The following is a 123,879-nucleotide window of genomic DNA, read 5'->3' as shown; positions in this document are numbered from 1 at the left end:
GAAAGGCTGTCCTATAAATATAAGGAAATCTTTGAGAATGCAATTCTATTTAGGGCCTAACACTTTTTATTAAAAAAAATAAAATAATTAATATTTCTAAGTGGGTTAAAACTTATGTCAAAGAAGTCTTTCTAAGAATAAGAGAAAAAATATTTTAAAAAATCAAATAAAACCATCTATCAAACTAGTAAGAAGGGGAAATATATATGTATCATATTTTTATATTTATTTTCTTTATTTTTTCATTTTATTCTTTTACAAGTGGAATTTATATTATATTATATATTTTTTTCATTAGTTACTATTTATGTATCATATTTTTAGATTTATTTTCTTTATTTTTCATTTTTTCTTTTACACCTTATTTCTGTGACTCATCAATGCATCAATGTTTTTGGAAATGCCTATTTACCTAAAAATTCATAATTGGAAAATCAGTACGATTTCTACGCAAGTGCAAGAATGAAATAAGGAAGAAGATGAAGATGATATAAGAGAAAAATATTTTAAAAAATAAAATAAAATCATCTATCAAACTAGTAAGAAGGGAAAGAGAAGTGGAGTTTATATTATATTATATTAGTTTTTCATTAGTTATTATATATGTATAGTATTTTTATATTTATTTCCTTTATTTTTCATTTTTTTCTCTTATGCCTTATTTCTATGAACCATCTGTGCATCAATATTTTTGGAAATGCATATCTACCTAAAAATTCATAACTGGTAAATCAGTATGATTTCTGCACAAGACAATGCAAGAATGAAATAAGGAAGAAGTTGAAGATGATATAAGAGAAAAATATTTAAAAAAATCAAATAAAACCATCTATCAAACTAGTAAGAAGGGGAAGAGAAGCGGACTTTATATTATATTATATTTTTTTTTCATTAGTTATTATATATGTATCATATTTTTATATTTATTTTCTTAAATTTTCATTTATTCTTTTACGCCTTATTTCTATGAACCATCTGTGCCTCAATTCATAACTGAAAAATTAGTACGATTTCTATGCAAGAGAAAGCAAGAATAAAGTAGTTTGATTTCTATGCAAGAAAAATCAAGAATGAAATAAGGAAGAAAATGAAGATGATATAAGAGAAATATTTACGATTTCTACGCAAGAGAAAGCAAAAATGAAATCAGGAAGAAGATGAAGATGATATAAGAGAAAAATATTTTAAAAAATCATATAAAATCATCTATCAAACTAGAAAAGAAGGGGAAGAGAAGTGGAGTTTATATTGTATTATATTTGTTCTTCATTAGTTTATTATATATGTATCATATTTTTATATTTATTTTCTTTATTTTTCATTTTTTCTTATATGCCTTATTTCTATGAACCATCGGTGCGTCAATGTTTTTGGACATGCATATCTACCTAAAAATTCATAACTAGAAAATTAGTACGATTTCTACGCAAAAGAAGGCAAGAATGAAATAAGGACGAAGATGAAGATGATATAAGAGAAAAATATTTTAAAAAATAAAATAAAACCATCTATAAAACTACTAAGAAGGGGAAGAGAAATGGAGTTTATATTATATTATATTTGTTTTTCATTAATTACTATATATGTATCATATTTTTATATTTATTTTCTTTATTTTTTATTTTTTCTTTTACACCTTATTTCTATGACTCGTCGGTGCCTCAGTGTTTTTGGAAATGCATATCTACCTAAAAATTCATAACTGGAAAATTAGTACGATTTCTACACAAGAAAAGGCAAAAATGAAATAAGGAAGAAGATGAAGATGATGAATTTCATAGTGCTCTCTATTGGTCATCACTTCTCTTTTCTTTATTCTCCTCACCTAAACCCTAGATCCTAAAACTTAAACCCTTTAACATTGACAATATTCTACAAGTTTTCAAACTATATCTTTTTCACCAAATTTTATTTGCATTTGCCATTGTCTAATTTTTTTTCTACCCTATTTTCTTTTTCCATTTGATAACTATCGATGATACTTATAATGGCATTTGAGCATAATGAAATGCATCATATTCTTTCTACAATTGTCTGCAATGTTGAATCGATAAGTTGACTTCTTGTTTTGTATAGGTTCATATTTGTGTTTTTTATTTGCATTTTTTATATATATATTTTTTAAAAATTTAACTTATTTTGCTTCGACATGCTTTTATTATATTTTTATTGGTATATTTTTATTATCTAATTATTGTGTAAATTTTTATATGGAAAATAAAATAAAAATAGTTTGAAAATAAACTTTACCTTTTGCCAGTGAAATAGATTCTGGTAAAAGATTAATTATTTTAAAAAATATTACACATTTTCCTAAAAAATTTCCATGAGGGTATTTTAGTAATTTCAACCCTTAATTTCTCATGACCTAGGTAGCCAGCAAGAAAAGAATATGCCTCAAAAGTGAAATTCAAAAGAAGGAGAAACGAAAGCTTTATACGGACCCACCACATTAATCTTAATCTTCGATTCACTTATCTTAAAATCCGATATGTACAACTATCTACCGATACAGGCCATATCGGCTTATATTGACCGGGGCACCTCGGTAACGTTATTTTTGCTTTTATTTATGGAGGTTAATCCCACCGTTGATTTCGATGTTGGGACCCGCTTTTGTAAATGGCTATCTGAACGGCAAAATAACTGCCACTTGTGGACCCCATCAGATCATAGATCAATCGTGTTCTAGTCTTCCAGAATCTCTGAAGCTTATCCTGCACTACAACGATATTTAATCAACGGGCGCCCATAGACGTGGCAGACCGGCGACAGCCGGTAATCGTAACTGACTACTGAGCCCGCAACCTGTCGATCAGGTCGCCTGACTGAGCTATCTCTTGCGCAGAGGATTTGCATATAAATTTGGCCGTCAAGCGGTTGCTTTTCGCGTTCTTGTCCATCTCCCCACTGGAATCGCCGGATACGTCGCCGGAGATATTCCATTTGCCTTTCTCTAACACCGGAGAGAACTGCGGCAGTCTTTTGAAGGTAATTTTTCTAGATATCGCGGGAGTTGTAGCATTTTTATTTTCGGATCAAGTTATTGGATTTTCATCTGGGATGTGCGTGAGCAGACTTGATTTTTTTGGTTTATAGCCTGTATTTGTTGACGATCGTGGTTTTGGTGATTGGTCATGTGTACGAGGGGATGGTTTGGGGATCGGGGGAATTGGACGGGTTGGAGTCGGTGAGTTGTGGATTTGTTTAGTATTTATTATGATTTTAGGGTTTTAGTTCTTGGATTTTTTATTTTTTTGTGGTTTGTTTCGATGTGATTGAGGAACGGTGACTTTATCGTGTTGATTTTGTTGGTTGCTGTGGATGAAATTGTGAGATATTTGGTGTCAAACTAGAAATTTCAATTACGCTGGTTGTTATGATGGTATTAAGATATTCAAATCGTATCTAGTTTTTGAGAATTTTGATTGAGTTCCACTTTCATCGAAGTGATTGAAGTTCTCTGGTGGCAGTAGTTTGTAGCCATTTGCTGGGTTTTTTTATGCTTAACTAATACGTACTTGTAGGTTTTTTCAGAATTTTTCTTTGATATGCTTCAATATGATAACACAGCTTCGTGTAGAATTACATTCCTCTTTTGGCCTTTGTTTGTTAATTATTTAATTTTTTGATTGAGGTATTTCTAAAAAGATACTAATGATACACCATTTGATTTATGAAACTAAAGGATATTAGTTGAGACTGCTTGTATCGACTGAGCTTTCACATAAAATTGGATGTCTTGGCATTCATAATTTTGACATATTCTCTCTCTCTCTTCCCCCTCCCTCCTACCTGATTAAATAAGTAGAACTCATTAAAACATGGGAGAGTTTTTATTTTTTCTACATGCAAGAACAGTCTAAAGTAATCCACTGTCTTAAGTAGTTTTTTTTATGCTAATGAATTTTGAAGTCATCGTGTATTATCATGTCTGGAGTAGTCTGTTAACTTCTTTTATGCTACATCAGAACTTGTATGTTGTCCCTAGTTCTAGATCACCGTGGAAAACATCTTCTAACCTGACATTGGGTATTCACAAAGTCTCAGACATTGGTGACATGTGAGGTTCAATCTAATGTTGTGGCTCTGGACCAACCTTTGAACAACTGATTTGGATGTTTCTGGTGGTGGTTCAATTGGCTCGAGCAAGTAATCAGGATAGCAGGATATAGTACGGGGTTTTGTCTTGAGCACTCAATCCAAGATAACTTGCCTGATATGAGTCAGCATGGTTAAGATCTTAGATGAGTCAGAGCTCTTTTCTCATCCTGGGATCCCCGGAATCCAGAGATAACTCTCTTGAGATGTCACACATCTACTCCCTATGAAGCAATACCATGTTTGTAATATATAATAAATTAAGTATATATTATGCTATTCAAAAAATTATCAGTTCATTTGGCATTCTAAAATTTCATATTTCCATGTTATTAAGCAGTCAAGTGTCAATATGGTGACTGGATGTGCTATTTAAATTCAAATATATATATATATATATATATATATATATGTTTTTTTTTTTAGCCCAAACTCTTCCCAATTCTATTTTTGAATTTTGATAGAAGGTAAGCTTGCTTAACCTAACTGGATTAGCACCAGTTGAAGTGATTAAGAACCTGTAGGTAACATCCCCCTCCCACTCTTCTCTTTTCCCCTCTCCTCCCTTTATAGAGTTCATTCAGGTTGGACAAACCAGTCTAGTCCAGCTCTTAAATGTTTGTGTAAATGGAAACATCACATGTCATATATATATAATTTTTTTTTTTTTTTTTTTTTGAGCCCATACTCTTCCCAATTCTATTTTTGAATTTTGATAGAAGGTGAGCTTGTTTAACCCAACTGGATTAGCACCAGTTGAAGTGATTAAGAACCTGTAGGTAACATCCCCCTCCACTCTTCTCTTTTCCCCTCTCCTCCCTTTATAGAGTTCATTCAGGTTGGACAAACCAGTCTAGTCCAGCTCTTAAATGTTTGTTTAAATGGAAACATCACATGTCCAATGGATGTGGTTTTTATGTCATGACCAATCCCCTCCACCATATGGACAGAGGGGATTATTTTTCCAAGCTGCTTCAAATGCTATGGCAAACAGTGATGTTTACTACTACATAATATTTGTTCATGTATAGAAGGAATAGATTTCTAGGTGAATATTCAGTTTCCTAGATGAACTAGACATCTGCATCAAATTCAATGTCATACAGTGACGTTAACAACTGTGTAATATTTGTTCATGTATAGCTGGAAAACCTGATTTCTAGGTGTATACCTGTTTCCCTAAATGAACTGGATATCTGCATCCAGTAATTTTCCTACTCTGTGCATTTTGGTAGTTTTGGTTATTGGTGAAATAGCAAATGTGTTAGATAAGAAAGGAGGAGACTTCTGATGGCTAACCCTAGCTTAGCTGGTACAACACTCCGATGTTGATGTTGTGATAGTACTGCTATTTTTTTCTGATCTTTGGAATGATTCCTTTTCTACGTGTTTGAGTTTGAAAGATAAGATTTATTATTGTATTTGTATTTGTTAATTTGTCCTATCTGGTTTTGATTTAAATTCTGAGGGTCTTATCCAAAAGAATTTGCTTTTGGCAACTCAACATTTTTTTTCTTTTTATTTTTCGGTGCAGATATTTTCATTTGGTCATGCTGAAGTTCTGTTCCTTTACCTACTTTCAATTATAGTTCACTAATTATAGACTGAAAACAAATTAGTGATTGTTAGGTAGCAGCATTCACTGTATTTAGGTTCATGATGCCTTCATATCACCTGAAATTTTATTGTTTGAGGAGGTCAGATTGATGAAGTACTTCTGTGGTTTCCATTTCGTGTGCTTTGTGTTTTATCTGCATTTAGGATTTACCTTTTTTTCATATTCATCTATATGCAGCACTTGATCTGTGCAAATGGCAGATGAGAATAATGATAGAGAGGAATGTTCTGCTCGTGGAAATGAGTGGGAAGTAGTGTCACTGACAGCATCTACGTATGCTGCTGCTCCTGGTGCTAGGGAGATTGAACTGGAGGTTGCTGATAAGGAACTCAGTGAAGTTGAGGAATCGGCTCGTGCCATGTTCTTGTCGGGACATTTTGTATTTCCTCCTAACGAGCATGAGAACCTACCAGTTGAACCTGATATTGGTGAGATCCACAATGAACCTGCAGGTGAAGAAAGCACGCATCCCACCCAGGTCTGTGGTGCAGAGCCACACATGGAGGGGGATAGACCTGCAAAAAGTGATGAAGATTGGAACATTAAAGGATTGACAGAAACAGATGAAGTTCATGGAGTCCAGTTCTTTGTTGACAAGTGTACGAGTGTACCTACGCAGGGCACAGATTTTGAGGAAGGAAAGGTCCTACAAGGGCTTAGTTTAGTTTCTGAAGAGGAGAGTATGTACAGTGCGGCTCAATTCCGATCTTTTCATGATGAAGCAGAGAGCAGTGTCTTATCAGATCCTGATGAACAGTCTGAGCAGAATATAGATTCCCTTTCTCATTTATCAATATCTCCCAACTCAAAAAAGGAAAATCAAGGTGGAGAGCCTGATCTCCCATATCAGGCATGGTGGAAGAGGCATATAACAACATTGTATTCTCACGCAAAGGAGACCAATGCACTCTGGTCTGTTGTCGTAGCTGCTGCTTTAATGGGGCTTGTAATTCTTGGACAGAGGTGGCAGCAGGAAAAATGGCAGCTTCAGCAGCTGAGGTGGCAAGTTGGGTTTCATGATGAGGTATACACACATTTAATATTTCGATTGTTATTCTTTTCCTATTATTGCTTTTATGCGTCTTTTCTGTTTTCTGAAGGTCTCGTTTTTGCTGAGAACTCAAGATTGCTATTGAGAAGGATGTGTTGCTAGTGTTTTGGTTGCTGTGTCTGATTCATGACATTGATAATTTAAAAAAAAAAAAGAGTCTTAGCTGAAAAGTTCAGTACATTGCTTTTAAAAATGGTTAGAAACGGTTCCTTGAAGAATCTCTTTTTTCTTTCACTTTTGTCCAGAATACTGCAAGTTGATTTAGCGCCCGATACCATCAGTTGGTAGCAGTGAAAAAGGTTGTGATTGTAGAAATTGCTATTTGTTCTCTCAATAACATAAAAGGTGGCAATTTTGTAGAACATGAACCGAATTCTGGGCCCAATATCAAGGTTCAAGGATGTTCTTGTCGGCGGCCAGCGGCGAAGTCCAGTTGTTCGTGGGAGTCTTGCAGCTGAGCGTTGAGGTGATGAATGATTAACAAGGCACCGGTCCTTTGGCTGGCAGCGTTGAGATGATGACGAAACTACAGGTTAGAGAGAAGAAAGCTTATGTGAAATTATGTAATATTCAGTTCTTTTATGAGACACTACACAACCTGGTTTTTCATACTGATTGGTATTGTAGAGTGGGCGAATGTCATGTTTGCTGATTATTGTTGAATGTCATGTTTGCCGAATCCCAGAGCAGGGAGCTACGTAGGGCTATGTATATGGTCAATATATACCGTTAGGTTATTCTATTTGAATATGCCATTCTTTAAAACCAAGGTAGGATTAGAGGGGGAATTCTTGTTCGGATGAAATAGATGGGGATTGACGTAATTCTTATTCTGGTCAATTTAAGGATAATTTGATAGTACATGAAGGGCTGCCATGTATGTCTTAGTTTGTACTAATGTAGTGCTTCTGGTTAAAAACTGTAATTGAAGTGTTTCAAGTGCTTTCAATGAAAGAAGAAAAATAAGATAGTATTTGATGTAAAGTACTTGGTGAAAATAACTCAAAACCTGTTAGTATTTGATGTAAAGTGTATTGGAAAGTATTTTTTTGTTATACTTAAACAAATAATATATCTAAGCTAAAACCTTAAAAAACATGGTTATTTTTATTTAGTAATTTAATATAATATTAAAATATATTAACATAATAAATAATTAAGTAGGGTATTTTATTAATAAATTAAGATATATAGTAGTTTAGTCTAAATTAATATAATAATTATGAGTTAAAAATTAAATTATTAATTTGATTAATTATAAAATATGGAATACTCAAACAAAAATGTTTACTCTACTTGATCAAATTCTTAGTTTAACAATATCTTAATTATCGTTCTTAAATTAGTAATTTAATATATTATTAATAATAATTAATAAATAAATAAATATGATATTTTTATTAGTAACACAAGATAGATTTATGAATAGTATAAATTTAAAATATAATGATTAAGTAAAATAAAATTATTAGTTTAATTAATTATAACAAACAAAGACTTTGATAGAGGGAAGAGGGTTTAGACATTGAGAGGGGGTAGAAAGGGTTTGTCGGTGAGAATGGGAAGAAAGAGAAGAGCTAAGACAACGAGAGAAGACAACACGGTGAGATTGTGAGCCTGTAGAGAACAAGAAACGAGAGAGAGGGGGATGCAAAGAGAGTCGAACAAGCGAGTGAAAAGTGAATCAACTGGGTTTAGGGTCGGAATTCCCTTTTACTTGTTTTACATTGGAGAGAGTGAGAGTGAATAAAGCGAGAAACGAGTGAGAGAGGGATGCAGAGAAAGTTGAACAAGCAAGTGAAAAGTAAATGAACTGGGTTTAGGGTCAGAATTCCCTTTCACTTGTTTTACATTAGAGAGAGTGAAAGAGAATGAACTATTTCGTTCATTTTCACTTTCCATCTTGTGCGTGCACTAACATTTTTGGGTAAGTGAGAATGAAATAACTTTCTCTTTTCCTTTGGATGCACTAACAGACCCTTAGTGAATTCATTCTGCCCTCTAATTATTTGTATTTAGATATTATAAAATTAAGTATTTATTGAAAAATCTTATTATATATATATAATTTAATTAAAAATCTTATTTATTTTAAAATTATTTATTAATTTAAACGAGTTAAAATTTATCTTAGTTTATTAAAAAAATAATTAAATAAAATTATCTTATAAAAATTAAATCAATCAAAGTAATCTTATATAATAAAATACCCTTTTTTTATTTCTACAAATTCATAATTTTAATATTATATTTGATTTCTAAATTAAGAATGAGAATTTAAATATTACTAACAATTTGATTAAGTATTTAGATATTATAAAGGTAAATATTTATTTAATTATTTTATTTTTATACATTCATTAAAGTGCACTAACTCCCCAATTTCCCTTTTTCCTCCCTTACGATTAGATATATGGACCGTCCCCATATCCCTTGCCTCGGGCCCGCCACCACGAACATTTTCGGGCTCCCGAATCTTGGGCGGGGCGCCGACGGCGAGTCGGTCACGCACTACTACATTTCATTTTCTCTCTCCCGCATATCAAATTTCTTTTTCTTCTGTGGACACTGTGGAGTCTGTTCTCCTCTTTCTACATCTCTCCGCTCCGCAGACCTCTCAGTACTGCGTAGCAATCACAGCAACGTCCGGTTTGTCGACTTCTATCGGGGTCTCGCCCGATCCTGAGGTAAGTCTGTCTTATTTTAGGGTTTATTCTAATTTCAATATGGGACTATTTCTTCTTGAACCAAAGTTCGGGTTTTCGCTTCGCTTAGGGTTTCTATTTGAGTGGGTACTATTGGTTGTAAAAAAAAAAAAAATTGGTGTTACGGCTGTGCTTGGAGTTGAATCGAGTTGCTTATGGGAGCTTATGGGTTTTTTTTTTTTCAGGTGGGGCTTGTTGGTTATAATTTGTAATGTGCTGTTTGGTGGGTATTTGTGCAGTTTTTGCCTAGAAAAGTTGGATTGTGATACGCTCCTACAGATGCGTATCTATTTTACTATTGCCGAAATATATTTTAAAGTTTGCTATTTATGAATATTTAAGGTTTTCTTTTTTCTGTAGCTGTATTATTTCAACTGCCAAAAGATTTGGGTTTGGATTCTGTAGAGATGAAAAAGTTGTACTTTAAAGAATGCGATTTTTGGCTGTTATAGATGTAGATTAAAACTCTCTATAGAATCTACGTTCTGGAGAACATGTCTCTTTCATTTTCTTCGCTGTGCGTAAACGACGCTGAGTTGTATGATGGCCAAGATCGCACAGCTAAGCGTTGGTCAGATAAAGTTAGGTCTACAGATAGAAGTTAAATCACTCTGTGTCATTGCTATGTGTCGGAACTTTAACAGATGTATTTAGTTACTCTGAGCTTCATGACTATGTTTTATAACTGCTGTCAATTGTTCTCAGATGGCTGTCAACTTATGTAAACACTTAGTTCTAGTTTTCCTCTAATTTTAAACTTTTGTTTTTCTTTTTTTTTATTGTGGTATTGGTGGGATCGGGTGTTTTTTTGGGGGGGAGGGGATCGGATCGGATCTTATGGAGGTTTCTATATTTCGTCATCCAGTAACTGTTTTGAAGTTAACAGTTTGTTGCCTTATTCCATATTTCTTCTTGGTCTGGTTTTGTAATTTTATTAAGATTAAAAAGAAAATGAAATTTTATCTAATGTACTTTCAATGGATGCTTGTGAATCCAGTCGGAATTACATGAGACAAGACTTTGAGGAGAATTCAGACATGAAAAGTGATAAGATTGATGATGAGGAAGATTGGGAGGATGCTGAGAAGAGGAAGCACCGATCTACCAAGTCCCGCAAGTATTGTGGTGCAGACGAGGCTGAAGAAAGAGATAGTACTGGTAAAAAAAAGGGTTCTGACAAAGATGGTAGGAAGAGATCCGGCGGATCAAGTAGAGCAGATAGTGGTGATGATGACGATGATTATGATGTGAGAAGGGAGTCTCGAAGTAAAGCTGCAAAAAGAAGTCAAGAGGATCATGGTGAGAAGAAATCTGGCAGTACAGGTCCTGAAAGAGAGTTGGATAACAGTAGAAAATCCAGACCTGATGAAATTGATAGAAACTCATCAAAGAAGGCAAGTACAAAAGCTTCCTCGCATGAGAACTCCCAGGGAAGATCTAGAAGCAAGCAAGATACTTTAATGGATGGGGAGGTTGATAGGATACAAGATAAAGACTCTAGATACTCAGAGAGGAAGGATAGTGGGAGGGAGAAAGGTCATGGTTCACGTGAGCCGGACCGGAATTCAAGAAGAAGATGGGATGAACCTGAGCGAGCCAGAAAGCCAGAAGATAGTGGGTATCCAGATAAAGCTGATTTAAAGAGTGGAAAAGGCTCAGATAATAAACAAGGGACCTCTAGGGAGAGAAACCTTGATGGCAAAATTGAATCTTCAGAAGCCAAAAACAGGGGTCCAGATTCAAACTCTGAGAAGGGAGGCAGATCAAGCAACAGAGATGAAAGAAGGTTGGATGGGGATACTAAAGGCAGAGGCAAGTCTGAGGCCCATGAAGAAGATAATAGACTTGCCACCCGTGAGGAAAGAACTCAGGGTGGTAAAGATGATAAGCAGAGAAGGGTCCGGGAGGATGTTGAGTCTAGTGGCTACAGGCCGAGCTCTAGGGTTTATGAGGAGAAAGGTGAGAAACAGAGGTCACAACGAGATAGCACACATGGGAGCCGCGATGATAGAGAGAGTTGGGAGAATACAGAAAATGAGTCGGTACCTGATCAGTCTCAAAGTGTTAACCCGTCAACTTCAAGTCGTCATAGAAAGAGATCGGAAATGTACACCGATGACAGTTTCATGTTCCTTGATAAAATGAAAGAAATTGCCGCGGTATTGCGTGAAGCTATAAAACCTAAAATTGATAAAACCGTCGGAGAGAATTGGTATGAAGCCCTCACGGAAATCCCGAACCTGTCAATAGAGATGAAGTTTCGCGCACCTCTATTGTTAGATACACCAATGAAGAGGGACATGTTCACAAAGTTGCCAGTGGAAGAGCGACTCAGTTGGCTTAAATATTGTGCTGGTGAAATGTAGTCAATAGTTTTAGGTACACTATATATTTTGGGTCGATTGTTTTGAAGTTTAATTATGTTTTTTTAAATTATGACATTATAAGACATATCGATAGATTATTAATGTCATTATGGTTAAGATTTGGGTTTTCATTATTGTCGTGTTCTTATTGTGTGGATGAATATTGTAGGTGTGTGATTGGATATAGTTTTATATAGGTGTGATTGAAAATAAGTTATGATTGAAGATAAGGGTATGCTTTTGTGTTTATGACATTTAGGAAAAACAAGAATTATTTTTGTAATCGTCATTGTGGTTGTGGTGATTGTATTTGCAGGTTTCCATGGAAAACAAAAATAGGATTGTAAGAATGATAGTACTCGCATGTTTTACGTACATGATGGGAAGATACTATCCGAGTCATAGGTATTGACGTGCACTACGTCCTCCTGGGATTGGTGGTCCGATTTATTTGCACAAGGCATTAATGAAATTACCTGTTAAATTTTAAAAAGTTTATAGCATGAATCAAATTGTGTTTAAAAAAATGATTGAGATACTTTATAGTAAAAGATCTTTATTACTCACAAAGACCATCTTAGTGGAAGAACAATTTGCATATTTTTTCCTAACTGTTGGTCAACAACAATCATATAGTGTCACAACAGAGATGTTTGATAGATCAAATTGGACCATATGTAGGTATTTCAATAAGGTGTTGAATGATATTATCAAACTTCAACTTGATTATATCAAACGGCCTTCAGAACGGACTCATTCGAAGATTTTAAACAATCCAATATTTTATCCATATTTTAAGATAACATCACTTGGCATCTAATGAACAATTTTAGATTAATATTTAGAGTTACTTTGTATTAATTGAAATGATATAATTATGATTGTATTGGTGCTATTAATGGAACTCATATAAAAGCAAACATCCCACTTAAAGAACAACAAAGGTTTTGGAACAGAAAGGGTTATATCTCACAAAATATAATGGCAACAGGTACATTTGATATGTAATTCATTTATGTACTTGTTGGATGGGAGGGATCAGTAGCTAATTCCCGTGTATTAAAGTATGCATTGACTCGCTGAAATAGAATCTTTGTACCTGAAGGTAAATAATATATTTTTATGTAGTAATTTTGTTCTATGTTATCTTCACTTATCTTGTGTGGAAAATATTTTGGACTATAGGTAAATATTATTTAGTCGATGTTGGTTATGCAAATATGTCAGGATTTTTGGCTCCATATCGAGGAACTCGTTATCATCTACAAGAATTTGGAGACAACCTTCCTAGAAATGATAAAGAGCTATTCAACCGAAGGCACTCATCTTTGAGGAATACTATTAAACGAACTTTTGGTGCTTTAAAAGCTCGATTCCAAATGTTGAAAGGCGATCCTCCGTTTTCTTATAAGATCTAGATGAAAATTGTAATAGCTTGTTGCATATTACACAATTATATACGTAAAGAGGATTACAATGATATGTTTGAATTGGAAGATAATGATTCGGATGATGAGGTTGGTGGAGGAGGTGATGAGGTCCAATTAGCAGGTGTAAATGAGGATGAAGATAACGACGATCTTGGGGATGAAGGCAACCTATTAACAACCATGCGGAGGCGTCGTGCATTAGAATCCACTAGAGCCGCACAATTTCGAGATGCCATAGCGACTAGCATGTGGAGTGATTATTAGTGGTTGTACTTTATTGCTTTTGAACATGTATGTTATCATTTGTATGTACTAAACTAGTAAGTTGATGATTTTAAACGCACGAACTCGTTGTTAAAAATAATTTACATTAATTATATTCGTTTTTGTTATTTTATACTTTTTTTCACGTGTTTAAAATTTATTCTAGTCACACGTAATTCGTATATTAATTTATAATAAATTAATATCATTAATTGGTTTAATTATCCAATTGCTATAATTAATTAAATAAATGGTTTTACATTTTGTGTTGAATATATTATTAATTAATAATATGTAAAATATATATTATGTTATTGATAAATTAATATGTTTATTTATTTATTATGTATTTTTTATTTTATATTAAAATAGTGAGTTTTAATTTTAAACTATATCTTATGTTATTACAAAATAATTTATTTTTTATTATATTCACTTATGTTATTTTTAACTTTTTTATTTATTTTAAATAATTTTTTCTAGTCTCACTTAAGTAGTATATTAATTTATAATAAACTATAATCATTAATTGGTTTAATTATCTAATTGCTATAATTAATTAAACCATTAGGTTTATTCATTATATTCTATTATGTTATTTTTTAATTTTTTATTAATTTTGTATAATTTATTCTAGACACACATAATTATTATATTAATTTATAATAAACAATAATATTAAATAATATAATATATTTTTTATTAATTTAAATATTAATATATTCTAATACTACACCTTAAATCACTTATAAGTATAGTAACCATGGAATCTATTTTCTAGTATAAGTGTAATAACTATGGAATCTATTTTCTAGTATACTTGAACTCGTCTAAACTAACACCAACCTTAAATTGAAATTGAATCAATTCATTTCAATTCAATTCAATTCTTCGTTTCAATTCATGAAACTTTGAACTGGTTGAATATGTACAGTACCAAAGAACCTTCAAACCAAAGTTAGCCTCAGTCTTTATGCTTCTTCCAGGTTTTTCAACCAAGTTCTAAACTAAGAAATGCAGGCTCGGCAAAACAATCTAGAGGTGTAAAATTTCCTCTTACTTTTCCTTTTTAATTCATTTTTTTTATCAGGAAATGTTACAGCAAACAAGAGGCAATGAGGCAAAGCAAAAAATAGATACAAATTGCCTGCTTGCATTTATAATAATAAAGAACAAAGAAAAGGAAGAGAATTACATCCTCTGCGTGTGCAAACCATTGCTCTGAACATCAATCACAACAAATTTACTGAATTGCGATGAGGATCAAAATCAAGATGATCCATACCAGATTGACCACAAGAAGGATTGAAGCCGTACCCGTCAAAAAACTTATCGTCGGCACCCCCAGCATCTAGTGGCCCACCTTTCAAACCCCCCATTGGAGAAGCCCATGGAACAGGGGTTGCAGGGGTGGAACCAGATGCTTCTTGGTTTAAACCGAGCTGGCCAATTGAGTTAGGGTTCTGAGGCGAGTTGACAGCAGGTCTTTTGTTAGAGGAGTTGGCAGTTGTTTGGATCGATGTGGATTGCTGTTGCTGACTTTTTGCTGGAGGTGATTTGGGTCTGAGACTCTCAATTTCAGGGGTAGTCAGCACAAGATGAGAACAATCAGGTGGTGGGTTTCGCCCACCACCGCCTTGCCAAACCTTTCCATCCTTGTCAGCAAAATGTCTCATATATGCCTGCAAATAAGAAATTGTCAGTTGAAGACAAACCGTTCATGAGTCTCAATAGACAACCAACGTTTCCTTTTCAGTTGTCCCATGAGCCGCAAGTTTGCAGATTGGAAAGGAACCAATAAGTGATACTTGAAAGCATATCCAATCATCTGGATCTTCTCCTCTCCGTCCATGGACAAAACTAGAACTAAGGTAAACCTTGACTAGGAATTAAGATTGGCTATTCATATTTCGCTGCCAAATAACTATGAAATGCAGAATTTGGTGGTTATCATACCTCAGAATTGAAATTCGATGAAGATAATCCTTTCCCCACAGTTAGCCAGCCTGAACGAATGTTATGATCCTCGCCAAATAATTCAAGACGCCTTCGGCCAAGAGAGAAGTGCTCAATTATCCGGTACAAGTCTTCTGGTTTATTAGTAGCACCTGATATTAAATGATCAAGAGGATTTAGAAGAACCTCTTTTTATCTTTTAATAACAAGAAAGTGTTCAAGAAATCTATCAAGTCTCTTGAGATGCAGACAACAATTTTTAGGGTCACTTTCCCAAGTGAATAAAGCAGTAAGTTTCAAATAAAAAAATTTACCAATATTTTTTTTTCTTTTTTTTTTGTTAATAAATTTCTGCAGTTTTCAACCAGTAAATAAAGATAAAATGAAACTTATCACTCAAAAAGAGTGAGATGGACAAACCATTAGGAGGTTCTTCACCGATAATAATGTCTGTGTCTATGTTGGCATGAATAATGTGGCCATCAGTGCTCCGACGTACAGTTCCTTTTATGCCCATCAAGCAGTGTTCCTGTTCCACATAACCAGGACCCAAATCAGGATTAAGTATACCAGGACATTGATTTTAAAACATGAAAACAGCTGATCACATTGTGTTTATATGTCCAACCTTGGAATGCTGAAACAATGTATGAGAATCATGTCGTAAACCTGAAGTCGAATTGGTTTTGGTTTTATTTGTCTTTACCCAACAAATGTCCTCACATCGCCGAAATCCCCACTAGAAACCAAGTGCAGTACATCACATACAAGAAATAAGTTCTCATAAAGATAATTTCCAAATTCAGCAAGCAGAAGTACAGGTTGGTTAATAGCAGAGTTTCTATTGCAGGCACAAAAACAAGTTAGTAAGTCTTACCTTCTTCAAGCATGCTCTTCCCTGCTCAAGACCAACACCGTCCCCAACCCAAAGGAAGATAAAAGAAGGTGTATCGGCAATTGCCTGAGAAGACAGATACAACTTATTTAAAAACCAAAAGCACTGAAGAAAAATCTGGAAGAGAGTGCACCAATTGGTAAAAACAGTGCAATCAGTACCTCAATCTTAAGATTCAGTATTTCTTCAAATGTCCAGTACTCCATATGATCTGCACCACCAGGACATCGATGAACATATTCCTCCCATGGAGGGTCAACAAGAATGACATCAAACTTGGTGCCAAAGAACTCAGGGGACAGCACAAATTCATGCAAATCACACTTGAAATACATGGGCGCTGTTGCAGATTTAGCCACAATTTCATCTTTCTTTTGGATAAGTTCCCTTAGCTTTGGGTAATCCTCCACAGTGCTTGTGAGCTCCAGCTCCCTGATGAAATTCTGGGGCCGCATACCAGTATCAACAAAATTTTGCGAGTAGTCATTTTGCTCCCCTCTTGAAGGAGCTTTACCGGGCGGTCCACCAGTTCTGGGTGGGACCCAACCTCCTGCAGGTTTGTCATGAGGGCTTCCACGGCCCATTGGCCCCATAGCATTAAATCCAGGATTGGGCAATCCAGGAGAAACTCCCCTTCCAGGGACAGGCTGATTAAAGTACATTGCAGGATTTGGCCCGCTACCCATATTAGGAGGGAAACGTGGTCCTGGAGGAGGAACAGGTGCCAAACCATGAGGTACTGGTAACAAATTCATATCGACACCTCGAGCTCCAGGCCACACAAGAGGCCCAGGAAATGGTTGAATGAATACACCTGGGCTGATTGGTGGACCTGGAGCTGGTGATATGTTCGGACCAATTGGCTGCATATGTCCCGGTGGCAAGCCCATGGGACCAATAGGAGGTCCCATCATAGGCAAAGGGAGTCCAACCCGTTGTGCATCCCTCCCTGCAATTCTTCCACGTCCTCCTCTAACAATCCTCCCACCAACTTTAACAACCTGCTGCCCGTTTCTATTAAAAGACCCCAACCCTTGGTTATTCCCAAATGGAGGTTGGGAGCCACTACTTGAAGTCTGACCAGAACCAGAGCGATTAGAACTAAGAGCCCCTTTCTGTCCTCTCCCTTTTTCTCCATGCATGTCAAAATTGTTCCTCCCAGAACTCATTACACCCAGGTCAAGCATAACAGAATCATCATCAAGATATCTATCCTGTTTATCATCATTGGGCCCATATATATCAGACATTCTTGATCTGTCATCGCGCTTGTATCCCCATTCATCATCGCTCCCTCCACCGGCAAAATCATGATGAAACCCTGATTCAGTTCTTCTTACTACAAAAGCTGATTCATCTCTTCCGTACTCGAGAGATTTTGTTCTGAACTCTATCAATTCAGAATTCTCATTCATGTTACCAAAACTTGATGTCTTTGCTGTTTCAGGTGGCCGGCTTCTTTCTCTCCTATACCCAGGCTGTCCATGAAGCTTCTCATTCTCCATCCTCTCTCTTTCACGCTTCTGCAAATCCCACTCCTTCTCATAATCAAAATCACCATATCCATCTTTTAATTCTTTATCATGCCGGCTCTGCTGCCTTTTCTTCCACCCATCTTTTGAACTCTCCCAATCTCTACCTCTTTCAGACCAGCTATTGCTATCTCTACCTTTGGATCTATCATCCCTGTGGCCTTCTTTCTCCCTTTCCTTCCCTCTGTGGGTTCCACTCCTTTCATTGTCAGACTCGGAGAAGCCTCGTTCAGCATCGTCTGAATCTTGCCTTCGCCTCCCACCCCTCTCGGGACTACGAGATCTATTAGAAACTCTACGCAGTTCCCTCCCACTTCTATCCCTCAACCTTCCATGGCCATCCTCATCTGCAAAGTCAGATTTCTCCCGACTCTCTCTATCATCGCGGCTCCCATGTGTGCTATCTCGTTGAGACCTCTGTTTCTCACCTTTCTCCTCATAAAACCTAGAGCTCAGCCTGTAGCCACAAGACTCAACATCCTCCCGGACCCTTCTCTGCTTATCATCTTTACCACCCTGAGTTCTTTCCTCACGGGTGGCAAGTCTATTATCTTCTTCATGGGCCTCAGACTTGCCTCTGCCTTTAGTATCCCCATCCAACCTTCTTTCATCTCTGTGGCTTGATCTGCCTCCCTTCTCAGAGTTTGAATCTGGACCCCTGTTTTTGGCTTCTGAAGATTCAATTTTGCCATCAAGGTTTCTCTCCCTAGAGGTCCCTTGCTTATTATCTGAGCCTTTTCCACTCTTTAAATCAGCTTTATCTGGATACCCACTATCTTCTGGCTTTCTGGCAGGCTCAGGTTCATCCCATCTTCTTCTTGGATTCCGGTCCGGCTCACGCGAACCATGACCTTTCTCCCTCCCACTATCCTTCCTCTCTGAGTATCTAGAGTCTTTATCTTGTATCCTATCAACCTCCCCATCCATTAAAGTATCTTGCTTGCTTCTAGATCTTCCCTGGGAGTTCTCATGCGAGGAAGCTTTTGTACTTGCCTTCTTTGATGAGTTTCTATCAATTTCATCAGGTCTGGATTTTCTACTGTTATCCAACTCTGATTCAGGACCTGTACTGCCAGATTTCTTCTCACCATGATGATCCTCTTGACTTCTTTTTGCAGCTTTACTTCGAGACTCCCTTCTCACATCATAATCATCGTCATCATCACCACTATCTGCTCTACTTGATCCGCCGGATCTCTTCCTACCATCTCTGTCAGAACCCTTTTTTTTACCAGTACTATCTCTTTCTTCAGCCTCGTCTGCACCACAATACTTGCGGGACTTGGTAGATCGATGCTTCCTCTTCTCAGCATCCTCCCAATCTTCCTCATCGTCAATCTTATCACTTTTCATGTCTGAATTCTCCTCAAAGTCTTCTCTCATGTAATTCTGACTGGATTCACAAGCATCCATTGAAAGTACATTAGATAAAATTTCATTTTCTTTTTAATCTTAATAAAATTACAAAACCAGACCAAGAAGAAATATGGAATAAGGCAACAAACTGTTAACTTCAAAACAGTTACTGGATGACGAAATATAGAAACCTCCATAAGATCCGATCCGATCCCCCTCCCCCCCAAAAAAAACACCCGATCCCACCAATACCACAATAAAAAAAAAGGAAAAACAAAAGTTTAAAATTAGAGGAAAACTAGAACTAAGTGTTTACATAAGTTGACAGCCATCTTAGAACATTTGACAGCAGTTATAAAACATAGTCATGAAGCTCAGAGTAACTAAATACATCTGTTAAAGTTCCGATACATAGCAATGACACAGTGATTTAACTTCTATCCGTAGAGCTAAATTTATCTGACCAACGCTTAGCTGTGCGATCTTGGCTATCATACAACTCAGCGTCGTTTAGGCACAGCGAAGAAAATGAAATAGACATGTTCTCCAGAACGTAGATTCTATAGAGAGTTTTAATCTACATCTATAACAGCCAAAAATCGCATTCTTTAAAGTACAACTTTTTCATCTCTACAGAATCCAAACCCAAATCTTTTGCAGTTGAAATAATACAGCTACAGGAAAAAAAAACCTTAAATATTCATAAATAGCAAACTTAAAATAGATACGCATCTGAAGCAGCATATCACAACCCAATTTTTTTAGGCAAAAACTGCACAAATACCCACCAAACAGCACATTATAAAATATAACCAACAAGCCCCACCTGAAAAAAACCCATAAGCTCCCATAAGCAACTCGATTCAACTCCAAGCACAGCCGTAACACCAAAAAATATTTTTTTTACAACCAATAGTACCCACTCAAATCGAAACCCTAACCGAAGCGAAAACCCGAACTTTGGTTCAAGAAGAAATAGTCCCATATTGAAATCAGAATAAACCCTAAAACAAGACAGACTTACCTCAGGATCGGGTGAGACCCCGATAGAAGTCGACAAACCGGACGCTGCTGTGATTGCTACGCAGTACTGAGAGGTCTGCGGAGCAGAGAGATGTAGAAAGAGGAGAACAGACTCCGCAGAGTGTCCTCCCAGTGTCCTCAGAAGAAAAAGAAATTTGATCTGCGGGAGAGAGAAAACGAAAACTAGTAGTGCATGACCGACTCGCCGTCGGCGCCCCGCCCAAGTGTCGGGAGGCCGAAAATGCTTGCGGTGGCGGGCCCGAGGCAAGGAATATGGGGACGGTCCAGATATATAATCGTAAGGGAGGAGGAACAAGGGAAATTGGGGGGTTAGTGCACTTTAATTAATCTATAAAAATTAAATAATTAAATAAATACTTACTTTTATAATATCTAAATACTTAGTCAAATTGTTAGTAATATTTAAATTCTCATTCTTAATTTAGAAATCAAATATAATATTAAAATTATGAATTTGTACAAATAAAAAAGGGTATTTTATTATATAAGATTACATTGATTGATTTAATTTTTATAAGATAATTTTATTTAATTATTTTTTAATAAACTAAGATAAATTTTAACTCGTTTAAATTAATAAATAAGATATTTAATTAAATTAAATATATAAAATAAGATTTTTCAACAAATACTTAGGGGGGTTAGTCCACAATGAAGTGGAATAAATTTCCCCCGCGTGACCTAGTTCATTAAAAAATGGCGTTAGTGTAGAAAGAATTGAATTGAAGTGAAATTACACCATTTTATTCGCTCAAGCAAAACGAGGGAAAATTGATTCCTACCTATTTTGCAAATCATCAACTTTCCTCGCGCAACGCGCGTTGCTTCTCCCCCCCCCCCCCCCCCCCCCCCCTTGAAAGGAAAATTTTCTCCTCATTCATTGTTCTCCTCTCCCTCTCCCTCGGCCTTCGTCTCCTGACTATTTTTTTCGCCCCATCTTCTTCCCCCACCCCCATTGGCCTTCCTCCCTCTCGACCTCCCCGCTTCTCTTCTCTCTCGGCCTTCCTCCCTCTCCTCTCCCTCTCAACCTCCGTCGCAAAGCCTCTTGGCTTCCCTCTTTTCTCAGCATACCGTCGGAGCGTCGCCTCCGTTGCCATTACCCGTCGCTAATTATCCAATTAATTAAACCATTAGTTTTTATTTTTTGTTAATATATTATTAATTAATAATATGTAAAAAACATATTACGTTATTGATAAATTAATATATTTATTTATTTATTATGTATTTTTTATTTTGTGTTAATATAGTTTTTCATTAATTAGGATATTAATATATTCTAATACTACAAGTTAAATCACTTATAAAGTGTAGTAACCATATTTATTTTGGTTAATTATATGTTTAGGTATCTATTCTATTTTTAAGTATATTATAAAAGGTTACTCATTCTCTTATTTATATTATATTTTTCATTTGGGGGCACTAACAATGGAATCTGTTTTCCAGTGCACTTGAACTCGTCTACACTAACATCCAAAGATGAGTTGAAGTTGAATCAATTCATTTAACTTCAAATCAAATTCATCTCCATCGCATAACGCCTTTCAATAGTTGAAGTCGTTAGTGAGCGCATATGACATTTCATCAGGATGTAGGGGATGAAGCGGTCCTTCATGTCCACGGTTTAAAATCTTTCATCTCAAAGAAGGCCATATTTGATCTTCTTTGAGATAAAGGACGCGCGACGCTTCCTTTTTCCCTCTCTCTCCTCGCACCCCCCCTCTCTCGCGCGTCCTCATTTTCCTTTTTTGTCTTCCTCTCTCCTGCACTCTGTCTCGAAAACTCTCCAAGCAGTGAAGCCCCAACGGGCTGCAATTCGCCACCGAAGAAGCAGGAGACTCCATCGACGAAATTTCCGCAAGGGTTCTCTATTCTGGGGGACTGAGAAATAGAGCTTAACAGGTTTCCGAGAGCCCTCTGTCTCCGAAACTCTCCACTCGGCGATGCCCCAACGGGCTGCGATTCACCACCGGAGAAGCAGGAGACTCCGTCGGCGACATTTCCGCTCAACCTCCGTCTCGGCAGCACAGCAGCAAACGACCCGTCGGCAAAATTTCCTCAGAAGGAGGAAGAAGCTTCCGATTACAATTTTCCTAAGTTAGGAAAATTTAATAAGCACAGTACACTGAGTCGCGCACCGGACCAGGCTTACTGAGTAGAGTCATCCCAGGTCAACTTGGACCGGGCCAACTAAAAAATAAAAAAAAGCTCCACTTTTGGGCGTCTAGAGGGTGGATATAGCTATCGCGGATGCTACTTGGGCATAGGTGGAGACGTCAGCATACAGACCCTACTTTCGAGATTGAGGACAAGCCGTATTAATCTGCTCCGTAAATTCGGTTGGAGTTTGATTAACTGCCTGGATTGATTTTCTCTGTTCGTCGTGATCTCTGGTTTTTCGGCGCCATGGAAGAAGACACTGTTGGAAATTTTGATTTTCCTAAGGAAAAAATTAATGTGGCACCGGTTCAGCGCCTGACGCAACCCAACAACCAGCACTATATCAATTTTATTACTATATTAAACTTCATATTTAAGTCTTTGGTAAATAAAATGTAATTAAAGTATGCATTTGATTAATTAATTATTTTTAGTTTTGTGAAAATATATTATTAATTAATACCATGTAAAAAATCTATCTTATGTTATTAATGTAATACTTTTTTATTCATTAATCATATTTATTTTTTAATTACTCTATTGTATTAGTGATTTAATAGTGGTAATGAAAATATTGTTAACTCAAACACTTGGTTTAATTAACTCATTTTTATAATTAATAAAATCAATGGTTTTAAATTTGAAGATGAAGATGAACTTGTCCACACTGACACCCTATTTCGAAGATTTCGAACATAAACTTGTCCACACTAACACCCATTTCGAAGATGAAGATCATGTACATGCATAAGATGAAAATGGAGATAAAGATCAAATTTCCAGTTTGTTGACTACCCCTAAGGGAGGGTTAGTCCGCAATGAACTTGAATTGAAGTGAAGAATTGAATTGATTCAACTTCAACTCATGTTTGGGTGTTAGTATAGCTCTCCGTAGTGCAAGAGCAGTCCAATAGCAGAGCTAAAGATTCTTTTTGCCTTTCTTCACTCTTTAAGCATCCCACAATTGCACAGCTTGAACAACTTGAAATCCATCTTCAATGGAAAATAACTTGAGCTTCTCCAAAATATCCAATTAAGAATATTAAAACAAAGAGAACCCCCTAAATTATGGGTCAGCCTCTGTAACAAAACTATTGATTCAGGAATCTGTCTTTAAATTGCAGCAGATCTAAATCATAAACCCTGACTTCTGATTGCATTACATTTATTTTTTTCAGATAAATGCTTGGCCAAGGCTCTAAAAATGGTGTTGATATTTTATGATTTGATGATCTAGATATTACAAAAGAAAATTCACAATAAAAAATTTTATTTACTAAAAAAAAAGAAAAAACCAAATGAATCTTTGCACTTCAGAAGCTAATTCATTTAATCTTATAGCAACAAAATCCAGCCTTGTCCAACCACACTGCTGTATGATATTGTAGAAGAGTTCTTGATTTCATCAGCCATGCAGCTTAATGTCCCCCATAATCAACATCATAATTTGGGTCCTGGTTATGTGGACCAATCAAAATATAAATGAAATTTAAATATATTCTTTTCCATATTTTACCTCATTCTCTTATTATCTTAATTTACAATAGATAAGTGAGAAATTACAATACCTTGAATGTCACTTTACAATGTCCATCGGTCCTGTAAGAACTGTCTTCCCCTGCCTGGAGTATGAAGGATCAACTAACACAAAATAGGAAATTCATGGAAGTGATCATATTAAAATTCATTTAAAATTACTCGGGCAAGAAATTGCCTTTTACATTGTTTCACTATTATACAAAATCATCTAACAAAAGGGACCACAGCAAATTATGGAGCTTTCAACGGTCTGAGCTGCCTCTTTGAAACCTCCTGGAGAAAAAAAAAAAAAAAGGAAAATCCTGCTAATGTTACCAATCTCTGACCAGCTGGGATGTTCATCTCTCGCTTTCCAGCTTTTCAGATGGTGATATTCCATTAGCAACCTCTGGAGGAGCTGTCAAGAAATTTTTTTACAAAAAGAGAAATTAGAAGTATATTAATATTGAAAAAGGGAACCAACTACAAACTCAAAGCTCAATTTATTGAATCCAGATGACCATTACCAAATGCAAACAGGAGGAGATCCACTAACTTGGATCACCATAAGCTTCTGGAAGAAGAAATCAAAGTTTTCCATTCTTTCTAGAAAGAGAAATTTTGGGTTGTCTGACCTCTGGAATGAAGTTAAGATGTCTTTAAAAAAAAGAGCACACCATTCCCCTGGTAACTCCCGAACCTAAGACCTTACACTAGCAACCTCCCCTTGAGGCTTTTCAGCCACATGCTCAATGATGCAGTTCATCTGAATGAGATAAATAGCATTCAATAACATTCACCATTAGAAATAGCAAAAGAGTAATCATGATGGATCTCGGAGCACCATTTAGTAAAAAAGTTGTCAGTTGGACAGCCTAACATCGGATCACGACATTCCAAACCAAAATTAAATTCTGCTTTACGAAATTTCCCAAGGTTTTATATGTTAACTTGGTTGACAATAGCCATTCGCACACACTTCCACTGATTGTTCACATTGCAGGTAACAGATTCCTCATGCAGTCTAATTGCAGCTCAAAATATTCAAAGGTTTAGCCATGGCAAGTGTTTAGAGGAGCTTAACTATAAAATGGTATCTCAGGCACAAAAAATGGTATAGAGGCGAAAGATCACAAACCTTGAGATTCTCCCTGAGGAGCTACTGGTCTTTCTGTTTCTTGTTGAACAGCAGTTGCAGCAAGCTGCTTCTCTGTCACCTTTAGTAATTCTTCACTTGAATAAACTTTGGAGTCTGAAGTTTCTGTTTCCTGTGTGGTGGTTGTGCTAGATTTAGCAGATGCTTCTGCCCAAAACTTTAACAAATCGTCTGTAGATTGTACAGATTCTGGGTCCTCAGCTGCAAATGGGTCCTCTGCTGCAATATGCAAGACAATATGTACATGTTATCTAGCATCCTAGAGATCAAAGAGACATTTTCGGTACTGAGAAAGTAATCTCAACTATTCTATTGATCGGTCTTATATTTTTTAGTTCATTATGACATCATGTAGACATACTCCCATTCATTAAATCATTAAGCACGCCTAACCATGAGCAGCCCAATTTATCTATTAAAACTTCACAAGACAAAACTTTTCAAGTCTTACATCATGATATGAAGCAAAGAAGCACATTTAAATCAATAACATTAATTCAAATAGGGTGGAATTATAAAAAATTCAGAGGGTCACTAAGTCCCTGCACAAACCGAAGTTACAAACCAGTAATATGTCTCAGTGCACTCCGTGTTATAGTTGTGGTGCATTACAGGTTAATATGACATATAACATATTATGGCCAACCAAAGCTACAAGTAGTAGTAAGTCTCAGTGTGTTGTATTTGTGGTGCATTGCAGGTTTATTTGACATTTAACATTTTATGGCCATTTGGAAGAAGGGAATGGGTAGACGTGTGCTTTTCATGGGTACTCTGGGAATTCTTTCCTAGAATTTTAATTTTTCTGGAGAGCTCCAGATTCATCTTTGGCTTGTGCCTCTACTAGTAGGAAGTAAAATTTAGTTGTTGGTGAGTGTTCTGGCGAGTAATTTGGAGCAGTGATCATATCTCATGAGTAGTGGGCACTGTTCAAGCTAAATTGATAAATAAACCAATGACTGCCACAGATTAGGTAGGCAGAATAAGGCATCTGGGTCAGTCAGTATTTTTTTTTCTTGAACTAGAAACAGAAGCAATTCCCAATGGGAGTTCATGCAATTTCCTGTTTTTTTGGGAGGGGGAGAGGGGAGGTGGGGAGGAGGCACCAGTCAAGCTGTCTTCTCAGAATTCCTCATCCAGGGTGCCTAGATGCACTAATTATTAGGTGGATCCACCTTTGAAAACCAGAGACTATTTAGAAAATATAATTTTTCAGTGAAACTCTGATTTGTATGGTTTTAGTTTTTTTCATTTTTTGCACGCCCCTTCCTTTATCCTTCCCAGCTTCTTTTAAGACATTTTCTTTTATAATTCTAAAGAAGCTATTTATAAGCTTGGAAGCAGATCCATATGAGGACTCCCTCATATATAACCTTAAATTCTGGTTCATACAAGACAGCTATCTGATTTCACGGGCACCTAAAGCAGCTTCACTAAAGTTGTTCGTTTTTTTTTTTTTTAAAGCCATGGGATTATAGCTTAGTACACATTATTCCCACTTTGCAAAAAAAAAAAATTCTGAACATCCTCAACCTAGACTTACAGGTTCAGCACCAAGTACTGCCACAGTAACCAAAACAAATTGCGAGGATGGGGATGAGCTAGTCACATTTGACTTAAACATTATTTAGAACACATAAGTTAATATAACAATTAGAATTTTTTATTTTTTTATTTTTTTGCGGTATCAAAAAACACTTGCACAATTTCATCATTTCCGCAGTTCACAATTCCACCATTGTTGGAGCTAGCTTCATCGACAGAAAATCAAATGGAGAAAATAAAATGAAGTACCAAGTGAACTTGGAAAGGACAAAGATCAAACCCTTTCTCGCACTCTAGAGAATAAAACAGAGGGTTAAAATCTAGTTTATTTATTGAAACTGCAATGGCGAGGAAAAGAGCACTGCAAACTACGTTGTAGTAGATTGAACACCCTTCTGAACAGGATCACTCCTCTCTAATTGAGAGTTCCTTAGCCAATTTTCAACTGCTCTTTTGACTGTAGCTTTCGCTTCAGATATCTCCGCAGCAGAGAATTTATGTTCTAAGATGCCTACAGGTCCTGGATTCAGAACATGTATCACAATCTCAATGTCTTGTTCTACTTGCCTGAACAAGCCTGAGAGACAAAGAGGAGAACCCATTCGGAGGAAGGGAAAAAGCATTTTCAGAGGTTGCTTCTTCTATTTCTTTATTCCCTAGGCGACTTCGCTTTTCACAAGACAAGCGAGAAGAGAACCGATCGGTCTAGGCGGGGAGAAGATGGACGCATCTCTAGGGCTACAATGACAGGGATGGCGACCAAAAATTAGAAATTAAGAAGTAACAAGGCTTCACCAGATCAAGCAAAATTTGGCACTCCAAAATGACATAGTTTTCCCATTGCATCCTCTGGTCTTACAAAGAAAAACTCTACAGTCCATATGTCAGAATATTAATAAATTCTCCATTTGCAATTACCATTAACTTTTACTATGTCCAAATTCCATTTCGTGCCATAAGTACTTAGACTCAATAAACTAAAATTTCCAAGGACTAGAACAAACTCCAATCTCGCTAACCCCCTCCACTGTCAGCAGCTATCAGCAGCTCTGTGGATAATATTTTTTTTTTCAAGCTTCTTTTGAAAATGAAGTTTTTTTTAATGTTTATTTTGTAGTGAACATGAGAGAAAAAATAGCAAAACATCTCATCACCTAGATAAGTTGTCAATGAGTTAAATACTCACTTGGATCAACTGTTGCTAGTGGATTCTCCTTAACGGTTGAGGATGTAGAAGCAGGGGAATCATTCATAGAAGGCGGAACATCATCCAAACCTATTTCACGCTCAAGAGTGGTTTTAAATTCCCTTGAGACTTCCTGCACCACATGAAATATAACTGTAGCGCTTGAAATGTTTGCAACTGAACAATTTAGCGGAACATCAGAATTCCAACTGAATCTTGACTTTTATCAAGTCTATGATTTCTTTGACATTAGACATCCCTCTTATACTTTAATGTCTTAATCTTTTGGAATCATCGTAAATGTATTTAAAAGGAGAAGATGTACAGGCTCTTCAGTAAAAGAAAAGAAAAGGATGTTTAACGGAAATCAACAACATAGAAGAAACAATCACCTACTTGAACTGGATCTGTTCTATATGATCATACAACTTGTGTCCTTAGCGGTAAGGAGACAAGCACCAAAGTTTGGTTGATGAACCATGACCAAGCGATCAGAACAATATAGAAGAAACGAAAGATAACAAGCTACAGGATGACCTGTCACCAGCAAGATGTGGCTGGAAAAGGATCCAGTAGCGGACTTTTTATTCAGTTTCAAATCTGTCACATGTATAGATAACATAAACGCATGTTTTTCTCACCTCATTTATGTTTTATGCGTCCAATAGCTCAAGGCACTTGGGCACACTCAGTTGGGCATCAATTATTCTTATTCATCTCACTAGGTCTGCAAGACATCTATGTGCAACTTGATGGGAAGTTTTACACAAGTTAGTTAGTATATGCACGTGCCACACAACTAATTCATGTTTGACGGACTTTTGCTTCTTCTTTTTATTTTTTTATTTTTTATTTGGTACCAAAACATGAGTCATCTTATAAATAACAAGATCTTTAAACAACAAAAAAAGTTGACAGCTCTCTATTACAGCAACTCAACTTCTTCTAATGTCTTCTTCTTCATTTGTTTCATGTATATCTTATCAATTGCTAGTTTATTGTCTCTGTTCATTACTATATTCCTTCAACTTTATTTGCTGAATCAACTGAAGCCTTTAAAGCAGACTCAAATGAAGTAACATCTTAAAAAAATTCATGGCCCATCTCTAAAGAGGTATCGTGAGCAATGCCTAATGATTCATATTCTGAAAGTTACATACCTGAAGCTCTCGAATAGTAGGTTGAAAATCACGCAAAGTCTTGCCCAAATTCCTAGCAACCTGTATGTCAAATAGTCTCACTTTGAGAGAATCGAACACATAGTCATTTTATGAAAGATATAATGTGTAAGTAGGGGATCGGATCTCTCCAGTTACAAATAGAAGGTAATACAACAAAGAAATAGAAATACAAAAGGATTCAGAAATTGTTCAAATATAAGGGCATATCCAGTAACGAGTTAAGTGATAGAATAAGGTTACCCATATTTGTTTTATTACTTACCTTGTAATGTCTATTTATTATGTTTGAGATCAGTGATATTTTTGTATCTTTTCTTATTAATGCAAGTTACAGAAAAATGGTTGGAGCTCAAATACAGTCTGCTTGACAGACACCTCTTTTTTTGAATCTCTTGATTTTTCTCTTCTTCTCCTTTGTCCTCTTTTTTTGCTTTTTTTTTGGAATGTGGAACCCTGTATGTGGTGAGTATTGAACCCAAGATCTTACACTAGAAACAAACCCCCACCGCCCCAACCCCACATGGCCATTGAACCAAAGGTCCAATTCACTTATCTTATTTCTTCTCGTATCCAGAACTCTCGTCTCAATTCTTACCTTCTGCAAGAACCTCCCTCTCCCTGATTTCACTTTCTCTAAAGCACAAAACCCTGAGCTACAATCAGTTTAACAAGAACTAGACAACTTTCCAAGAAATATAGGTTAATACAATATAAGACAAGTTTAAGTCCTAATTGGGGATCTAATACTGTCATGGAGTACACTGATCAGGCAAAACCTCAATATTTTCGAGGTAATATGGGTTGTATAGTGTAGAATTCGTCAATGTTACTGCAAGAAACTGATTGTCAAGCAAGAACTGTAGACATCATTAGTGTCATTCACAAAGATACCAAATCCTGCTAGATGGTAGTTTGTTAGGAAGGAGTTATAATCCTCTGCACCCCTCAACTGGATGCACAAGGACAAACGGTTTCGAAGCAATAAGCCATACTGATTACAACTTTTTTTCTGAAACTTATTACATTTAAATTTTAAAATAAGCAAAAAAATAGATGTCCGTTGCTACATCACATTCGCTTAAGTGTAAATGAGGCTACATGAGCTAAAACCATGACTACTTGGGAGAATAAAAACCAAGGAAATGAAGAGAGAGACAGAGAGAAAGAGATGCTGATGAAGAGATGACCTCTGCAAGGCCTTTGGGACCAAAAACCAACAGAGCTACTACTCCAATAACGAGAGCCTCCGGAGCTCCAACTCCAAACAAGGAAGCATAAACAACCATACCTCGGCATTTCCCCTTCTTTTCTGCAAGCACCAAATGTGAATGAGTGATATGCATAAATTACATAGGCATACTTGAAGTTTAAGAGTAGTAAGACTGCGCATAAATAAATATCGAAGAAGACGAGACGAAAACAATTGGGGAAGAACAGGATAAAATTTACCAACTCCTGTCTGTAAAGCATACACATAGTTAGCCCAGCCAAAAGCGAATCAGAAATAAAAAAAACTTGGAAAACGTAAGAAACCCAAATACGACGAAACAAACGGAAAATAATGCATAGGGAAAAAAGAATAAAGGAAATCGAACCAGTACCATATTTAGCTGGCCTCTGCCTGACGGAGAAGCCCAGATGCTTCAACCCATTCCATGGCGAAAACAAACCCAAACCCCATTTGGGACTCGAGGTGGACATGAAAGATTTGGCGTTCTTGGGGTACATAAGAGGAGTAGCAGAGAAAGCAAAACTGCTAATTCTTCTAGTATTTGAAAATGTCAGGGTGGGTAATGGAGTTGCAGACGCCATAACTTCAGCAGCCATCTTACTGAAGAGATGTGGTCACCTCTTCAGCTTTGATTCCCGACCAACAGATGCAAGAAGAAGGCAGTGAGTCAGTGACTTCCAAATTCGGATTACAGACCAGAAAGGAACAGCTCCAGCTATATATCACATTTATTAATATAAAATGATTAAAAATTCAATTTGTAAAAAATTTAAAATACCCTTTTTGACAATTCTTCCATTCAATTTATAATTCCTTTTTTTTCATACATTCCATATGAATTATGAAGTACCCACGAGTGATAGAGAATGTTCATAAAACATCACCTTCTAATATCTTTTTCCTTGATCTTAGGAATTAGTCCATTTTTTTTATAAGATTCTTGATCTTGAATTAGTATAAATCATATAAATGGGTTATTTGATTCATCTAGTCCCTTTGGAAAATTGGTATTTTTTTTAAAGAAATTCATACTAGGGAAAAATTATAGTTTCCAGTGAAATTAATAATTATACTAAGGATTGTGAGTAGTTTCATTCCTATAATTTTCTATAAATAATTGCTTTAAAATATTTTTTATTTAAATTAATTTTAAAAATTATAAATCTAAAACTTTATGAAATTAGCCCTAGTAGGCCTAACTTAAAGACAAATGTTCACTTGATTTTATATAAGTATTTTTTAGTTATTTTTATTTTTTAAATTCAAATTTTTAATAAATTAGTGAATAATTATATGATATTTTATTTTTCATGTGAAAAATATATCATATTTTCCCACTAGAGCTAACGAAAAATATGATACATATTGATACAAGTGTTTTGGATTTTTAAATGGACAAGATTAGGGGTGGCATCGAGCCGAGCCGAGCCCGAACCTGCTTATATTCAAGCCGACCTCGAGCCTCAACATACATTTAAAACTTTTCAAAAAATATATATCGAATAAAATATATATAAAATTATGCATACATTTTACATAAAATTGGGCATAACCTATATATATAATACGTGTATAAGATTGGGCATGACCTCTACTTAAAATTGAGCATAATCTATATATATAATACTTGTATAAAATTCGGCATGACCTCTACTTAAAATTGGGCATAATCAATATACATAATACCTACATAAACACTCCACAAAATTGTCTATACATTCCATAAACACTCCATGAAATTGTTTATACACTCCATAAAATAGTCTAAACACTCCATACACTACATAACATTATAAATAAACTCCATACAATAATCAAACACAACAAAATTAAAAGAAATATCACTATCAATTTCAATCACCAAAATAAAAACTATAAATCCTTTAAATAAAATCATATTACTATTAGAGACTTACTAGAAAATTACAAGAAATATTTTAAATTTTTCGTAGGAAAGTTAAATGGACCTCTTATTGCCTTTTCTAAGGAAATAAATAAAAATTAATAATTAATCTAATATATTATTATACTTATCGATAAATTTTTAATCACATAAAATGTCAAACATAAAATTGCTATGAAAATTGCCTCATGCTCAAAGTATTATATCATCAACTGTCAAATACTTATTCAATTTTTTTCTATATGGTTTTCTAACCCATCTTGGCAAGAAAATCTTATTTAGAAAATTATATGATTTTTTAAAAAGAATTTTTAATTAGAAATATATTTTAAAAAACATGAGGCACTAAAGATCCCTGTATTTCTACTAAAAATGTCTTTTCAACATTTATTAAAAAAACCACTAATAGTCTCTAGAAATGTATTTCTACTAAAATATCTTTTCAATTTATTTGAGAGCCGTGAGGAAGGGACAAAGAGTTCCCTTTTTTCCTTGTTTATGATCTCACACGTAGGGGTGACTTTGAATAAATTATATATAAAATTATGCATACATTTTAAAAAAATATAATGATAAGGGAGGTTCAGGATTGAATTTCAATAATGGATTAAAATGCACCAATATTAATCTTTTTTATTCCAATTGTTGTCTAGCTTGTTCTATAATTTTTGAATTTGGCCATAATTTATTATGGCCTCCTTAGCCTAGATGAAAATTTATATTATAGGAAAAACTAAAAATATTTTTCCTATGATACATATTCCCCAAAAAACCTTTAAATAAAATCTTATTACTATTAGTGACTTATTAGAAAATTACAAGAAATATTTTAAAATTTTCATAGGAAAGTTAAATGGACCTTTTATTGCCTCTTATAGGGAAATAAATAAAAATTAATAATCAATCTAATATATCATTATACTTATCGATAAAAAATTAATTAAATAAAATATCAAACACAAAATTGCAATGAAAATTGCTTCATGCTAAAAGTATTACAACATCAACTGTTAAATACTTATTTAAAAAAATTATATACAGTTTTCTACCCCATCTTCGTATGAAAAATCTTACTTAGAAAATTATATGATTTTTAATAAAAAAATCAATTAAAAAAATATTTAAAAAAAAACATGAGACACTAATAGTTTATAGAAACTTATTTCTATAAAATTTATTTTTAATTTTTTCGAGAGCTATGAGGAAGAGAGTTTAAGGAATTTTTTATTTTTTTTCACTTTTTGATCTCGCACACGTGCGAAATCATCTTCGCGGGGGAGGGGGAAGATTATTTCTCCCCTGAACTTAGGTTCTGGTTTTTCACCGAGACGACGCGGAGGGAAGGGGGTTACGGCGTCGGGGAGGACCTGTCGACGGGGATGACGGCTTCGACGGAGGCGGCGGCGACGGAAGCGGTGGTGACAGAAGTGGCGGTGATGGAAACAGAGGTGACAGCGAGGAGAGGAAGAAATCAAACGAACGGCCACAGAGGCGGCCTGCGAGCAGTTGCGACAGCGGTAGAAGCAGCGACAATGGCTGACGGGAGGAAAAATCCCCCCCCGCTCTCGATCCCGCTCCCGCTCCCGATCCCGATACCGATCCTGACTCACCTCAAACCGATTCGCGAGCCGACGAACCGAACCTGGCTTCGGTCAAGCTCGACTCGTTAAGGTAAACGAGCCGATTTCGGTACTCGAGCTCGATAGATAACGAATCGAAACGAGCCGAACTCGAGCCGGCTTGGTTCGAAACCACTCCTAGACAAGATGAGACACCTCTTGTATAAAATAACATTAAAATATGTCTCTAGTTTTTAAGACACCCAACCCTACATCTGAAATATAAAACTTCAATATCATGTACATCCCCTTGAAACAAACCCTAAATCACTTAACTATAAAACCCTATACCCTAGATCCTAAAAATTTGAATGAAATATAAACCCTAAACCCTAAATCCTAAAAACTTAATAAAATATAAACCCTAAACCCTAAAAACTCAAACAAAATATAAATCCTAAAAACTCGAACAAAATATATACCCTAAACCTTAAATCCTAAAAGCTTGAACAAAATATAAAACCCTATAAACCCTAAAAGCTTGAACAAAATATAAACCCTAAATCTTAAACTTAAACCCTAAACCCCAAAAACCTAAAAAGCTGAACAAATAGAAAAACAAAAATAACGTTAAAAAGTCCAATATTAAACACAATGTTTTTCCACAAAGAACCAAACCCACTAGCATCCATCTGAACGCCTTCACTATCCGCCGCTCAAAGAGCCGGTTGATAAAAAATCACCAAAACCCAACCCCCAGAAAGGTCTTTCCCCTCTTTCCCGAGGTGAAATGTAATCAATGAACGTAAAAGAAAAAGCTGAAAAGCTGTTTCTAGACGGATTTGCTTTTCGGGTGCCGTGATTGAGTCGTTAGTGTAAAACACGGGAAATGATTGTAAAGATTGGGCCCACGGAGGCGCACGAGGGGGGTGGGGGGTCACCGACTTCGCAAAAAGTGGACGGGGAGCACACGTGCGCACGTAGACAAACTCGCTTTGGATAAAAAGGCGTTCAGATGAGGATAGAATCGCCGCCGGCGGCATTTTCCCGCGGTTATTTTATGCTTCATTAGTTGCCCTTCGGATTTTCCAAAATTACCTGTTAAACCATGAAAGGGTGTGAAAATGGTTTCGCACCGTTGATCTGAAGATCAAATATTAACGGGGGTAATTTAGGGATAAAATAAATAGTCATCTCTGCACCTAACCTTCGTAGAAGTTATTGCCGTGTTTGACCTCAACGATTTTCCCATTTTTCTTCCCTTTTTTTTTTACAAAAAACAAAATCAGAATTTTAATTTCCAACAAAAACCAGGAAAAAGGGGAGATTGAAAATGATTCCACTATTAAGTCGTTTCTTTCTTCTCTACCCACCTTTTCTTCGGTTTCTCCGATCGAAGTTTCATATCCAAGACGACGGATTTATGGCGAGAGTCTCTCGAATTCGGTCGTGATTTTGTTGTTTCTGTGGCCTGTGCTTGGACTCCTGAACTTGATGCGAGCTGGAGAAGAGTTCGTAAGGCTTTTGGGGTTTTTTTGAGGTGAGAAATGATGAGGCGAGTGAATGACAGTGTTGAGACGATAAATGCTGCTGCGACGGCGATCGTCACTGCGGAGAGTCGAGTCCAGCCGGATACGGCTCAGGTGAGTTGGTAGATCGAAGTTTTGTTTTGTTTTTTTTTTTTTTTTTTAAATCAAGTTTTTTTTTTTTTTTTAGTTTTGAGTATGGTGAAAGCTTGCTGTCTGTTTGAAGATTTGGATCGGATAGTTTTTGTGTTTGCAATTTGGTGTTGTTTCTTGCAAATTTTGGTAATTTCATTTGATAGTGAAAACGAATTCAACATGTTTTTTTCAGCGAGTGCTTAAACTTTGGTATAGGTGTTATGATTGGCTCCGAAGTTCAAGATCGGTGTGATTTTAGTTGTTAGTGTTGATTAGTTGTCTGAATTTTTGCATTTTTGTTGTTGTTTTTGCGCTGAATACTGGCGAATTGAGATCTGGTTGCTTGAGCGTATGAGGCTTTCCTGAATTGGTGGGTTTGCTTGGAATTTGAGCAGTTTTTTTTTTTTTCTAGTAAGTGTTTGTTGATGAATTGGCCTAAGTTGGATTGGATAAGGAAGGAATTCGATTTGTCCGTTAGATTTTAATCTTTCTGTCGGACTTTCTATCATTTTTGTTTGTGCTTGATAAATTCAATTTTGTAGTTGGCTGCTATGTGTGCTTCGATTATCTTAATGATTTATTACTCTTTGTTATCTTATATTGTTCATTTTTCAATTCTCCATCTTTCTTTCCTATAAGGTAATCAACTAAAGAGAGAGTATGTGCGGTGTGACTCTGTTTATTGGGATGTTAGGTTATCAGGTACGATGTTGAAGGTGCTTTAGACTTGATGATACTTTTTAACTAGTTCAAACATTTGGCACCTCATGAGAGTCTAATATCTATTAGGGAATTTTTCACTTGAGTTTTTGTTCAAAGATTTTGTGCTGTTACATGTCTCATTTGAGATCCTGTGGCAGCTTATTGAGGCGAAAAATGTGCAGCTCCAAAAAGGTGAATTGGTGTGGCTATGCTTGTTGTAAGATATACTGATGGATTTTCTGTAAAAGGGGATGAATTATTTGGTGTGAAGTCTGTTAATCATGTCAAAGGGCGATTATGATTGACTCTTCCTGTTCTATTTTGAGTTGTTATTTTATCGTTGTTGCATAAAATCTTTCTCTTTTTTACATGTTAGAGTAGCCTGTTAGAAATTCACTTTAATTGAAAGAAAAGAAATGCGATACTTGAGTTTGTAGGCTTAGTTCAAACTATTTAGCTGTGTATTTACCACCTAACCAATTTGACACAACCAAAGCTTGGTGCTTTTCCAGTGTAGATGCTTCTTTTTTAATTTTTTTTTTTTTTTTAGGACGTGTAAATGCCTGCTGGTCTTGTTCTGTGTGTTCTTATCAGAAGTTCAATTACATATATCGGCTGTTCCTTATTACTGATTGTGCTGAATTTTTTCGGTTTTCCCTAAGAGAGCTTGAACTGCTCCTCTGTGCACTTTGTTCATGAAATGAGTAGAACATTCTAGTCATTTTAATGATGCGTCCGTGGTGACATAGTGGGACTTCATCAATAGATCACAAGATTCCTGTAGTTATTGTCTTCCTTCTTTGATGACAAAACATGTTTGTGATCACTACTATTATTACTAGTGAAGAATGTAAATGTTGTTAGTATATTTGGGGCTTCCAGGAAAGGTCAAAGACTTCTTAAAACATGTCGACTAGGAAGAATTTTTTCCTCAGAGCCGGTCTTTAGGTGGATTAAGAAACATAACTAGTTTGTTTACATTCACCAGCATGATTCCAGAAAATTGCCCTTTACTTATCTAATACATTTACTACATGATGAACAACCCTTTTCAGGAGCTAAGTAGCAAGGGATGTTTGTGTAAATCCACTGTTTTCTATATGGGTTGTTTTGGTATAAAACGAAAATGTGTTCAAGACTGTTATATTAAGAATGGTTCTGTAATGTAAAAGTATAGTTAGCGAATTTGGAATACATTGTGGTCTTTAAAGTTTGTGTTACATACATGAGTTGGAATGCCCACCAAGCATCCTGTTTAGTTGATGGTCATAAAACATAAGCTTTCAGTGGTGTTTGTTCAACTGGCACCTTTGCCTTCTCATCTGGGTTTCTAACAAACATTGGTTTTGTTGCAGAAGAGAAGATGGGGTGGCTGTTGGAGCATATACTGGTGTTTTGGATCCCAGAGGCACACAAAGCGTATTGGCCATGCTGTCCTAGTTCCTGAATCAACTTTGCCTGGGCCTGCAGGACCTGCTACTTCTGAGAGTTTGCTCCACCAGCCTTCTCTTGTCTTCCCCTTCAGTGCTCCTCCCTCTTCCCCTGCTTCCTTCCTCCAATCTGAGCCCCCATCTGCCACCCAGTCCCCTACTGGACTACTCTCCCTCACATCTCTGTCTGCCAGTGTCTATTCTCCCCGTGGACCTCATTCTATATTTGCCATTGGTCCCTATGCCCACGAAACCCAGCTTGTGTCACCTCCTGTTTTCTCAACCTTCACTACTGAACCCTCCACAGCCCCACTAACTCCTCCACCTGAGCCAGTACATCTGACGACTCCCTCATCCCCCGAAGTACCTTTTGCTCAGCTTCTGACCTCACTGGAATCCAATCAGAAGTCTCGTGAAGTTTGTAGGCAGTTCCCTTCATCACAATATGAGTTTCAATCGTACCAGTTGTACCCTGGAAGTCCTGTTGGCCACCTTATTTCCCCTAGTTCTGCAATTTCTGGCTCGGGCACTTCATCTCCCTTCACTGATGTGGAGCTCCTGTCCAGTAGTTGCTCTTTTCCTACATTCTCCTCAGGTGGCCCACCCAAACTTCTCAGCATCGAGGGACTCTCCTTGCGCAAATCCATTCACAAAGATAGCCCTATTTCTGTAACACCAGATAATGCCAAAACTGTAGGCCCTGACAGCTTAGAGGATCAAATATATGCAATTGCATCTCTTGCCAATTCAGAGAATGGATCCCGGAGTGATGAACTCATTATAAACCACAGGGTCTCATTCGAGTTGAGTAGCGATGCGATCGCCAGCTGTTCAGCAAAAGAGGAAGACAATGGAGAAGAGTCCATATCTGAACTCAAGTCAGTTCCTGTAGACATCGAATTAGAAAGAGATGATCCATCCACAGATGCAAAGAATGCCACAGAGTGCAACCAGATTCCTGGGTCCACAAATGCAACAGTTGAGGGAGCATCAGCACATGTAAAAACCCGGGGCCAACAACCCTCTCTTGGAACTTCGAAAGAGTTCAAATTCGACAACTCAGACGGAGCATCCGTGGAGCCATCTGTTGGGTCAGATTGGTGGGCTAACGAGAAGGTTATAAGAGCACAACCTGAAAAACAAACCAACTGGACCTTCTTCCCAATGATTCAACCTGGTGTCAGCTGACAGGCTGATGCAATCCTGCTTCATATGACTGATGTTGAGATAATTTCGTCGGTGCTATCTGTACATCAATCCATGACAGGCCCTTTTCTGCTCCAAATACAAGTGGAGCTCAGAAACCTATAAAACTGATTGAGTGCACCACTGAACAATGGGATCTCAGAGGTAGCAGAAAACATCGGTGGGGTTTTTTGTAGCTCATCCTCACCTAAATCTCCTTTGACGAGGGCAGTAAATTTTCTTGCCTCTGTATGTGTTTCCTTGTTCTCCCTCTCTGTCTCTCTCTATATATGGGTCTTTGTGGGATCAATTTTATAACTTTTATATGGGTTGTATATGGCAATATATACAACTATTGGTAGATCTCTGAGAACAGAAAATTAAGCTGGATATGATCAGGTTGATTTAAGTGGTTTGACTACTATCAGCTAGGGGAGGGGCCCCCTTCTTCTTCTCACCTCTTTTGGCACCAGTGAGAGAGCAGTCCCTGTGGAGGTGGAGCCCAACATGGTCATAGGAAAGTGGTGGTAGGGATAACTCCCCTTCCTGAATGATCTCTTCATTAATAACACCACCAATGTGAACCATGAACGATTCAATTAGGCATTGGTTGCATCTCACTACAGTTTGATACACAGTAAAACTATATACTTCAAATTGAGGGGTAGTGTTAGAGTTTATTTATTTTACTTTCTAGGAAATTTTATTTTTATGAAATATAGTTTTCTAGGGTTTATGGGTTTGTAAGGATATTGATGTAATTTTTATAGTAGGGGAGAGGGTGTGTAAACTCTAATCTCTCCTACTTTTCTTTTCTTTTTTTAAATAAAAAATTAATTATTACATTGAGCCTAGTTCTGTCGTAAAATGACTAACCGCTTAGGATGACTATTACTTAATCTTATAACGTTATTATTTATCATCACATATCAAATGAGATTTTTACCTCTCAACACTCTCCCTCATATCCAAACTTACACATAATGAGTTTGAGACATGGGCATAAACTTCCAATGGAGCATATTACACATAAACTCCCAATGAAGCACACACTAGACCTAGGCCCATAGACACATCTTGGTTTAGTATTGTTGTTGGATTGAATTTGATTCCATCCCAAAATGGTTATCCACTTAGGTCGATTATAGCTCAACCTTATATGTGCTACCATTTCTTAATATACATTAATGTGGGATTTCTATCGACACTTTTTTTTTTTTTTGTCTTTTGTATTCAAACTGGGATCATTGTAGGATAGAAAGAGAAAATACTTGTTTAGAGCACGCCCAAATGTCGAAAACCACAAATAACTAAAATAATTGACGTGGTTGAAGACCGATTTTATATTTTTTTAAAGTTTAAACTAGGAATTGTGAGATAAATTTTGTAACAAACTGAAGCTATATAATTGGAATGTCAAAAGCTATTTTTTATATTGCTAACAACAAACATATGGAAGCTTTTGAATCATCCAATTCTCGCCGGAGGTTTGCTACCGGGTTGGATGTGATATAAATAAACAAGAGAGGAAACAAACTCCTACTTCTATTCATGGGGCGAATGACCAAAGTAGAGAAAGGAAGAAGAACCCTTATTTTGTTGTTTATGTTATTATCCGTAATGTTAATTAAGGTCACTATTTTTTGTTTAATCGGTTGATTTGATTCAGATTTATGAATTTTTTAACTTGTTTATGTCATGTTACAAAGACATGTTTTTTGGCAAAAAAAGTCTTTCTATTACAACTTCCACACTTTGAAATCCATTGTGTGATTTCTATTAATATAATCTGATTTAGTTGCTCCACTAAAATTTGATTGGTTATCTAAATACACCACCAATTGAAGCCAATTTTTTAATCATTCTTTGCAGAAAAAAAAATCTAAAGAAGGACATTATATTTGTGCCACTACTTTCTTCTAAATATTGATATTGGTAAATTTCTCCTGTTGCCTGGTGCATATGTATACCATAAATGTCTTTCTTAAAAAAACTATAATTAGAATATATATATTTATAATTAAAAAAATGGTAATAGGACCACAATTATAATAGATTTTTTTATTTTTTTTATTTGGAGGGTGGTGGTAGCAGTGAGGCGGGGATGGTGATAGATTCGATCCAATAGACTACGAAGAGGGAAACATAGTTCCTTGTGGAGGGGGGAACAAGAAGTTGCTTGCTTGGATGTAAGATCTTTTGCATATAAGATCACTTCCTTTAAGATGTGGACTGTAGGTTGACTCCCACATTGTTTTTTATGATAACAAAATAAAATTGAACTAATTACTTGCAAATCTAGTATTTCAGATATTTAACCTTCAAGAGCATCTCAAGGTCTAAAGCATTAAAACCAAAATGAAGACCTCGAGCACAAAATGAAGAACATCTCTTGAAGAAGCACCCACAAGGAAGAAATCAACGTGAAGACTTGAGTTTAAGCTTCAATAGACAAACATTTAAACTCAGTCAATTTACATAAGAGAGTATTTTAACTCATATTCCTTAAGTACTTGTGCGATTAAAACTTTAGGATATTAAATTGCATATAGACATGTTATGAATCATCATACATATCACTTAAAAACATGTTAAAGCACTTAGAGAGAAATTCTCATGATTTATAAATATAAACGCTTTTATCTAGCATTGGAATGATAAATCAGTCACTGACTATGATCGATCATCAAGAACTGTGCAGACTAGAAAAATAAAGAATGATCGATCAACCATAGTAAATTGATCGATCATATAGGACATGGCTATTTTATGCTATAAAGCATGATCGATCATCCCTCCAAATTGATGGATCAGTCTGCCATTAAGGGACTTCAAACATAAATGTTCATGCATCCCTTTACTCACATTTTGGTGGGGGTATTTATAGATTCCCCAACCCAAACTAGCCATTATTTTTCCATTGCCAAAAATCAACCTTTGATCAATCAGTCAATCATAATGGTTACTTTTCTGTCAAATAGTGACTTATTTATAGATGAACTAATCGATTAATATCTTATCTTTGCTCCAAAAAAATTAAGTTGATCGATCATTATCAGTGGTTGATCTATCAATCGATATTCCCTCTGGTTGTGCAAATGAAATTACATTGATAGATGGTATTTACACGTGGAGGGTATAAATGTATATCCTCACTTGCCCCCTCTCACCCTCCTACCCTCTATGCTAGCAACAATCTTAGTAGCACTGCATTGTGGAAAAAAATAGTAATTTTGTCATGAAAGATCTAAATTACATTGCTAAAAAAAACTAAAATAAAAATTTTGAGAAAAGTTTAATTTACTAATTTTTCTATAAGGTCCTACTAATGGTGTTACTTTATCTAGTGTTTCAAAATACCTCATATAACTGATTATATTTTAAAATATAATATCCAAAGGGTTGTATTTAAAAATTACTCTTCTCTTAATTAATCTTTGAAAGGGATTATTTGTAAGAGAGAAATAGACTTGGGATTTTTCTAATGTAAGCTAAAAATATTAACAAATATAAAGTAGGTTAGCAACACAATAATCACGGGCTAATTCTAACTCGATAAAGGATGATGTTTTTGAAGTGATTATGCCTAATTTTGATTAGTACCTTTACTAATTTATTATATTTTTATGAGAAAATGAGTGTCACACATGAGTGGACAATGGTCTCATTAATGTAAGGATTATGGACACTACCTATCTCCACATTGGTATGATATTATCCTCTTTGGGCCTAAACCCTCATGGATTTGCTCTTGGGTTTTACCCCAAAAAGCCTCATACCAATGGAGATAGTGTCCACACTTGTATATCCAAGATTCTCCCCACTTTTAACCAATGTGGGACTTTGGTCGTATACCCAACAATCTTCCCCTCAAACAATCATCCATCCGTCCACTCTCTACCAACCCAGATTTTCCATTCCAATGCGTTGGAAGCACACACCTTACATGGAGTACCACCTGTCTCTAGAGCATGCTCTATCCAGATCAACTCCTCTTCACCGTGTTGAGACAAAGACACGTCCATGAAGAATTCGGAGCACACCACCTGTCTAATAGAGCACATCCATGGATCCCTTTGCGATCTATTTCGAGGCTCACCACCTTCGTTTGTCATTCAGAGGATTCATCCACCATGGCTAACTCTGGGGCATAACTTTGATACCATTTGTAAGGATTATGGACACAACTTATTTCCACATTGGTATGATATTGTCCACTTTGGACCTAAACCCTCATGGATTTACTCTTGGGTTTTACCCCAAAAGGCCTCATACCAATGAAGATAGTGTCCACACTTACATATCCAAGATCCTCCCGACTTCTAACCAATGTGAGACTTTGGTCGTATACCCAACAGTTAATTCTTTTTACCAAAAACCAAATAGGAGGGTGACACCTTTGTAAACCATCCTCTAAAATAATTTTTGTAAAATAGGCATATGGATCATGATGTATACCAAACTCTATTTCTAGGAATTATGATTGATTTCATTGTTATGGAATTAACTACCAATCTTATGTTCATCCCATTGTCTTTGATAGGGGTAGGCATCTTGTCTTGAAAAATAAGAAATTAAAAGATTTTGGAAAAATGTGATTGGTTAAGTATGGATCACCCTCATTTGATCACCCTTCAACGTGGTATATAATGTATGAGATGCTAAACTGAAGTATAATATTAATTAAGAGTGATATTTATATACAATTTACAACAGAAAAGATAAATCCAATAAGGGGGAGCAAGAAAAGATCCATCAGAATACATTCTCGACATAACAGACGAACTGTTTGCCTAATCACGTTGATAATAGAAGTTTGTCCAATACCTGTTTGCCATTTCCTTGGTGACTGCTAACACCATCCGTGGCCATTCTTGAAGCTTTTCTGTGGTTGAAAAAAAACTTCTAGATTGAGAATGCCAAAAAGAAATAACAAAAAGGTCTTTCGGTGCAGAGTTTTTGTCTATAACCTCAAAAAGGGTTTGTCTGGAAGACAAGAAATCGCTCACGAAGGCACCATCCAACGAAGATGAATTGATATCTGCCAGAAGCCAGCCTGAAGTGTCTTTGTGTCTGAAAAAAATGGGCTGGCCAGTCCATCTTTCCGAAGATAACAAGGAGAAGAAGAAAGCCAGAAAGCATCTTTTCCATGAGCTAAATTCAATGTTACTGAAACTTTTAGTAAGGGTTGAATATTTAACCCCATCACGAGTTTTTGGCAGGACAATGTGATGGGGTAGGTGGGGAGTTTTGACCCTGTCTTGATCAGTTGTCATCTCTAATTTTGAGAAGAAGAACAGAGGTTTCTCAACCCGAGATCCCTTGATTTCCGCCTGTAATTCAGAGGTTATGCACCAGCCTTGAAAAAATCCATTAGAAACAAATCACGCAGATGAACTGCTTGGTTAAACAAATTTGCCCGAACCCATCGTGATTCACACGATTGTTGTAAACTGCTGCCATGATATCCGTGGCCCATCAATCGTTCAGATTGAAAATGCCAAAAAGAAACAATAAAAAAACATCTTTTGGCTGCTGGCTGTTGGCTGCAAGAATCATGTCAATAGGGTTATTTTCTGGAAAACATAAGAAATAGTCTCACCATCCGCTCCTTTCGGCCAATATCAAGGAGAAGCAGAACATAAGCAAGGAACCCTGAATATCTTAATGACATCTAGGTGCTATATCTGTTCATTCTGTCCAAATTAATATTTAAAAGAAGCTTTCCAAAGGTTAGCTGTTAAAAGCTTAGCTTGAGTTGACTAACCTTTGACTGCAGTTTCATTAAGGGTAGTTTGAGGATTTTATACTATAGTGGTGGAAAACAGGACGTAGTCTTACCTTGAGGCGAACCTGTATAAATCTTATATTTTTCGTACTTATTTTTCTTCTAATCCGATTATATAGAACACAAGGTCTCCAAGATCTCAGTTGTTCAATTTCAATTCAGTCCAACTGATATCAGAACAAGCTCTGTACGAAGAGGTTAACAATTATACTGATATCTGAAACAACAATTAGATGTTTCATGCACATCTGAAACAAAAAAGAGGTTTTTAATTATTACATCCACTTGATGAAGCAGTCAAGTATCAATTTGTTTTCTTCCTCAGCTAGTTTTTTCTCTAGTTTTCGGATGAACAGAAAGAACCACATTTACAAGAAATGCACATTTATCAAATAAATTAAAGAAAAAAATAAGTTACAAAAAATTCATCTTAATTTGGTCATATTCTAGGACACTGCCACACTTCAACAGATTGTTGATCCTTCCTTGTCAAGAACATCTTGTTCCCACCAAAGCACATGTTTGTAATCCTACATCCACCCATGTCATTTGCTCTACCCATTGAATTCTTCCTAAATACCCTGTCTCTCAATCCATCTTCGCTACTTCTGGAAGAACCCATTAACACTTCCGACCACACTTCAACATCTCCACCTTTGCTGCAAAAGATTTGATTCCCATGGCTTTGAATTTTGCAGCCAGCCCCTTCTTTCTTCCCATTGACCCTTCTTCCTTCGCCTAGACATACCCATGGATCCTCGAGGCTGAGCTTCCTCAGATCAGCCATGAAAACTTCTCCGGAGTTCACTCCAACCTTAAAGATTGCAGAGAGGCTGTTGGATACAGTAACATCAGAGAAGCAGTCTACCTTTTCTTTCAACTCAAAGGATGGAGTGGAAGACCTCAAGTCCCACAATTTGATGTTACCCAGCAAACCAAATGGTCCACCATGTGTACCAGAAGCCATGAGCAGATTAAAACTTGATATCCATTCCAATTTTGTGGCAGGGAGGGCGGAATCAATCTCCGCACCATAAATTTCCTGCGGGGCAATCTCCATGACGGGTTGGAAGCTCCCACAGAGATCATAAACCATGATGGAATTCGAGTTCCGTCGACCTGATTCAAAGCTGGTGAATAGGTACTGGGGTGAGGAGCCAATAGCTTGGACTGTAGAACTGGACTTGGTCTGGTTCTCCCAATATATGGTCTCCCTTACATACCCTTCATCTAGGTCGAGAATTTGGAGACCAGAGAAGTCTGTCGCGCCGGCGGCAGCAATGGAAGGAGAAATGGACAGAAGAGAGTCCACCGCAGAAAACTGAGTTAAAATGGTTGCTTTCTTATGCAGCGACCAATCGAAGGAAGTAATTTTGCTACCATGGGCAACATGTATAGACCCGTAAGGTGTGGAGGAAATAGCGGAAGGAGAATCCCGGCCATTTAATGGCAAAACCAGAGATTTTTCGAGGTTGAACGCATCGAACTGAGAGGGGTTTGATAAAGATGAAACTAGATGAGATTGGAGGCCGTAGAATTCAGCTTCAGATATTAAATCTTGGATATCAAATGATTTGGCTTTGGATGGGAGATTCCCGGTTCGAAGAAGGGACAGAAGAACGGCAAAGAGATCAGGGTCCCTGTCTATGAAAGGGTCATCAGATAGGATCGAAGAGGCGTTCGAAATCGAGGAAAGGAGAGAATTCGGACCAGCTAAGCTGAGGGTCTGAGGGCTTGTTTGAAAGATCTGGCCTCCAACATTGAGAGCGACGACGTTCGTCTGGACCTTCTTCTTGGAAATGCCCGGTGCGACAGCGCAAAGTCCAGCAAAAGGAGGCATATCCAGGGGAAAGCTCGGAGATATCGAAAACCCAATACCGAACAGCAAAAATGCAGGGAAAATGGTACACCACTGATGGAAACCCTCAATTGCGCTTCAGAAAGAAGACGCCGATTAAATCCAAACCACCCCTGAACTCTTCTCAAAATATACCTCAAAATCCCTTCCAAAAAAATCAAACCCAAATACCCAACAGCTTCAAAGAGCACAGAAAACTCTCAAAGGTCTTCTTTCACAGAGCAAACCCACCTCAAAATCTCAAAATGGAATCCTTGAAAGCAGCACTGAAAGAAAACAAGCACAGAAAAACTAAAACCCAATAAGCTTTTTCAAGTTGGGCTGCGAAAGACTTCTATAATTGCAGATCGAGTGGCTTCGCAAACCCTAGAACAGGTAGGAGCTGCGAAATGAACTAAATACTGCAAATTCTGAACGGCAATTAAAGGTCAATGCAGGCCTCTCAAGCCCTCCAGAGGGTCAAAACTCAAATTGCGGTCAACAATGCGTGGGAAGAAACAGAGAATCCGTTGTTGGACTCTCTCTCCTCCCGGTTCCCACTGTTAACCAAAACAAGAAATGTAAACGTGCCCTTCAAGGAAGCATCGGGGAAATGACAGAGACGCCGAAGGAGAAGTCTCGTGGGGCTGGCGGTTACGGAAGACCTGAAATTCTCCTAATTGGAGATTTGGATAGCTGAAGTGTTGTCACATGTAAAAATGTGATTTTTTTATAAGATGCTAGGGTTTGGGATTAGGGAATGCTTATTTTTTATTTATTTTACGTCTATTAAAAAACGTGTTAAATGTGATATAATTATTAAATTTAAAATAATTTTAGAAAATTACACCATAGTGACATTGGGACCCAAAATGTTACTACTACTCTAAAGCCTTGGCTGTATCAACTATGGCCCTTTGGTGGGTGGCATAGTGGGGTTTAACAATCCTTGTTATTAAAACCAAATTGGCCTCAAACCAATAGGATGACTAGTTTTAATTCAACCATTGGTTAGATTGGGTCCAATTAAGTCATCTTCTTATTTTTCGTATATATATTATTTTATTGAAGTTAGACATAAATCAGTCTTAGGTTCTATCATGCTTTGAATCTTAAATCTTTTTTACCATTTTTTCATAAGAAAATGATTGAACTAGATCAAACTAATCGATCTGGTTCAACTTAAGATCAAACCAACTGATCGAGTATTCGTGTTTTAAGCAAAAAAAGTGTTTTCTTAATGAAAGATCGGGAAAAAGGTCTGATTATTTGAAGTCAATTTGAACTTTGTTTGTGTAGGAGTTTCTTTCATTAATCATGACTCATTTTATTAAAAGTAATTTAGAGACCATAAGTAGCACCAAATGTGTAGGACCCATGTCACATGTATGTCATGTAGGTCCCACAAATTTTCTAGAGTTAAACAAACATTTGCAATCTTAAGATGTAATTAATCAAGTAAAATGTTTTAGTCAATCTTAAAGCTCTTGCCTTTTTTAAATATTTTTATTTTTAAGACCTGAGAGCTCACACCTGAGACAAATTCCAAGAACAAAATTCTCGGAAGCTTCAGTTCCATCTGAAGGAAGGGAAATGTCGATTGGGCACGAAACTTCCGTTGAATTGCTAGGCTAGAAGCTTCAAGTAAATGTTTCTCATCCACTCTTCCTGCTGGCCTTTGCTGAAAAAATAAACTCATATTAGATCATGACTATATCAGTTTCGTTTTGAAGCAAATGAATTAAAAAAGATTTCGATCCTTCAAAGGGAAGATCATTAATGTTTCTCAAGACAATATCAAGCCATAATATTCTTCAAATCTACACTTCCATGCGGAAATACCAATCAAAATAATAAGAAATTTCATTTTTTATGAGAGAAATTCTATTTGAATTACTTATTTAGAAATCAATATCACATCCATACGCCATGGCTCTCAGCTTTTGTCAATCATGCAAAGATATCTTGATCCTGTGAAGAACAGAAAGCGAATCACTTAACTAAAGATAATTATGAATTCTAATCTGATCTCGCTTCTCAATTTCTGACCATCCTCGTTCTTTCTTACTGAATCTTGCTTTAGGTCGTGCACCTTTGTGAGATTGATCAAGATTTTAACTAAATGATATAAAAAAAATTCAAAATTCAAAATGATAGATCCTTTCTCTAAAACTGGAATCTGTTTCGAAATCTATCAGCTCATAAAAAACACCCTTCCTGTTCACTTAACCACTCCAAATCATCCAGATCTGAAACATCGATAGCATTACCTGACAAGACGAACAAAGCCAAGATCGACGACAGCAGATTTATCCAAGGTCGAGCCATGGCGAGCGAAATCAGACCTTCCGGGAGCAAATGTGAGCTTGAATCGAGCTTTACTGTTTCCGTTTCAAGCTCGAGACTAGTTGCATTTCGGAAGGAACTTATTCTAAGTGTCACCTTCCCTATTTTATTCTATTTTTATTTTTTGAAACAATATATACTGCCATGATCAAATGATTGAGATAGTTTCACATATTTTACACCAAAATGCCTTTTCGTTATAAAATATTAATTTGTTATAGTTCAATCCTGACCTAAAAACTAATTAATTAGGTTACATTGCCCGATTAAATTATATCTGATAGAGATCAAGATGATCAGGATAATAAAAGAATATTTTTCAATGCTATTACTTTCATTGATACATGTATTTATAGTTACAGAATGATAAAATAATTTACATGATTATAGAGCTATAAGTGTACATGACTATAGAGATCGTAGAGTTACAAGTTGAGACAATCTCATATTGATCTGTATCAACATCTGACTATTTTACGAGAAAAGAAAAGAAAGAAATAAAGAAAGAGAGAAAACAAAATAAATAGAAAAGTTTATCCATAGAGTTTTATTTATTCTCTAATAATTTTTATTATCTATAAAATTTTCCCTCTAATTATTTTTTTTTCAAATTGTATACTTCTTTTAAAGGAAGTCGATTAATTATGTTCCCTCTTGTCTCCTTCGTCGAGCCAGAAAACGTTCACCCTCTGGAGCTCCATTCCTTCCATCTGCTGTGCCAGGACCCTCTTTCGCTGAAAGATTCTTCAACGAGCTGCAGGTACCTCCCTCTTTCTTTCTCTCACTTTCTCGCTCTTGTCTTTGCAGTCTCTGTCTCGCTCTCGTCTCTGTAACCTCAATCTATCGTCTTTGTCAATGGACGTAGAATATTGGTTCATTTCTCTTGTTTCCATCCAACCTCCGAGTGACTGCCAAATGGAATAGCTTGAGCTTGTGGATAAGCTTCGACGGAAACTCTAGAAATCAGGTACAAGACCCAGTTTTCAGAGCAGCTGAAGGGGTTGAAATCTTGTGTCTGTATGGGGCACAAAATTTTTTAAAGTCCAAATATTTCATTTTTATCGACTCAACCACTTTCAAGTTCCTCTTTTTCCAGAAAGATTCAAAATGATTTAAAAAAAATATAAGAATAAAGTCTTAAAGAAAGGGGGAGCTAAAACTTTAAAAAAGGTAACAAATCGGAGGGAGTAAACAAATTACACTAAGGGATAGTAGATAAAAAATCTCACTTAAAGTGCATGTCATGTCATCTGCATCGAATTTTAAATCATATGTTTGTCATCATTAAAAAGGGGGAGAATGAGGAATAAGAAGCACGTAGACCTCTCTAGGTACACTATTCTGATGATAACAAACATAGACATTTGACGATTTTACTCTTAAGCGAAAACAGATTGACTTCAAGTTAAAAGTTTGGTAAAAGGAATCAACTCCACATCAAAGGAGTCGAGTATTTAAGGAAAAAGAAGCCCACTATGCTAAAAAATTCAAGTTCTAACACTTCAAGAAATAAATTGAGTCGAGTCCAAGGTATATGGATTTGATCACATGGTACTACAGGCAAACACAGATAGAAAAGGCAGCATAACAAGTTTGAAAAGTGGTTACAAGCAACGGTCTGGAAGAAGTGGAGTCAAATCCATATTCATAGGAGTCAAATACATCAATGTGGAGTCGAACACCTATTGATGGAGTCGAGCACACAATCAACGGAACTTAGAAATCCTGATTTTCAAATCAAGCTTCAGAAAAATCACCAGGAGTAGACCCCATACAGTTAGCTGCAAAGAACAAGGACTCACATCCGATTACAAAAAGTTTTGAATTAATTCAGGAGTTGAACCTTGTAGGAAGAATGTGTATATAGGAGCTGATTAAAGAGCGAGGAGAATGAAAGGTCCAGAAGTTGCCAGTAAAGCCCAGCATCTTTTTTTTGATTTCATGACAAGGTATGTCTAGGAGCTTATTTTGAATACATGTTGATGTTAGTTATTATTTTCACAAAGAAACTTAAAGAAGAAACATGTCATTTTAAGTCTTTTTATGACATAAATCATGTTTTTGTATAATCCTGTTATCCTCTAATTTGTCTATTCAATTTTGTTATAGAATTGTGAAATTCGATGAACTTGCAACTGTTGGAAGTAGATTAATTGCTGGGTTTCGAGGTGAACTAGGTGAGTCTTTTCTTTTTGTTACTTGTAACTAGGTACCCAAATTTACTTTACCATTTATTATTTATGTCATATTGATGGGTTTGTTTTAAAAGAGTAGGTCAATCAAACAAAGAGATGTTACTCAAGTGAAGGTCCAACTGATTGCCTAGTGAAACCGTTACTTTTTTGTTCTACATGTAGCACATGAAGAGCAAAGGCATAAACTTGGAGTTGCTTGCCTATAAACATGCATATTGATGGATGCACTGGAAACAGAATATACGTGCTTTTATTGTTTGTATTATCCTTGGTTGGGTTTCATGATCTAGACATTGAATGTACTGGAAACAGAGTCACTCAGGAGGCCACCGCTGGTGAAGACATCTGAAGTAGTTGAGAGAATTATTGAAGCTAATGGGACTGAAAGAATGAAGAGATATGTTGAAGCTGGATGTAGGCCTGTGGATACTGCTGTGCAAAACATAAACAAGTGTAAGAATTTTTTCCATGATTCTCTAGCTTGATATGGTCTGTTTCTGTGTATCAAGAGTGTTGCACTGCACTTCCAGGACAAGTAGCCAATTTTTGCACTGTCTTCTACATAATGTAGCTTATTCTTATAACAATCTTTTCTGATGCCTTATTCATCTGGTTGACATGAAACACTGCATAGATATGTAATTCTGAGATGGTTAAATGAGTCCATCAGTGCCTCATGCTGTGGCCGTTGCTCTTGACCTTGTGACTGGATGTCTGTGATGAGTTGTTTATAAGAGTGATAAAGTTCTCATAACCACTGGGGATGAAACTTTTTATATGGTTGCTTGAACCACATAGCTAACGAGTGTGATGCTGGTAAATGTCCAATCTGATCCATGTTATAAAGTGTAAATAGCTGGCTGACATCAAATATCTTAATGGCAATCATCATGGTAATATTGGAACCAGGGAGCCTCATGGTCTATCTTAACAACGTTCTTGCAATAATACCTGCTATATATGTCTCATCAATATCAGCTGTCTTTATTTGCGAAGTTGACATATCTTGGATTTGTTGCAGTTGGACTTGTTTATCGTTTATCTGACCACTTCCACAATGCATATGTTACTTATTTTATTTATCTGTTTTCTGTTGCAATCCCAATTTATGACTATTCATAAAATCGTGAAGAATGATGCATTTATTGGATCTGAAAGTGGTATGGAAAGATGGAGATGAAAGTTTTATCCGGAAGCTTATTCAGTAGGAAAGAAATGTCATCTATGCTTGAATACTCATCATGGTATACAGGAAATTGATATAAAAATGGTTAGACTAACTTCTCTCAAAATTTGCAAAATTTCTTCAGACTCATCATTGTCCTTTTTGTTCTTGTTTTTTTCCTTCCTTTTTTGAAGTACCCCTGAGCGTTACTCGAGTAGAGGAGATACTTTTTGAGAAAGGAGGGGAGGCACCTCTTCCTTATCTGCTAATGGTGAGAGAAGAGGGGGTGAGAGAGTTCTACAATTTATCTTATAAAATTTGTTTCTCCTTTTGGTTTAAGTCATCAGCATCAATTTATGTTGCAGCTGACAACATGAATTTTTCTCTTTCATCTCTATCTTTGGTTGCTAATACCATTGATTTTATGGCTTTCTTTACCATTTTATCAATTTCATTTTTTGGCCATTATATCTTATTAGTCTATTGATTAATAAGATAAAACTCTTCCTGTCAGTGAACATTAGATAGCCTTGGACATGTACAAACCATATCAAACCATGTTCTTTTTTGAATACAATATAAATCCTGTCTTATTTTCTCATTATTAGTGCCCCTGTTAAGTCTCCGATACCTATTTCTTTAGATTTGGTCTCTAGTTTTGGCACTTGCATCTCTGATCTTTTTGCTGTCGTAAAGTACAGAGTTATGGATTTATAATTTGGGCATGACTATAACTACAACTGCAAGGCACTTAGGAACTTACATCTTCTGTTATAATTGATGAGGTTGAAGTTATTTCTATCTTGAATAATACTTCTGACTTGTTATGCATTAGCTGGTGTCTTATCTTTTACATCATCAGATATTGCATCTGCTTGAAGTACAACTGCAGCAGAAAGACTGTTTGTTGTCACCTTCACTCATCTTCTTATAAATGAAAAATTGAATAAAATTTTGATACAATTGAAACATAGGAATTTGGAATTCAGAACTTGCACTGGAGTTCTAGAATTAGAGACAGACAATCATTGAGATTATGCACATGGGAATAAAATTAGTCTGGTCTAAACCTAATCTAAGCCGTGGTTTCATTCTTTTGGCAAAAAACGAACATTCATTTTCATTATGAGAGCATGAGTATATCTTGGTCTGCTTGTTTGATTATGAGTGACTATGAAATGCTTATGATGTTTTACATGCACACAGAAGTGAACGCTTGTATTCGAGGACTTCAGGACAATTTGGCTGGAGGTACTTATCTCACTTTTACTTGTAGCTGCTTTAATATCTATTGTGAAAATGAGGAATAAATATAGAATTTCTATTTTATATATTCTATAATAATGTTATAAATTCTTACTCTTGTAATAAACTTCTCATCATTCTTAACAAATGGATGAAATACAAAAGTAATAGTGATTGAAATCAAGAATAGGCAACAAAGAAGAATGAAGAAGGAAGAAAAAGAGATTGTTTGCTGTTTGTCTTTGGGTTTTAGTGAAATATGCCCTCTCTTAGAAAAAAAAAGAGAGATGTGGAGAATAGAGGGAGCCCTCTACCAACTTACTGTTTCTGGAGACATAAAAACCCGTTTAGGTTGATCAATCTTCCTTTACTTAAATAGCATTTGCTTATAAACTGACATTGCAACTGTAACCCTCAAAGCTAAAACATGTTTCTAACATGCCCAGCTTTTTACAATGTGAAAGTAATGGTTTCTGGTCAAGAGCTTTAGTAAAAATATTTTCCCATGTGTCATAAAAAAATTATACTGAACTATATCTCATGTAAATATCTCAGGACAGAAAGTAGGGTTTCTGCAGTTATTAAGAAACATATAAAACAGAGAAAAACACAATAATTTTATCCAAGAGAGAACAAAACTCAGAACTTTATTCAATAGCAAAGTCTATTTTTTTTGTTACTCCTTTTATAGGCAAACAAATCAACAAGTAGGAAATTTATATGCTATCTACCATATGAAATAGACTCCAATTAGGACTTTCCAAATCTGTATCTACTTGCTAGAAAAAAAATTCAAAATAGGAAAAAACTTCTACTCCATAGAGTTGCTAACTTTATGCGTCCCTAGTTTAGCAACAAAGACTCACACTTAAAACGGGAAACTACCTCTTAAAAGAGGATTTTCTACTGGAAGCCTTTACTAAAATAGCAAGTTGCCGAGTGGTATTTCCCTTAAAAAGAAAATAGCAAGTTGCTGAGTGATATTTCCCTTAAAAAGAAAATAGCAAGTTATTGTCCAATAAAACTTCTAACTTCAGCTGGCTGGAAATGGGAAATTGCAACTGACTTTCTAATTTAAGACTTTCTATTTTTGTAACTTGAGTCCAAATTAGGATACTCAGGCCTCTTTAAATTGAGTCTCACTTTTTCTTCTTCTTTCATAAACATGAGAGGTTTTGGGGTGATCTTTAGTCTTTAGATATTTTTCAACTAGATCTTCCAGATTGAAATGTGTTGCATCTTTCTCTTGTTCTAAAAAAAGACTCATCCTTGAGTTCTCAATATCGAGTTTTCCATAATAAGGAATAAGATGCGTCACATTAAAGACATCACTAATCTGCAATTTAGTAGGTAGCTCCACCTTGTAAGCACTATCCGTCATCTGTGCCCATATCTTGCAAGGTTCAAGCTTTTTGGTTTCAACTTATGACATTCATCATCAGGGTGTCGTTCCTTAGAAAGATAAACTTAAACTTCATCACTAACTTGAAAAAAAAAGTTCTTATCTATGCTTGTTGGCTTGCTCTTTGTATTTTGCATAGCTTCAATATTCATGCAGACTTGCTCATGTATCGCCTTCAATCCAGAATTCATGTATATGATGTCTTATTTGGATGTCCAATTGTAGGAATAGGACTAAAGATCAAGAGGACTTTGCATGTTGTAACCATGAACTATCTAGAATGGAAAAAAGTCTGTAGTCCAATTCATAGTGCTATTGAATTCAAATTCTAACTTTGTTAAGGCTAAATCTTCACAACATATTGCCTAAAGTGTTGTTCATAGCTTCTGTTTGACCATCTGTTTGAGGGTGATATGGAGTGCTGAATTTCAATTCAATCCCTAATTGCTTTCACAAGTTGTTCCAAAACTTGCTCATAAATTTGTTAACTCTATAAGAAACTATGGATTTTGGTCATCCATAATATCTGACAACTTCTTTGAAGAAGAGTTCAATTACTTTGCTTGCATCATGAGTTGATTTAGAAGGAATAAACTTCGCCATTTTAGAGAATCTATCAACTACTACAAAAGTATTATCCCATCCTCTTCTGGTTCATGGCAACCCAACCATGAAATTCATAGGGACTTCAATCCAATGGCAAGTTGGAATAGAAGAGGTGTATGAAGTCCTGTGTTGAGTTGAGAAAAGGTTCCACATTAAAAAATGAGAAGAAAAGTTAATGGTTACAAGGTTGAGCAATAGGTCTCCTAAGTGGCTGGTCATTTTGGGATGGAATTGGGTTAAACCCAAAAATCCAACATGGTACAGAGCAGGTTTGTGTGTGGGCTAACACCTAGTTTGTGCTCCCTAGGTTATTTGTATGTTGTAGGTTCCATAAGGTAGGAGTTTGCTATTGTGGGCTCCATGAAGGAGTCTGTATGCCCCATTAGAGGGTTTGTGTCCACGTCTTAGGCCTGTCATGTGTAAACCTGGTTGTCAGGAGTGTTGAGTGGGAAAAAGTCCCACATTGAAAAATGAGAAAAAAAGTTAATGGGTTACAAGGTTGGGCGATAAACCTCCTAAGTAGCTAGTCATTTTGGGAGAGAACTGGCTCAACTCAAAAATCCAACATCCTGCATTTGTAGAAGACCTTTTTTTCTTTTGTTTGACACACATGACACCTTGTACATAGTATGCAATATCTCGATCTATATTAGGCCAAAAAAACCTTTCATGAATCAATGCTATTGTCTTATCTTTACTGAAGCGTCTTGCTTGGATAAGTTGATGAAGTGAAGTGTTGGGAATACACAAACAACTACCTTGAATAAGTATCCATCCAACATGAGGTAATCTGCATTTTTACCCTCCAGCTCTTCTTCTAGGATCTTTTTCAATTGATCATCTTTAGCAAGTTGCTCTAAGATCATCTAAAATCCAAGAACATCAATTCTCATGGATATAGAAGTGCATACCTTGTATTTAACACATCGGCAACCTTGTTTTGCATACTTGATTTATGCTTAAGAACAAAGGTGACTTCTAGAAGATAGTTCACCCGTTTGGCATGCCTTGGATGTAGTTTTTGTTGCCCATGATGCCCATTAATGCTTCATGGTTAGAATACAACATGAATTCCTTGTATATCCAAAACATTAAAGCCTTCACAATTTGCATAAAACTCAAGATCATAGGTAGGATAGGTAAGTGTAGCTCCACTCAATTTAGCGCTTAAAAACTATAGATTTTGACTTTTAATTGAGAATGGCCCCACTTCCTAATTTAGATGCATCACAATCCAATTCAAACAATAGGCTAAAATATGGTAGGGCTAAACAATGTGCAATAGTAATGTTAAATTGGGTCCAAGGCCCTATCCCAAAATGACTAGTCAACTTAGGAAACCTCTTTCCCAACTAATAAACTCAAGATCTTTGTACTCACTAATCTATGTGGGACTATTCCTTAACACTCCCCCTCACGTGTACACCATCTTTTGTGGCTCTACAAGTGGATAATTTTAGGAGTAGGCAGTTTTAGGTGTAGGCCCTCTTTTGTGGCTCTACAAGTGGATAATTTTTTTAGGTGTATGCCCTCTTTTGTCGCTCTACAAGTAGATAGTTTTTTTTAAGTGTAGGCCATTTTTTGTGGCTCTACAAGTAGATAGTTTTTAGGTGCAAGCCCACATATGAGTACCTGCTCTGATACCATGTTAAATTGGGTCCAAGGCCCTATTCCAAAATGACTAGTCAACTTAGGAAACCTCTTTCCCAACTAATAAACTCAAGATCTTTGTACTCACTAATCTATGTGGGACTATGCCTTAACAAGTAAGTGGCACCTTGATAGCATCAAAGGCTTCTTTAGCTGGAGCCCATTCAAAAGAAGCTTTCCGCATCAAATCAGAAATAGGAGCCATGATAGTGCTGAAATTTTTAACAAATCTCCAATAACAACTCGTTAGACCATAGAAGGACTTTACCTCTTGCACATTAGAAGGTGATGGCCACTCAAGGATTGCTTGAATTTTGGCTGGATCTTGCTTGATACTCTTTCTAGAAACTTCATAGCCCTAAAATGTGAGACTTGACGTGGCTAGGCGGCACTTTTTAAGGTTGGCATATAGTTCTGCTTTTCCATAGACTCTCCAAAACCTCTTTGAGATGCTTCAAGTGTGCCAATAAGTTATGACTATAAATCAAAGTATTATCAAAATAAACTACCACAAACTTGCCAATGAATGGTCTCAAGACTTCATTCATGAAAGTGCTAGGGGCATTAGTATGTCCAAAAGGCATCGCAAGCTATTCATATAGTCCCTCTCCTGTTTTGAAAGAGGTCTTGCATTCATCTGTAGGTCGAATGCTTGATGGCAGCCACTTCTAAGATCAATCTTAAAGAATATTGATACCCTACTGAGTTGATCTAACATTTCATTAAGTCTTGGTATGGTAAATCTGTACTCAAATGTGGTCTTGTTATGCTCTACGGTCAACACATGTTCTCCATGTTCCATCCGTCTTGCACACCAATAGGGTCCTGACTGGACAAGGACTTGAGCTTTCTTGTACTAATCCTTTTCGCACCAACTCTTCAACTTATCTTCTCAACTCTTCTTGTTTCTTTAATGGCATGGGATGACTTGGGTTGTGTGGTAAAGTAGAATTTTCTGATAGCTCAATTGCTTGTTGTATTTCTTGCATCGAGGGCAAACCAGATTGTAGATCTGAGAGAAACACATCTTGGAATTCATCAAATACTCCTTGGACATGTTTGAGAATAGTTGAAATCTCTTTAGTGTAGAGTGATGCTTAGTAGAGATGAGAACAAAAACTATTTTGCTGGGTTTCAATTCTTGCTCTTAATCTGTCAAAGAAAGACATGCCACTGACTTGGACTTGGTATGAAGACTAGTGTCTTTTGCCAGCTGAAGATTAACCTTTTTACCATCAATAAAGAAAGTATAGCGTTCTTCTCCTCATTATGTATTACCTTTTGATCAAATTTCCAAGGTCTTCCAAGTAGGAGTTGTGTACCTATCTCTAATCTTAAAAGTATAAGCATCTTTGAGGCACTTTCACTCATGAGCACTATTGAGCCATGCTAGTTTGTAAGGATGCAGGTGGGCTTAATTCTTCAAGTTTACTTTAGAAACTGCATCTTGTGAGATCATATTTTCACAACTACCTGAATCAATTATAACTTCTGCTGTATGACCTCCCAAAAAAATGTAAAAGGTAAAGATGTTATACTTCATCCAATCTTCTTCTTGTTTAGGAGTGTAAAAGACCCTTCTATTCACCAAACTAGAGCCATAACCCTACTGTCAACTATTTCAACTTATTCTTCGAAGTTTTCATCATAATTTTCTTTTTCCTCCTTGTCATCAACAGTAGACAATGCTACCAGTTTTGAGCTCCCGTCTTCATTGACTAGCAATTGCTTCTCCTTTTGAGGCCATTGAGATTTCCCACATTAGGGAGCAGATTCTAGTGATCAGATTTCCTCATTAGTGGTTAAGTTGGGTGTGTTTGAGATGGAATTTTGGATGGTTAATCTATTTGATAGTGAGGGGTTGGTTGCTGGATTTGGAGTTTGGATGAGGTCATGGGTGTACTAAATGTTTGGATACTGTTTTGGGTGGTAGAAGGTTTGGAAGAGTGTTGGCTAGGGGTGGCTTTGAACCGAGCCGGCTCGAGCTAGGCTCGGTTCGATTCGGTATACCTGGATCTCGAGCCGAGTTCGAGATCCGGGATCGGCTCGTTTAAATTAACAAGTCGAGCTCGACCGAATCAAGGTTCGGCTCGAAAGCTCGCTAGCCGGCTCGTTAATTTAACGAGTGGCGCGGGATTTGGGGGAGTCGGGACCAGGGAGCAGGACCAAGAGTTGGAGCGCTGAGTGGAGCGAGTGCGAGGGGGGAAAAATTCTTCCTCCCCTCGTCACCACCGAGCCCCTCCCGTCCGTTGATGTGGCCGCCTCTGTCACCATCGATAGCTGCCTCGCCGGTCGCCTTCTGCCTTTTTGTCGACGCCGATTATGTGGCCGCTGGTCGATTTCTTCCCCGTCGTCTGCCTTCGCCTTTGTTTCCGTTGCTGTCGCCTCCGTCGCAGCCGTTATTGTCGACGAAAGTTCCTCGCCGGCGCCGCTGGAAGCTTTTCCCTTCGCGTCTTCCTCGTCCTCGGTGGAAAACCAGAGGACCTAAGTTAGAAGGGAAAAATAATCCCCCCCCCCCCTGCGAGAAGACGATTTCGCATGTGCGAGATCATAAACAAATGAAAAAACTAATAAAAGATTCTAGGGACTATTAGTGTTTTTTTTTTTAATAAATGTTGAAAAAATATTTTTAGTAGAAATACGTTTTTAGGGACTATTAGTGCCTCATTTTTTTTGAAATATTTTTCTAATTGGAAATTCTTATTAAAAAAATCTTATAATTTTCTAAGTAAGATTTTCCTACAAAAACTGTATAGATAATTTTTGAATAAGTATTTGACAGTTGATGCTGTAATACTTTTAGCATGAGGCAATTTTCATAGCAATTTTGTGTTTGACATTTTATTTGATTAAAAATATATCTATAAGTATAGTAATATATTAGATTAATTATTAATTTTTATTTATTTCCCTAGAAGAGGCAATAAGAGGTCCATTTAAATTTCCTAAGAAAATTTTAAAATATTTCTTGTAATTTTCTAGTAAGTCACTAATAGTAATAGCATTTTATTTAAAGGTTTTTTTTTTTTGGAAATATGTATCATTGGAAAAATATTTCTAGTTTTTCCTAGAATATAAATTTTCAACCAGGGGCGCTAAGGAGGCCATAGTAAATTTATGGCCAGATTCAAAAATTACAAAATAAGCTAGACAACATTTGGGTAAAAAAGATTAATATTAGTGCGTTCTAATCCATTATCGAGATTCAATCCCGAACCTCCCCTATCATTCTTTTTATAAAATGTATGCATAATTTTATATATAATTTATTTGACATATATTTTATGTAGAGTATTAAACGTAGGTTAAGCTTGAACTCGGCTAGAGCTCGAGCTTGAACTCGGTTAAAATTATTAGGTTCTAGCTCGATTAAAATTTTAGGCTCGAGGCTAGGGTCGGCTCGAGCTCGAGTTTGAAATATTTAAATCAAGCTCGGCTCGAACATATGAAGGTTCGGGCTTAGCTCAATTCGATGCCACCCTTATGCCCAATTTTAAGTAGAGGTCATGCCCAATTTTATGTAGAGGTCATACCCAATTTTCTGTACAATGTATGCCCAATTTTATGTAAAATGTATGCATAATTTTATATACAATTTATTAAACATGTTTTTTTTGAAAAGTTTTAAATGAATGTTGAAGCTCGAGCTCGGCTCGAACTTGGTTAAAATTATTGGGCTCGAGCTCGATAACAATTTTAGGCTCGAGGCTGGGCTCGGCTCGAGCTCGAGTTCGAAATATTTAAATCAAACTCGACTCAAACATAGGCAGGTTTGGGTTCGGCAAGGCTCGACTCGGCTCAATGCCACCCCTAGCTCGAGTTCGAAATATTTAAATCAAACTCGACTCAAACATAGGCAGGTTTGGGTTCGGCAAGGCTCGACTCGGCTCAATGCCACGCCTAGTGTTGGCTATACCACTTTCAAGAAACTGGGCTTTTTGGATCACATAAAAAACATTTATGATAGTTTGGGCACACAATTATATGTCAGGTTTTAGGCCATCAACATATCTTGCCACTAAGTCCTCTTGAATTTTTTGAACTTAAGTCCAACATATAATAGAACAATTACCTTGAGTGAGCTTGTTAAACTTTTCAACCATTGCTTATCGAGGAGTGAAAGGCGAAAATTATTCATCTATAAGTAGCTTCATGCATTCCCATGTTTAAACTTCTTGGGAAGTTTCTTTTTGGTGTACGGTGAGTGCTTGCCACCAAGTAGTAGCCCGTCCCATTAATCTACTTGCGAACTTGACTTTGGGTTGAAGCTTATTGATTTTGAACTCATTGTCAATGACCTATGTCCAATCTAGATAATCACCGGCTCTTGTCCATCATTAAATTCAGGAATCTCTTCTTTAAAACCAAAATCTCATTTGGCATTTAGAGTATTTTGTGACTCTTTTTCAGCAAAATTATGGTAAAGATTTTGCTTATAAAACAACTTACTTGGAAGTGAGCTCTTCATGAGTGATAGTAGCTTGGATCAAGTGCCCGATCTCCATGGATTTATCTCCAACGTTGTTAATTTGTCTTCAAATTGAGAACTTTCAACTTCATAAAGCTTTGAAAATTGTTGAAGAATTAAGTCAAAATTGCTGGTCATATCCTAACTCTTCAACTTTTTGGAACTCCTCATGGGTGATTGTGCTTTTACGCCCCCATATATTCTGTCCAATGAAATCAACAATGTCCTTGATTTGTATGCTTGAATCTTACCCAAAACGTGAATGGTAGCTTTGCTACGAATTGATGTGGCATAGTGGTTTAAATTCAAGGAATAAAAGAGTTGAATGCTTCCTCTGGAGTTTGGGTTATCTAGATTTCAGCAACTACTAAGAAAACTACAATTTGGATTAAGTTTGGTGGATAAAACTTGAAGGACAGAAAATAGGATTTTGCAGCTATTAAGAAAAAAATAGGAAACAGAGAAAAACACAAAAAATAATTTATCTAATAGAGAAAAAACTCAAAACTTGATTCAATAGAATAATCTAATTTTTTTTCTCTCTTTGTTAATAGATACATCATTTCAAAAATAAATATATACATCATTTTAAAAAAAATAAATAGAATAATCTAAGTTTTGTGTTATATATGAGGGCCTTTTATAGGCAAAGGAACCAATAAAATAGGAACTCCAGTTGTCCACAATAGGAAATAGACACCAATTAGGATTGTCTAAATTTGTATTTACTTTCTAGAAAAGGAGTTCAAAAACATGCAACAATTTCTAAGCTATAGAGCTACTAACTTTATGCTTCCCTAATTAGCAACAAAGGTTCACACTTAAGACAGGAAGCTGCCTCTTAAAAGAGGACCTTTTAATTGAAGCCTTTAACCAAATAGCTAGTTGCTAAATGCTACTTCCCTAAAAAAGAAAACAACAAGTTACTATCAAATAAAACTTCTAATTCAGCTGGCTTCAAATAAGAAATTGCAACTTAGAAAGACTTTCTAATTTATGTCTTTCTATTCTTGGAACTTGAGCCCAAAATAGGAAATTCAGTCCTCTTTAAATTGAGTCTTTTTTCTCTTCTTCCATAAACATGAGTGGGGTGATCTCCAGTCAGATATTTTTCCGCTAGATCTTCCATGTTGAACAGTGCTGCATCATTTTGTGGCATTATGTTTTAAGGGGGCCAGACTGGGGGGTGTTATTTGTCTTGCCCGAGAACCCATGACTGACTGGTATGACTTTGGAATAGATACTCTAGAATCATCAACAACCAGATTGGATCTGGCCGACTCATGGAACCTGGAGTTAGAGCTGTAATGAGACTCTGTACCACGAGCCATATCATAACAAATATTCTCCCTATTCCATTCATCGGACTTCTTCAGGGAAGGAACTTTCAAGAATATCTTAGTTTTCCATGTTCAACAATATATGTATGAATAGATCTCTCCCTGAAGCAGAAAATTCTTTCCATTGAACATCAGTGAATGTTCATGTTATCATAGTTAGTAGACTGAGCTGTTTGGCTAACTATTTAATCCTCAGCATATTCAGCCATCATTTAATGCAAAATAGAACTTCACTTCAGTAGATTCAAACTCCAATTTCATGAGCAGTGCACACTCAAATCCACCACAGAGTGCAAATCCCTAGAGGAGCAAGCACAAGCTTCCGTCAGAAGTACTGCACTGGAAATGTCCTCTATTATGCGTGTTATGTAGGATTGGCAAATGTCTTAAGAGAAAAGCCCTGACAATGATTTGGTCTATCTTCATTGGATCCTTCCAACTATGGAAATTGTTATTTTGTCATAGCCATTAGTGCACACTGTGGTAAGCTCTCAGAGTGTTTTTGGATTCAATAATTTAAGGGTAAGTGTTTTATTTATCATCATCAAGACATAACTAATTGCAAGCGTGCTTGGACTATCATTTTGATTTTTTAATCGACATTTCAAATGTTTGAAGTTAGCAGGGTATGATGCTGATTTTCTGTTCTTATCTTTTAAAAGGTTCCTTTTTTTTTAATCTCTTGCTGCAGTGAAACAGTTGCTTCATGAACTTGAGTATTTGACAGTGGATGTAGCTGGTATACTGACCTCAATTAATGAAACGAGTCACAGTTCACTCCATAAAAGTATTTGTTTTGATAAGGTAGTGCAATTATCTATGTTGCATTATTCTCTACGTTCCTTTTTGGTACGTGATGTACTTTCTCATTCTTAACCATGATCTTTTAGTTATTAGTTTGCACTAATTTATCGGGGCTATATGTGGCACTTTCACCACTAGATGGAATCCATGAGCAGATTAGACATTTCTGATTTTACTCTTTCTAATGTACTAATTAAGAAAGTTTACACAGTTTTATTAGATTTTGTCTTGAAGATTATTTTATTATTACTATTTATTAAAGTTTGGTTCAGGTTCATTTTAAAATGACTGGCCAAGGTTAAGAGATCTTTTCCCAAGTAATAACTATTTTTTTTTTTTTTTAGATTTAAGCTCGTTGGAGTTATTCTCACTAATACTTCCCCTCACATCTAAGCCTAAACTAATGGATGATGGCCTGAAATGTTGTCCACAAACTGGGCACAGAGTTAAATATGGCAAAAACTAGGCCTAACAGAACATTTGTCATCCTTTTTTACCATTCTTAATTTTAGAAAATCTGGATTACCTTTGCACTACATGTATGGGTTTAAATAAACCTCAGATTAAAACCCTAGTGTAATTAAGTACAATCCTAATGAAACTAAGACATTTTGAACCTAATGCAACCCTAAGCCTGAAGGCAAGAACTACAAGAGGAACATCTTGGACGTGGGTCTCTTACAACAGGAGATTGGAGAGAAACCTCCTTGTTGGCAAGAGCATCGACTTTACTATTAACTGATCTATGGATATGAGTCTCATTACAAACATATTTTTTTGCAATGTCTAAGACTTCAAAAAATACATTCCAGTGATGCCAAGGAGGATCTTTCTGATTGAAGCACCAAGTGATAATGTTGCTGGAGTCGCCTTCCTCATGGAGAGGACTAAGAAACCGACTTCGAAAAATCTGGAGCCCCTGCTTGAGAGCAAGCAACTTGGTTGAAGTGGAGTTTGAGATGCCAACAGGACTAGGGGTGGGGTGGGCATTAGATTGGGTTAAGTAGGGAACCCGACTCAAACCAAAAAACTCATGCGGCTTTGGGGAGGGGATGGGTTTTACCAAACCCGACCCAGCCCACCCTAACTTGACCTAATTAACTTATATACCCTTTTTAAAAATTAAAATTATATGTATTTAAAATAAAAAGTAAACTTGAATTTTTTTGCTACTAAAATAAATAACATAGTGTTCTAAACTGTAACCTATGGGATTTTTCCCACTATCATTATTATTATAGTAACTAATTACTTATATTATTATATTGTGAAAATTGTTGAGTGAGTGCCCACCTTTCTTATGGCAAAATGGGTCTTATAGGAACACTATTTAGTAAAAGAAGTTTGCTGTGATGTAATTTCTTGGACCCTGCAAATGAATGTCTCTGCATTAGGTGTTTGTGGAGGTGCCTTTATTAGACTGCTAAGCCTCTAATTTGCTCCTTTGGAGTGCTTCAAATCCTGAGGATGGTTTCCTTTTTTTTCTTCTCTTTGTATTTTTTTTCAAGAAATATGTTTTGAACCATTCTCACTAATTTAAGCTACCTTGAAGAAAATTATAGGATTATTTGTTGTTGTGTATGCAACCGTGTAGCTTTTGTCTGCAACTGAAATTTATTGGTTACTGGGAGACAGCTTCTGATCCTTTCTTTATTCCCCAGGATGAGGCAGAATTGTACCACTACCAGTGCCTACAAATCTCAGAATATGCTGTAATGATGAGGATTGTTCTAAACATGTATGAGCTAGACTACAAAATGCAGGTAAAAACCATATCTGAATCTGCTCTCTTTTGACACTTGCTATGTATGATTTCTTGTTCCATATGGGTTGTGGCCAGTCTGCCTGGCTTGGTAGCATTGACAATACCCAGTTGCATATGACTGTACCGCTACCTCCTTGTCCTATAAGCAGTCTAGATTGAATTACCACTGTTATCTTTTGCAGGAAAAGGTGGTTGAGTCGTTGAATTACAACTCATCTTCAGGCGAACTGGACAGCTACTGTTTAATGTCGGATTTGCGACCATACATTAATGAACAAATACTACATCAAGCATGGAGATTTATTCCAGAAAACTACCAGCAATCTCCAAATACCTAACAATTGGTGATCTTTTAGAAGGGATGTTTGTTGTTGTCCCTATGCAGGTGATTGACATTTATACCCTATTACTTAAATCACTTTTGGAGCCCTTGTTAAAGAGTCTGGAATTCCTTAAAATATAGAAAAAAATTTATTTGATGTATTGAACCAATGTTGAAGTGGATCAATTAGATTGAATTAGAGATGTGGTCTCTTCTGGTCTAACTTGGCTTAATTGGGTTCAGATTAGCCCTTGTTGTGTAGGTCATGTCATTATGTGAACAAGTGACTAGGGTTTTGTTAGGTCTTCCAGATGTTTGACCTTTGAATCGCTTGACTAGGGTTTTGTTAGGTCTTCCAGATGTTAAACCTCTGAATCACCTGATTATGGTTGTAAATTGGTAATTGGCGGAATGGGTAGTCGATATTTAATGTAATATTTTAAAACCACATAAACATGATAAGACTGTAAATAATAAATAACTGAAAAATAATTGAAAATTGAAATAAACACGTCCAATAAGATTCATAAAAAAATTATGAAATATTATAAAAAAATCTATAAAACATGTTGTCCTTTGACTCTTGTTGAATTAAAGAGAAGTTATTGACTTCATTATAATTGAGTATAATGAACTTCTATTTATAATAGTGGAAACAAGTAAAATTAGATTATAGATAAATTGCCAATGTTTCAATTATACCCAAAGTCAAACATTAAAAGATAAGTCCTAGAACAATTAAACAACTAAACATAAATAGAAGACTAACATAACTAAAATACCGTTAACCTCTTCAATATGACTTCTTTTTTATAAGACTCCTCTTAGACTTCACCATGTTTGGTTTTGTGAGATTTCTTGTTGTGAGAGTCATGTAAGACTCTCCCATAGACTCTCCCATACTTGTTTTTCAACAAATCTCTTCCTTTTAAGGCGGTATATATTATATATATAATCCAGGTAAACTGGTACTTGGGGTGCAAAAAACCAATTATCTATATCCATTTTGTTATAAACCAAATGAGAAATAATTAGGTAAGTTGACTCGAGTTTATAAACGGAAAAATAATTTTCTTTCATATCTTTTTATAATTAAATAGGTAAAGCAAGCGAGCGATCGAGTAAAATTGTCGTGTCGCTTGGATGCGCCTTCGCGTGCTTCATCCTGGCCGCAACCCTATTTGGATGTGCCTGCACGCGTGTCTGCTGGCAGCAACCCCATTTTGACGTGCGCCTGCGCGTGCGTCTGCTGGCATGCATGGTGCTGGTGCGCCCCCCATCCTGGCCGCAACCCCATCTCAGCGCACGCGTTGCTGCTGCCTTGTGTGCGACTTGCCCAACCTTGCGTGCATTGCGCCAAGGCCCTGTGAGCGTGCTAGGCTTGCCAACGTTGTGTTCCAAACTTGTATGACTGCCATACACGCTTCTTCTACCGTATGCGCATTGCCTTACCTTGTGCTGTTGCCGTGCGTGCGCCCCTCTGGGTCGCGTTTGCATGCCCAACCAAGGTTGTGATCATGGATGGAGCTGTGTGGCGGGCATGTAGGCATGCCGTCTGGACTCGACTAGTTGCCCCTCGTCTCATACTCCCACCGCCATAATGCAGACGACCTCGTTTGCGTGCCATTGAGATATGCCATTACTGCTGGTTCAAACTGCCATAGTTTGGCTGCCTCATGCTAGGTCGCCTCGCTTTCTGGAAGGCCCCTCCACTTTACCAGGTACTCTGTCAGCCGGGGTCTCCCCCATTGGCTTACCTGTCAGTCAACTATAATGTAATCTTCGTGACGCTCAAAGGTTGTAGTTACATCAATGGGTGGTCGGGGAGGTACAATACGTCCAGGGTCAGGGTCCTTGTTATAGGGCTTAAGATTGCTTACATGGAAGACATTATGTATCCTAAGCCTGACTCGTAATTGGACTTGGTATGCAAGCTTACCAATGCGTTTGGTAATAGGAAAAAACCCTTCATACCTTTTGATGAGGCCCTTGTTCTTGGTGCGTAAAGATCGGAACTGTTTTGTTCGCATCTTGATCAAGACAAGGTCGCCTACCTTGAACTCTACTGCCCGCCTTTTTAAATTTGCATATTTCTTCATCTTCTGTGCTGCACAATGAAGAGAGACCCTGACCATCTCTTGCTTCTCTTTCCTGCATTTGGCAAATTGGTGTGCCGCTGGGCTCTTTCCGGATACGTTTGGAATGATGCTCATTGGCACAAATGGTTGGCACCTGGTTGCGAGTTCAAACGGACTATGTCCGGTTGATTCACTTTGCTGCAAATTGTATGAAAACTAGGCCACATCCAACAACTCTGGCCAGTTTTTCTGATTTGCATCAACAAAATGACGCAAATATTGCTCTAACAAGGCATTCACACGCTCAGTCTGTCCATCGGTCTGAGGGTGAAAGATAGTAGAAAAGTTCAGAGTTGTTCCAAGAACTTTGAATAATTTGGTCCAGAATTTACCTGTGAATCGTGGATCTCGGTCACTGATAATTGTGGTCGGCACTCCCCAATGCTTGACCACATTGGCCATGAAGGCCTGAGCAACTTCTTCGGCGGTGCAATTATTGGCGTTGGAATGAACGTCCCGTATTTGCTGAACCGGTCTACCACGATGAGAATCGAACCTAAGCCATTTCTCTTGCGAAGGCCAGAAATGAAATCCATGGAGACAGATTCCCATGGTCGTTCAGGTATTGGCAATGGGTCTAGAAGTCCTCCGGGTCTTCTTTGTTTCACTTTGTCCTGTTGGCACACCAGGTAAGTGCGAATGAACTCTTCCACTTCTTGATCCTTGTCTGGCCAGAAATATTGCCTAGACATCAGTGCTAAGGTTTGTTTTTTGCCCGGATGGCTAGCCCAAAGAGTATCATGGCACTCTCGCAATAAGTCCCTCCGCAAATTGTTGTACTTTGGAACATATAGCCTGCCTCCTTTGGTTTTGAGTAGACCGTCTTCTAACCAAAACCGCTGCTGATTGCACAACATTGTAGGCTTGCATATCTGACCGTAGGCCAGCTCGAATTCGATCAAGAATGGGGATGCTTACTTGGCTGATAGCCGCAACACCTCGCAAACGGGAAAAAGTGTTGGATTCGTCACCAAGCGCCGTGCTTGTCTCCATGGTTGTTGTATGGTCTGCCCTCCGGCTCAAGGTGTCTGCCACTACGTTCGTCTTTTTCGACTTATACAACATCTAGAAATCGAGTTCGGCAAGGAAATTTTGCCATCTTGCTTGCTTGGGAGATAACTTCTTCTGTGTGAGAGAATAGCTTGATGCCACATTATCTGTTCGAACAATGAACTTTGACCGAGCAAGTAATGGCGCCAAGTGTGCAAGCAATGCACCACAACGGTCATCTCTCTCTCTTGAACTGTGCACCGTTGCTCCGTCTCGTTCAACTTTCGACTTTCATAAGCAATCCGATGACCATCTTATCCTAAGACACCCCCAATTGTGAAGTCGGATGCGTCCGTGTGTACTTCGAACGGTTTGCTGAAATCCGCAAGTCGTAAGACGGGTCCCTCTATCATGGCTTGCTTGAACGATTCGAAAGCATGTTGACACTTGTCTGTCCAGTGCCACTTTTGTGCCTTCTTCAGGAGGTCCGTTAAGGGAGCCACTAAGGCCGAAAACCCCTTGATGAACCTGCGATAGTAGTTAGCTACACCAAGAAAACTACGAAGTTCTTTTACCTTGGTTGACTCAGTCCACTCATGGATGGCTTGCAACTTTGACTCGTCCATCCAAATGCGACCTCCTCCAATCCAATGGCCAAGGAAAGATACCTCCTTTAGGCCAAAGGAGCACTTCTCCTTTTTCACGAACAAGGAGTTCTCCCGCAGGACTTGAAACACTTTACGCAAGTGTTGTAGGTGCTCCTCCATTGTGTGGCTATAGATGACAATGTCATCCAAATACACTACCACGAACTTATCCAGAAATTTTTTGAAGACCTCATTCATAAGCGTACAAAACGTGGCTGGTGCGTTAGTTAAACCGAATGACAAGGAACTCATATGATCCGTACTTGGTGACACAAGCAATCTTTGGTTCATCTCCTTCTGCAATTCTGACTTGATAATAGCCGCTCCTCAAGTCAAGTTTCGTAAAGATTCGAGCATCTCTAAGCTGGTCGAACAAATCAACAATCAACGGTATGGGAAACTTGTTCTTGACGATGATCTTGTTCAAAGCTCTATAATCGATGCATAAGCACATAGAACCATCTTTCTTGCGCTGAAATAAAATCGGCGCCCCATAGGGAGCCTTGGATGGCTGAATGAACCCCGCTTCGAGTAACTCGCCCAATTGCTTCTTCAACTCCTCCAACTCCATAGGCACCATGCAGTAAGACGCCTTTGAGGGGGGCTTGACTCCAGGTTCCAACTCGATCTTGTTATCTACTCCCCTTCTTGGTGGCAAACAAGGGGGTAGCTCTTTCGGCATGACGACTTTGAACTCGTTCAAGATTCCAGCCATCTCTTTGGGTATCTCCTGGGCCATGTCTTGTTTTACATCACAAAAGGCAGCTAAGTAGGTGGAACAACCCTGCTTAAGACCGTGCTTAAGCTGGAGGGCGCTAATCGATTTTTCATTTTCAGTTACATTGGTCTTAAAACCATTGATCATACAAGCCCCTCCCTCATCAAGGATGCCTACTATGCCTAGTGATGGTAAAATAAATGCCTTACAAGTTGTGAGGAAATCCATGCCGAGAATGACTTTGAAGTCATCCATGGGTACTATGGTAAAGTCGAACTTCCAAACCAAATTTCCAACGTTGGCAGAAACGGTTTTGGCTACACCCGAGACCTCTCTTGCAGCAGAATTTATGGCCTTCATCCGACTGCTATCTTTTGTAGCTTTGAGCTTCAAACGTCTCGCTTCCTCTTCCGAAACAAAGTTATGTGTAGCTCCCGTATCTACCATGGCTTTGACTTGGAATCCATTGATAAGGACATCTAAGTAGAGAAGATTACGGGTTGGCCTTGCCTCTTTGGCACTCGTCTTTGCCTCCTTTGACCGAACAACATTGAGCAAGGATGGAGCCCCCATCCGTGGTTCCTCTTCTTTGCTCTCGGCTTGTGCAACATTTAACAATTTCTTTTTGGGGCAATCTCTTGCCATGTATTCCCCTTCACAAATGAAACATTTTAGAGGGCGTTTGAAGGGTTTACTTCTATCATCCTTTTTTTGCTGTTGGTGTGGCGAGTGTCGATGGGTTCGATCTTAGCCTTTTCTTTCTCTGGCCTCTTCTTCTTCTTACCGTTGAAGTTGTTGTCCTTGTTTGGCCAAATAGCATTGTCCTCTGACTTTTGTTCAAACTCGGTTAACTTTTCAGTCGTGGCTATGGCTGCAGCCAAGGACTTTACCTCCCTTCTACGAAGTTTGGTTTCGGCCCAAGGCTTTAACCAACCAAAAATGAAAAGAGTCTATCCTTGTCGGATATATGAGGAATGCATAGCATGAGAGAAGTGAAAGCTTGGACATATTCTCAAATCGTACCTTTTTGTCTAAGGGCACGTAACTACTTTCGAGCTTGATAGTCCACGTCATCCGGAAAGAAATGGCGTTAGAGTTCTCTCTTGAAGTCCTCCCATGTCTCTACCGGTGCTTCATCCGAAGTCCTCCTCCACCATAGCACAACATCTTCCGCAAGGAACATAGATGCAATACTAACCTTGGCTTCTTCATTGGTCAACTTAGAAGCATTGAAATACTGCTCTACTTGCCAAAGGAAGTTGTCTATTACCTTTAGGTCGTGTTTTCCAGTGAAGGGTTTTGGCTTCAGAATCTTGATCTTGGCACCTCCTTGTGAACCTCCTCCATTCACAAGGGCTCTTTCGCATAGGGTGAGTCTTGCCCGAACTTCTTCCGCAATGGTCTTTACATCTCCGTCACCTCTTTTAATTTTAGCTCGCATTACGGCCATGGCACTATGTACATCGTCCCCAAATCCTTGGAACCACTCAAGGACAGGTTGCCATGCATGTGCAATGTCGTTTACGAACTCTTCCAATCTTGAAAGCTAATTCTCCATGCTAGCAAGCTTGGACTCGAAATCACCAAATCGTAAATCGATTTCAAAGAATGAATCCTTACCTCTTGCTGCTACATCACTACTTGTGGACACCATGGATCGAATGCAACCCTTTGATACCAATTGTCATGTGGTTAGATTTGGCTAAGTCCGTCTAGCCAAGCGAAATATTACGTCGTGCGGCCTAATTCTTCCCATGAGCTAGTCAGCCTCCTTGTTCCTTGGATCATACACCCAATCTCCATACTTAATGTTGCAAAAGCAAAAGACTGGAAGACCAAAGAGATGGAAGAATAATGCTCTTAGTATTGAGAAAACAATGTTACAAAGGGTCTCTTGAAGGCTAAAGGCTAAAACTCTCTATACAATGGAAAAACAAAGGGTGCTCAGATTGTCTTACAAAGGGAGATGCCCCTCCTATTTATAAGCCCCCTATGGCCTTTAGAAGGCTCTAGGAATGCCCAGAAACCCGCCAACTTTTGAATTTCCTAATTCTAGCTCCTAGTCGCAACCCCATTTCGAAATTCCAAATTCTAGCGCCTGGCCGCAACCCCATTTCGAAATTCGGCGTACGCACGCGGGGGGGGGGGGGGGTGTCCGGGCCGCAACCCCATTTTGACGCGCGGTGCTGGCGTGCGCCTCATCTTGGCCGCAACCCCATTTGGATGCGCTGCTGGCAACAACCCTATTTCAACGTGTGTTTGGTTGATGCACCTACGTGCGCGTCTGCTGGCGCGCTCCCCATCCTGGCCGCAACCCCATTTGAGCGCACGCGTTGCTGCTGCCTTGTGTGCGACTTGCTCAGCCTTGCGTACGTTGCGCCAAGGCCCTGTGCGTGTGCTAGGCTTGCCGACGTTGCGTCCCAAACTCGTATGGCTGCCATACGTGCTTCCTCTGCCGTATGCGCATTGCCTTCCCTTATGCTGCTGCTATGCAAGCGCCCCTCTGGGTCGCGTTTGTATGCCTGACCAAAGTTGTGATCATGGATGGAGCTGTGTGGTGGGCATGTAGGCGTGCCGTCTGGACTCTGCTGGTTGCCCCTCATCTCACTAGTGCTCTAAACCTTTGTCATAGAATATTGAAGCAAACTCCCTCTGTCCCACTTGCATACACTATCACATGTAATGGTTAGGATCATGCTTGTGCCACTTGTTCCTCAACCTTGTACCTATCAATTCTATTGGCTTTATGTTGTCGGATTGGCGTACCTATATCTCATTCATAGTGTGTTGTCGGATTGGCGTACCTATATCTCATTCATAGTGTGCTTAGAAGGGTGACCCCTTCCCTTTGTATATGTATGCAACATATAATTTTGAATCCTTTAGACCAACTTATGCATTGCTGCCTAAGCAACCATGTGTTAGCCTCATTCCCTACCTCAAATAATTTTATGTCCTCATTAAGCGTAAGTACGAGTAGTTTTGTTCCTTTTTCATTATTTTAATAGTGGTAGTAGCGTCTCAGATACTCGATGTAATAAAATCCGACTCGTTCACTTAGCCAATGAGGTTGTTCTGTCTAATCCATCCCAATTCAACTGGGTTTAATTAACGGAATTTTCTTCCCCTAATCTAGAAGTTATAGGGGGAGTGGGGGGTGGAGCCCTTCCTCTCCCCCTTCTTTTACCGATAGAGAAGGTTCCCCTACCTTCCCTCGTCTATGTTGAAGTTTAGATCCCTCCATCATCGTCGGTGGTCCTCTTTCCCCTACCATTTCCCTTCCCCTCTCCCTATGACTGCTGGTAGAATTGTTTTGCCCCATGTCTAATTGTGAATTTGTGATGTCATTCGAGTTGTTGGTTTAATCAATAAATTTGACCGAGTTAACTTGGTTTTCCCTCTCCCTGTATCTTATAAACTTGCTATCTGGACACTTGTATCTTATAAACTTGCTATTTGGACACCTATACCTTATAAACTTGCTATTTGGACAAGGATTTTTTTTTTCATATATAATTTGCTAAAGGACATACCTCAGAATTTGTACAATTAATGCTTTTTCAAAATATACCCAATTGTGAAACTTATTTTACTTGATTTGTATACGTATGTTTTCTAAACCAAAAGCTTCCAATGAAGTAAATAATGCTTTGGCATATGAAAATTTTGTATTGTTTTTATCATTTAATTTTTAATAGCAAGGGTGAAGGACATTACTAAAATTCAATATGTATTAGGCTTTCCAAAATTTGATAATTATTCACCATTATGCATTATGTAATGCCTATAATAGTAGAAAACCTTGTTATAACACCTATAACATTCCTAAAATATGTAACACTTTATATGTTACATATATTTCATTGATTCTTTGAAAATTTGAGATGTACTGAATATGACACATGACACAACACCGATACATCTACCATTGCTAGAGAGAACAATCCTTCTGTATCATATATATCTTACAAGGTTCAAATGTTATTGGGTGACCTTCTTAAGCCTAAGTTAAAAAAGGTCTATTTGTGTATCAAATGGATAATGTTACTATAGGTTCTAAAATTGAAATAATATTTAACTTAAAGATCAATGACACTTTCAGTCTTTCGGGGTTATTACCAAAGATATTGTTTATCATTGTTACTTCTATTTATATATATAGAAAACTACTTTTTTCTATTCAAAGTATAATTTAATCTCCCTCAATCTAGCTAGTGCAAGTGTCAGATATTTTATTATAGTCATTTAAACTTTGATTATGTACTCAACAATATTTGTCAAATACATAGTTTAATTAACTTGTATATGATCTAAATAAATCGTATCCAATTGCAAAATATAACCAAGACATATATAACACCAACTGTTACTAAATATGCGAAAGACAGAGATTGTGTGACTATGGTTCTCTTTTGCTCATCCTCATCTATAACTATATCCTACTTAAACTTTTTGACAACTATATTGTTTCATTTAAAATAAAAGAGGAACACCAATGAAAGCTTTATAAAGTTGCATAAACCCCACATTGCTTTAACCACTTTTTAAGTTCTAATTTTGTGAAGCAAGTTGGAATTGAACTTTTAACATAGACTAAGGCTGTTGGTCAGTATGGTAATTGATTTAAGTTTTAAAGCAACAAGGATTTGTGAAGTTCTAAATCTTCAAATTCTTGAAAAAATGACATTAACAATTCCTAAAACAAAATCTTCATCAAATAAAGATTGAACAATTTTTTTCTTTTTTATAACTTAATTCTCAATTGAAATTTATAGGTCATTCACACTACAAATAGCGGAAGAGGCTTCTTATTGGATGATAGTCGGGAGTTGTGAAAGACGTACCTAAGTAGGGTTGTCTTGCATCTCTATAGCTGAAACAATTAAGGGTCTCTTTGATCTATCCCTCAGGAGGAACCCTTGTTGCACTATACATCTTTCTTTTTGCCTTTGGATTTTGAAAAAGACTTATATTTTTCTAAAGTTCTTCTAGAATCATTTTTGTAGTCCATGAGCATCTTAACTATAACAATTGTTGAGTTCATATTCGTTTACTTCGTGCTTTATTAATTTCGTCTACAATCAATGTTGAAGTTTGTCATGTTGTAAACAAATTTAAATCCTGCAACATGTTTTATATATATCTAACAATCGTTATTTTAACAAGTTGTTCTTTTGATTGAGTAAATTGTTACAATGGATTCCAAGCAGTTGGAGTATCTTTGCATTATTTAATATTCTAAAATTCACAATTTGTCTTTCAATTCACACTTTTATTTTCACTTTCTTTCAATTTGATACTTTTTTTTGGCCTAAAAGGGGCCATTTATAAATATCACATCACAAAAATAAGAAAATGTTCAATTTGAATTGACATTACAAGAAACTTGGGTACGTTACATTTAAAGAGAAAGCCATGGGAGTCTTCAGACAATGCTATAGTCAAACTTTTATTTTTCTTTGCTTGTCTTCATGTACCAATCTTTATGAACCCATTTTCATTTTTTTTGGGTGTTATAAGATTGAGCCATTTTTGTGTGGTTAGAATTGTTTCATTGTACTTAAGTTTGTAGATTTTGGAATTGTATTATTTTTAATCTTTTATAATTTTATTCTCTCTCTCATTTTTATGTTCCTTTGAAATAGTGCTATAAAACCCAGACCGGTTCAATCCATGAACTATGTCATACATACTAAACACCAGAAATTAGATTAAAACCCAGTTAATTAAAATAGATTGACAGATTCAATTGGAGAATTAGTAGACAACCTCATTATTGGGTTCAGTTCAACATCTCATAAGTCTGACCCATATGAATCGTAGGTTGGACCAAATTGAGATGCAACCTTTAAATTTATTATGTATTTTTTATATTTCATTTACTTCAAAGAGAATCCAATAGATTGGTATGTTGGCATGACGTTTTCCTTGTAAGTGTTTGGTCTCTACTTTAAATAGTCTCTCCAACAAAATATTTTTCAAGTCTCTCACACTGATTATCAAACCAGTCTTAATTGAACCGATATGATTTAAGGTAAATCCAGTTTTTTTCTAAATAAGAATTGAAAATGGGACCGGTCCAGATTTAATTCTGTTGAACTGGCTATTTGGTTCGGTTTTGACAACATTGCTAGAATGGTCTGTTGGAAATATAACCGACGCTCGTTCTCTCAAAGAAATTTTAATGCTCTTGGACAACAAGCTCTCTGAACTTTTCTCTTATTTCTGGATTATAGATTACATAGTTTACGTTCCTATTTATAGACATTAAGATTTAATCGACACCGCATATACCTCTAATACATGGCATAATGTTTGCCATACACGTTTACTGGTTTGCCAATTTCCTTGCCAGCGCATCGTTCTTGCCGACCTCTCTTACCGACATCCTTTCCAGCGCATTGTTCTTGCCGACCTCTCTTGCCGACATCCTTGCCAGCACACTGAAAATCCGAAACTTCCTTTTGCTGGGCTTCATGGATCAAGGTTATGATCCAACACTTCCCCTTAAACTTGATTCTGTAACTCCACGTAGATTCCTTAATCTTATGAAGTCTTCACTTGTCAATGGCTTGGTAAAAATATCAGCAACTTGATCTTGTGACTTCACATATTCAGCTTGCACATCCTTTCTTGCAACGCACTCCCGTATATAGTGGTAGCGAATGTCGATGTGCTTGCTTCGATCATGGAATATTGGATTCTTTGCTAGAGCAATGGCTGACTTGTTGTCGACATAGATTCTGGTAGGCTCTTCCTGTATTAAGCCTATCTCTTTCAACAGATTTCTGAGCCAAATAACATGACAAACGTATGAAATAGCTGCAACATATTTTTCTTCACAGGTCGACAATGTGACAATCTGTTGTTTCTTTGACATCCATGTGAAGGCGGTATTTCCCATGAAAAATACAAATCTAGTAGTACTCCTTCGGTTCTCTATGTCTCCACCCCAATCGCTATCGCTATATCCAATAAGCTTGTAATTTTTAGAAACTGAATAGAACAAGCCTAAGTTAATAGTACCTTGTAAATAGCGAAGAATTCTCTTTGCGGCCTTGAAATGGGTGGTTGTTGGAGATTCCATATAGCGGCTAACCAGTCCAATTGCATAAAGGATATCTGGCCTTGTACAGGTTAGATAACGTAGACTTCCTACCAAACTTTTGAAAAAGGTTAGATCTATGTTTTCTCCTTTTTCATGCTTGGACATCTTGATTTCGTATTCCATCGGTGTGTTGGTTGGATTGCAATTTTCCATCTTGAACTTTTTCAAGAGTTCTTTTGCATAGCCTTCCCGTGAAATAAAAATTTCATCTTCTTCTTGCTTCACTTCGATGCCAAGATAATACGCCATGAGCCCGATATCTGACATCTCAAATTCTTTGGCCATTGCATTCTTGAAGTCATCAAACAGGTTTGGATTATTACCTGGAAGGATCAAATCATCCACGTATAGGCACACAATCAACATATCTTCCTTTTTGATCTTGATATAGAGGGCATGCTCGTATGGACATTTTGTATAACCATGCTCTTGGAAATACTTGTCAATCTGGCTATTCCATGCTATTGGTGCTTGTTTTAGTCCGTAAAGAGCCTTCTTTAACTTCAAAACTTTGTCTTCATTTTCCTTCTCTTTATACCCTAAAGGTCACTCAATATAAACTTCTTCTTCGAGAACTTCATTTAGGAATGTAAACTTTACATCCATTTGATGTATTTTCTATATGTTTTAGCTGCAAGAGAAATGATTAGTCTTATAGTTTCTAAACGGCAACAGGAGCATATACCTCATCATAGTAAATGCTGACTCTCTGGTTGTATCCTTTTGCCACTAATCTTGCCTTGTGTTTTTCGACATCTCCCTTGGCATTTCTCTTTGTCTTGTACACCCATTTAACACCAACGGGTTTATGCCCTTTAGGGAGTGGAACGAGTTCCCAAGTATTGTTCTTCTCGATAGCTTTAATTTCTTCAGCCATGGTATTTTGCCATTTCTTCTCTTGAGCAGTTTCTTGGAACCTTACTGGTTCACAATCAGCAAAAAGACAGAAAAGAGTGAGAATACCAGATGGCTCGGTTTCTTTATATATTTCTCGAAGACTTTGTATCTGTGGCGCGATTCTTTGGCTCCCACTTGAATGTGAAGAAGGTGACTCATCTTCGTGTGTAATTGCAGTAGATGGAGTCGTTGGCCATAATCCCTCTTCGTCAAACACTACGTCTCGACTTATTACAATCTTCTTGCTGGCCATATTATACAGCTTATAGCCTGTGAAATGTGCATCATAACCAATGAAGATAAAACTTTCGCTTTTGTTATCAAGCTTGGTTCTTCTTTCATTTGGTATATGTGCATGAGCTATACTCCCAAAGAATCTTAAGTGGGAGATGCCATACTTTTTTCCATTCCAAGCTTCTTGTGGTGTGTTTCCCCAAACACTTCTTGTTGGAGATCAGTTTGATAAATAAACCGCACACGCCACAACTTCTGCCCAAAACTCTTTAGGTAATTTCTTGCTTTCAAGCATACTCCGAACTATATTGAGGATAGTTCGGTTCTTTCTTTCTACTACTCCTTTTTTTTGGAGGGATCTAGGTACCGTTAGTGGTCGAAGAATTCCATTGACTTCGCAAAATTCCTAAAATTCTTTGGAAGTAAATTCTCCTCCTCGATCAGATCTCATGGCTTTGATCTCTTTACCACTTTCCTTCTCTACTGCTGCTTTGAATTTGTTGAAGACTTCAAACACTTCTGATTTTTGTTTCAAGAAATATACCCATGTTTTTCTTGAAAAATCATCAATAAAGAGAAGAAAGTAGTTGCTTTTACCTAAAGAGCTTGGCTTGATAAGTCCGCATACATCTATGTAGATTAGCTCGAGTGGCTTCTCGGCTCTTGACTCTGATATTTTCGGAAAGCTTTTTCTGAATTGCTTCCCTGATAAACACCCTTCACACACTGGATTCGGGTGATTAATTCGAGCTAGGCGTCTCACCATTTCTTTCTTGGACAATAGCATTAAAACTTCAAAATTTAGATGCCCAAAGCGAAGATGCCACAACCATGACGTGTCTTTATAACAAGCCTGTAAACACTTTGCAACATCGTTTTGTATATTTAAAGGAAACATTCTATTCTTTGACATGTGTACCTTTGTTATCAAATTTCCTCTGTTATCTCTTATAAAAAGGTTATAATCTTTCATATGAATGTCATAGCCCTTTTCTAAGAGTTGACCCAAACTCAAGATATTATTTGTCATATTCGGTACATAGTAGACATTTGAAATTAATTGATGACTACTATCTTTTGTACGAATAAGAATGTTACCTTTTCCTTGTACCACCATGGTGGAATCATTTTCCAAAGAGACATTTCCACTTATCGATTCATTGAGATCTACGAACATGCTTCTTCTTCCACACATATGGTTGCTTGCCCCTAAGTCAAGATACCAGGTATTCTCTTGCTCTTCATTGTTGTTTCTGTATGCTAATAACAACGTTTCTTTTTCTTCTGTCTTTGCTTCAGCATAATTTGTCTGCTCAACGAACTTGTTCTTGGGAGCTCTACAATCTGAAGCATAATGCCCAAATTTCTGGCAATGATAACATTGAATATGAGATTTTTCATACCTGGAATTCATGTTTCCTCTTCCACGACCTCTTGTTGAGGTTTCACCTCTTTCATAGCTGTTGTTGGAGTTGTTATTCCAACCTCGTCCATAGCCGCGACCTCTTCCACATCCACGACCTTAGCCTCTTCCTTGACCACGCTCGTTTCTTGCGTAGCCTTGTTCTTCATCCTTTTCTTTGATCTGTGTCTTGAACAATTGTTCAGAGAGGTCTTGCTTATTTTTGTGCTTTTCTTCATAGGCTTGCAACGATCCTTGAAGTTGCTCTATTGCCATTTCTTCCAAGTCCTTTGTTTCTTCAATCGTCACGATGATATGCTCAAATTTGGGATCCAATGAACGGAGTATCTTTTCTATTATTCTCACATCTTCTAGCTTTTCACCGTTTCTTTTCAATTGATTAGAAATAACTACTACTCTTGAGAAATAAACTGAAATAGACTCAGATACTTTCATATGTAAGAATTCAAATTCACCTCTTAGTGTTTGGAGATGTACCTTTTTCACTTTTTCGACTCCTTTATAAGAGGTTTGCAATTTCACCCACGCCTCTCTGGTGGAGGTTGCACTTGAAATCTTTTCAAACCCATCATCATCTAATGCTTGATAGATGAGGTAGAGTACTTTCTTGTCTCTCTTTTTTGAATCTTTTAAAGATGTCTTTTGCTCTTGTGTAAGAGCATCTTCTCTTTCTGACTCACTTAAGCCATTTTTAACGATGTCCCAGACATCATGTGCTCCAAGAAGAGCTTTCATTTTGATACTCCAGTTATCATAAATATCACTTTTGAGAATTGGAACTTGGAAATATGTCACACTATTTGCCATTTTTCAAAAAAGAAAAAAATTAGATAGTTTTTCAAAGGTTCTATCTTATCAAATTGAAGCTCTAAAAAATACGAATCCAACGCTTCCAAAATCACCCCGATCGGACGTCAGATGAGCTTCTACAGGCCTCCAAAATATTGCTGTGTCAACTCGGCGAGTTAAACCGGCTGAGTTCAAGCCGGGTCAGACAAGTCTGTCCGTGTGCAACTTTGGCGCTTTAATAACTTTGGATGGAAGAGTCGAGCGTGCGGAAATCGGCGCGAGTTGACCCGAAAATTAAATCGGGACCAGTACTGTTAAGTGAAAAAATTAAAAAACTCACCAGCATTGTTCGTCTTCCTCCTTCTGCCGAAAAAACAGAGACGTTGTGGTCTTTGTTTCTGGATTTTCTTTCGTCGAAAAATCCTTCCACCGGAGACGTCTTCTGCCGGAATCTTGGCAGCGGAACCTTCGTAAAGGATTTCCAACCAGCTCTGATACCACTGTTGGAAATTCCGACCAGCTCGAATCCCGCAGGGAGCGGTAAGGAGTGGGAACGGTGGGTGTCAGAGCTAGGTGGTTCCGGTTCACCTGGGTTAGGTTCCGACCTCTCTTGCCGACATCCTTGCCAGCACACTGAAAATATGAAGCTTCCTTTTGTTTGGCTTCATGGATCAAGGTTATGATCCAACATGGTCTTCTTCAAGGAGGATTACTGGCTTCAGGGAAAGAAGCATTACGTTTGGTTAGAGAAAGTAAATTCTGGCCAATACAGTGTATTGTTCAGATCATGGAGGCTCCTATCGGTCTTCCATAATTGTCCACATTGCTGCTTTGATCAAGAAATTATATAAGACTGTATTCGCTATGTGTTGGTGCAGTTGTTACTGCCTTGACACATGCCAAATCCTGCAATTACCTTCCCAGTTCTTCCAATCGAAGACATGTTTTCCTGGTAAGTGTTGGAAAGTCTTCGAGGTTGAAGGCCTTCAGTGACTTGTAGAAAGTCTCGGCGGACCTGGCTGCCAAAGGTTTTGTAAAGCCAGTCAAAGTTTTGTGGCTCCCAGCAGCTGTACGGAGCCCTCACTGTCCCAGAGCTCACCCAGCAGATGTGGGATGCAAAGAATATGATGTGTGCAGCAGACCCGCGCCATGGTAGGTACCTCACTGCATCTGCCATTTTCAGGGGCAAGATGAGCACGAAGGAGGTGGATGAGCAGATGATCAATGTCCAGAATAAAAATTCCTCTTACTTTGTGGAGTGGATTCCCAACAACGTGAAGTCCGCTTTTCCCAATGAAAATTGATGCCATAAACTTCAGTCCGGTAGGAGGGACCATGTTCAGGAGAAAGGCTTTCCTGCACTGGTACACAGGCGAGGGAATGGATGAAATGGAGTTTACTGAAGCAGAGAGCAACATGAATGATCTGGTCTCTGGGTACCAGCAGTACCAGGATGCAACTGCAGACGAGGATGAAGAGGACTGAAAGCAGAGACGTCTTCATCTTTTTATACTGGTTCCGTACTTGTCTGTAGCTTAGAAAGTTATTGTAGTTTTAGACTCTTTGCAATATCCTGTTGCCCGTGCGCATTTCGTTTTGTAATGTACTTGAAGTTTTTTGGGTCAATATAGTTCTGATATAGAAGCAGATCATCCTGGTGAGATAGACGATTCACCTAGTTCACCTATGCTGTGCATCCTTGGGCTTCAGTTTTTGCTTTCTTTCCTGGATGGTGCAAATGGAGTCTTGGAATCTTGTTCCCTTTGGTTCTTTCAAGTTTACCTTTTATGAAAGTGGTTCTTCCGAGAAGGCAGATCAAGGAGGTTTTTGAAACATCATTTAGAACAATGATGGACTGACCCTTCTTTCTGTATTTAATCCTTTTCGGGAGTTGGGTTGGTGAGGAAGTTGCTACAGCATGTTCAGTGTTAACCGATTCAGATGCTAATTCTGGGAAAATGCAATTTTCTAAGCAGTTCGTGTTCCTTGGGGCGTCTAGTCAAGAGAAGTCTTATGTATAGATTGAAAAGAAGTGATAGCGATAAGGTGTGTTGAGAGGAGCCATTCAAGCAAGACCTCCACCAATCTCTCCAGAACTAGACAACATCAACTTTCTCTCTAGTCAAATGGGCGTCAAGTCAAGAGGGGAAGTCTAAGTATTGATTGTAAAGAAGTGATAGTGATAATTGATAATTGAACCCATTTTTTCAAGTCCTGCCAATGTTTTTCCTTGTAAGTGTTGGAAAGTCTTCGAGGTTGAAGGCCTTCAGTGACTTGCAGAAAGTATTGGCAGAACTGGCTCCACAAAATTTGTACTGATATGCAGAAAATGTAAAGTTGGTCGTGGCCGACTTGCAAGCATAAATGAAGCTTCCTTAGGCAGATAACCAGGGAAGTTGCTACAGTATGTTCATTGTTAACCGATTCAGATGCTAATTCATTCACAAAGGGGGAAAATGCAATTTTTCTAAGAACGTGTTCCTTGGGGCGTCTAGTCAAGAGGGGAAGTCTTAAAGCATTGATTGTAATAAGTGATAGTGATAATTGATAATTGAACCGATTTTTTCAAGTCGTGCCAAAGTCTTCGAGGTTCAAGGTCTTCAGTGACTTGCAGAAAGATTTGCCGGACCTGGCTGCCCAAGGTTCAAGGCCTTCATTGACTTGCAGAAAGACTTGTTGTGTTTGATTGTAAAGATGTGATAATTATCAATTGATATGGATAGAATCTTTGCATTTCATAGAACTAAGCACATGCTTAGCCAAACTAATGTTGCTTTTAGTGATGAAGTGTTAAAAACATTTCTCAAGGAAGATGGAGAAGCACCATTTGATAACAGGAAAAGAGATGAGAAGAGAGAAGAGAAGAGAGACTCTGCTTCTCTGCTTCACTTCTCTGCTTGATGAAGTGTTTATCCTTTGCTTTGCCTTTCTTTTGCCCAAGCAATCAAATAATACTGCTGAAGAGAATTTTACAGATTGACTTGTGAGATGTCTGCGTGCTGATTATAAAGAGAATTAAAGGAGAACGTCAAGTTCCAGGGATACTTCAGCAAAATGAATGGTTGCTGTCTCATTTTCAAGGTTGGTCAACAACTAATTATTTAGAGAAGTGAATGAACAAGCAGATGCACTATCAAAGTTACCTTTCGACTCTCCAGCATCAATTAATATTGCCACCACCCAGGAAGAGAGGCGACTTACAGATCCATCAGATGCTTCTTGGACTCGATCAGAGCATGTCTCTCTTCTTCAATCCAACGGCAGGCAACAACTGAATTCGAAAAGCATTCAAGAAACAAAAGAAAAAAACTTTCAGTGGAGACGCCATGGTAGGTACTAGCTCGCTTTCTGTGGCTGTTCTGCCACTCCTTAGTACCACGGATTGCAAGAAGCCTGTGGCTGTTCTACCACTCCTTAGTACGTCGGATTGCAAAAAGGCAGAGTAGATAACGTTGCAAGACTTTAGGCATGTTTTGTCTCAAATGATCTCTTCACTTTCAAGCTGTTATTCAATTGATAATTTCATTAAAGATTGAACCGATTTTTTTCAAGTTCTGCAATTGCCTTCCTAGTTCTTCAGTGACTTGTTTGATGCAACAGGCCAGTCAAAGACGTGTTTGATGTGTGCTCTAGATAAACTGTGCTCCACAAACTTTGTACTGATTGGAGAGACCTGCTGCCAAAGGTTTTGTAAAGCCAGTCAAAGTCGTGTCTTCCAATCGAAAACATGTTTTCTTGGTAAGTATTGGAAATTCTACGAGGTTGAAGGCCTTCAGTGACTTGTTTGATGCAACAGGTCAGTCAAAGACGTGTTTGATGTAAGGCCATTCAAAGACGTGTTTGATGTGTGCTCTTGATAAACTCTGCTCCACAAACTTTGTACTGATTGGTCAAGTCCAACTTACAAGCATAAATCACGATTGGAGAGACTCCAACTTGCAAAGTATAAATCACGATTGGAAAGAATCCGAATATAAGAATTTTCTGATGACACTGGTGTGTTGAAGCTTCCTCAGGCAGATAACCAGGGAGGCACCATGGGTAACTCACCAGTCGAAAGACCTGTTCTCGGAATTGTTTCCTTGTGTCTGATCTTCAGTTGGGTGGTACTCTGCGTAGGCGGGCAATGCCATGATGGAGAGAGAAGCGCCCTTACCAAGTTCAGAAACAGTTTGAACGATCCCCTGAACAGGCTATCCTCATGGGGTAATCATTCTGATTGTTGCAGATGGAGAGGGATTGCTTGCGACAAGAAAACTGGGTACGTAACCAAACTTGACCTCCGAAATCCATATCCAAATTCGCTCAAGACTGGTGAAGTGTCAGGTCATGGCTACTGGAATTTGAGCGGTCGATTGGATCTAAGTCTACTGGAACTGAAACATCTGAGGTATGTAGACCTGAGTTTGAACAGTTTTGAAGGCAATTTCATCCCAACTTTTTTAGGTTATTTGAGTGAGCTAAGGTATTTGAACCTATCCTATGCTGGTTTCCAAGGAAACCTTCCTCCCCAGTTTGGGAATCTCTCCAAACTTGAGTATTTAGATGTTTCTTCTTCAGCTACTGCCTTGGCTATTGACAGCCTTCAATGGTTGGGGAACATGCACAATTTAAGATACTTGAACATGGCTTATGTCAATCTTGAGAGAGCAGATGACCATTGGCTTCACATGATAAACCAACTTCCTTTACTTCAAGAGTTTCGTTGTGAATACTGTGGTCTAACTAATCTTCCTCCAACTCTTTCATTCATTAATTTCACATCTATTGCCGTGCTTGACCTCTCAGGTAATGGCTTTCAGTCCACTATTCCAAATTGGATGGCTAATCTTAGTCACCTTGTGTCATTAGATCTTTCGAATAACATGTTTAATGCTACTATTCCGGACTGGCTTCCACAGCTACATTTCTTGCAAGAGATAAATCTAGCGTCGACCGGTCTCAGTGGAAGTTGCACACAGACACTTGAAGGCAACTGGGAAAGCATGGTGAGAGTAGATCTGTCTGACAATCAATTATACGGAGAAATCCCTATGTCCATAGGGAACATTACCTCACTTGTTGAACTCGATTTGTCAGTGAATCGAATTAATGGTAGCATTCCAGAAAGTATAAGCAATCTCCACCAATTAGAACTTTTGGATTTGTCTTACAACAACATAGACGGGGGGCCAACTCTGGATAAGTTATGTCAGCTGAAGAAGCTCAAAGTTTTTTCTCTCGCTGAATGCAATCTTACAGGTACTATCCCTACATGTTTGGGGGAGTTTTCTTCACTTGAGGTAATAAATCTTTGGTTAAATCAGTTGGATGGAGCTCTTCCAGACAGTCTAGGACAACTAGCTCAATTAAGTCAGCTTCAGATAGGAAAAAATTCTCTATCAGGTATTGTGTCCGAGGTCCATTTCAAATATTTGAGTAACTTGTTTTTTCTAGACCTGTCTTCCAACTTTCTAACTCTTCAATTTAATGATGACTGGTCACCTCCATTTAACTTGAGTGTGATCTGGCTGCGTTCATGTCACTTAGGGCCACAATTTCCTGCTTGGTTGAAAACTCAGAAACAATTATACGATTTGGATATTTCTAATGCAAATATTTCAGGCAATCTACCCGAATGGTTTTGGGGTATTCGCCCGGAAATCTTGAATCTTTCAAGGAATATGATAGAGGCAAAGCTGCAAAACCCTTTGAAGGTGGGACAACTTGCAATGGTGGATTTGAGTTATAACTTATTTTGGGGTCCTGTACCGAGTATGTTAGGTAATGTTATCTTGGTTGATATCTCCTACAACAGATTTTCTGGACCGCTTCCACAGCAGATAGCTCAAGCACTCCCTGGTTTGCGCATCTTTTTTGCTTCAAATAACCAAATACCTGGTAGAATTCCCATGTCAATTGGAGAAATGGAATCTTTGGTTTTAATCGACTTGTCAAAGAACAATTTGAGAGGTAGTATTCCCCCAACAATTGGCAATTGCAGACATCTATTGGTGCTTGATCTGAGTGAGAATTTTCTGCAAGGAGACATACCAGAGACTATTGGTTCCCTTAATTCACTCAAATATTTGCACATGGAGAAGAATTATCTATCAGGACAGATCCCATATTCGATATATAACTGTTTGAACTTGGAAACTGTTGACCTTGGTGAGAATAGATTATTTGGAAATATTCCGGCAATGATTGGTAATTTTTCTCATCTACGAAAACTCCGGTTACGATCCAACTTGCTATCTGGGAAAATTCCACCTCAACTCGCACAAGCTCAGTCTCTCCATGTCCTGGATTTAGCACACAACAATCTCACGGGTTTAATTCCTTCAAGTTTCGGTAAGATGTTTGCTATTAGAAACCAATATGAAGATGATGAGTTATGGGATTATGTGGACTATCTATGTGTTAAGAAAAGGTCAAATGCAAGAATATAAGAGCACACTCTCCCTTGTTACAAGTTTGGATCTTTCCAATAATAATTTGGAAGGCAAGATCCCAGAAGAGTTAACAAAAAGTTCAGATCTCCTCTTATTGAACTTGGCTCATAATCATTTCACTGGGAATATTCCCAAAAATATTGGTAACTTGAGTTTGTTGGAGTCACTTGATTTATCAGGTAACCAGCTCTCTGGTTCAATCCCTCAAAGTCTGTCATTTATCACTTCATTGAGTTACTTGAACTTGTCCTATAATAATTTGTCTGGGAGAATTCCAACTGGTCCACAACTGCAAGTCCTAGACTACCCATCAATTTATTGGGGTAACCCAGAACTGTGTGGACCTCCTTTAACAAACATGTGCCCTGGAGATAACCACACTCGAGCTGGTGAAGGTATTGGTGATAAAGGAGAAGAAAATGAAAATGATGGAAATGAAGAAACTGACATGCTATGGGTTTATTCTGGCATTGCCCCAGGATTTGCAATGGGATTTTCAGGAGTGTTGTTGATTATGATCTTTAAAAAGTCTTGGAGGCTTTCCTTTTTCCAGCTTGCAGACACTTTGTCAACTAAGCTTTCTTCATGCACGATAGTGAAATGAGAGGTAAATTTACATGGATAGATATATTTATCCATTAGTAAATAAAGAAAGGTGTGTTTGAACTTTTGAAAATGGTAGCATTTTTCGTCAGAGTTCTTTATTTTAGAGAGAATTATTGTAGTAAAGTGTTTGTGATTGTAGAGCTTCTATGTGGAGCTTATGTGTGGGATTTTCTTTGTTTGATTGTATTTAGTAAAGTTGAACTTGTAATACATTGATCTCTACAATATATATATTTGAAAAGAATGAAGTCTAAAGTGAGCTATATCTTCTATTGTACTTCTCACCGGGGATAGATAGATTTGGTTCTTTTAGGCTGTGCTCGGATCACAGAAAGTGGAGAGAAAAGAAAAGGAAAAAAGTGGAAGATAAAGAGAAAAGAAAAGAAAATAAAAGAAAGAAAAGAGATTTCTTTTCTCTTGTTTGGATGCCCATGGAAAATGAGGGAGAAAATGAAAGAGCAATATAGTTTCTCTTGTTTGGATACATCTGGAAAATGGAAAAGAAAAGAAAAATTAGCAATATTTTAAAATTTTGGTGATTAAAATTTTCTCTCAATGGAAAGGCTTTTGGTTGCCTGAAAAAATACTCCAATCTTCAATAGCGATGAGGATACACTTCGCAACATAGATGTCCCTTTTTTGCTATATAAGATTCTAGAATAATTAGTATTTCTAGAATATAGATGTCCATAGTACTTTTGTCAAATGATTGACATCGGTATTAGAAAACCAATATAAGTCATAAAGTAATTATAAATTAAAATCAGTCGTATAATTAGTTTTTAATTTTATTTCTTCTACTAGAACTTAGTAAAAGATTTTTTATTATTTAAATAATTTTAAATTATAATTATAAATTATTTAACTCTATATATGAAATAATTATTTAATATTTATTTTAAAACTAAAATTAAATATTAAAATCATAATTATTTTATTTTACTAACTAAACATATATATATATATATTCACTGAAATTGCCTTTATCATATAATTGAATCTTTTATCATAATAACCAAGTTATTTTTAATCAAATTTATTAGAAAAGTTTTTACTATTTAAATGACTTAAAATCTATAATATGCAAAATTGGGACCACTTAAAACAAGTATAGCAACTAAATAGGATAGTTAATTTAAATAAACCTGAAAATATTTTGATATTTTATTTTAAGTTTATATCATTAAAAAGCTATTTGAGTTCAAAAATTACCACGAGTTTATTATTTTAAATCTTGCCTTGACGAGAATAGCATAGAACTATGTGAAACACTGGTTTTAATTTGTTGTTTGATCACATGTACCCCAACTGACCACATTTGGTATATGGATCCTTTCAGTGTGGTTTTGGATTCAATAATTTAAGGGGTTAGTGTTTTATTTATCATCATTAAGACATAACTAATTGCAAACGTGCTTGGACTATCATTATTTTTTTTCATTGAATTTTCATAATGTTTGAAGTTAGCAGGGTATGATGCTGATTTTCTGTTCTTGTCTTTTAAAAGCTTCCTTTTTTTTTAATCTCTTGCTGCAGTGAAACTGTTGCTTCATGAACTTGAGTATTTGACAGTGGATGTAGCTGGTCTACTGATCTCAATTAATGAAACGAGTCACAGTTCACTCCATAAAAGTATTTTTTTTGATAAGGTAGTGCAATTATCTATGTTGCATTATGCTCTACGTTCCTTTTTTTGTACGTGATATACTTTCTCATTCTTGACCATGATCTTGTAGTTATTAGTTTGCACAAATTTTAAAATGACTGGCCAAGGTTAAGAGATCTTTTCCCAAGTAATAACTATTTTTTTTGTTTAGATTTAACTAAACCTAAACTAATGGATGATGGCCTGAAATGTTGTCCACAAACAGGGTACAGAGTTAAACATGGCAAAAACTAGGCCTAACAGAACAATTGTCATCCTTTTTTACCATTCTTAACTTTAGAAAATCTGGATTACCTTTGCACTACATGTATGGGTTTAAATAAACCTCAGATTAAAACTCTAGTGTAATTAAGTAAAATCCTAATGAAACTAAGATATTTTGAACCTAATGCAACCCTAAACCCGAAGGCAAGAACTACAAGAAGAACATCTTGGAGGTGGGTCTCTTACAACAAGAGATTGGAGAGAAACCTCCTCCTAGGCAAGAGCATCGACTTTACTATAAACCGGTACGTGGGTGCGAAAAACCAATTATCTATATCCATTTTGTTATAAACCAAGTGACAAATAATTTGGTAAGTTGACTCGAATTTATAAACAGATAAAGAATTTTCTTCCATATTTTTTTTATAATTAAACAGGTAAAGTGAGCGATCGAGTTAAATTGTCACCCCTATACTTAACTATTGGCATTAAGGGTTTTTCAAAATTTGTACCATTTGGTAGGAGACACGAAGTAAACTTGGACTTTTGGTAATTATTTGGAAGCCAAACTTTTACTATGCCTTGTGCTCTAAACCTTTGACACAGAATATTTAAGCCAACTCCCCATGTGCCACTTGCTTACACTATCACATGTAAAGGTTAGGATCATGCTCGTGCCACCTGGTTCCACCACCTTGTACTTATCATTTCTATTGGCTTTATGTTGTCTAATCGGCATACCTATATCTCATTCATAGTGTGCTTACAAGGGTGACCCCTTCCCTTTGTATATGTATGCAACATATAGTTTTTGAATCCTTTAGACCAACTTATGCATTGCTGCCTAAGCAACCATGGGTTAGCCTTTTTCCCTATCTTAAATCATTTTATGTCCTCATTAAGCCTAAGTATGATTAGTTTTGTTCCTTTTTCATTATTTTAATAGTGGTAGTAACGTCTCAAATACTTGATGTAATAAAATCCGACTTGTTCACTTAGCCGATGAGGTTGTTCGGTCTAATCCATCCAAGTTCAACTGGGTTTAATTACCGAAATTTTCTTACCATAATCCTTAAGTTATAGAGGGAGTGGGGGATGGAGCCCTACCTCTCCCCCTTCCTTTACAGATAGAGAAGGTTCCCTTACCTTTCCTTCTCTGTGTTGAAGTTCAGATCCCTCCATCATCGTTGGTGGTCCTCTTTCCCCTACCATTTCCCTTCCCCTCTCCCTATGTCTGGTGGTAGAATTTTTTTGCCCCATGTCTAATTGTGAATTTGTGATGTCATTCGAGTTGTTGGTTTAATCAGTAAATCTGACTGAGTTAATTGGGTTTTCCCTCTCCCTAGATCTTATAAACTTGCTATTTGGACAAGGATTTGTTTATCATAAATAATTTGCTAAAGGATATACCTCAAAATTTGTACGATTAATGCTTTTTCAAAATATACCCAATTGTGAAACTTATTTTACTTGATTTGTATACCAATGTTTTCTAAACCAAAAGCTTCCAATGAAGTAAATAATGCTTTGGCATATGAAAAATTTGTATTGTTTTTATCATTTAATTTTTAATAGCAAGGGTGGAGGACATTACTAAAATTCAATATGTATTAGGCTTTCCAAAATTTGATAATTATTCACCATTATGCATTATGTAATGCCTATAATAGTAGAAAACCTTGTTATAACACCTATAACATTCCTAAAATATGTAACACCTTATATGTTACATATATTTCATTGATTCTTTGAAAATCTGAGATGTACTGAATATGACACATAACACAACACCGATACATCTACCATTGCTAGAGAGAACAGTCATTCTGGATCATATATCTTACAAGGTTCAAATGTTATTGGGTGACCTTCTTAACCCTAAGTGAAAAAAGGTTAATTTGTGTATCAAATGGATAATGTTACTATAGGCTCTAAAGTCGAAATAACATTTAACTTAAAAAAAAAAATTTAGTGCTTGGAAGATCAACGACATTTTTAGTCTTTCGTGGTTATTACCAAAGATATTGTTTATCACTGTTACTTCTCTCTCTATATATATTGTTTATCACTGTTACTTCTATTTATATATATATAGAAAACTACTTTTTTCAATTCAAAGTATAATTTAATCTCCCTCAATCTAGCTAGTGCAAGTGTCATATATTTTATTATAGTCATTTAAACTTTGATTATGTATACAACAATAATTTTCAAATACATAGTATAAATTAACTTGTATATGATCTAAATAAATCTTATCTAATTGCAAAATATAACCAAGACATATATAACACCAACTGTTACTAAAAACGTGGAAGACAGAGATTGTGTGACAATGGTTCTCTTTTGCTCATCCTCATCTATAACCATAATTCCACCTGAGACAAATAAATCATTTGGTTAAGCTATTAGGGAATGAGATACTTAAACTTTTTGATAACTATATTGTTTCATTTGAAATAAAAGAGGAACACCAATGGAAGCTTTATAAAGTGGCATAAACCCCGCATTGCTGTAACCACTTTTTAAGTACTAATTTTGTGAAGCAAGTTGGAAAGGAACTTTTGACGTAGAGTGAGTACTAAGGCTGTTGCTCAGTATGGTAATTTTTTTAAGTTTTAAAGCAACAAGGATTTGTGAAGTTCTATGTCTTCAAATTCTTGAAAAAATGACATTAACAATTCCAAATACAAAATCTTCATTAATTAAAGATTGAACATTTTTTTCTTTTTTATAACTTAATTCTCAATTGAAATTTATAGATCATGCACACTGCAAATAGAGGAAGAGGCATCTTAGTGGATGATAGTCGGGAGTTGTGACAGACATAACTAAGTAGGGTTGTCTTGCATCTCTATAGCTGAAGTAATTAAGGGTCTCTTTGGTTTCCGTTTCTATCCATCCATCAGAAGGAGGAGCCCTTGTTGCACTATACATCTTTCTTTTGCCTTTGGATTTTGAAGAAGAGTTATATTTTTCTAAAGTTCTTCTAGAATCACTTTTGTAGTCCATGAGCATCTTACCTATAACAGTTGTTGAGTTCATATTCGTTTAATTCGTGCTTTATTAATTTTGTCTACAATCAATGTTGAATTTTGTCATGTTCTAAACAAATTTAAATCCTGCAATATGTCTTATATATCTAACAACTGTTATTTTAACAAGTTGTTCTTTTGATTGAGTAAATTGTTACAATGGATTCCAAGCAGTTGGAGTTTCTTTGCATTATTTAATATTCTAAAATTCACAATTTGTCTTTCAATTCACACTCTTATTTTCAGTTTCTTTCAATTTGAAACTTTCTTTTGGCCTAAAAGGGGCCATTTATAAATCTCACATCACAAATATAAAAACAATGGTCAATTTGAATCGACATTACAAGAAACTTGGGTAGGTTGCATTTAAAGAGAAAGCCATGGGAGTATGGTATAGTCAAAGTTTTATCTTTCTTTGCTTTTCTTCATGTACTTGGGTAGATTGAGCCATTTTTGTGTGGTTAGAATTGTTTCATTGTACTTAAGTGTGTAGATTTTGGAATTGTATTATTTTCAATCTTTTATAATTGTATTTTCTCTCTCATTTTTATGTTCCTTTGAAATAGTGTTATAAAACCCAGGCCGGCTCAACCCATGAACTAGGTCGTACACACTAAAAACCAGAAATCAGATCAATACCCAGTTAATCGAAATGGATTGACCGATTCAATTGGAGAATTAGTAGACTCAACCTCATGAACTAGGTAGTCCCTCACTGCATCTGCCATGTTCAGGGGCAAGATGAGCACGAAGGAGTTGGATGAGCAGATGATCAATGTCCAGAATAAAAATTCCTCTTACTTTGTGGAGTGGATTCCCAACAACGTGAAGTCCACTGTGTGTGACATCGCTCCTACCGGACTGAAGATGGCATCAACGTTCATTGGGAACTCGACTTCCATCCAAGAGGGTCAGCGAGCGGTGCTCTGCCATCGTCAGGAGAAAGGCTTTCCTGCACTGGTACACAGGCGACGGAATGGATGAAATGGAGTTTACTGAAGCAGAGAGCAACATGAATGATCTGGTCTCTGAGTACCAGCAGTACCAGGATGCAACTGCAGACGAGGATGAAGAGGACTGAAAGCAGAGACGTCTTCATCTTTTTATACTGGTTTTATACTCGTCTGTAGCTTAGAAAGTTATTGTAGTTTTACTCTTTGCAATATCTTGTTGCCCGTGAGCATTTCGATTTGTAATGTACTTGAAGTTTTTTGGGTCAATATAGTTTTGTTATAGAAGCAGATCATCCTGGTGAGATAGACGATTCACCTAGTTCACCTATGCTGTGCATCCTTGAGCTTCAGTTTTGCTATCTTTCCTGGATGGTGCAAATGGAGTCTTGGAATCTTGTTTCCTTTGGTTCTTTCAAGTCTACTTTTTATGAAAGTGGTTCTTCCGAGAAGGCAGATCGAGGAGGTTTTTGAAACATTATTAAAAACGATGGTGGACTGACCCTTCTTTCCGTATTTAATCCTTTTCCGAAGTTGGGTTGGTGTGGAAGTTGCTACAGCATGTTCATTGTTAACCAATTCAGATGCTAATTCATTCACAAAGAGGGCAAATGCTAATTTTCTAAGAAGTTCGTGTTCCTTGGGGAGTCTAGTCAAGAGGGGAAGTCTAAAGTATTGATTGTAAAGAAGTGATAGTGATAATTGATAATTGAGCCCATTTTTTCAAGTCCTGCCAAAGTCTTCGAGGTTGAAGGCCTTCAGTGACTTGCAGAAAGACTTGCCGGACCTGGCTGCCAAAGGTTTTTTAAAGCCAGTCACAAGTGGTTTTGTAAAGCCAATCAAAGTCCTTTTGATAAAGCCAACTTACTAGCATAAAGAAGTGATAGTGATATTTATCAATTGATAAAGCCAGTCAAAAGTCGTTTTGCAAAAGTAAAGTAAAGTCGTTTATCTGCTCTGAAAAAGTAAAGTGGGTCATGGCCAACTTGCAAGCATAAATAACGATTGCTTCCTTAGGCAGATAACGAGGGAGGCTCCATGGGTAACTCACCAGTTGAGAGACCTGTTCTGGGAATTGTTTCCTTGAGTCTGATCTACAGTTGGGTGGTACTCTGCGTAGGCGGGCAATGCCATGATGGAGAGAGACGCGCCCTTATCAAGTTCAGAAGTGGTTTGAACGATCCCCTGAACAGGCTATCCTCTTGGGGTAATCATTCTAATTGTTGCAGATGGAGCGGGATTGCTTGCGACAAGAAAACTGGGTACGTAACCAAACTTGACTTCCGAAATCCATATCCAAATTGGCTCGAGACTGGTGAAGTGTCAGGTCATGGCTACTGGAATTTGGGCGGTCGACTGGATCTAAGTTTACTGGAACTGAAACATCTAAGGTATGTAGACCTGAGTTTGAACAGTTTTGAAGGCAATTCCATCCCAGCTTTTTTAGGTTCTTTGCGTGAGCTAAAGTATTTGAACCTATCCAATGCTGGTTTCCAAGGAAACATTCCTCCCCAGCTCTGGAATCTGTCCAAACTTGAGTATTTGGATGTTTCTTCTTTACGTTTTGGCTTGGCCATTAACAGCCTTAAAATGTTGGGGAACGTGCACAATTTAAGATACTTGGACATGACTTTTGTCGATCTTGAGAGAGCAGGTGAACATTGGCTTCACATGATAAACCAGCTTCCTTTACTTCAAGAGTTTCGTTGTGAGTACTGTGGTCTAACTAATCTTCCTCCAACTCTTTCATTCATTAATTTCACATCTATTGCCGTGCTTGATCTCTCAGGTAATAGCTTTAAGTCCACTATTCCAAATTGGATGGCTAATCTTAGTCACCTTGTGTCATTAGATCTTTCGAATAACATGTTTCATGCTACTATTCCAGACTGGCTTCCACAGCTACATTTCTTGCAAGAGATAAATCTAGCGTCGGCCGGTCTCATTGGAAGTTGCACACAGACACTCGAAGGCAACTGGGAAAGCATAGTGAGGGTAGATCTGTCTGGAAATCAATTATATGGAGAAATCCCTATGTCCATAGGGAACATTACCTCACTTGTTGAACTCGATTTGTCACATAATCGAATTAATGGTAGCATTCCAGAAAGTATAAGCAATCTCCACCAATTAGAACTTTTGGATTTGTCAAACAACAACATAGATGGAGGGCCAACTCTGGATAAGTTATGTCAGCTAAAGAAGCTCAAAGGTTTTTCTCTCCCTAGATGCAACCTTACAGGTACTATCCCTGCATGTTTGGGAAAAATTTCTTCACTTGAGGTAATAAATCTTCAGTCAAATCAGTTGGATGGAGCTCTTCCAGACAGTCTAGGACAGCTAGCTCAATTAAGTGAGCTTCAGATTGGAAACAATTCTCTATCAGGTACTGTGTCCGAGGTCCATTTCAAATATTTGAGTAACTTGTCAGTTCTAGACATGTCTTCCAACTTTCTAACACTTCACTTTAAGGATGACTGGTCACCTCCATTTAACCTGAGTAAGATCAGGTTGGGTTCATGTCACTTGGGGCCACAATTTCCTGCTTGGTTGAAAACTCAAAAACAATTATACGAATTGGATATCTCTAATGCAAATATTTCAGGCAATGTACCCGAATGGTTTTGGGATATTCGCCCCATTAGCTTGAATATTTCAAGGAATATGATAGAGGGAAAGCTACCAAACTCTTTGAAGGTGGGACAAGATGCAACACAAGCTGCAACAGTGGATTTGAGTTATAACTTATTTTGGGGTCCTGTACCGAGTGTGTTAGGTAGTGTTTTCATTGTTGATATCTCCAACAACAAATTTTCTGGCCCGCTTCCACAACAGATAGCTCAAGCATTCCCTGGTTTGGGTTTCTTCTATGCTTCAAATAACCAAATATCTGGTACTATTCCCATGTCAATTGGAGAAATAGAACTTTTGTTTATTCTCGACTTGTCAAAGAACAATTTGAGAGGTAGTATTCCCCCAACGATTGGCAATTGCGGACAACTATTGGTGCTTGACTTGAGTGAGAATTTTCTGCAAGGAGACATACCAGAGACTATTGGTTCCCTCTATTCGCTCAAATATTTGCACATGGAGAAGAATAATCTATCAGGACAGATCCCATATTCGATATATTACTGTTTCAATTTGGAAACTATTGACCTTGGTGAGAATAGATTATTTGGAAATATTCCTGCGACGATTGGCAATTTGTCTCATCTAAGAAAACTCCGATTGCGATCCAACTTGCTATCCGGGAAAATTCCACCTCAACTCGCACGAGCTCAGTCTATGCATGTCCTGGATTTAGCACATAACAATCTCACGGGTTTAATTCCTCCAGGTCTTAGTAAGATTTTTGCCAAGAAAAACCAATTTGATGTGAGTAAATTATGGTTTGGTTTTTCGCCGGATATACTAATTGATATGAGCCATTATATGGACAATCTATTTGTGTTAAGAAAAGGTCATATGCAAGAATATACGAGAACACTCTTCCTTGTTACAAGTCTGGATCTTTCCAACAATAATTTGGAAGGTAAGATCCCAGAAGAGTTAACAAACATTTCAAATCTCCTCTTATTGAACTTGGCACATAATCATTTCTCAGGGAATATACCGAAAAATATTGGTAACTTGAGTTTCTTGGAGTCACTTGATTTATCAAGTAACCAGCTCTTTGGTTCAATCCCACAAAGTCTGTCATTTCTCACTTCACTGAGTTACTTGAACTTGTCCTATAATAATTTGTCTGGGAGAATTCCATCTGGTCCACAACTGCAAGTCCTAGACTACCCATCAATTTATTGGGGCAACCCTGAATTGTGTGGACCTCCTGTTACAGACATGTGCCCTGGAGATAACCGCACTCGAGTTGGTGAAGGTATTGGTGATGAAGGACAAGAAAATGAAAATGATGGAAATGAAGAATCTGACATTCTATGGTTTTATTCTGGTATTGCCCCAGGATTTGCAGTGGGATTTTCAGGAGTGTTGTTGATTCTAATGTTTAAAGAGTCTTGGAGGCTTTCCTTTTTCCAGTTTGCGGACACTTTATCAACTAAGCTTTCTTTACATGCACGATAGTGAAATGAGAGGTAAATTTACATGGATAGATATATTTTTCATCAGAGTTCTTTATTTTAGAGAGAATTGTGGCAATAAAGTGTATGTGATTGCAGAGCTCCTAAGTGAAGCTTATGTGTGGAATTTGCTTTGTTTGATTGTTTTTAGTAAAGTTGAGCCTGTAATACATTGATCTCTACTATATATATTAGAAAAGAATGAAGTCTAAGAAGAGTTATATCTTCAATTGTACTTCACACCAGGGATAGAGTGACATATAGATTTGGTTATTTTAGGCAGTGATTGAATAAAAAAAATAGAGAGAAAAGAAAAGTAAAAGAAGAGGAAGAAAAAGAGAAATGAAATGAAAAGAAAAAAGGTTTATTTTCTCTTGCTTGGATGCCCATGGAAAATGAGAGAGAAAATGAAAGAGCAATATAGTTTCTCTTGTTTGGATACATCTGGAAAATGGATAAGAAAATAAAAATTAGTAATATTTTAAGATTTTGATGATTAAAATTTTCTCTCAATGAAAATGCATTTGGTAGCCTGAAAAAATACCCCAATCTTCAATAACGATGAGGAAACACTTCGCAACATAGATGTCCCTTTTCTTCTATATAAGATTCTAGTATAATTAGTATTTCTGGATATAGATGTTTAGAGTACTTTTGTCAAATGATTGACATTAGTATTAGAATACCAATATAAGTTATAAAATAATTATAAATTAAAATTAGTCGTATAATTAGTTTTCAATTTTATTTCTTCAAGTTGAACTTAGTAAAAGATTTATTATTATTTAAATAATTTCAAATCATAATTATAAATTATTTAACTCTATATATGAAATAATTATTTAATATTTATTTTAAAACTAAAATTAAATATTAAAATCATAACTATTTTATTTTACTAACTAAACATATATATATATATATATATATATATATATATATATATATATATATATATTCACTTAAATTGCCTTTATCATATAATTGAATCTTTTATCATAATAACCAAGTTATTTTTAATCAAATTTATTAGAAGAGTATTTACTATTTAAATGACTTAAAATCTATAATATGCAAAACTGGGACCACTTAAAACAAGTATAGCAACTAAATAGGATAGTTTATTTAAATAAACATGAAAATATTTTGATATTTTATTTTAAGTTTATATCATTAAAATGCTATTTGAGTTCAAAAATTACCACGAGTTTATTATTTTAAATCTTGCCTTGACGAGAATAGCATAGAACTATGTGAAACATTGGTTGTAATTTGTTGTTTGATCACATGTACCCCAACTGACCATATATTTCAAGTGATTTTTCATAATGTAAAACAACCCCAAGATCCCATTAATAATCTAAATTACCCGACCCATTTTGTAATTAATATTTTGAATAGAATCGGACCAATCGCTCACAATAAATTGAGTTTGGGTCTAGGGATTGTATAAGGTAAGATATGAAACAGGTATGGAGTACAATCGGCATCCCTAGTTGAGTCTTTTAGGTGAGGAGCTCATAATGTTACAAACTCTGGACTAAATTGTGCATACAGGTCGTATATAAATTTCTACTTACTAATGCAATAACTTTTTTGTCAGATTATCCAAATATATTTTTTATTGATAGAAATATATAAAAAAAATAATAATATATAGTACTCTTTATAGAAAATGAGTAGGAAGGGGAGGTGTTTCCCTAGTATCATTGAGCTTAGCTAGTTGAGGAGTGGACTAAATTGTGTATACATGTTGAGTATAAATCGTATACCCAACCCATGGTAAATATTCTAAATGATCTACAGATCTATGTAGAAAAATAATTTCAAAATTCTCCGACACTTGAACCCATAAGAGAATTAAAGGCTAAGGTTTTAAAAATAAAACCTAGTAAAGCTGAAATTCAATCGGTTATAATCAAAATAATTGAAACAAAGGTATAAAAATAACCTTTTTATGGATCCACTTCATCAATTAAACAAAAAATAAAAATAATAATTAAATAATACCTTTGTCAACCTGTACAAGATGTTGATGATCCCTTCTTGAGATACAACGGACCTTTAGGGTTCAGTCCTCTTAGGTATGCACAATGCTAAATAGGCCCACGAACTGTGTAACACATTTTTTTATTGCTTGAACCGGATCGAACAGAGGATATTTACTTTTGTTTTTTCTTTCAAGAACACTAGAATTTTACTTAGGAACACTAAGAACGAATCCTACTTTTCAGAACGTTTTTCAAATCTTAGGCACATCAGATGATGCTCTTCACCAACTAAGTTATAAGCATGCATGCGTACCTCTTATACACGCGCATACCTTTTATTTTAAAATTTTTGGTATTCCCCACCATTTTTAAATTGAAAACGAGGTATTATTAGATTGGACAAGATTCGAGCAATCAGTACACTATTGCTTTCAATGATAGGTGTCTTTCGAACTTGAACCTGCATCTAGTTGGAATTTTGCCACCCACATCGGTCCTAAGTGAACGAATGTTGAGCTAGAACTTTATGTATTGGCTTTGAGAATACTGAATAACTAAGTGTTAATCCTGCATGTGAGTTCCATTGGGGTAGAGCGTTACGACCATGCGCAAGTATCTTGTATTGTGAGTGCCTCTTAAAGAACAAACCTTAATTCTTATTTAGACTGCAGCCCCACAGTGACACTCACATTGGTGATATCTCCAATGGTATACAACATCTCTATACCCTGTTATAATAGCCTCAATATCATTAAGGTAATACACCAACCTCAAACTTAATGCAGTTGAACACCTATTTCACAGAGATGAGACGTGAATAAAATTCACTTTAATTTGGTGCTCCTACCAGTCACTCATTCAACTTGTTTTTCCCATTGAACCTTCATCTTGGAATTTTCAATCAGAGAGGTTGGGTTGCCAATGACGGTGACTTAAGTAATAGGCTTTAATCCCACCCCCCTCGAAGCATACTGTACTTAAAACTTATATGGATGTGAGTTTCCTCAAGATTTTATATTGAAGCTCAATATGCCTAGACGACTTTGAATTATGATTTTTACTTTCAATTTTTATAATAGTCGCCTAATTATCATAATTAATTAAGATAGTTGGAATCGGTTTATCCATCATAAAAATGTCTAATAATAGACCCCTAAGCCATTCAACTTCTCTAATAGCCAACTCTAAAACTACCATCGTAGCCTCCATAGTAGATCTGGTAATCAAAGTCTGCTTAGAAGATTTCCAAGTGACAGTCCCTCTTACATAGTGTAAATATAAAACCACTAGTGGCTTTAGTGTTATCGGAATCAGAAATCCAATCAGCATCACTGTATTCATCTAGTATAGCAGGAAAGCCAAAATATTGTATTTCGTAATAAAAGATTATTTTTTTATATATAATTTTTAATAGATACCATCTAAGTAAACTCGAAAACTTGTTCCTACTCCATATCTACACAGGTTTTTTCTTCACCCGACTTTCATGTTGAAGGGTGAGGAAAAACTATATGTCCTCAACAATTAGGTCAGGTTTCTGGTTTAACCCAACTCATGGCTACCCTTTAGGGCATGAACTACTTGAGGAGCACAGTCTCCTAATTCGTATAGAGTGGGAGATCAACCCCCCCCAAAGGAGGGATCTTCTCCTTGGACCCTTCCTCATTTCAAGAGGAAAAAGACACTACATATGCCCCTCATGGAAATCCAGGTAGGCTGAAGAAAATCCAAACCTGGTGGGAGAAGGGAACCCCAAATAAAGCTTCACTACTGACAAAAACGCATTTCAATCAAGTCAAGATGTCTTTCAGCTTCTGCAGGACACAGGAAACCATGAAAGACATCCAGCACTTAAGCTTCAAAGAGAGCATCTCTTGCATTGCGACTGCCAGGAGTGGAGTCTCTTCAACCTCTTCCTTTGTCTCCCCAAAGAACTTACGAGTAAGGAAAGAGACTGCTTGTCTTCAAATGGCGGAACAAAATTTCACTCAAATTCACTTCTGCTTATACTTGGGTCAAGTTTCATTTTTATCTATCTCCTTGCTAATCTCACTTACCTTTGATGAAGACGCTGATCATGTTCTCTCGATTTATTATATCCTAAATCTTAAATCCTAAACCCATCTACACTTTATTATGGGTGGATGCATCTAATATGTCTTGGATTTTTCTCTACCATAATGATGATTAGGGGTGTCAATTTTATTTATTAACCGGTTTTTATTTTAAAAAATAAAAATAAAACTCTCACCTGATTAGATAAAGAGAAAAATTGGTGGAATGTGGATGAGAGAAAACCGGCCGATTTTGGCTAGTTTTCACAATTCAACCGACAAACCAGAGGTTTTGTAAAGCCAGTCAAAGGCTCGCGGCTCTCAGCAGTACCGAGCCCTCACTGTCCCTGAGCTCACCCAGCAGATGTGGAATGCAAAGAATATGATGTGTGCAGCAGACCCGCGCCATGGGAGGTACCTCACTGCATCCGCCATGTTCAGGGGCAAGATGAGCACGAAGGAGGTGGATGAGCAGATGATCAATGTCCAGAATAAAAATTCCTCTTACTTTGTGTAGTGGATTCCCAACAACGTGAAGTCCACTGTGTGTGAACCGATTTTTCAAGTCCTGCAAAAATCTTCGAGGTTGAAGGCCTCAGTGACTTGCAGAAAGACTTGCAGGACCTGGCTGCCAAAGGTTTTATAAAGCCAGTCAAAAGTGGGTTTGTAAAGCCAGTCAAAAGTGGGTTTGTAAAGCCAGTCAAAGTCCTTTTGAGAGACCTGGTCATGGCCAACTTGCAAGCATAAATAACGGTTGCTTCCTTAGGCAGATAACGAGGGAGGCTCCATGGGTAACTCACCAGTTGAGAGACCTGTTCTGGGAATTGTTTCCTTGAGTCTGATCTACAGTTGGGTGGTACTCTGCGTAGGCGGGCAATGCCATGATGGAGAGAGAGGCGCCCTTACCAAGTTCAGAAACGGTTTGAACGATCCCCTGAACAGGCTATCCTCATGGGGTAATCATTCTGATTGTTGCAGATGGAGAGGGATTGCTTGCGACAAGAAAACTGGGTACGTAACCAAACTTGACCTCCGAAATCCATATCCAATTTGGCTCGAGACTGGTGAAGTGTCAGGTCATGGCTACTGGAATTTGAGCGGTGGACTGGATCTAAGTTTACTGGAACTGAAACATCTAAGGTATGTAGACTTGAGTTTGAACAGTTTTGAAGGCAATTCCATCCCAGCTTTTTTAGGTTCTTTGAGTGAGCTACAGTATTTGAACCTATCCAAAGCTGGTTTCCGAGGAAACATTCCTCCCCAGCTTGGGAATCTCTCCAAACTTGAATATTTGGATGTTTCTTCATATTCTGACTTGGCCATTGACAGCCTTCAGTGGATTTGAGTTTTAACTTATTTTGGGGTCCTGTACCGAGTATGTTAGGTGGTGTTTACTTTGTTGATATCTCCAACAACAAACTTTCAGGACCGCTTCCACAGCACCTATCTCAAGCATTGCCTTGTTTGCAATTCTTCTTTGCTTCAAATAACCAAATATCTGGTACTATTCCCATGTCAATTGGAGAAATGAAAAATTTGTCTTTAATCGACTTGTCAAAGAACAATTTGAGAGGTAGTATTCCCCCAACGATTGGCAATTGCAGATATCTATTGGTGCTTAACTTGAGTGAGAATTTTCTGGAAGGAGACATACCAGAGTCTATTGGTTCCCTTAATTTTGTCAGATATTTGCACATGGAGAAGAATAATCTATCAGGACAGATCCCATATTCGATATATAACTGTTCGTATCTGGAAACTGTTGACCTTGGTGAGAATAGATTATTTGGAAATATTCCTGCAATGATTGGTACTTTTTCTCGTCTAAGAAAACTCCGATTGCGATCCAACTTGCTATCTGGAAAAATTCCACCTCAACTCGCACAAACTCAGTTTCTCCATGTCCTGGATTTAGCATACAACAATCTCACGGGTTTAATTCCTCCAAGTTTCGGTAAGCTGTTTGCTATGAGAAACCGATATGAATATGATGTGGTCCAGAGTTATGTGGACAATCTGTTTGTGTTAAGAAAAGGTCAAATGCAAGAATATAAGAGCACACTCTCCCTTGTTACAAGTCTGGATCTTTCCAATAATAATTTGGAAGGTCAGATCCCAGAAGAGTTAACAAAAAGTTCCGATCTCCTCTTATTGAACTTGGCTCATAATCGTTTCACAGGGAATATACCGAAAAATATTGGTAACTTGAGTTTGTTGGAGTCACTTGATTTTTCAAGTAACCAGCTCTCTGGTTCAATCCCTCAAAGTCTGTCATTTATCACTTCATTGAGTTACTTGAACTTGTCCTATAATAATTTGTTTGGGAGAATTCCATCTGGTCCACAATTGCAAGTCCTAGACTACCCATCAATTTATTGGGGTAACCCAGAACTGTGTGGACCTCCTTTAATAGACATGTGCCCTGGAGATAACCACACTCGAGCTGGTGAAGGTATTGGTGATGAAGGACAAGAAAACGAAAATGATGGAAATGAAGAAACTGACATGCTATGGGTTTATTCTGGCATTGCCCCAGGATTTGCAGTGGGATTTTCAGGCGTGTTGTTGATTCTGATGTTTAAAGAGTCTTGGAGGCTTTCCTTTTTCCAGTTTGCGGACACTTTGTCAACTAAGCTTTCTTTACATGCACGATAGTGAAATGAGATGTAAATTTACATGGATAGATATATTTATTCATGAGTAAATAAAGAAAGGTGTGTTTGGACTTTTGAAGATGGTAGCATTTTTCATCAAAGTTCTTTATTTTTTAGAGAATTGTAGCAGTAAAGTGTATGTGATTGTAGAGCTCCTAGGTGGAGCTTATGTGTGGGATTTGTTTTGTTTGATTGTATTTAGTAAAGTTGAACTTGTAATACATTGATCTCTATAGTATATATTTGAAAAGAATGAAGTCTAAAGTGAGTTATATCTTCTATAGTACTTCTCACCAAGGATAGATAGATTTGGTTCTTTTAGGTTGTGTTCGGATCACAGAAAGTGGAGAGAAAAGAAAAGGAAAAAAAGAGGAAGAGAAAGAGAAAAGAAAAGAAAAGAAAAGAAAAGAGGTTTCTTTTCTCTTGTTTGGATGCCCATGGAAAATGAGGGAGAAAATGAAAGAGCAATATGGTTTCTCTTGTTTGGATACATCTGGAAAATGGAAGAGAAAAGAAAAATTAGTAATATTTTAAAATTTTGGTGATTAAAATTTTCTCTTAATGGAAAGGCTTTTGGTTGCCTGAAAAAATACTCCAATCTTCAATAGCGATGAGGATACACTTCGCAACATAGATGTCCCTTTTTTACTATATAAGATTCTAGAATAATTAGTATTTCTAGAATATAGATGTCTAGAGTACTTTTGTCAAATGATTGACATCGATATTAGAAAACCAATATAAGTTATTAAATAATTATAAATTAAAATCGATCGTATAATTAGTTTTTAATTTTATTCTTCTACTAGAACTTAGTAAAAGATTTATTATTATTTAAATAATTATTAATTATAATTATAAATTATTAACGCTATATATGAAATAATTATTTAATATTTATTTTAAAACTAAAATTAAAATAATAATTATTTTATTTTACTAAATCAACAAATATAATCACTTAAATTTTCTTTATCATATAATTGAATCTTTTATGATAATAACAAGGTTATTTTTAATCAAATTTATTAGAAGAGTATTTTCTATTTAAATGACTTAAAATCTATAATATGCAAAACTGGGACCACTTAAAACAAGTATAGCAACTAAATAGGATAGTTAATTTAAATAAACATGAAAATATTTTGATAGTTTGTTTTAAGTTAATATCATTAAAAAGCTATTGGAGTTTAAAAATTACCACGAGTTTATTATTTTAAATCATGCCTTGACGGGAATAGCATAGAACTACGTGAAACACTAGTTTTAATTTGTTGTTTGATCACATGTACCCCGATTGACCGCATTATGGGTATGTGTCTTCCTTCACATATTTCTTCCAAAACAAGACAATCATTTTTACAAACATGCTAATGAAATCCCAACTCATACAAAAGAGTTTTAGCCTCATAATATTGGGGTGAAGGCTCTATCCCATTAATTTAATTAATTAATGCAAAAAAAACTAATGTTTTTATCAAAAAATTAATTAAACATATATGACCATTAATTAACCACTTTAAGTTAATAAAAAATTACTAAATAGAAATAATTAATCTTGTTAAATTGGGGTGAAGGCTCTATCCCAAAATGACTAGCCACTTAGGAAACCTCTTCTGCCAACTAATAAACTCAAAATCTTTTATCTCACTAATCCATGTGGGACTTATTCCTTAAGACTCCCCCTCACGTGTAGGCATGTGGATAATTTGGGTGGAGGTCCACATATTGAGTGCTTGTTCTAATACCATATTAAATTGGGTCGAAAACTCTATCCCAAAATGACTAACCACATAGGAAACCTCTTCTGCCAACTAATAAACTCAAGATATTTTATCTTATTAATCCATGTGGGACTATTCCTTAACAAATCAAATTATTTAAACTAACCAACTAATTAACACACAAGCCAAAGGGTACCCCCCACCTAGCATGTAAACTTTATATAAGTCTCCCTCTCCTCATAACCCTATTCATTACCCAACCACTCTAACCAACATGTTGGAAGAAATACTTTACCTACGGTGGTTGGAAGAAATCTTATTCTTTTTTGTCCATTTTCCAATCTTCTTAGGGTAAAGGGTATTTGATGTAATTGGGATACTTTTGCGATTATAAACAAATGTTAAGGAGGAGGATTAGGTATGTTACTTACAACCCTAATCCTCTTTTCCACTTTCTCAACTCTCTCCAAACATCCATCCCTCTCTCCTTCTCTTTCTCTCTTTATGCTCTCTTCTTCTTCTCTCTTCTTCTTCCTCTTTGGTTTCTTCTTCACCTAGATAGGTCGTTTTACATTAATCATCATGGGATCCTAAATCCAACATGGCATCAAAGCTATGGGTTTAGGATCCCGAGGTTAAGGTGTTGATCAATTGCTTTTACATCAAGCTTCACATTGGAGTTTTTGGTGAAGCAAGGAGTAAGGTTGAAGCACTCGGCTTATTCAAAGATAAGTGTTTGGGATGTTTACTGATCATTAATCTCAAGAAGAAGCTTGATGAATGAGCATGTCTATCCTATTTGGATAAAGGATTAAGTGTTTCTATGTCTTATGTAGTAGCATAAGATTTTTGAATTTGGGTTTTCTCAAACTCATGCGAGTTCGATAAAGGAGTCGGGTTCTACCTTGTTGTTGTTTTGAATCCTTGGAAAGTTATTTCTTGGATCAAGCCTTATTATTTTTCTGTTGTAACCGTGGGTTATTATGGTCAATACCATGGTGGAATTTGTTGGAATATCTAGAGGACTGGTGTTCATGGCAGCTTTCTTGATTTGTTCTCCATTGAGGGGTTATTGATTGATGCAAAAAAGGATTTTTGTTTGGAAAGAAGTTGCTAGATTCCGCAACATTTAAGCCTTTCTATGTTGAATTATATTCTAGGATTTGCTACCTAAAATAACTATGATAAAAAGGAAAGTCAAATATTGTGATCCTTAATACAAGTGGCGCATATGATCAAGAAGGAAAGTTTCCTTCTTTGAAAATATTTTGATTTTGAGCAAGATTTTTGTGATTTCATTTGATTTTGAGATTTTTTATTAATGAGTATGCGAGATTTATTCTAGATGTCATGGGCCAGCATGTGGAGTAATTTATTTCTTGTTGAAGCGCATGAGTAATTTACCCATTAGTGAGCAACCAAAGAAGATGTCAAATGTAAACTCGAAGTTTTTGGATAGGAAGGCATTAGGGGCAGTTCGACTTTCTATCTCCTCATCTGTCACTACAAACATCATGAAGCAAAGACTACGAAGGAGTGTTTTGATCTACTAGAGTCGATGTATGGAAACCCCTCTTCCACAAAAAAAGGTGCATCTTGTTACTCAATTTTTTATTTAAAGAAGGTGGAAGGTGATAGTGTTTCTAGCCACACAAATCCCTTCCATGATTTATTGAATCAATTATAGACCATCGATGTTAATTTCGATGTGGATATTCAATCAATTGCCTTACTTAAGTCATTATCACTTGATTTTAAATCTTTTAAGATAGTGATACATAACTCACACTCGACAATGAAGTTTGTATTGAATGAAGTGGTTTGTTGATGGGTAAGGAAACTCGGTGCAAAAGCAATGCATCCTCATCTGGTTTAGCTATAGCTCTGGATGTTGGGGGTCAAGGGTCACAATGTGGTAAGTAAAGAAAATAGAGGGGAGCCATAAAAGGGATGTTCCAAGTCTAAGGAAAGGACGAAAAACATTACATGTTATAACTTTGGAAAAAAAGGCCACATCAAACGTGACTATAAAAATCAGGGCAGTAACAACAATACTAACACTATTAATGTTATTGATAGTGAGGAATGCGTGATTCTGTCATTAGAAAATAAATGCTAGAGTCATGACTTGGATACTTGGATCCATTGAGCCTCATCTAGTCCTTAATCTGAGGCCCTAAAAAACTGCAGCGGATATGTGAACTTACCTCCACAAGGTTTATCATCAAAACAACACGGCCCGTCGGTTTCAAGTCAAATATTAAATGGCAAATTTCACACGAGGAAGTCGTTCCATTGAAGAATATTTCTCGGGCTTCCAAAATCTGTGGGCTAACTATACAGTTATTGTTTATGAGAATGTCCTTGTTGCAGCTCTCTCTGCAGTGCAAGCCGTACATGAAACCAGTAAAAGGGATCAATTCTTGATGAAACTCCATCCAGAATTTGAGATTGCTCGATCACTTCTGATGAATCGTCATCCAGGGCCGTCACTGGATGCCTTTTTAAGTGAACTTCTTAGGGAGGAGCAGCGCATTGCTACTCAGGCTGGCATGGAACATTGAGTCCAGGCTGATATCTCAGCTCCTGTGGCTTATGTAGCCAAGGAAAAAATAAGGGTTGGGACATGAGTTCTGTTCAGTACTTCCACTGTAAGGCATATGGCCACTTTGCTCGGGAATGCCCCAAGAAGTCCTGTAACTAGTGCTAGAAGTCGGGTCATCTCATCGCAGCTTGCCCTACTCGCCCTGAAAGGAAGAAGAATACAACTTATCATGCCTCCACTGGTACTTCTAATTCTGTAGCATTGCCGACTGCCGTCCCTGTCACTACAATTCCGATTTCTCCAGCACCTGCAAGTTTGACCACTCCCACTCCTTAAATGGTACAACAGATGATCATATCTGTTTTTTCTACTTTTGGTATCTCTGGTAAGCAGAAAATCTCTACTCAGCCATTGTATTTTGATTCCGGTGCCTCTACCCACATGACCAACAATGTAATGTCTCTTTCTAACTTCAGAAAGTATGATGGAAACCTGTACATCAACACTGCTGAGGGCAGCTCTTTGCCAATCAGTGTTGTTGGTGATCTCTTCCCTTCTTTAGCTGATGTCTTTGTGTCTCCTGACTTATGGACAAAACTTCTATCTGTTTGTCAACTGACTGATAAAAAATGTATTGTTCAGTTTTCTCACTCTGGTTGTGTTGTGCAGGATCAAACGTCGGGGAAGTTGATCGTGAAGGGGTAGGCTATTTTCACTTAAAGTCTTACTATCCACCTATATTCCACGTTCTCCTGTACTTTCTTTTGCATGTAATGTTGTTGTCTCTGGCACTAAGATGTGGCATAGACGTCTGGGCCACCCGAACTCGGATGTCCTTCGTACATTATTTAAATCTGGCTCATTAGGCAGTCAAGACTGCACTTCTCTTGATACTTATTTTAACTGTTCATCATGAAAACTTGGCGATAGTAAAGTTTTACCATTTCCTCATCATGCCTCGCATGCCTCCCACTGCTTTGACCTTATTCATAGTGATGTCTGGGGAATTGCACCTGTTGTCTGGCAAGCACAATATAAGTACTTTGTCACCTTTATTGATGATTTTAGTCGGTTTACCTGGGTCAACTTCTTACGGGCTAAGTTTGAAGTTTTTGTCATTTTTATGAGGTTTCTTATACTTATTGAAACACAATTCTCTGCTCACATTAAAGTACTACGCTCTGACTCTGGAGGCAAGTACATGCCTACTAAATTCTAGGACTTTCTTCAGAGCAAAGCCAGTATCTCTCTGCATTCTTGTCCCTCGACACCATAATAAAATGGGGTTGCTGAGCGAAAAAATCGCCACCTTTTTTATATGGTCCGCACCCTTCTCATTGAATCATTTGTTCCTCCCCGGTTTTGGTGTGAAGCACTCTCTACCTCCGTTCATTTAATCAACCGCCTACCCTCGCCTACCTTGCATCATGTCTCTCCATTTGTTAAATTATTTGGTTATTCTTTGTCCTACACTGCTCTTCGGACATTCAATTGTGTTTATTTTGTGCATCTACCTGATCATGAACGACATAAACTTACAACCCAATCAGTTATGTGTGCATTTCTTGGGTATGTCATTTCTCTAAAGGGTTATGTTTGCTATGATCCCCAGGCATGTCGAGTCCGTGGTTTTCAGAATATGGTTTTATTTGAAAATCAATATTTCTTTCTCTTTAAAGTTGCACTGCCTTCTGCATCTCTGCCTAGTCTGCCGAGCTTTGATGAGCCTCGTCCCACTTCATCGCTGGCCCCTCCCGATCCCGACCTGGAGCTTGCTCCTGATCATCCCTCTGCTCCTGCTCCTATCACTCTTCGGAGATCCACTCGTCCTTCTTGCCCTCCTGATAGGTATGGTTTCCCCTCCCCTGTATCACTTGCAACTACTTTATCTTCTATTTCCATTCCCTTTTGCTACAAACAGGCTATGGAACATGAGTGTTAGCAAAAGGCAATGCAAACAGAACTACAAGCGCTAGAGGAGAATCACACTTGGGACATTGTGACTTGTTCTCCTACTATTCAACCTCTTGGGAGTAAGTGGGTATTCTATTTCAAGCTACGTTCAGATGGATTGTTGGATCGGTACAAAGCCTGCCTTGTGGCCCTAGGGAACAGACATGAATATGAGATTGGTTACGAGGAAACATTTGCGCCTGTTGCCAAGATGACCATAATCCGTACTATATTAGCCATTGCAGCCTCTCAGTCCTGGCCACTATATCAGATGGATGTGAAGAATGCCTTTCTCTATGGTGACCTCCAGGAAAATGTCTACATTAAGTTCCCCTCGGGTATGACTACCTCCTCTCTTTATCATGTTTGCAAGCTACGTCGTCCTCTGTATGGGCTTAAGCAAGCCTCCCGGGCTTGGTTTGAGAAGTTTCGCGACATACTTATTCTCTACAAGTTGACACAGAGTCAGTATGATTCATCTCTATTTTATCATAAGTCTGCCGTGGGCATGGTCATTCTCTTATTTTTTTCTTCACCTAGACTGGTCGTTTTAATCATCATGGGATCCTAAATCCAACATGATATCAGAGCTATGGGTTTAGGATCCTGAGGTTAAGGTATTGATTAATTGGTTTTTCATCAAACAAGGTTGAAGCACTCGGCTTATTCAAAGGTAAGTGTTTCTTTTATCTCACTTTTGTTGGGATGTTTACCGATCATTGATCTCTAGAAGAAGGTTGATGGATGAGCATGTCCATCCTATTTCTTATGTGTTAGCATAAAATTTCTGAATTTCGGTTTTCTCATGCGAGTTCGATAAAAGGAGCCTGTTTATACCTTCTTGTTGTTTTGAATCCTTGGAAAGTTATTTCATGGATCAAGCCTTATTATTTTTCTGCAGTAACCCTGGGTTATTATGTTCAATACCATGGTGGAATTTATTGGAATCTCTAGAGGACTGGTGTTCATGGCTGATTTCTTGATTTTTTCTCCATTGACGACTTATTGATTGATGCAGAGAAGGATTTTTGTTTGGAAAGAAGTTGTTGGATTCAGCAACGTTTAAGCCTTTTTATGTTGAATTATATTATAGGATTTCCTACCTAAAATAACTAAGAAAAAATGGAAAGTCAAAGATTGCGATCCTTAATAGAAGTGGCGCATATGATCAAGAAGAGAAGTTTCCTTCTTTGAAAATATTCTGATTTTGAGCAAGATTTTTCGTGATTTGATTTGATTTTGAGATTTTTTAATTAATGAATATATGAGATTTAATCTAGATGGCATGGACCAGCATGTGGAGTAATTTATTTCTTGTTTAAGCACTTGAGTAATTTACCCATTAGTCAACCAAAGGAGATGTCAAATGCAAACTCAAAGCTTTTGGATCGGAAGACATTAGGGGCAGTTTGGCTTTCTATCTCCTCATCAGTCGCTTCAAATATCACGAAAGCAAAGGCTACGAAGGAGTGTTTTGATCTACTAGAGTCGATGTATGCAAACCCCTCTTCCACAAATAAGGTGCATCTTGTTACTCAATCTTTGATTTAAAAATGGCAGAAGGTGATACAGTCTCTAGCCATATAAATTCCTTCCATGATTTACTCAATCAATTACTGGTCATCGATGTTAAATTCGATGAGGATATTCAATCAATAGCCTTATTTTAGTCATTTTCGCTTGATTGGAATTGTTTATCTTTCTTTGCTTGTCTTTATGTACCAATCTTTATGAACCCATTTTCATTTTTTTTGGTGTTATAAGTTTGAGCCATTTTTGTGTGATTAGAATTGTATTATTGTTCAATCTTTTATAATTTTATTCTCTCTCTCTCTCATTTTAAGTTCCTTTGAAATAATGTTATAAAACCCAGAAACCGGTTCAAACCCATGAATTAGGTCGTACATACTAATAACCAGAAATCAGATCAAAACCTAGTTAATCGACCTCATGAACTAGGTAGTACCTCACTGCATCTGCCAAGTTCAGGGGCAAGATGAGCACGAAGGAGTTGGATGACCAGATGATCACTGTCCAGATTATAAATTCCTCTTACTTTGTGGAGTGGATTCCCAACAACGTGAAGTCCACTGTGTGTGACATCCCTCCTACCGGACTGAAAATGGCATCAACTTTCATTGGGAACTCGACTTCCATCAAGGAGGGTCAGCGAGCAGTTCACTGGAGAAAGGCTTTCCTGCACTGGTACACAGGCGAGGGAATGAATGAAATGGAGTTTACTGAAGCAGAGAGCAACATGGATATTCTGGTCTCTGAGTACCAGCAGTACCAGGATGCAATTGCAGACGACGATGAAGAGGACTGAAAGCAGACACGTCTTCATCTTTTTATACTGGTTCTGTACTTGTCTGTAGCTTAGAAAGTTATTGTAGTTTTAGACTCTTTGCAATATCTTGTTGCCCGTGCGCATTTCGTTTTGTAATGTAATTGAAGTTTTTTGGGTCAATATAGTTTTGTTATAGAAGCAGATCATCCTGGCGAGATAGACGATTCACCTAGTTCACCTATGCTGTGCATCCTTGAGCTTCAGTTTTCGCTTTCTTTCCTGGATGGTGCAAATGGAGTCTTGGATGTAAACCATTTTTATGAGAAACGGTTTTCTCATTAACGTGGTCTCAAACTTCTGGCAGTTGCAACTTCCAGCAGTTGCAACTCCCTCGGTAATACGAAACCATGAATAACCTTGATGGGAGGTTGGCTTCGGTTAAGATGTGTTTTTCGGTCCCCTGTCTCGTCACTCAAACTCCTTCAGTTGAGCCATCGCCGTGAGTGCTCAGAGATCGGAAGCACCGAACACGAACAGAAAACAGAGAGAAGGAATTTGAAGCGTATGGAAGGAGGTACGATTTATCTTCCGTTTAATTTATAATGAATTTCATGTTGTTACTAGAAATTCATGTTTAAGGCTTACATTGGAATCTTGTTCCCTTTGGTTCTTTCAAGTTTACTTTTTATGAAAGTGGTTCTTCCGAGAAGGCAGATGAAGGAGGTTTTTGAAACATCATTTATAACAATGATGGACTGACCCTTCTTTCTGTATTTAATCCTTTGCCACAGCATGTTCATTGTTAACCAATTCAGATGCTAATTCATTCACAAAGGGGGAAAATGCAAATTTTCTAAGAACGTGTTCCTTGGGGCGTCTAGTCAAGAGGGGAAGTCTTAAAGAAGTGATAGTGATAATTGATAATTGAACCGATTTTTTCAAGTCCTGCCAAAGTCTTAGAGGCTGAAGGCCTTCAGTGACTTGCAGAAAGACTTGCCGGTCCTGGCTGCCAAAGGTTGTATAAAACCAGTCAAAGTCGTGTTTGATTGTAAAGAAGTGATAATGATGATAATTGACAATTGCCAATTGACAGAAAAAGTCACAAAATTGACCTTAGGCACAAAATTTGTAAGAAAAAGTAAAGTTGGTCATGGCCAACTTGCAAGCATAAATCACGATTGCCTTCTTAGGCAGAAAACCAGGGAGGCACCATGGGTAACTCACCAGTCGAGAGACCTGTTCTGGGAATTGTTTCCTTGAGTCTGCATGCTGATTATAAAGAGAATTATGGGAAAACGTCAAGTTCCAGGGATACTTCAGCAAAATAAATGGTTGCTGTCTCATTTTCAAGGTTGGTCAATAACTCATTATTTAGAGAAGTGAATGAACAAGCAGATGCACTATCAAAGTTACCTTTCGACTCTCCAGCATCAATTAATATTGTCACCCACCCAGGAAGAGAGGCGATTTACAGATCCATCAGATGCTTCTTGGACTCGATCAGAGCATGTCTCTCTTCTTCAATCCAACGGCAGGCAACAACTGAATTCGAAAAACATTCAAGAAAAAAAATAAAAGAACTTTCAGTGGAGCCGCCATGGTAGGTACTAGCCCGCTTTCTGTGGCTGTTCTGCCACTCCTTAGTACCGCGGATTGCAAGAAGCCTGTGGCTGATCTGCCACTCCTTAGTACGTCGGATTGCAAAAAGGCAGAGTAGATAATGTAGCAAGACTTTAAATATGTTTTGTCTCAAATGATCTCTTAACTTGCAAGCTGTTATTCAATTGATAATTTCATTAAAGATTGAACCGATTTTTTTCAAGTTCTGCAATTTCCTCCCTAGTTCTTCCAATCGAAGACATGTTTTCTTGGTAAATGTTGGAAAGTCTACGAGGTTGAAGGTCTTCGGTGACTTGCAGAAAGGCCAGTCAATGACGTGTTTGATGTAAGGCCAGTCAAAGACGTGTTGATGTGTGCTCTGGATAAACTGTGCTCCACAAACTTGTACCGATTGGAGAGACCTGCTGCCGAAGGTTTTGTAAAGCCAGTCAAAGTCGTGTTTGATGTGCTCCACAAAAGTTGTACTGATTGGTCAAGCCCAACTTACAAGCATAAATCATGATTGGAGAGAGTCCAACTTGCAAAGTATAAATCACGATTGGAGTGAATCCGAATATAAGAATTTTCTGTGGACACTGGTGTGTTGAAGCTTCCTCAGGCAGAAAACCAGGGAGGCACCATGGGTAACTCACCAGTCGAAAGACCTGTTCTCGGAATTGTTTCCTTGTGTCTGATCTTCAGTTGGGTGGTACTCTGCGTAGGCGGGAAATGCCACGATGGAGAGAGAGGCGCCCTTACCAAGTTCAGAAACGGTTTGAACGATCCCCTGAACAGGCTATCCTCATGGGGTAATCATTCTGATTGTTGCAGATGGAGAGGGATTGCTTGCGACAAGAAAACTGGGTACGTAACCAAACTTGACCTCCGAAATCCATATCCAATTTGGCTCGAGACTGGTGAAGTGTCAGGTCATGGCTACCTGAATTTGAGCGGTGGACTGGATCTAAGTTTACTGGAACTGAAACATCTAAGGTATGTAGACTTGAGTTTGAACAGTTTTGAAGGCAATTCCATCCCAGCTTTTTTAGGTTCTTTGAGTGAGCTACAGTATTTGAACCTATCCAAAGCTGGTTTCCGAGGAAACATTCCTCCCCAGCTTGGGAATCTCTCCAAACTTGAATATTTGGATGTTTCTTCATATTCTGACTTGGCCATTGACAGCCTTCAGTGGTTGGGGAACATGCGCAATTTAAGATACCTGGACATGACTTATGTCAATCTTGAGAGAGCAGGTGAACATTGGCTTCACATGATAAACCAGCTTCCTTTACTTCAAAAGTTACGTTGTGAAGGCTGTCATCTAACTAATCTTCCTCCAACTCTTTCATTCATTAATTTCACATCTATTGCTGTGCTTGACCTCTCACATAATAGCTTTCAGTCCACTATTCCATATTGGATAGCTAATCTAAGTCACCTTGTGTCATTAGATCTTTCGTGGAACGAATTATATGGAGAAATCCCTATGTCCATAGGGAACATTACCTCACTTGTTGTACTCGATTTGTCACGGAATCGAATTAATGGTAGCATTCCAGAAAGTATAAACAATCTCCACCAATTGGAACTTTTGGATTTGTCTTACAACAACATAGATGGGGGGGGGGGGCAATTCTGGATAAGTTATGTCAACTAAAGAAGCTCAAAGTTTTTTCTCTCGCTGAATGCAATCTTAGAGGTACTATCCCTGCATGTTTGGGAGAATTTTCTTCGCTTGAGGTAATAAATCTTTGGTCAAATCAGTTGGATGGAGCTATTCCAGACAGTCTAGGACAGCTAGCTCAATTAAGTGAGCTTCATATAAGAAACAATTCTTTATCAGGTACTCTGTCCGAGGTTCATTGCAAATATTTGAGTAACTTGTCAGTTCTAGACCTGTCTTACAACTTTCTAACACTTCAGTTTAAGGAAGACTGGTCACCTCCATTTCAACTGAGAACGATCAGGTTGAGTTCATGTCACTTGGTGCCACAATTTCCTGCTTGGTTGAAAACTCAGAAACATTTATTATTGTTGGATATCTCTAATGCAAATATTTCAGGCAATATACCCGAATGGTTTTGGGATATTAGTCCCCGAATCTTGAATCTTTCAAGGAATATGATAGAGGCAAAGCTGCCAAACCCTTTGAAGGTGGCACAAGGTGCAATGGTGGATTTGAGTTATAACTTATTCTGGGGACCGAGCATGTTAGATGATGTTTCATTTGTTGATATCTCCAACAACAAATTTTCTGGACCGCTTCCACAACACATATCTCAAGCATTCCCTGGTTTGCAATTCTTCTATGCTTCAAACAACCAAATATCTGGTACTATTCCCATGTCAATTGGAGAAATGGACTTAATGCTTTTTCTCGACTTGTCAAAGAACAATTTGAGAGGTAGTATTCCCCAACGATTGGCAATTGCAAACAACTGATTGTGCTTGACCTGCGTGAGAATTTTCTGCAAGGAGAGATACCAGAGACTATTGGTTCCCTTAATTCGCTCAAATATTTGCACATGGAGAAGAATAATCTATCAGGACAGATCCCATATTCGATATACAACGGTTTGAATTTGGAAACTATTGACCTTGGTGAGAATAGATTATTTGGAAATATTCCTGCAAGGATTGGTAATTTTTCTCGTCTAAGAAAACTCCGGTTGCGATCTAACTTACTATCTGGGAAAATTCCACCTCAACTCGCACAAGCTCAATCTCTGCATGTCCTGGATTTAGCACACAACAATCTCACGGGTTTAATTCCTCCAAGTTTCGGTAAGATGTTTGCCAATGCAAACCAAGATCAAGATATTATGGAAGAGATTCTTATTCTAAGGGATGATATACAAGTGGATATGGGCTATTATAGGGACAATCTATTTGTGTTAAGAAAAGGTCAAATGCAAGAATATAAGAGCACACTCTACCTTGTTACAAGTCTAGATCTTTCCAATAATAATTTGGAAGGTAAGATCCCAGAAGAGTTAACAGACAATTCAGATCTTCTCTTATTGAACTTGGCTCATAATCATTTAACAGGGAATATACCGACAAATATTAGTAACTTGAGTTTGTTGGAGTCACTTGATTTATCAAGTAACCAGCTCTCTGGTTCAATCCCTCAAAGTCTGTCATTTCTCACTTCATTGAGTTACTTGAACTTGTCCTATAATAATTTGTCTGGGAGAATTCCATCTGGTCCACAACTGCAAGCCCTAGACTACCCATCAATTTATTGGGGTAACCCTGATTTGTGTGGGCCTCCTCTTACAGACATGTGCCCTGGAGATAACCGCAATCGAGCTGGTGAAGGTATTGGTGATGAAGGACAAGAAAATGAAAATGATGGAAATGAAGAAACTGACATGCTATGGGTTTATTCTAGCATTGCCCCAGGATTTGCAGTGGGATTTTCTGGAGTGTTGTTGATTCTGATGTTTAAAGAGTCTTGGAGGCTTTCCTTTTTCCAGTTTGCGGACTCTTTGTCAACTAAGCTTTCTTTACATGCACGATAGTGAAATGAGAGGTAAATTTACATGGATAGATATATTTATTCACGAGTAAATAAAGAAAGGTGTGTTTGGACTTTTGAAGATGGTAGCATTTTTCATCTGAGTTCTTTATTTTAGAGAGAATTGTGGCAATAAAGTCTATGTGATTGTAGAGCTCCTAAGTGAAGCTTATGTGTGGGATTTGCTTTGTTTGATTGTATTTAGCAAAGTTGAACTTGTAATACATTGATCTCTATTGTATATATTAGAAAAGAATGAAGTCTAAGGAGAGTTATATCTTCTATTGTACTTCTAACCAGGGATAGAGTAATATATAGATTTGTTGTGTTCGGATAAAAAAAAAGTGGAGAGAAAAGAAAAGGAAAAGAAGAGGAAGAGAAAGAGAAAATAAAAGAAAAGAAAAGAGGTTTATTTTCTCTTGCTTGGATGCCCATGGAAAATGAGAGAGAAAATGAAAGAGCAATATAGTTTCTCTTGTTTGGATAGATCTGGAAAATAGAAAAGAAAAGAAAAATTAGTAATATTTTAAAATTTTGATGATTAAAATTTTCTCTCAATGGAAATGCTTTTGGTAGCCTGAAAAAAATACTTCAATCTTCAATAACGATGAGGATATATTTCGCAACATAGATGTCCCTTTTCTGCTATATAAGATTCTAGAATAATTAGTATTTCTAGAATATAGATGTCTAGAGTACTTTTGTCTTTGATTGACATTAGTATTAGAAAACCAATATAAGTTATAAAATAATTATAAATTAAAATCAGTTGTATAATTGGTTTTTAATTTTATTTCTTGTACTTGAACTTAGTAAAAGATTTATTATTATTTAAATAATTTCAAATTATAATTATAAATTATTTAACTCTATATATGAAATAATTATTAAATATTTATTTTAAAACTAAAATTAAATATTAAAATCATAACTATTTTATTTTACTAACTAAATATATATATTCACTTAAATTGTCTTTCTCATATAATTGAATCTTTTATGACAATAACCAAGTTATTTTTAATCAAATTTATTTGAAGACTATTTACTCTTTAAATGACGTAAAATCTATAATATGCAAAATCGGGACAATTGAAAACAAGTATAGCAACTAAATAGGATAATTAATTTAAATAAAAAAATATTTTTTTTATGTTAATATCATTAAAAGTCTATTTGAATTCAAAAATTACCACGAGTTTATTATTTTAAATCTTGCCTTGACGGGAATAGCATAGAACTGTGTGAAACACTGGTTTTAATTTGTTGCTTGACCAAATGTACCGTGACTGAGCACATTGTGGGTATGTGTCGTCCTTCTCATATTTCTTCTAAAACAAGACAATCATTTTATAAACATGCTAATGAAATCCCAGCTCATACAAAAGAGTTTTAGCCTCATAATATTTACAAGGCAGTGACTCACTCGGAGGAAGAGCTTCTTTGATCAACAAGACTACCTAGGGTTTATGGTTTAGTACTTAGTACTTAGTCAGTTATCATAAATAAATTAATTAATTAACCTAAAGAGTTAACCACTAGTTAATCACAAATAAATTTAATGTAAAACAAACTAACGTTTTAATAAAAATCATTAATTAAACATATATGATCATTAATTAACCACTTTAAGTTAATCCCTAATTACTAAATAGAAATAATTAATCTAATTAAATTGTGTCGAAAGCTCTATCCCAAAATGACTAGTTACTTAGGAAACATCTTCTGCTAACTAATACACTCAATATCTTTTATCTCAGTAATCTATGCATGACTATTCCTTAACACTCCCCCTCGCGTGTAGGCACGTGGATAATTTGGGTGGAAGTCCACATACTGAGTCCTTGCTTAGATACCATGTTAAATTGGGTCGAAGGTTCTATCCCAAAATGACTTGCCACTTAGGAAACCTCTTCTGTCAACTAATAAACTCAAGATATTTTATCTCACTAATCCATGTGGGACTATTCCTTAACAAATCTAATTATTTAAACTAATCAACTAATTAACACACAAGTAATTAATGAAACTTTTACTGTCTCATCCAACAGCCAAAGGGTACCCCCACCTAATCTGTAGACTTACATAAGTCTCCCTCTCCTCATAAACCTATTCATTACCCAACCACTCTAACCAACTTGTTGGAAGAAGTAATTTACGTACGGTGGTATTGATGTAAAATCTTATTCTGTCTTGTCCCTTTTCCACTCTTCTTAGGGTAAAGAGTATTTGATGTAATTGCGATACTATTACTATTATAAACAAATGTTAAGGGGGAGGATTAGATACGTCACTTACAACCCTAATCCTCTTTTCCACTTTCTCAAACTCTCTCCAAACATCCATCCCTCTCTCCTTCTCTTATTCACTTTCTTCTCTCTTCTCTCTTCTCTCTTCTCTCTTCTTCTTCCTTTTGGTTTCTTCTTCACCTAGATTGGTAGTTTTACATTAATCATCATGGGATCCTAAATCCAACATGGCATCAGAGCTATGGGTTTAGGATCCCGAGGTTAAGGTGTTGATCAATTGCTTTTTCATCAAGCTTCACATTGGAGTTTTTGGTGAAGCAAGGAGCAAGGTTGAAGCACTCAGCTTATTCAAAGATAAGTGTTTGGATGTTTACTGATCATCAATCTCGAGAAAAAGCTTGATGAATGAGGATATCCATCCTATTTGGATAAAAGATTAAGTGTTGCTAAGTCTTATGAATTAGCATAAGATTTTTGAATTTTGGTTTTCTCAAACTCATGCGAGTTCGATAAAGGAGTCGGGTTATACCTTGTTGTTGATTTGAATCCTTGAAAAGTTATTTCTTGGATCAAGCCTTATTATTTTTTTGCTGTAACCGTGGGTTATTATGTTCAATACCATGGTGGAATTTGTTGGAATATCTAGAGGACTGGTGTTCATTGCAGCTTTCTTGATTTGTTCTCCATTGAGGGCTTATTGATTGTTGCAAAGAAGGATTATTGTTTGTAAAGAAATAAATAGATTCAACAACATTTAAGCCTTTCTATGTTGAATTATATTCTAGGATTTGCTACCTAAAATAACTAAGATAAAAGGAAAGTCAAAGATTGTGATCCTTAATACAAGTGGCGCATATGATCAAGAAGAAAAGTTTCCTTCTTTAAAAATATTGTGATTTTGATCAAGATTTCCGTGATTTCATTTTATTTTGAGATTTTTTATTAATGAATATGTGAGATTTATTCTAGATGGCATGGGCTAGCATGTGGAGTAATTTATTTCTTGTTTAAGCGCATGATTAATTTACCCATTAGTGAGCAACCAAAGGAGATGTCAAATGCAAACTCGAAGCTTCTGGATCGGAAGGCATTAGGGGCAGTTCGACTTTCTATCTCCTCATCAATTGCTACAAACATCATGAAAGCAAAGACTACGAAGGAGTGTTTTGATCTACTAGAGTCAATGTATGGAAACCCCTCTTCCACAAAAAAAAGTGCATCTTGTTACTCAATTTTTTTATTTTAAAAAGGTGGAAGATGATAGAGTTTCTGGCCACATAAATTCCTTCCATGATTTATTGAATCAATTACAGACCATCGATGTTAAATTTGATGAGGATATTCAATCAATTGCCTTATTTAAGTCATTATCACTTGATTTTAAATATTTTAAGATAGTGGTACATAGCTCACACTCATTAGTGAAGTTTGTATTGAATGAAGTGGTTTATTGATGGGTAAGGAAACTCAGTGCATCCTCATCTAGTTTAGCTATAGCTCTGGATGCTGGGGGTCAAGGGTCACAATGTGATAAATAAAGAAAATAGATGGGAGCCATAAAAGGGATGTTCCAAGTCAAAGGAAAGGAAGAAAAACATTACATGTTATAACTTTGGAAAAAAGGGCCACATCAAACGTGACTATAAAAATCAGGGTAGTAACAAGAATACTAACACTATTAATGTTGTTGATAGTGAGGAATGCATGATTTTGTCATTAGAAAATAAATATGATTCATGAATTGTAGATAGTGGTGTATCTTTCCATGCTACACTTTGATGTTAGGTTGTGGAGCCTAATCAACGCCCTATGCTAAGTCGGTATGAGGATCGAGAAATTTTACTCTTATAAAGTGGTTGCACTAGTTTCCTCTTTATTGTTGTTCTCGTTAGTTTGGAATTAGGGCATCTAATTCCAAACACTAGAAAGGACATGTTCGCTAAGGGGAAGAAAATTGGTACTTTGGAAATGTTGTGTAGTTGCAGTAGAGTGGCATCAAATAGAGTAAAGCAATAGATGTGGAACAGACGCCGTGATCATATGTTAGAGAGGGTATGAAGGTGTTACAAACAAAGACGAAACTATCGAGATAACTAAGTTATTGTTATTCAAATTTATTAGATGAGTATTTACTATTTGAATAACTTAAAATCTATAATACATAAAAATTGACCACTTATATGAAATAGTATTTACAACTTAGTTGAAATAACATTAGTTATTAAATAGGATAGTTATTTTAATAAAATAAAAATATTTTTAATGTTATTTTAAGTTGATAACTCTAAAATAATATTAAAAATTTTAAAATTACTAAGTTAATTTATTATTATATTGTGGTGATAAAAAAGAGGAGGGTGAGTCCAGTGCTATTAACCTGGATAAGTTCAGGTAGTTGAACCAACTTGAATCAGACCTAGTCCCTTGTCCATGTTACAGGTCTTAAAGGCCAAAGGAAAGACGAAAACCTGGCTAACCCAATTGGCTTTGTCATTTAACTATCACACCACTTGATCTGGCCGACATCCAAGTTGCTACCTCTCAATCACCTATCATGTTGGGAAAGTGAATCGTTGTTGGGGACAAGGGCATATCTCCTTCAGCTACTACAAAGGAGGAGCCTCCACCTTTGCTAGAGCCACTATCGAGGGTAGGGACTCCTCTCTCGCTGACAAATAAGCAATCTCTAGGAAAGCCCTCTCCCTCATTTGTGATAAGGTGACCTACTCTATAAAAAACCCAAAAGTGCATTTAATAAATTTTCATGGGATATACATGGATTGAGAAATTGAGATGAGTTAATGACAGAAATGTTGAACTCAACATTGAAAGATATAAAAATTTGAACACCAAATACTTACATTTTTTTCTCCTCATAGCCATTGGTGCCATGTTAATGCATAATTGTTCAATTTATTAACTACCAAAGGTCATACCAAAATCTTTCAACATTTCCATTCTCGATCAAGTAGACCATTTTTGCTACAAACATTGGCATCCTCTTCTAGTAAAAACCTCAACCTACCCTAGAAGATGCAAAGGAAGATGGGGAAGAAACAAAAGTTAAAAACACTCCCTAACTCCATTATGCAACAAGTGGGGAGGGGATCACTCCACCTCCTCCCCTTAGTGGGTGCTCCAACAAATTATTTATTTTCACTAACAATTATTTTTTATAAATTTATACATTTTAAAAAATCCTTCAAATCGAAAGATTTGTGAGTCATGCCTCTATTAAAACATAGAATGTACGATTATATGTCAAAGTTTTCTGCATGAAAGATTAGATCAATCACCACAATCCGATACAAACTTGTACAAATTTTGTTAATCACAAAGTATCATATACAAAGCCAATAGACATTTTCTTAGCCATCCATTAGGTACAAAACTTACGCACATTATATTAATCACAAATCTGAAAAAAAAGGCATTAACCCATGATGAAACCACTTGTACAGGACAGATGAAACACAACAACAAAAATTGAAATGGCATGAGAGTTTTCATGTAATTTATATTGAGGTTATCTGTAAATTAATTATAAAGAATTCATGTGAAAATATGTAAAATTATGATGATTTCTAGGGACAGGACATAAATACAAGAGATCTCAAGGGAAGGAGAAAATAGAGGAATTCTAGCTTTTGGGAGAGATGAAAGAAAAAACTAAGGGAGAGAAGGAAGAGGAAAAGAAAGAGAGGTGTATGGATG

General features: G+C 36.9%; 12 protein-coding genes and 1 pseudogene across 17 annotated transcripts; 8 read left to right on the top strand and 5 right to left on the bottom strand.

Annotated features, from left to right (window-relative positions):
• Positions 1-2,883: 2,883 nt before the first annotated feature.
• LOC137939120 (ATG8-interacting protein 1-like) lies at positions 2,884-7,518 on the top strand. Its single transcript, XM_068784314.1, has 3 exons — positions 2,884-2,991; positions 5,897-6,743; positions 7,131-7,518. The coding sequence occupies exons 2-3, from the start codon at positions 5,913-5,915 to the stop codon at positions 7,233-7,235; spliced, it is 936 nt and encodes a 311-aa protein (XP_068640415.1). The 5' UTR covers positions 2,884-2,991; positions 5,897-5,912; the 3' UTR covers positions 7,236-7,518.
• Positions 7,519-9,234: 1,716 nt separating this feature from the next.
• Positions 9,235-11,972, top strand: LOC137938896 (suppressor protein SRP40-like). Its single transcript, XM_068783992.1, has 2 exons — positions 9,235-9,457; positions 10,473-11,972. The coding sequence occupies exon 2, from the start codon at positions 10,483-10,485 to the stop codon at positions 11,839-11,841; it is 1,359 nt and encodes a 452-aa protein (XP_068640093.1). The 5' UTR covers positions 9,235-9,457; positions 10,473-10,482; the 3' UTR covers positions 11,842-11,972.
• A 2,623-nt stretch (positions 11,973-14,595) lies between these two features.
• On the bottom strand, positions 14,596-20,510 carry LOC137938743 (N6-adenosine-methyltransferase non-catalytic subunit MTB-like). 2 transcript variants are annotated; one of them, XM_068783767.1, is made up of 7 exons: positions 20,299-20,510; positions 16,548-19,311; positions 16,369-16,452; positions 16,120-16,230; positions 15,912-16,020; positions 15,492-15,643; positions 14,596-15,217 (listed from the first exon to the last, which is right to left on the bottom strand). In XM_068783767.1, the coding sequence occupies exons 2-7, from the start codon at positions 19,299-19,301 to the stop codon at positions 14,768-14,770; spliced, it is 3,660 nt and encodes a 1,219-aa protein (XP_068639868.1). In that variant the 5' UTR covers positions 19,302-19,311; positions 20,299-20,510; the 3' UTR covers positions 14,596-14,767. The 2 variants fall into 2 exon arrangements, with proteins under 2 accessions (XP_068639868.1, XP_068639867.1); XM_068783766.1 differs by lacking the exon at positions 20,299-20,510 and having other exon boundaries at positions 16,548-19,331.
• A 3,594-nt stretch (positions 20,511-24,104) lies between these two features.
• Positions 24,105-30,967, bottom strand: LOC137939012 (sec-independent protein translocase protein TATB, chloroplastic-like). 2 transcript variants are annotated; one of them, XM_068784170.1, is made up of 6 exons: positions 30,669-30,967; positions 30,255-30,376; positions 29,047-29,106; positions 27,887-28,019; positions 25,138-25,374; positions 24,105-24,417 (listed from the first exon to the last, which is right to left on the bottom strand). In XM_068784170.1, exons 1-6 carry the CDS (start codon positions 30,892-30,894, stop codon positions 24,359-24,361), a joined length of 837 nt encoding a protein of 278 aa, XP_068640271.1. In that variant the 5' UTR covers positions 30,895-30,967; the 3' UTR covers positions 24,105-24,358. The 2 variants fall into 2 exon arrangements, with proteins under 2 accessions (XP_068640271.1, XP_068640272.1); XM_068784171.1 differs by having other exon boundaries at positions 25,138-25,371.
• A 4,148-nt stretch (positions 30,968-35,115) lies between these two features.
• LOC137938965 (uncharacterized) lies at positions 35,116-39,507 on the top strand. Of its 2 annotated transcripts, XM_068784099.1 has the most exons (3): positions 35,334-35,403; positions 36,061-36,123; positions 37,479-39,507. In XM_068784099.1, exons 2-3 carry the CDS (start codon positions 36,082-36,084, stop codon positions 38,739-38,741), a joined length of 1,305 nt encoding a protein of 434 aa, XP_068640200.1. In that variant the 5' UTR covers positions 35,334-35,403; positions 36,061-36,081; the 3' UTR covers positions 38,742-39,507. The 2 variants fall into 2 exon arrangements, with proteins under 2 accessions (XP_068640199.1, XP_068640200.1); XM_068784098.1 differs by lacking the exon at positions 36,061-36,123 and having other exon boundaries at positions 35,116-35,403.
• Positions 39,508-44,893: 5,386 nt separating this feature from the next.
• LOC137939101 (BTB/POZ domain-containing protein At5g41330-like) lies at positions 44,894-47,060 on the bottom strand. Its single transcript, XM_068784290.1, has one exon. It carries the CDS (start codon positions 46,364-46,366, stop codon positions 44,966-44,968), a length of 1,401 nt encoding a protein of 466 aa, XP_068640391.1. The 5' UTR covers positions 46,367-47,060; the 3' UTR covers positions 44,894-44,965.
• Positions 47,061-48,620: 1,560 nt separating this feature from the next.
• LOC137939497 (uncharacterized) lies at positions 48,621-65,893 on the top strand. 3 transcript variants are annotated; one of them, XM_068784781.1, is made up of 10 exons: positions 48,621-48,723; positions 49,385-49,469; positions 49,575-49,676; positions 50,560-50,658; positions 50,819-50,886; positions 51,217-51,357; positions 53,279-53,320; positions 63,472-63,629; positions 65,246-65,347; positions 65,532-65,893. In XM_068784781.1, the coding sequence occupies exons 4-10, from the start codon at positions 50,600-50,602 to the stop codon at positions 65,685-65,687; spliced, it is 726 nt and encodes a 241-aa protein (XP_068640882.1). In that variant the 5' UTR covers positions 48,621-48,723; positions 49,385-49,469; positions 49,575-49,676; positions 50,560-50,599; the 3' UTR covers positions 65,688-65,893. The 3 variants fall into 3 exon arrangements, with proteins under 3 accessions (XP_068640882.1, XP_068640881.1, XP_068640884.1); XM_068784780.1 differs by lacking the exon at positions 49,575-49,676; XM_068784783.1 differs by lacking the exon at positions 49,575-49,676 and having other exon boundaries at positions 63,472-63,584; positions 65,532-65,892.
• Positions 65,894-69,669: 3,776 nt separating this feature from the next.
• On the bottom strand, positions 69,670-70,809 carry LOC137938493 (uncharacterized). Its single transcript, XM_068783444.1, has one exon. It carries the CDS (start codon positions 70,807-70,809, stop codon positions 69,670-69,672), a length of 1,140 nt encoding a protein of 379 aa, XP_068639545.1.
• Positions 70,810-79,925: 9,116 nt separating this feature from the next.
• On the bottom strand, positions 79,926-80,633 carry LOC137938492 (uncharacterized). The gene has a single exon (XM_068783443.1). The coding sequence runs from the start codon at positions 80,631-80,633 to the stop codon at positions 79,926-79,928; it is 708 nt and encodes a 235-aa protein (XP_068639544.1).
• Positions 80,634-81,281: 648 nt separating this feature from the next.
• LOC137938490 (tubulin beta-1 chain-like) lies at positions 81,282-93,641 on the top strand. The gene is given in 5 exon segments (XM_068783442.1): positions 81,282-81,357; positions 81,494-81,567; positions 81,659-81,820; positions 93,317-93,465; positions 93,467-93,641. Coding segments are annotated over 5 exon segments (636 nt in total).
• On the top strand, positions 84,653-87,701 carry LOC137939337 (receptor-like protein EIX2; annotated as a pseudogene).
• A 907-nt stretch (positions 93,642-94,548) lies between the features above and the next one.
• On the top strand, positions 94,549-104,301 carry LOC137938489 (receptor-like protein EIX2). The gene is made up of 4 exons (XM_068783441.1): positions 94,549-97,592; positions 102,484-102,645; positions 102,711-102,774; positions 102,964-104,301. Exons 1-4 carry the CDS (start codon positions 94,549-94,551, stop codon positions 104,287-104,289), a joined length of 4,596 nt encoding a protein of 1,531 aa, XP_068639542.1. The 3' UTR covers positions 104,290-104,301.
• A 10,093-nt stretch (positions 104,302-114,394) lies between these two features.
• On the top strand, positions 114,395-117,939 carry LOC137938488 (receptor-like protein EIX1). The gene is made up of 4 exons (XM_068783440.1): positions 114,395-114,510; positions 115,228-115,999; positions 116,032-116,800; positions 116,872-117,939. Exons 1-4 carry the CDS (start codon positions 114,395-114,397, stop codon positions 117,918-117,920), a joined length of 2,706 nt encoding a protein of 901 aa, XP_068639541.1. The 3' UTR covers positions 117,921-117,939.
• The last annotated feature ends 5,940 nt before the right edge of the window (positions 117,940-123,879 follow it).

This window comes from Aristolochia californica, unplaced genomic scaffold, assembly GCF_029961685.1.
Source record: "Aristolochia californica isolate CCGP_79_NKW_82.1479 unplaced genomic scaffold, dmAriCali1.0.hap1 SCAF_8, whole genome shotgun sequence".
Classification (NCBI taxonomy): Eukaryota; Viridiplantae; Streptophyta; class Magnoliopsida; order Piperales; family Aristolochiaceae; genus Aristolochia; species Aristolochia californica.
Note: the sequence above shows the minus strand (reverse complement) of the source record. Positions and strands in the feature narration are given on the sequence as shown.

Bases quoted from the DNA above. Each gene is read 5' to 3' on its own strand.
- LOC137939101 (XM_068784290.1), bottom strand. From the start codon at position 46,366: ATGCCTCCTTTTGCTGGACTTTGCGCTGTCGCACCGGGCATTTCCAAG.
- LOC137939012 (XM_068784170.1), bottom strand. From the start codon at position 30,894: ATGGCTGCTGAAGTTATGGCGTCTGCAACTCCATTACCCACCCTGACA. The intron at 29,107-30,254 runs GTCATCTCTTCA...TTTGACATACAG, and splicing joins GTCCCAAAGGCCTTGCAGAG to GTTGCTAGGAATTTGGGCAA. The intron at 28,020-29,046 runs GTATGTAACTTT...CATGTGGTGCAG, and splicing joins CTACTATTCGAGAGCTTCAG to GAAGTCTCAAGGGAATTTAA.
- LOC137938492 (XM_068783443.1), bottom strand. From the start codon at position 80,633: ATGGCAAATAGTGTGACATATTTCCAAGTTCCAATTCTCAAAAGTGAT.
- LOC137938896 (XM_068783992.1), top strand. From the start codon at position 10,483: ATGAGACAAGACTTTGAGGAGAATTCAGACATGAAAAGTGATAAGATT.
- LOC137938965 (XM_068784098.1), top strand. From the start codon at position 35,308: ATGATGAGGCGAGTGAATGACAGTGTTGAGACGATAAATGCTGCTGCG. The intron at 35,404-37,478 runs GTGAGTTGGTAG...GTTTTGTTGCAG, and splicing joins TCCAGCCGGATACGGCTCAG to AAGAGAAGATGGGGTGGCTG.
- LOC137939120 (XM_068784314.1), top strand. From the start codon at position 5,913: ATGGCAGATGAGAATAATGATAGAGAGGAATGTTCTGCTCGTGGAAAT. The intron at 6,744-7,130 runs GTATACACACAT...GCAATTTTGTAG, and splicing joins AAGTTGGGTTTCATGATGAG to AACATGAACCGAATTCTGGG.
- LOC137938493 (XM_068783444.1), bottom strand. From the start codon at position 70,809: ATGGCAAGAGATTGCCCCAAAAAGAAATTGTTAAATGTTGCACAAGCC.
- LOC137938743 (XM_068783766.1), bottom strand. From the start codon at position 19,331: ATGGATGCTTGTGAATCCAGTCAGAATTACATGAGAGAAGACTTTGAG. The intron at 16,453-16,547 runs GTACTGATTGCA...CTGTCTTCTCAG, and splicing joins TACTGAATCTTAAGATTGAG to GCAATTGCCGATACACCTTC. The intron at 15,218-15,491 runs GTATGATAACCA...TCTTATTTGCAG, and splicing joins CATCGAATTTCAATTCTGAG to GCATATATGAGACATTTTGC.
- LOC137938489 (XM_068783441.1), top strand. From the start codon at position 94,549: ATGGGTAACTCACCAGTTGAGAGACCTGTTCTGGGAATTGTTTCCTTG. The intron at 97,593-102,483 runs GTGAAATGAGAG...TCTGATCTACAG, and splicing joins CTTTCTTTACATGCACGATA to TTGGGTGGTACTCTGCGTAG. The intron at 102,646-102,710 runs GTACGTAACCAA...GTGAAGTGTCAG, and splicing joins GCTTGCGACAAGAAAACTGG to GTCATGGCTACTGGAATTTG.
- LOC137938488 (XM_068783440.1), top strand. From the start codon at position 114,395: ATGGTAGGTACTAGCCCGCTTTCTGTGGCTGTTCTGCCACTCCTTAGT. The intron at 116,000-116,031 runs TACAACAACATA...GGGGGGGCAATT, and splicing joins TGGAACTTTTGGATTTGTCT to CTGGATAAGTTATGTCAACT. The intron at 116,801-116,871 runs GTAGTATTCCCC...ATTTTCTGCAAG, and splicing joins GTCAAAGAACAATTTGAGAG to GAGAGATACCAGAGACTATT.
- LOC137939497 (XM_068784780.1), top strand. From the start codon at position 50,600: ATGAAAGGTCCAGAAGTTGCCAGTAAAGCCCAGCATCTTTTTTTTGAT. The intron at 50,659-50,818 runs GTATGTCTAGGA...ATTTTGTTATAG, and splicing joins TTTTTTGATTTCATGACAAG to AATTGTGAAATTCGATGAAC. The intron at 53,321-63,471 runs GTACTTATCTCA...CTCTTGCTGCAG, and splicing joins TCAGGACAATTTGGCTGGAG to TGAAACAGTTGCTTCATGAA.